Source organism: Saccopteryx bilineata, chromosome 1 (assembly GCF_036850765.1).
Source record: "Saccopteryx bilineata isolate mSacBil1 chromosome 1, mSacBil1_pri_phased_curated, whole genome shotgun sequence".
Taxonomy (NCBI): Eukaryota; Metazoa; Chordata; class Mammalia; order Chiroptera; family Emballonuridae; genus Saccopteryx; species Saccopteryx bilineata.
In genome coordinates, this window is record NC_089490.1 from 309899078 (window position 1) to 310043256 (window position 144179).

Here is a 144179-nt window from a genome sequence, read left to right on the forward strand (position 1 = left end):
GACCTGGACTGTGCTGATTTGCACAGACAGCTGGGCTATCATTAGACTGTGACTATGAGAGACCCTGATGGGGGAGGGCTGTGGCACCTGTGGAGTCCCTCCTGCACCAGGAAGCTGCACTCATCCAGTTGCAGAGATACACCAAGGACATTTTCTTCAATGGACACAGCCCTGGACTATGCAGGCCCTCTCACCTACCATGGGGTAGGGAGTTAGAGATGGGCCTCCAGGTGACATCCTGAGCTAAGTGCTCAGGGAGACATTGTGAAGGGCACCTTTGTAATTATTGTGTAACTTTTGCTGTTGCCGTAGTCTCTGTTCGTTTCCTGTCATGTAGAGTATGAGGTGAGCAACCCTAAAGGGGTGGAATGCGGGGCAGCTGTGTTAGGCTTGCTCACTGGTTTACTGGCTGCAAACCCTTTGCCTGATTAGTGTGTGAGCATGTGTCTGCACCACGTGTGTATGGACTATGTAAGGCTATGGGTGCTTGCGCTCAGGGGATTGTGGATGGTGGACTGCCTGCCCTTCACTGAGAGGGGTCCTTCTTGCTGTTTGTGTGCTGGAGAAGAGGTTTTCCCTGCCTGTGTGCTCATCTACCGTTGTGAGACTTTATTAAACAAAATAGCCCAATGCCTTCTGGCTCCACAGTTTCTCTACTGTCTGCCCGAATCCTATGTGGACCTGCCTGGCCTCGGCCACCGGCATTACACCCTCCCTCTTGGGGGAGGTGCAATCTGAATTCTCAAAGGGCGGGATGCTTACTGTTGGGTACTTTATAGAAATGTAGTTATTCTCACAGGGCAGGATGCTTACTGTTGGATACTTTATTGCAATGTAGTTATTCAGCTCATGCTCTCTAGTGTCTGGTTCCTTTTACTCAAGAAACTGAATTCTGGACACCCACCCAAACTGCCTACAGCCCACGCCACTGGAGCTGCCTCTCAGGGCTCTCTCTGTCCTGGGGCTGCCTGCGCCCACCTCCTCCTCCATCTTCCTCATTTCCCTCCAGAGAGCCAGGTTCCCCTCAACTGTCCACGGCTGGACCCTTCCACCTAAAGGCCTTCCTTCACGCCTCCCCCGGTTTCAGATTTTTATCAGTCAGAACAGACAGGGCTATTGGTCCTTGACAATGCCCACAGCTCAGGCCTATCCCTTGGTCCCTAGGCATTGGGAATGTTTTGCTTCTCATGGTTCTGGGAGAAGAGGTTTTCCCTGCACTGTGTGGAGCACGTGGTTGCTTGGGCACCATTGCAGGGGCATGGAGACTGGAGAACCCCACAGGGGCTTCCACTGCCTGGTCCCAGAAGCTACGCTGGTCTCATATTTCCTTGGTCAGTAGTCACTCGGCCACTGTGAGCCACAGGGGCCTGGATGAGGTGGGAATGTTTGATGAACATCAGTCTCTGCTACACAGACTTTCTTAAAACCAGAGTATGACCCCCTTTGCCCTTTGAGAAAAAAGGAAACCTGTCTTCCTGTGAATTCAGTGGAACAGTAACCTCTCCCACATCTGAAGGAGTGGTGTGTGTAGGAGCCTTCCCGTTGTACACCGGGTGAGCCGAGTATCCTGGCGGACCAGCAGGAGCTGGAGTCTACCCCAGGGAGACCGGGAGCAGCCTTGCTCAGGCTGCACTGGCAGGGGGGCTGGGGCTGCATCTGGATCGGACTCGGGGCAAGGGGGTTCCTGGGAGGAAGCCAGGCTGAGGCCTGGGGCTACACCTGGAGTGGGCTTGGGCTGTGGACGGTTCTGGGGCAAGCCATGCTGGAACCCAGTTATAGTAATATTAATTTTTATTAAAATTATTTATTTAGTTTAGTGGGGGCAGAGAGAGAGAGAGAGAGAGATATTAAGCTGTTCCCGTGTGTGCCCTGACCGGGGATCGAACCGGCAACCTCTGCACTACCTGATGATGCTCTAACCAAGCTAGCTATCTGACCAGGGTTGGGATTCAGTTTTACCTGAAACACACGTGAGCCATTGAGAGTCTCATAGGCAGGTCGGACTCAGAATGCCTCGGCAGGCCAGTTGGAATTGTAATTCGGGTGGGCTCCGACCGTGGGGAGTCCTGGAGGCAAGCTGTGCTGAAGCCTGGCGCTGCAGCTGGAGGGGGATGGTCTGCAGGAGGCCTCTGGAACTGGTCGCATTGGGGCAGGAGCGGTGGCTAGGGTGGCTGTGAGCCGCAGGAAGTCCCAGGGACCAGCAGCACTGGGGTCCCCTTGGTGGGCTGGGTGAAAGCTGGAGCAGGCCAAGGAGAGACCCAAGGATAAGCTGTACCGCAGCCCAGAACTGTGGCTGGAGAGGGAGTGGGCACGGGGAAACCTGGAGGCTCGGCTCGGAGGGGTGTGGGCCCGGGTGCTGGGACGGCTGCAGTCGGCTCTGGAGGCCTTGGGAGGGCTGCTGCCTGTGCAATCACGCAGGGAGGGGAAGCACAATAAACGGTGCCATCCGATACTTGGGGCACTGGAAAAGTTCTTGCAGCTCCCCTCCTGATTGATCCATGCTCTAGGGCTAGCAGGTGGATTTCTTTCCAGTACAGTGTAGGTGCCCTTGAAACCACTGTCTTTCTACAGTGCCCCAGGATGGGTGAATCTGTACATGGGCCCTTCAGTGATGCATTCCTACTGCGTGTGGTACACTGGGGATGGGATTCCCACATCGCATCTCTCTCATTCCCCACTTCTGTGGTCTCTCTAGTGCAGAAGCTGTTCCGTCAGCTCTCGGGTCAAGATCTCTTTATAGCTTAAAACGTCACTCCAAATGGACCTCATGTTTGAATATATTATATGATTGCTATAATTCAAATTCCTCCACAACATAATTTTATAGGTAGGAAGGCTCTAATAAGAACATCTGAAAATGACTATGTATTTAAATACCTAGCATTTACATAATAACTGCTGTCCTTTATTGCACACCAAGGATCTGCCTGTTCAAAGGAACTTAACCAGTCTTAGCACAGCAGAAAACGAGGCAGTGACCTGGATGTAGTAACTTGCCCCCGCCTGTAGAAAAGGTGCGGGGGGAGGCAGCCTCCATAGTCTGCTAGTTGTACTTAGAGAGGAAGACCTTTTTAGTTTACTTTAAAAACCTTTAAACCTTAAAGTGTTGAAAAAATTTCAAAAGTCCTTTTAGAAGCCTTTAAAAAACGCCTAATGAATATAACTAACTCTAAAACAGTGTTCGAGGCACAAATGCTAGGAAGTATATATGTTTAATGAGGGCCCAACTACAACTATTTTGTTTTGACAAATTCACTATTTTATATGCTTTTTTACAACTCACCTTCTCAAACATGACTTGATTCATCAATGTGTACCATTCCTTTCTCTTCAGACAAAGGCACTAGATGGTGGGGGTGGAGAAACTGATTCTAGTCAATACCGTAACCTAATCTATTCTCCTCCTAGAGTCTCAGCTCAGCCTCTCCAACCTATCATTTGTTTTGAGTATGCTAAGTTCTCTGTCACTACAGTTAAACATAATCAAATCTGCTGATAGAGCTGAAATAAATTACCTAAATCCATAAGATCCCAGGTAAGCAGCTTAAGAGACGTGAGGGAAAAAAGAGAAATACCTGACAATGGCAACTAGCAATTTTAGGAATAAAATAACAAGAAAAGCAAAGGTCTGGAACAATAAAGGGGAAAGTATGCTACCTGAAATAAAATAGTTCTATATGCTAACGTCAAGTTTGAGTATGTTAAATCATAAGGGTCACTAGACCATTTCGTAACTGTGACTGAAATAGAGTATTTTCAATTCCTAGGAAGTTATAAAGGGCAAGTGAGCCTACTCAGGGAAGGCATCAGTAAGATAATAAACTTCATTCATGCAAGGAGAGATGCAGACAACTAGAAATATCTATATAATAAAGACCTCACCAGGTCACAAGAGGTGACAGAAACCTCAATGCCAAGACAGAAATAGCTTAGATTAATCACTGAGAGAACAGTATTAGACCAATAAGGTATGACTGGCTGTTTTTGGCATTTAATTCCCAGTTTCATATGAATTAATTATGGCTCTAACACATTGCTACTGAACGTGTGCTTACCCTATCCAAGACTCGCGTGTTATTAACCACTGACTGCAGGTGAGCTGTGGGACCAGAGAAGGATGTTTTATGTATATATTTAGTATCTGTGCTGCTGCATGAAGTACATATCTTCAGGAAACAAAAACAAACCAGCATAAGAAAAATGAATTTTTAATTATTTTTTTCTTAGTGGCAGAATCACATAGCTGTTGTGATACGATTTCCCGTAGGTCTAAAATACTGCTTTTGTGGAGTTGTAAGAATTCCATTACAGAACCACACAGAACAGACATAGGATAAATAGAATCACATCAGTTTATAAGGTAGTTGTTCTAAAGATATTCTTTGTCTTATTTTCCTATAAGAAAAGTTTGAAGGATCAAATTGGGAATTCTACTATCAGCATACAACTATGGTTTGGGAGGAAAAAACATAAAAGGAAAAGACAAAATCAGTAACCGGGTGCACTTGCAATGCTCTGTGTACCCCTCTGTCAGAAGTCTGCATGTTCGTGAGTATTCTGTATTAGCTAGGACATTTAGAATTTAAAAAAATCTAAGGAAATCTAAAACATTCTTTATAAAAACAAACTATTGCTCTTCAATGTCATTTTCCCTTGAAACAAGCTGCTTTGGGAAAGGGGTCAAAAGCTTTTTTTTTTCATGGACAACCATTTGTTATTCATCTCAAATATCCAGACAGTAATTTGGCAAATTTGATACATGGTTTAAAACGTGAAACTTTAAAATTTTTATGAAACAAAATATGCACATACATTTTTGAAAACTATCAAATGGTCAAAAGTTAATGTTGTTTTTAAATCAGAAACTCTTAGGACTTTGAGGGAAAAAGCCACCCTTAACACATAACAGTACTATTGTAACAGAAGTAAAAACACAGGTTAACAAATGGCATTAAAGAAAAAAAAAATCAGTAACCAGTTACTGTTAAAACTAGAATTGTATTCCAATTTTAAAAGGAAGTATAACTTAAGTGGATGGTATGTTCAAAACTAATGGAAATGATGTTTCTAATGTAACAATTGACAAAACATTGTGAATCAGCATGCTCTACAGTGTGCACGCACAATGAATTTAAAATTACACATGACCATGTTAAGGACACTATTCACCAAGGACTGTCCCAAGATATCTTTAAAAAAACACACAAAACTACACTAACGGCTTGGACAGAGAAAGCAGGAGACACTGTTTCTTAGATACAGTATAGCAAGCGCACTCACAGTTTAGCTACCATTACACTTGTCACATTTTAACCTTACAAAATAAAGCCACAGTCTGTGAAATTACAATATATTTATCTTCTTTAAAACCATTTTTAAAGAAGAACAGAGATGTCATTTTTAGAAGTCAAAAACCAGCAGGAAAATGTAGCTAATAAATGGAGTCTTTAAAATACTTTGTGGTTAATTATACGCTAGTTTTCAAAACACAACAGACTTTTTTGGTCCATGAGGCCCTTAAGAAACAAAAGGTAGATAAGGGATTTCCATTTATTAATAGAAATACAAAGTTCATGAAAAATTTTCAATAACTATTAAAATATCTTTTTTTACAGAATGCTTTTTTTGTAGTTAAACATAAGAAATCTCTAATAAATAATGAGTAGGAAAAACACATAAATTAAGATGCTTGCATATGACTGTCTCACACTCTTCTTTTGAAGGCCATCAATGTAAGATTTTCTTTCAATGCCAACTGAAATACAATTATTTCTTATAGTAACATATATCAGGATATTTTTTTGCCAAAATGTCTGTTTTTCTCCCTCTAGGGCAGGAATCAACAAACTGAGGCCCACAGGCCACATCTGTGGCCCGCTGCCTGTTTCTGTAAACAAAGCTTTCTGGGTACACAGCCACCCATATTTACATATATATTGTTTGTGGCCAAATTCCTGCTGGAGGGGCAGAGGTGAGTCATTTATAGAGACAATATGATTTTCAAAGCCTGAATTATTTACTATTTGACCCCTTATGGAAAAAGTTTGTCAACCTTGGCCCTAGAGGGTTTCCCAAACCAGTCTAAAATAATGCATATATTTCTCTACTTTATTAAAATTAGTTCTTTTATTCTAATGTATGTGTACAGTTCATGCATTTTATACTTTATTTTATTTGTTGGTGGATACCTAGGAAGTCAACATCCTAACAGAGTTCCCATGTTTTATATATTTAGCACATAAGCATTCTCTCTATGACCTGTTTGATTTCAGGTCAATCCTGAATTCTCCAGGAATTGGATGATAAAATTGATGAGCCATCCATATACTAACAAAATGGCCAGAACACTGTACATCTCATTTTATCTTGAATAAGGAAGTTGGGTAGCAAAAGAAATAACCAAAACCAAATGTACCATAGGGTAAATGTCATTCAATTGGGACAAACAGCTCGACAGTCTTCAAAACACACACATGTATATATCCAGAGCCACCCTCCCGCTTATCACAAACTAACAGGTACAACATAAAGTATATTTGTTTTATAAATATATTACTGTCTATATACATATAGATACATCCATAAAAGACATGTTAAATAATTATCTGTATAATCAATACTACTTTGTTTTTTTGTGTTTTAAAATTACACATTCTATTAAAATTATCAAAATAATTCTTTAAAAATACCAGGAATAAAAGCAGTGAAGAAGAGTTGCTTTCCATTCAAGTGTTTCTGAATCTTATCATTGGTCGTCTGGACTCCAGACTTGGGCGCGTGCAACTCAAGGAACATAGTTCAACTACGGAAAAGTTAGCCATCAAAAGCATAACACCCTCCCATTGTTAATACTTCATAACAAATATGTACACATGTATGTATATATATAAACACTCTTTTTTAGTTATATTACATATTCTTATAAATGAATTTCAATAAAAACACAAAGTTCTAGTTTTTACCAGTATCAAATATTTTATACTGGTTTGTATTTCTTTCAAATGTTTAGGTCAATGACAAACTCTTATCAGGATACAGAGATCATAAAAAGGAGACTGAAAACTTATATATCACATGCAAGAAAGGAGGAAATACTAAGGGCCAGTATTTGGCCAGTTGGGTACTATTCCCTCTGTACTAAGACACAGAGACAATAAACTGGCTAATTACTGTGGAAAGTACAGTCAACCCTCAATTACTCAGGGGCAGAATACTCTAGTCAGAATTCTTTCTCCAGCAGTTTCACTCCTCACTAACACACCTTTCATAGATTAGCAAGACTGGTGAAAGATATGACTAAGGTGAAACTTTTGGCTAAATTAAAGGTTTACAGTCAGCTATGGATTTAATTTAATGATGGATCCTTTTGATTATTGTTTTAGATAATTAAGAACTTGCTGTATCTAAAATCTGCCAAATATCTGATTTTTAATCTCTAAAAGCAACACTGGTGCTCAAAACAAACAAACAAAAAAGGGACAAATTGTTCTCAATGTAAGAAAATGGCTATATCTGAACTTATAATTAAACTGAAGGATTTCAGTGTGGATAGTGCAGAGCTATTCAGGACAGGAGGTGGCTAGTTACACTATTTCCCATTGTCTAAAATCCATGAATCAACAACAAACCATAAATTAAAAACATTAAGAAGGTCAAATTAAAGGTGCGATACACATTTCACTTAAAATCTCATTTAAATATAGTAAATTTTGGCAGAATCTCCAAATAATTAAGATACTAAAATTAAGAGAACAGAAGCAAAACCTACATGTACAAGTTAAAAGTGATTTCAAACAAAAAATAATAATAAAAAGCTTAGGATATGACTAAAATAAAAGGTACTACACATTTGTAACCCTATTTTTGGCACTGGGTTAGCCTCTACATGTAAGCCTGTTCTGCAGACAGTGACCCACAAAATCAAGGAGGAGAGTTTCACAAGTGAGTGGGGGCGCTTGCAGGCACACACCACTCAGAATGGTTTGTGTGGCATCATCCGCATTATTTCGAGGTACAAATGAGTGCCACACTCTCCTCAAAAACAACAGCAATAATTGTGTAGAACACCACTTTCCTGAATTAAGTTTGCTGAACACGGTTCAGATTATTGGATATGTCAATATGCACAATGCCTTTTAGAAGCATTTACTGTATACCCAAATCCTACTTCATGCAACACACAGTGTCACACAAGTAGAGAAAATGTTATCCTAGTCAAAGGTGCTTGAACATTATTTTCAGGCAGCATTTTACCTTTATTTTAAGTTAAGTTCACACTAGATAAGTTTTAGAAGAAAGAAAATGCCAATAAATTTATTTAATATATTTTCATATATTATATAAAACTAGGACAGACACTTTTATTTACCTAAATTGTTACTTTAATTTTCTACCCTATTCTAGACCTCAATTTTACTTAAAAAACTTGTATTAAATAAGGGATAAAATGTTGCCCAAAAGTCTAATCATAGTTACACATTTGTGTTTTAACTAGATCTACAAATCAAAATAGTTCTTATAGTTAAAAAGATACAATTTGTATCAACAGTAAAAGGTACTTTCTGGTTTCTCAGGGCTTACTTCAAACTGTAGCGTATGGAGTAATCAGGATAACCAGGGCATCTCGGCAGACTACAGAAACAGATCAGAATGACTCGGTTACACTAAGCAAAATCCAGAAACCGGAGGCAAGAGGGAAGTCATGTTAATCACACAACTGTATGCCACTGATTGCAATATCTATCTTCTAACCAACGAAAATGAATTAGCATCGAGCAAAACCCCGACTTTGAAACCAGAAATATCCCTTACTAATACTAAAACAGACTTTAGTCTGTATCTAAAACTACACTATTTGTGGCAAGAATCTGGCCTTAATAATATAACAGGCCCCCCATAAAACTACCTTCAGGAAAATGGAAAATATACAGTATCTTACAAAAAGTTTAAGTTACCATTTACAACTCCTCCATCACCATTTCCATAGTGCAGTATTAATGTTGCATATCCTCAACACATAAAACCACCTCAGGCCAGCCTTGATAAATAGCAGGAAAGCTAAAGAGTATATTAAATATAAAAGTTTCATTGAGAATAATTAGATTCATTAAAAACAGGCAAGTACTGCGAAAGGGTTATTTTATCCAGTATTGTTGTGCCCCCAAAGAATAAGACAAACACATTAAAATTACAGGTCAATGGAAATCTATGAGTTCAATTCCATTTCTACCATCTAGAAGCACATCATAGCTGGATAACAAAGCTCTAACCTGTAACAATTACAGCTTTTGCCTTATTCATTAAAAAAAAAATGGAAACAATTTTTTTCCATCGATTGCATCTGCTTTCCTTTAAATTCATCATATTAACTAATTACTTCACAGACAAAAACTCTGAACAAAAATAAAATAAAAAGTGCCATACTGTAAATCATTCTAATATATACTGTTACCCATTTCAACATAAACTGGTAACTTACAATTGTTTAAAATATAAAGTCAGTGCTGTAGTATATCTTTGTTTCTATAAATAATGATTATAGCACAAAGAAGCCCACTTTCCCCAAATAAAAATAACTTAAAAAGCTGTAAAAGATTCCAATTAAGCTTGGCTTGAAAAAATAGTTTGCTAGGTCTAGTCAAATGTTCAACATTCTGAAGTTATTGTAATTGCTTGCAATTGATAGAGAAACACCAAGTTAATAAAACATGAAATAAGGATAAAAAGTGCCGCATATAAACCCCTGATGCACCAAAGATTAATATCAAAGATCACAGATACATCTAATAAATCAAACTGGAAAAACTTCCAGCCAAGAATATAGCTTTAAAAAGGAAATGTTAAAAAAAAGTTTGAATGTAAAGCAATCCCTTGATATACTTCCACTGTGGGGCTATACATACAGATTCCATGATACAGTATTTCACATAAATGGATACTATATAACCTCCTTGCTGAGAAGGAGATTACATGTGCTATTGTAGCAAACCTCCCTCAGCATTTGAGCTGAACAAAAAGCAACTAAACACCACAAAGATGCATCATCTTTTAATAACCCAGCTGTGATTTCTCTACTAAAATGGCTGCGGCTAGCTGCTGGGCATCTGTCATGTGAGGGTTCCTTTTCATGACAATTCTCACAAGGTCAGGTGGGAAGATGTTGCACAAGTTGATATAAATCTTTTCTCGGTTGTCTTGATACCTTGGAGGGTCCTGTGGCAGACCACAGTACGGTATTCGCCACATCGGCTCCTGCTGTTCAGGAAGGCTCTGGAAGGTGAACTGCTCATAGCATGGCTGGGTAGAGTTATCAGGCAAGGAGTATGTCTGCCGATAGCCATACGCATCAATCCCGAAACCTTGCCTGTCCCAGCTTCCCAGCCCTTCCTGGCGGGAGTAAGGCTTTCTTTGTCTTGAAGGAGAACTGTCGTACAGCCGAGAGTCAGAAATGCTGTCTATTCTTGTGGCCACTAAGGACCGCCCTAGGTGTGGTGCCTTAGAGAGTGCTGAACTAGGAGAGGGGTAATCGCCAGGACAACTGGACCGGGCTCCCACAGCTGGGTGCTGCAGATGCATAGCCAGATGTGGAAGAGGAGGCTTGTGATGGTACTTTGGTTCTTCGTGACTATAACTTTGTATTCTGGTTAGGGGGTCATGGAAATTCTGCAGGAAGGGTTGGGAATTAAGGCGGCTGTGAGGGTACATGTGTTGACACTTTAGACTTTCCTCTAGTTGTGGGTCAGGAGAACTGACATAGGACCGGTCACTGTACCCCACATAGGAGTCACTGCTCCCACAGCTCATGCTCCCTTCGCTGCTGCAGTCAGAAGCTACAGAACTTATCCTATAATCTGTGTCTAAGGAAAAACGCCTTTCAGGACTTCGTGGGCCTGAGATACTCAGATTTGAATATGCATTCAACATGGAGTAGTATCCAATGTCAACAGGTGAGTCACATTTGGGATACTGTTCATAAGGCATTGGCGTTCCATGATTTTTGGTTGCCATCATCATTGGAGGATATTGTCCCTGTGGTCTTTGATCCTGAGGTGGGAAATGAACTCCAGATGGAAGGCCATTGCTTAAAGGTGTAGTGCTTTGGGGTTTTGCAGTAGAAGTGGCCGGTATACTAACTAAGGAAGGTACAGACCTGGTTTCCAATTTGTTTTTGGTGGGAAGCTTTTCCTCTAGGTCTTGGTAGACCTGAGTCCTGATGCTCGGGTCCGACTGCCTCTTTGGAGCACCCCGTTTGACGTCAGACGCGCTATCAGCCTTGGTGCTGCAGGGAACGCTGTTGCTCTTCACCAGCCCTCCTTCGTTTGCAGTTTTGGCAGCTGTGTTTCTCGACATGGCACGCAGTTCATCAGCCACTGACCGCTGGGGCTGACTGCCCCTTTCCGGGTGATAATATTTGCACTTGTGTCCATAGGTACACTTCTTCCCTATGAAGGGGACAATTAATTAGGCCCAGGAACACACCAGCAGGCACGCAGTTGGGCACTACTGCTTTCCCTTGTGAAAGGAACAAAGGCAGAAATGGGAGCTAGCGGAGAGTTACTCTACTCCTCACTTCTGGGAAAGGCTGCCTTTCGGTCTCCCCTCCGCAGCACCTGGAACAGCACCACGGAAGCTGGTTGAGGGACTAACAGTCTCCCCTGGAGTTTCTGGCTAACACACTGTGTTCTCACCTTCTTCTACCCACCTATTATTCTCTTCCAGTATGACTTTATAATCAGGTACATTGTTTTGGAAAAAAACAAAACATACTGCTGTAATGTGATAAAACCATGCTAATTTGATGTGTGTCTAGATGTAAGAACTCCAAATTTTTATCTACCTGCAAACTTCATGTAGGACTAATTAACCGAGTTTTTGGAGCCATGTTTTAATTCAGGAGGATGCATTTGCATTGACCCCAACTAGGTAAAAATAATTATTTTTCCTGGGTAGAATTTTTTAAAAATCTAATTACAATCAAAAGAACTACATACTATGCCATCTAAAATTTTAAATGTTTATTGATAAAATTTTAACAACGTATTGTACTCTAAAGACATACCCTTAATACTCATAAAGAAAGTTACCATATGGACATGGCTGCTTTTTGTGCTCGGGAACAATAGGTTTTTTCCTCAGAAAATTATCCAGGCTTGGGCCGTGTCTGCCAAGAGGGTCATCTGGGGGCATGAACCTGTTACGAACAAAATACAAAATTATACCTAAGTAAGAAGTTTTAATACTAGCAGGTTCTAATTATTTCTTCCTTCCCCTCAGTCTTGGAATTTTGTAAGGATTTTAAAAACAATGACAATGACATTTCAACAGAGTCCTACGAACATCAGTGTTGTAAATACGAGCCAGGTGGGGGCGATTGACAGCTGGTGGAGAGAAGAGAAACAGTGTGAACTGACGGGAAGGTCGCCGTAGACCTGACGGACGGCTGGTACATGTCAGACCTTGTGGACACATCATCTCACCATTCCCACACGGTCCCCAAAGGCTCAGCTCTGCCCTACAGGTTCACACACTTTTCTAAATCAGCTTAGATGAATTATATTGATCTAGTCAAGATGTCTAACTCCACAGTCCATTCTCTTTCCAGTAAGGTGCTTCTCAGCTGAGATAGTAAATGTCTTGAGAAAATAAACATTATTTTGGATTGATTGTCTGGAAGAATTTGTGGCATGCATAATGAAAAGCAGTTATGATTGAAAAGTTCTGCTACTACTTACATCACTGTTTGAACTTAAACCAAGTATTTACCCATTAAATGTGAATAATGGTTAACATGGCTGAGTAATAACATTTAGCAAATATAGTGTTTAATATTCATATAAAAATATGGCAATATTAAAAATTTTAAATTAGAAGAGAGTCACTCAATCCTATAATCTTTTCTTGTGTGTGTGTGACAAAGACAGAGAGAGACAGAGAGAGGGACAGATAAGGACAGACAAGAAGGGAGAGAGATGAGAAGCATCAATTCTTCATTGAGGCACCTTAGCTGTTCATTGATTGCTTTCTCATATGTGACTTGACCGGGCGGCTACAGCCAAGCCAGTGACCGTTTCCTCAAGCCAGCAACCTTGGGCTCAAGCCAGCGACCTTTGGGCTCAAGCCAGCGACCATGCGATCATGTCTATGATCCCACGCTCAAGCCGGCGACCTTGGGGTTTCCAACCTTGATCCTCTGCATCCCAGCCTGACACTTTATCCACTGTGCCACCACCTGGTCAGGCAATCCTACAATCTTAATACAATTTCCACTTATGTTGCAATTTAGTCATTTATCAGTATGCATACACCATTTTACAAACACAATTTTATGCTTTGTCTTTTTAAAGTATTTTCCCATGCTCTTAATAGCTTTTCATAATCACAATTCAGGAAAGCAGTACTGTTTATAAGTAAATGGCTTAACTTACTTGTCATTGACAAATGAATACATTAATAATCTCTCATCTATGAATTTCTTCCATTCTGGTTTTTCATTAGCCAAGTCCCTGTAGTTATCATTGGACACAATTATCCCATCTGACTCAAAAGCCAGCTTCACGATGAACCTGTCATCATAGCACACCACTCGCCTCCCCTGGACTCGCCGGGATGGTGTGAACACCAAGATTTTCTCCTTCTCTAATTTACGAAGAATTTCTTGATCTGCAGTGTAGAATTTCAAGAATTAATACATACATAACATATACAGCAACTTTCATACACTGTGAGCTTTTATAAGATAAACTGACTATACACAATCATTTAATTAGGTATTATAATTTACAGTTTGTAGATGTAGCAAATTTATAAGTCCCAATAATATTTTTCCTTCAGGACTTCCAATAACAAAAGCTTTAAAAATAGCACCCCCAAAATGAGCTTAAAGAACATAAAAAGTTTAAAACTTCAACAACTCTTAAAAGTTAAAAAAAAATTAAAAGTATAAAATTCGATCATGACTGGGCAACTTCTGACTTCATCACATCCCTTCTTCCAACTTCTGTCCTTCTTCTACCTGTTGTTCCACCCGTCAATTCTGGCACGGAGGCCAGGTTCAGCTAGCACTTTCACTTTTCTGTGAGCTGTTTATTCCTACCATGTTACTATTTATTTATTGGGGAGAACTTTGTGTTTGTTCTATCAATGTGTATGAGCTCTTTACATGTTAAGGACATGGATTTTGTTTTCCTCAGGCAAATAAAAAATATTTATTTTTAAGAAAGTTTCCCCAAATACAGAAGTTTAAATTTTGATGCAATTAAATCTCTTTTCCTTTGTAAATTCTTTAAAAGCACTTAAATTTAGACAATTCTTCCTAGTCATTCAAAGACTATTTATAGTCTCTAATGGTTTAATTTTTGACAATTAATTCCTCAACCATCTGAAATTGACTGTTATATAAGACAAGGACCTAAAGATGAATATTTTTTTCCAAAGAGTTATCTAATGTCTTGGCACTACTGGCTGAATTATGCTACCTCTCCCACTTGACAGTTTATATAGGCTAGGGTCTGATTCCATGGCTCTGGATTCCACCATAATTTGCCTATTCTTATGCTTAATGATTATAGATAAAAATAAAGTCTAAAAAGAAGACCTCAGGTATATGTTAAGAGGTTTCTACATTTGTTTATCATTTTCAAGTATATTTTTATCATACAGGTTCCTCAGGTTTTGCTAAATGTTGGCGGTGGAGAGAGAGAGTGAGAATCCCTTAACCTGAGCAAAATGTTCAGCAACAGTAATTAACAGGTACAGAGGACGTTTTCATCTGAAACTCCTACATATAAAATGATATAAAGTATAGATATGTTATAGGGATAGAGTCATTTCCTTCTATTTGACAACACATAGAATATCCCGAGTCTCACAGATCTTTTTTGAGCTGCAGTCACTATAATTTGATTGTCACCAAGTGACCAATTCTTACAGCAGATGAGAAAATTGGGGTTCAAACAGGTACAGTGTGTTGCTTAAAGTCCAATGGCTAATAAATGGCAGAGGCAGAATTGAAATTTAGGTCTCCTGCCACCTAGCTTGTCTCCAAAGGTCATATTTTCACAGAATTTGAAGTAAAAACTTTCCAAATTAAAAACAAAACAAAACAGGCTTATGTAGCAAGGATTACTGTTAACATAATCTAGTAGTTTTTAAACTTGAAAAGAACTTTAATGTTCCGCCCAAGACAATGTGGCAGTCACACAGGCTAAATAAACAAAGAGATTAGGTATCAACATCGCCAGACACCTGCACAGGTAGACATGGAAGCTCAAACCAACTGCTAACAGGGCTTACCTGTAATGAGAGCATCTGGTCGGGACTGCTCTTTTCTCCAGGCAGGGACGAAAACTGTAATATCTTTGTGGCCTCTTTCCAAAAACCAATCCACTGCCAATTTTATTCCTCGGCAGGAAAATACTTCTTTGTTTCCATGGCTGAAAGATTATTTTAGAACACTTAAAACACAACAAAACCTCAAATTAATTAAAATTTATAAACACAAATGATCACGTAATTTTCAACAGTAATAGATTTCACATTTAAGAAGGAGCTGAATAGCTCGGAGAAACATTAAGACAGCCTAGGAGCTGAAAATCTGTCGAGTTGAAATAGTGTGGCGAGTGAAGAAAAATGTAAGTTTTCAAATGTCAAGTTGTAACGGTTAACTAGTCAGAAAACTACATGGTCTTTTTGAGCAGAATGGGAAATAGAGAAGGGACTCAAACGAGCAAGAATAACTTCAGTCGAAGATAAAAAAAGAAAAAAAAGGTGTAAAGAGTGGAATGGAATAAGTATTTGTTTTTTAAAGCTTCCTTCCTAAGAGTTCCTTTGCGTATACTTTAATACAATGATTAAACCAGGGGCCCCCAAACTACGGCCCCGCAGGCCGCATGCGGCCCCCTGAGGCCATTTATCCGCCCCGCCGCACTTCTGGAAGGGGCACCTCTTTCATTGGTGGTCAGTGAGAGGAGCATAGTTCCCATTGAAATACTGGTCAGTTTGTTGATTTAAATTTACTTGTTCTTTATTTTAAATATTGTATTTGTTCCCGTTTTGTTTTTTTACTTTAAAATAAGATATGTGCAGTGTGCATAGGGATTTGTTCATAGTTTTTTTTATAGTCCGGCCCTCCAACGGTCTGAGGGACAGTGAACTGGCCCCCTGTGTAAAAAGTTTGGGGACCCCTGGATTAAACAATGCACAAAATTTATAAGGTGACCGTGTAAAACAACGTACACACATGCCCTAAAAGGAAAAATATGTTCACAGTGCTTCATTTCATACAACCCTTCCCGTGTCCTTCAGTGAAAGACACGTGGCTTCTGTTTAATATTACTGTGTGAGACAAGAATTAAAGATGACAAAATAGGATTCAAAGCTGGATTAGCAGTTTTGGTGCCGAAAAACAATGCCCAACTAAGCGTATAATCATTCTACAAGTATTTATATAGCACCAGGCTCTGCTTATGCCCTTTAACCTAGTAATTCAAAACAACACTTCTATTTTTTTTTAGTCTCCTGTTTTGAATGCAATAATTACATTCTCTTATAGTTTGAGCCCTGAAGGCTCCATTCTTTATCTATACGGGAGATAGATATTCTTATGGCTAAGGAAGGTAAATGAAATGGGGAGATAAATGCTTTACTAACTTTTAGCACAAATCAAACATTAGGTATTCTGATAAAATGTTCTGGTGGCCCCCTGGGAAGCACTAGAGCTATTTTAAATATGAATAATCATTTTAAACCCCACAATGAAACAGACTACCTTGTTTTGTACATACTAAAGGCTATACATGCAAACCACAGAGACGTTATGTCTCCACACACCCATCCTAATGGTCCAGGGCACAATCAGGGCTGAAATCTGATGTACTGGAAGTTTCAAAGAAAGGGATATGAGATGGAGGAAGTCACATTTTCTAAGAAGGGCTAACTGTTAGCCTCACCAATGGCCCAGCAAATGGTACAAAGTGATGTTATGTTTCATGGAAAAAACTAATATTTAATTAGTCTTCCAAAAAACTATAGAAAAAATGAGGGTAGCATCTCTTCAGAGAATATATATACTAACTACTTCTAAACACACAAAAAATCAACTTAAATCCTATTTTGCATTAATGCTTTGAAATCGAAATCGAAGTGTATAATTGTTTGCTAGTCGGTTATTAATGACATTAGTTTACTGAGACTTGAGCATTTTAACTACTGGCTCTAAGAGATGACTGACTACACGAGCATTTTCTTCCCAGTGACTTCATTACTTGGTAAAGACAACGGTTACATTTTACTGTTAGAAGAGAAGATTCTATCTTCTATTAAAAACTTTCACAAACTGTGGGTAAACAGCAAACACGGGACAAAGATTCTCTGCCTGCTGAAGCAGCATACTGTACTGTGCAGTACGACAATGCTCTCCCATCCTCCCCTTCCCCCTGCCGCTCACCCCCAACTCCCACCCAGCAGAAGATGGTAAGGAGAGAACAAGCAGGCGGAGGGAAGGTCCCACAGTGTGAACGGTAAATGGAGCTCAGAGCCTGGGTTTCTGAGTGGAGGGACCCACATCTATCCCTGATCTTGTTATTAGAGAACAAAAGGCCCTTCCTCATTTGTTTAAGAAACTGTGGTCAATTTTTTTGTTATTTGCAGCTACACACATCTTTAACTGCTATATTAGTCATACCATACACCAAAAATGCTGGCCAAGCTATATTAATATCAGGAAAAAATATTTTAAGGCACAGAAGTACTAGCAATAAAAAAGTTATTATGTAATAGTAATAAAGGAACAATTCACAAGGAAGCTATAATAATCGTGACCTCAACCTCCACATGAGTATTGCAAAAGATCACAGGATTACTAATTTGTTCATTAGAAGAAATGAACAAATCCACAATCATAGAATGGATAGATGAAGCAGACTGCACTCAGTGAGACTGGAACAATCAATGACAAGCTTGAGCTAATGGACATACACAAAACCCTGCTCAAAATTAGCAAAGAGAAAACCTTTTCAAGAACACAGAAATAATGAAATTAGCTGTGGGAGACAGAACAGATTTCAAGAGATGTCAGACATGAGGATCATACAGATAGTATTTTCTGACAATATTATTACAGAGAAAATATAAGGTTCTAGTTCAAAATTAGTGTCGTTATTTAGCAAATCAATTAAAAATTTTAATTTAAAAAATAACCCCATTGTAATAGTAACAAAAACTAAACAAATCTATAAAAGAGGAGACCTGCAAGAGCTTTATAGAGAAAATGAAAACTGAAAACCTGTATTAAAGGAAATAAGAGAAGACCTACCTGAAAGGAACAATGTACCGTTTTCCGAGATGGTTAGACTCAATTTATGAAGACAGCACTGCTGTAGTTAATCTATACTATAGTGTGCTGCAATTCCAATAAAAACCCCCCAAAAGTTTTTTTTTTTTGTATTTTTCTGAAGCTGGAAACAGGGAGAGACAGTCAAACAGACTCCCGCATGAGCCGGACCGGGATCCACCTGGCATGCCCACCAGGGGTGATGCTCTGCCCACCAGGGGGCGATGCTCTGCCCACCAGGGGGCGATGCTCTGCCCCTCCGGGGCCTCGCTCTGCCGCGACCAGAGCTACTGTAGTGCCTGGGGCAGAGGCCAAGGAGCCATCCCCAGCGCCCGGGCCATCTTTGCTCCAATGGAGCCTTGGCTGCGGGAGGGGAAGAGAGAGACAGAGAGGAAGGAGGGGGGTAGGGAGGTGGAGAAGCAAATGGGCGCTTCTCCTATGTGCCCTGGCCGGGAATCGAACCCGGGTCCCCCGCACACCAGGCCGACGCTCTACCGCTGAGCAAACCGGCCAGGGCCCAAAAAGTTTTTTATAGAACTTGAAAAGCTGATCCTAATATAGAAAAATAAAACGCCAAGAATAAATAATTTTAAAGAACAAACGAGGAGGAACTTCCTCACTAGTTATCCATGCATAGAATAAAACCACAGAAATCCAATCAATGTTATTATATTGGTATAGGCAAAGAAAAAAACAAAACAAAAATGAAAAACATGTAACAGAAAAGTGAGTGTAAGGTCACACACACACATGTAAATGATAAAAAGTAACATTATAAATCAATGACAAAAACCAATCAATAAACAGTACTAGGGCAATTGGTTATTTATATGGAAAAAATAAAAAAAAATTTTAATCTTATACCATACACAAAAATAAATTGAAGGTAGATTAAAGATTTAAATATGAAAAGAAATATTGTAAAACTTTTAGAAGGAATTACAGGGAACGTTCATATCAGGGTAGGGAAATACTTCCTAAAGATGACATGCAAGCGCATACTACATCAAGGAAAAGACTGAGACATTTGGGAACATAACACTTCTTTATGCGCCTGACCTGTGGTGGCACAGTGGGTAAAGTGTTGACCTGGAGTGCTGAGGTCACCGGTTTGAAACCCCAGGCTTGCCTGGTCAAGGCACATATGAGAGTTGATGATGCTTTCTGCGCCTTCCCTCCTCCTTTCTGTCTCCTCTCTCTAAAATGAATAAATAAAATCTAAAAAACTCACACAAAACTTCTTTATGCAAAGAATCCTGATAAACAAAATAAAAATGCCACAGACTGGGAGAAGGTATTTGTAACATATAGAACCAACCAAAAGGCTAGAGTTCAGAACATACAAAGTACTCCTATACACTGAGAAGAATAAGCAATTTTTTTAAAAGGCAAAAGATAGGAACAGTGAATTCACAGAAGAGGAAACCCAAATGACCAACAAACATGGAAAGATGCTCAACAGTGAAGAAATGCAAATTAAAGCAAAAATGAGATACCACTTCACACTCATCGAATTGGAAAAAATAGTTTGCAAACACCAGATGTCACCAAGGATGTGTGAAAGTAAGAACTCATACATTACAGGTGGGAGTGTGAACTGGGATAACAATTCAGGAGAGCAATTTGGCAATACTTTATAAAGTTGAAGGCGTGTTTTCTCTAATACACAGTGTTCTACACATTAAGGTTTAGTAGAATTCAACAATAACTTGATTTAATGCACTTAGCAGTTGGCTTTCATCATCCTCAGCCTCGCTTTAGATCTCACATAGGGCCTGAGCTATGGTGGCACACTGGGTAAAGTGTCGACCCAGAACACTGAGGTCACTGGTTCTGAGTGTGGGCTTGTCAGCAAGAGGCTTGAGCAAGGGACTTGTTCACACAATCCCAAAGCTCAGCAGTTTGAGCCCAAAGGTCTCTGGCTTGAGGAAGGGGACCCTGGCTCAGCCCCAGTCAAAGCATATGAGAAGCAATCAACGTACAACTAAAGTTAAAGCAACCAGGGAGGGTAATTCTCACTCTCCCTGCCTGTCTCTTACTCTCTCTCATTAGGGCGAGGCTAATGTCTGATTGCCTACAGGGAGAGGGAAAGGCAGTCAAGTGGGGATGTGCAGGGTGGGTCCCTGAATCTCCAATACCTTTCCAGCCAATCATCCCTTTACCAGGCAGAAGAAATTAATGCTGACTAGCAAATCCCTGGAACAACTGCTGTTGCCTTAGAATTCCTTGCTAGCCAAGGCCCAGAATCGTTCCTAGTAATATCCAAGCCCAAGTAGACAACTACCAATGGGTCCAGCTGAAGATGGGCTTTCATAGAGAAGGACAGGCGTGGGAGACTGAAGGCAATCTAACCTTACTGAGTGAGGTGTGTTGGAGGATATGACTAATTACATGTGATAGATATAATATAAGGGGCAACTGAGGAGATTCTGACAACCAATTATAAAAACAGAGTAAGCCTGACAAAAACTGTAAAAAACTAGATGTCAGAGTAAGTACAATGTACCTAACTGGCGCACAGTAACTATCTGCTGAGCGTTTACTAAAAAAGTTAGATGATATTTAAAAACTGTATTTTTAATTTCATATAAACAGAGAAGAAAATTCATTATAGTTCTGTAGCCACTTACAGGCAATTATCTGCATGAATTCAGGGTTATTTTTCTCAGTAATGAAAATAGCTATTTATATTTTTATAAATTGGTATGTTCCTATGGGCCGCAATATATTTTTTATTTCAACAATTTGGTAATAAGAATGGTATGCTTCAAGTAAGTCCTTTGGTGGGTGAATTTGTTGGAGGGTTTTGGCCACTTTTGATTAGGCAAGACACCTTGAATGTCTGTTAAAGTGTCCCTTCAACTACTTTGGCTCAATGGGATTGGGTTCCCAGGGAAAATTCCAAGTCCTCTCTGCCAATTTTGAGTTACTATTGAGCAAAATGGGGAACATAGGCTAGAAGGGAACATGTGACTCACTGTTGGCTTTCACGGTAGGAAAATTCAAAAGGCCTGCCAGCAGGCCTCCTTCTTCAAAGGCTTAATGTACTGTCATGTTTGGAATAGGCAGCTTATTAAAATCTTGCTTTGCAATGGCCAGAGAAAAGCTCATTTGAAGTAGATGAACTGGTATATTTGGAGAGATTTTTAGAAAAACTATACTTTAAGTAAAAGGATTACTGGTATCTTGGGATCGCAGGAAATAAACAAACGAACTGGACAGCTATAAAGAACGAATCAAGAAGCTGAAAGCTCCTTCCTCTTTCCAAGGTTCTCAACCCTTCTCTGCTGTTGCTCCTGCTCCATTTCCTCATCACCACTCTTTGCCTCAATCTGGGACCTAGGAGGAAACTTCTTGGATGGGTGGTTCCCAAAGGCTCTAGGACCTGGGGGCAACTTCCCATGGGAAGAGAGAGAATTGCCAGTCTTATTTAAATGTTCTGATAGTCTACCCCTAAGAATCCTAACAGTTGACATGCAAAACATAGCTAGGAAAGCAAGAATGATTAATAGGAAGGAACAAGGAATCTGAGGATTTGGATAAAAGACTGTCCTAAAATTAAAGCATCAGGCTCATTGAAAGAAAGGGAAACAGCAAAATGAGACTGAAACTACAGTGTCATAAAACCAACTTGTATCTCAATGTGTAAAAATCAAAGCCCTATTCCTTTGGAGCCCCAGTGACTCCTGTGATTCACTGTTCATGTCTTCTGCCTTGCTTACAAAGGGAGCATTGCTGGGCAAATAAGATGTGGCGATACTTTTTTTCACATGACTTTTTTCCTAGTTCATGTCACCCATCTTAAGAGTTATTTTCCAGCGCTTTGGAAAGATCTGCAAAAACACACCACGCATGTTTCCAATCTACAGCTCTACAGCTCTATGTGTAAGGATGGACACTGGCTGCTGCATGGAGGGTTGTCTCCTGCTGCCTCTGCTTGACCAGGCAAACAGGCACAATGCGGCCAAATGACGACCTCTCACAAGGGAATGCCTGACTTTGGACACCCCCTCCAACTCGGGCAGCTCCTCAGGCCCTAGATACCCATTGTGAGGTGCTGCTGATGGCAGTCTTTGAAACCCTTCTGCAGCAGGTGAGCTGAGAAAAGCTGAAAGGCTGCTGCTGGATGGGTCACATCAGTGGTTCACCAATGAAATGAACAGGGATGGATTCAGGGGCAGATCAGAACAGACCCTCATTCCTCTCCAGTTCTGTGGCAGCCTTGTTGCTGAAAGTTAAGTGAGAAGGGGATCTGGATGGCAAGGACAGACAGTTTCTCAGGTATTGCCAATGACAATCCAGTTTTGAAGTGGGGGAAGTGGAGAAAGGTGAAGACAAAAGAAAACTCAAGATTACAGTGTTAGTTGCTCAGTTAGAATTATTCACAAAGAGAGCAAATCTTTTTCTAAAAGCACAGATAAGATAGGACTCCCTCATGAAAAGCTGGCAAGTAACAACTGTGAGAAGTCAAAGACATTGGGAAGAGGAACGCGGAGAGACTGAGGAGGACGCAAGGACCGCAACGTGACCGTGAAGCTTTACTGAGCCCACCAGGGGATGCCCCGGCCAGGAAATCAGACAGGAAATGAGTGTAAATTAATGAGCAACATCAACAAAACCGGAGAGCCGCTGAGGTGGAAACAGGAAAAACTTCAAGTACATGTTTCTTTTCCCTGTCCTTAGGGATCCTGGAGCCACATATTCTGTGATTTTTAGTGACCTTTCTTGTTTTACGCAAACCCAGAAAAACAAACGAGTTATGGGTATCTCTGAAAAAACTTCTACTTGTTCTTTCTCCTCTGAGGTTCCTGAGCAAATAGGTCCTCTGTTAGAGGACGATGCCACTCTTCTTAATGCTGTGACTCTTGGAAAGAGATCTGCTGTATGAACTAAGGGCTGTCCTCCAGGTAGAGTGCTTTTGAAGTTCCTGGGAGACAAGGCAGCTGCGTCAGTGTGCATGCGCTTATCTATACTGATAGGAAAACTGAGCTGGGGGTCTGCCCTGCTACAGGCCAAAGTGTAGAGAAGAGAGGCTTTTAACATTCATGGCAACTGCTGATTTATTAGTCATTGCAAATTCCTTAACAGATTTCTGTAATTAATTATAGAGCTTATTTCAGATAATAAGATGAAATTACTATGCAGACCAAGCTGTGACAGAGTTACGAAGGTTTGGACAGGGGTAACTGAGGCCCCATTACTTCTGTCCAGGGACTTGCATTCATGGTCCCAGACATATGCAGTTCCCTACCAACTAGGAACTGGAAACCAAGGGAAGCTAAAATGAACACAGATTACCTTGACAAACATAAGATTTCCCTGTCGTAACTTTTCATTATTATGCAGATTTACTTTGTCTCATATCTAGTGGATTATCTTTAACTTATTCATATAAAAACATATATAATACTACTCTAATTTGAAAAGCACATAAATTTTAGGTTTTTTGGCTTTAACAGAACAGCAATTCAATAAACAGTCAAAATAATATATTTGCTACACCATATATAGTTCCCACTAGAGAGCTGAAGTATATTTCCTTAGTAATGTGGCATTAAATTAGTCATCTATTATGGTTAATAGGTTATAAAAGTATTTTTGTAATGCAGAGAGAAATTCAGGGAATCACGTATTTTAATGCAGTTTGCCTCAATATGGAACCTCCAAATGACCAAGCAGTCCACTTGACATATCTAAGACATGTAATCTTCCATATTAGACTTTCTAAGTTTTTTTTTATTATTATTCATTTTTAGAGAGGAGAGAGAGGGAGAGAGACAGAGAGTGAGAGAGAAGAGAGAGAGAGAAGGGGGGAGGAGCTGGAATCATCAACTCCCATATGTGCCTTGACCAGGCAAGCCCAGGGTTTCGAACCGGTGACCTCAGCATTTCCAAGTCAACTCTTTATCCACTGCGCCACCACAGGTCAGGCTAGACTTTCTAAGTTTTATATGCACATATCATCTACTAGGTTAACTACCGGGTAGGAAGAGTTATTTTAGAATTATGTTATCTTTCAGTGGTAAACATAAGAAGTACTGGAAAAACATGGAGAAACTTTAAAGGGGAACAAAAATAAAGTTATCTATTAAAGGGAACTGCCTCTTATTTTTTATGGCATTGAAAAAAAAAGACAGAACAAAGGAATCCCTTTTCAATTATCTTATTTCCAATACACGTGAAAATAATAGTCTTTAGGATCCAATGCATGTTCAAGTGTTCTCTTTACCACTTTTCTTTGTAATCTTGGCCAGGTTACTTGTTCTGAATCTTAGTTTTCTCAAATTTATTTATTTTACCATATTTTTTGCTCTCTAAGACACCCCCCCCCCAAAGTGGAGGGGAAAATGCCCGTGCGTCTTATGGAGTGAAAAATACAGTATTTTATTAAATATTTTAACACACCATTTGGTTCAGAATATTTTTTTTCTTTTCTTCCTCCTTAAAACCCTAGTTGTGTCTTATGGTCAGGCGCACCTTATGGAGCGAAAAATACGGTATTTTATTTTTTTAAGTTAGAGGAGGGGAGAAAGAAAGACTCCCATATGTGCTCTGGGAACAACCCGGCAACCCCCGTCTGGGGCTGATGCTTAAATCAACTGAGCTATCCTTAGCGCTTGAGGCTGACAGTAGAACCATTCGAGTCACTGGCTGCAAGAGGGGAAGAGAAAGTGAAGGTAGAGGGAGAGGGGAAAGAAGTAGATGGTCACTCCTCCTGTGTGCACTGACCAGGGTTCAAACCCAGGACATATGCACGCTGGGCCAACGCTCTATCCACTGAGCCAACCAGCCACGGCCTGTTTTCTCATATTTAAAATGGAGATAATGGTGGTTCGAAACAACTGGTATGCTGGGTCAAGGCACGTGCAAGAAGCAACTACTATGAGTTAATGCTTCCTGCTCCTCCCCTCGCTGCCCCCCTCTCAAATCAATAAATCTTAAAAAAAAAAAGGATCTTATAAAAAAATAAAATGGAGATAATCCTAACTACGTTATAGGGCTGTAAAAATGGAACAAGAGTGCCCAGATGCTTCAACAAATATTAGTTCCTTTACTTTCTCATGTCCCTTTAGTACTAATGTTTTGAAAATGTAAGAAAGTTTGCATTAAAATGAAAATAAAACCAATAAGATAGATCTTTAATAGCTCCAATCTCACCACTGATATAGTAAATTATAATTTTTAGAGCAATTTTTATTTTATTTTATTTTTTTTTCATTTTTCTGAAGCTGGAAACAGGGAGAGACAGTCAGACAGACTCCCACATGCGCCCGACCGGGATCCACCCGGCACGCCCACCAGGGGCGATGCTCTGCCCACCAGGGGGCGATGCTCTGCCCATCCTGGGCGTCGCCAAGTTGCGACCAGAGCCACTCTAGCACCTGAGGCAGAGGCCACAGAGCCATCCCCAGCGCCCGGGCCATCTTTGCTCCAATGGAGCCTTGGCCGCGGGAGGGGAAGAGAGAGACAGGGAGGAAAGCGCGGCGGAGGGGTGGAGAAGCAAATGGGCGCTTCTCCTGTGTGCCCTGGCCGGGAATCGAACCCGGGTCCTCCGCACGCTAGGCCGACGCTCTACCGCTGAGCCAATCGGCCAGGGCCGAGCAATTTTTGATGTATGAAGATCACTAAACAGTTTTAGTTTTTAAAAGAAACTAAAAAGAGATCAAAGTAATCAGGGGACTCAAAAAGACAATCAATTGCTTTTTAAATAATTTTGTATATATCATCTTTTATTTAGATAAAAATCTTGACCTATAAGTTTGCTATCCCCCTACTTCTTCGATGTTAGTGGGTCATTATGTCAAGCTGCCCTGTGATGATTAGGACACAAGTTACAGGGTTTGTCAGTCAAGTGCCTACAATGAAAAATATAAATAAAAAGTATCCTTTTAAATGACAAAAGGAATCTTTAGTACCAAAGTCCTTCAGTTTACATATATATAGTTAGCTTAATTAATTTATTATAGAACGTCAGGGTGCACTGGACATTAATCACAGAACAATAGTAATATAATTATAAAAATATTGAACACTTACTTATTAATATACCCAGATGCTCATCAAATATTTGTTGACTTAATTTTATCTTTTCTCAATTTTTAGGCCTGGTTATACATAAACAGAGTTGGACATATGAAAATAGATTTTAATTTTAAAGAATTCTTGAAACATGGCATGTTAAGACCTTCATTAATAAAGTTTCCATGTTTAGTGAAACTCTCTTATTTCTACCATATGTTCCTTAAGCAGGGAGAAAGCTGTGGAGCTGGATATCATCTTCAATGTGGAGACAAGAGAGTATTTTACTTCCTATCACTGTTGTCTAATTATATGTCATATTGTATTTGAGAACCTATTAATTTTATGTGCTGACTTATGGGCATCTAGAATTCTTTCTTTTATACTACTGCAGGCTCATAATTGATTGGGCCTATTCTGTCACTCTTCAAGCTACTCAACTTTATTATCTCTGATTTCTTTTCCAAGATCACTTTGAAGCTAAACCTAGTTGTTGAGATGGTAAACACTCAACAAACTACCAGAAAACTAAATCTATGCTCCAGTGTGGCTCAGAGGCCCTTCTAGGTAGCAGGGAAAGAAATCCCCCCCTCCCCAATTCAAGCAGATCTTTGCCTTTGTTTTAAATACTGAGATTCCATGAAAAAATATTTTCAGGATTGTACTGCTTTAAAGGGAAATAGAAGTCTAAGTAATCACTGATTTAGGACAATGAAAATATGAAACATCAAAATTACAATGGAAATCTTGAGATGAAATAGTTTACAATTACCCTCCAGCTGGTTACGGACATAACAGCAGTGTGGTTGAGAGAGTTTTCAGAATGGGAAAGGGTAAGAAAAAAAGAAAGAAGAAAGATTTGTTTGACCTTATAAGATCCACAATTTGAAGCCAAAGTTACTAATAGGAAGCACATCTAGCTAATCCACATCCAAGGGGGTGATTAGGCTAAAAAAGCTGAAGAGAACATATCTGGTAACTAGATGTAAAAATGTCTTCAACATTAACAAAAGTAGAAAATATCAACTCTAATCACTTTTCCCTTTTTCTTATAATTGGGCAACTTTTCCCATTTCTTCTTATTTCTAAGTCCAGTTGGGTGAACTCTAATTATGTTGCCATTTCCTATGTTAGGGTTTAAACAAATTTGAGATAACAGTAAAGTTAAGCTGTTCTTTACTTAATATTAAGCCCTTGCTAAGTTGGGGCTTAAAGTATATTCCACTGAGAGTCTATCCAATAGAAATATAATGTGAACCATGTTTATAATTTTAAATGCTTTAGTATAGCACATTTTAAAAAAGTAAAAAGCAGTTGAAATTAATTTTAGTCATCAATTTTGTTTAATTCAATGTATCAAAAATGATCATTTTAACACAAAAGCAACATAAAAATTATTTCATATTTTTGTACTAGGTTCTCAAAATCTGCTCTGCATTTTACATTTACAAACTATTTCAATTTGGACTAGAAACATTTTAAGAGCTCAGTCGCCACATGTGGCTAGTGGTGACCATATTGAGTCACACAGGCCCATGGTACATAATTTCAATAAAATTTTGTTGAGGGACACAAAAAATTGTTTTAATTATTTTTTCTTTATTCATTTTAGAGAGGAGAGAGAGTGAGTGAGCAAGAGGGAAGGTGAGGGAGGAGCAGGCAACATCAACTCCCACATGTGCCTTCACCAGGTATGTCTGGGGTTTTGAACTGGCAACCTTAGCATTCCAGATTGACACTTTATTCACTGCACCATCATAGGTCAGACACAAAACATTTGAATGAACTCTGGCAATTGGTAGTTTCTCCTACAGTCTAAGCTGACTAGGTACACAGGAGCATTTTATTAACTCTAAGTCAGTGTTGCACTCTGACTCAATGGCTAACTCGCAGCAGGATAGCAAACCTACCAGACAACTGGAGGCAAATTTTAGAGCACAAGCAAGATGGCCTTCCGTAATCCAAGTGACATCGAAGATGTCTCAATTTCTTAAACTTCACAAACCAGAGGAGATACATGAAAGGCTGTGTGCTTTTAAAAAAATTCATCAGAAGCTTAAATCCGATTTATACAGATTGCTAAACTTTGCTTGTATTTTATAAAGATGTGAGCTGTTCTTGATAGAAAGGTAAGTTATCACAATGTACTCATTTTCTCTATTTATATTCTAATTCAAAATCTCTACCTGGTTCCTGTTCAACTTTAAGAAAATGACGTTATTCCCCATACTCTCCTCCACCCCCCTACCATCCGGCCCAGGAATCACCATACTATTCATTAGATTCCATGTGAGTGAAATCATTTCGTATTTGTCTTTGTCTGACTGGCTTATTTCACTTAGCATAATGCTCTCCAGTTCTATCCAAGCTGTCTCAAAAGGTAAGATTTCTTTCTTTTTTTTTTTTTGTGGCCATATAGTACTCCACTGTATAAATGTACCACATCTTTTTTATCCGCTCATCCACTAATGGACATTGGGCTGTTTCCAGATCTTGGCTATTGTATATAATGCTGCAATGATGATAGAAGACTTGACTTGGGGGTGGGGTGGTAAACACTCAATATGGTGTACAGATGAGTTGTAAAACTGGGCACTTGAAACCTGTTAGCTGTCACCCTAATAAATTCAATTTAAAAAGTAAAATAAAGTCTAAAAAAAATGATTTTAAGGATTGACCTGGAGTTCTTTTCTACATTCTGTTAACACTCAGATTTGTACTAATAGCAGCTGGTTTCTAACACATTCCTTTTTGGGAGGTGGAGTATAAATTATCAAGCAAATGATTGTTTTACTTCTCCACTCTATACCATTTGATTGGTATACAAAAGCAATGAGATTCTTAGTTCATCTTTTTTTTCCAGGAGTTGTCTACAATTTAACCTTTACATACTTTTAAATATAACTAGGTCTCTCTGTCTCTAGTCTTAGTGCTCAAACTTTCTGTAAAATTCTTTGCAAAGTGATCTTTCTTAAAGGCCAATGAGAGGCCACTTGTTCCTTGCTTAAATTCTTTTGGTTGTTTCCTATCACGAAGTGAGGGGTGATAACAGCATGAACCCTATTGGCTAAAAGTGTCCTGCCTGAGATTATTAGCAAAGAAAATATCCTAATGCTCTGCACAAACATGCACCAATTAGGCTTACCCACCAGTCAGGAGATCTGATCTAAATCCAGAAACCTGGGTTCATTGGCCAATAATGGTGGGTGGTGGCGGTAGAGTTTCAATAGTTTGTTTATATCAAAAAAGAGAAAAGTGTCTAGCTTCCATTCCACCCAACAGAAGAACTGGCGCTACAGCATAAAGCAGAGGTGGTGATGAGGCTCTGGGTTTCTCCTTGTTCACCATTCTTATTTTATATAATATTTGGTAGAAGCTAAAGTAGAATATAGAGATATAGTCCATTTTAATAAAGTCAGGTGACTAGGTCATGACAGCATGTTGAAGAAATCAGGACTTTTCGGACTCAGTGGGCTCTGATCCCCAACTGATCATACTCCCATCTTTATGGCTCACAGAACTGTCCTTTGTTAATGATACAAGAAGTCACCCGAACCTAAAACCAGTTAAAAAGACTACTGAATTCATTTGAGGAAAAATAGGAATTTAAACTATTAGATACATGTGATAAAGACTAATTCTACACTTCATTGCTGAATTACCTCAAGTTTAATGGAATCACAGATTTTGAAAGCTTATAAAGCTCCCTGGAGGAAATAAAAACCCAATATCGTTAAGAACTGCATTCCAGAAATATGATAAATATTAATTATACCTTATTTCTGTGTCTATATCTGGACTTTAGACTTCATAGTACATCTCTATTATCAAGAATCTGTCCCATTAAGGAAAGAAGCCTACTTGCCAAAGACCAATTTGCTAAGTCACTGAGGTATTTTTTAAGAATTAAAATGAACTGCAGCTTTTTGTCAGAAATTGTTAGTCCAGCTCCACTAAAAATAAATTTCATTCTTTTCATGTTTCAGAAACCAAGTACTTTTTGAATAATTAACATGTTATATGTAAAAGTTTAGGGCTTTCTCTAAACTTCCTTTCCCCTCTTTTCTATTTGTACATACGTTTGCCCTCTTTGCCCCTTCCTAGAGCCACACAGTAGTGAGATACCTATCACAAATTATGTTAGATTAAGTTCTGGGTATTTGTCTCAATTTTTGGTGAATTACTTGTTCAACAAACTTACCCAGAGTTTCTGTAAAGAAGCACATTAAAAAAAGATACTAAATAAGCCCAAGGTAGAAGCTTGCCCAAGGCAACACAAGGTCCCTGCAATTTGGGGATCCTGTGCTCTACACTCTGGCTCGGTGGCTTATCCAGGGGCAATCCTGGAATTACCCAGATCTAAGAGCCCAAGCCTCTTTTATGAAACTGTAGAAATCATCATTGAAAACCACTGATGATATAAACTTTAAGTAAAGATTAAAATATACCTATAGGTCATAATAAAGTAGACTGCTAAATTGCTATGTTTGTTAAATATTGAATAAAAAGCTGGGATAACTAAGTTTTCATTACATTAGTTACTAGATTCTGGCACTTGACTATAATTTACTTATCACCTATTTTCATGCTTTCCTGCCAGGCACCTGGGATTAACTATCTCTAATTCTAATAAATACCTAAATGATATCCATCTTAAAAATTTATCTTTATGGGATCCAAGTTTTATAAATCTAAAGCTGTCTTTCCCCTCCAAGGCCTACATTTACCTCCAATGCCAAATTCTTCACGTGTGCCTTTCTTGTCTCCTCCTTCCAAAACTTTGCTTCAAAAATTAAACTTTATATGCTTGGCTCATCTCCTGTAGACTCTTTCCCCATCCCCTCCGCTTATATAGTTTCATTCTTAAAAACACAATGAAACAAAATCCTTTCCCAACTCTTCTTCTTCCTCCTCCTCCATTTCCTCCACCAACTTTCTAGAATGAAAGTCTAGCTCTAGTCCTTCCATTTCTTGATATCCTGCAATTGGGCTTCTATCTTTAGTATCATATAGCATTCTTGCTGACCATGTGGTGGTGCGGTGGATAGAGAGTTGGACTAGGACGCGGAAGACCCAGGTTCGAAACCCCGAGGTCGCCAGCTTGAGCGCGGGCTCATCTGGTTTGAGCAAGGCTCACCAGCTTGAGTCTAAGGTCACTGGCTTGAGCAAGGGGTCACTCGGTCTGCTGTAGCCCCCCACACCCCCCGTCAAAGCACATATGAGAAAGCAATCAATGAACAACTAAGGTGCTGCAATGAAGAATTGATGCTTCTCATCTCCCTTCCTGTCTGTCCCTCTCTCTGTCTCTGTCTCACACATACACACACACACACAAACGTACAGCATTCTTGAAAACAATGGCTTTCTGGCTGTCATGTCCATTTTTTCAGTACAACCCACAGGATATTCTCTCCTGAAAGACTCTTCTTAAGTTTGATGGCATTTTTATGTCTGTTGGTTTTTTTAACACTATGGTTTTTTCTAACAAGTCTTTCATACTACTTTTTCTTCTGAATCATCCCTTTCTTCTACTTTCTAACCTGTAGATATCCACACTTTTCATTGAATGGTTCTCAATACAAGCTATGCATCAGAAATACTTTGGCAATTAAAGAAACAGTTATTTGGGTTCTGCCCAGCCCCACTGACTCAGTCTCCAACCGTGGAGCCCTGGAGGGTGCATGTGCAGGAACCCCACCCCTCTGGTGATTCTGCCATATGGCTGTGGTTGCAGGCCTTCCTCCAGGACCACTACACTGTTCCTCATCACTTCTCCCCCTCGGCAAATTCATGGAATTTTGACCCTACATGTTATCATTCTGCTAAGGTAAGTGTTCATTAGTTCTGGGTTATTGTAAGGAATACTTGGCCATTATGTGGCCAAGTTAGGAAGTTTGGGAAAGATTAAACAGGTTATTTTACTGAGTGACTTCTCAAGGTCACATGCATACTCATACCTCTATGACTTTTAAGGCCCTCTTTATAAAAGGGTTGTTTGATCCAAACTCATCTTCTACCTCCTATAATCCACTCTAACCATCACTATATCAGTATAAGGTGTAACTCTACATTTGGCCACCCCCCTCCTCAAATATCTTCAATTACCTTTGGATTACAGCCACCCTTAAATTTCCTAGCCTGGCATTCAAGGCCTTGCAAGATCTGGCTTTAACCTTTGCACCTTGCTTTTATCTTTCATTATATGATAAAAAATAACTTTGAAGTTAAACATATTTGGGTTGAAACTATATTCTACCTTGGGCAAGTAGTTTAAATCCTAATGGTCTCATTTGCTTATAAATGCAAGTAAGATAATAGCTCCCATCTGAAAACGTTATTTTGGGGATTGCAAGTTTGTCCTTCTCATACCCTATGCAGAAGAACTTGTTATCACGTACTAAAAACAGTGGTTCTCAAATTTCAGTATGCAGCATTATTAGCAGGATACTTTTTACAAAAGAAGATGCCTGGGCTACACTTTGATCTGGACTTGAACTTTAATCTGGACTTGACAGGTCTATGTGTGAACTTGGTAGATTTCCGAAATGACACTGCACAATATGGCGGCCAACAGTTCCATGTGGCTGTTGAGCACTTGCAGTGTTGCTTGTTTGAAATGAGATGTGCTGTGAGTGTAACAAGCCCGATTTTAAGACCTATGAAAGGAATAATGCAAAATATCTCATTAACAAGTTTTAACTGATTACATGTTATAATGATATCAGGGCTAGATTAGGCTAAACAAAATATTTTATTCACATAAATTTTACCTGTTCCTTTTAACTTTGTAATATAGGTACCAGAAAATTTAAAATGACATATGTGCTACACATTGTATTTCCACTGAACAACACTATTTTAGAATGTACATTTTTAACAAGTTCTCCAGATGATTCTGTGGTAGATCATCTTTCGAGAAATGATACGTACAATTCTAAGTGCTATAAAAGAAGAACTGATGTCTTCATACATTTTTGTATCCCCAGTGTTCTATATAAATAGTGTGGGTAGTAAACTATATAGCACTAACTGACTTTAGACATACTTTAAATTTTAAGCCATCAAAATTTACAAAATATATTTCGTTAGAAGTTCTGCATTTGTTCTCCCCCGACCCAGTTCCTAAATAAATATTTTTGAATTATAGCTCTTAAATAAAACAAAAAAATTAAAACTAGCTTTGATTTGTTCCCAAATCATAAAAATAGTTTATTTTCTAAAAGAATTGTGTTTTTTCCCTATGGTTAATTGACTTCATGTAGAAATAGGCTTTTATCTGACTAGATTCCAAAACAGTTGAATATTACTGTATTCAAGTTCTTCCTTTAAAACTAGTGATTAACACTTCAGGAACAAATGCTAATTTTTCTAACACAGTAATAGAACCAGAATAGAAAAAGAGACATACTGGGGAAAGGGGCTATTTATTTAGGGGCAAATGGAGTAAAAATGGCTGACCACTCTGGAAGTAGAACACTGAATGAGATACAATTAGGCATATGTAAGCTAATGTTAGAATGCAGAATAATCTTGACTTCATTGACTGTTAGAAGAGAAATAGTCACAGAATTAGAAATACCCTACAAAAACGTTGGGTAATAATCACTGAAGATTTCCCCACTTACCTCATTGCCACATTGCTGCCATCGATGACTATGGGTCTCAGGTTTTCTCCATCCTCTGTTACAATCTCTTGCATGGGAGAATCAGACCGCTGAGATTCCATGGAAGATGTTTCCCGCATTATACTGTTAATTGTACTAACTGCTTGTTCAGCTTCACTTTTATTTCCAAGTTTGACAAGTTCTCCCAAAATATCATTGATTAAAGCATTGGTACCAAGTTTATTTAACACGAGCTGAACTTGTTCCTCAGAATAACCTAACTTCAGTGCAAACTCCAGTTTCGTTTGGTATTCTCGCATCACATCAGGGGGTTTCTTCACTTCCTTGGATGTAGTCTGGGACTCTTCAGGTTTAAAGTCTTGTAAAATTTCACTGCGCTTGAGTATGTGAGGCTCTAAACAGGGAGACCTACATAGCTGTCTGTGAGTCTTGGTTAATAAGCATGGCTCTACTGAAATGCTACTCAATTGTTCTGACTCATTCTCAGAATTTGTGCTTTCTTCAGAGTCAGCAGAGCTCACATTCTCTTCAGACATCTCTTTTTCTTCCTTCCCAGAATTAACTTTATCCATTGTTGGTTTTTCCACCATTGACCAAGGTACAGATGTACTTAAATGTGGGTCAGTGCTCTCCATATAAAGGTGGCCTAGGTCATGCCCCAGATGATCCTTCAAGCCCATGAAGCTGTTACGTGTACTTGACTCCACTTTGCTGTTTTTGCTGTATTCCTGGATGCAAAGCACCCCGTATTCCTAGAACACAATATAAAATATTTAGAATGTCATATTTATTGTTTCATTTGTCTCATTATACATGTTGGAAGAGAATTACCAAACTATAAATACCGATTTTATGTTATGTCTACATCACCTCATCACTCAACACCCCTGCCAAGATAGTATCAAGACAGTGTCATGCTCTGTTCTACAAATGAAGTTAGAAATTGGAAAGGCCATGTAACCCCTCCAAGGCAACAAGTAAATAAATAGTGAAACAAGATTTTTTTTTTTTTACCAGTTTTGTCTTACTCCAAAACCCCTATGCTTCCCACTGTGTCATGCTGCTTCTCAACCCTGATGGAAGAGATTTTTCCACTGTTACAAAGGCCAATCCCTATGTTTCTAGAGTGACATATAGAATACTATCTATAAAGCATGTTTTAGATTCGCTATGACAGTTTATGTACATTTTTTCTAAAAGAATTTAATTTTTTTTGTAAAAATTCTTTAAAAAAAAAGCCATGTAGAAAGAAAGGAAAATATTAACTTCCTATAACTGGAAAAGTATCATTAATCATAAAATTAATAAATTTTAACAATCTAAACACATAATTCCGGTACTGAATTGAAAGAGCACATATTCAACAGCTAGCAAGGAATTATAATAAATAGCTACAAAGTCAATCATATTCCATTTAAGAGATGAAGAGTTTTGCCCTGATAATCTTTATTTTCGAATATTGAAACAGTAACTAACAAAATATAATTTTTTAACATTAAACGCCAGGAACACTATAGTCTATTTCATTCCAGGGAGCGGGGAAAAGCTCTTTTATCCTATGCACATTTAAAGAAAGTAAATAAAATATTTCTATATCATATCAGATAATTAATTAACCATTATCTGCATTTGATTAAAAAGTCATCTTTCCTCTTACTTTCCCTTTATAAAAATGCTTTTCCTGTTTCAAATGTTTTTGCTGCTTTACTATTCTCCTTAAAGTCTATTGGGAATAACTGTTACTTTTCTACCAGGAAAATAAAGTTATTTTCTCCTGAGTTTCATTGTATGGATCATATTTATATCAGTGATTTACTTATTAAGGCAATTCCAATGCTATCTCCATGGATTACATTAGTAAGTCAGTGGTAGTTGAATTTGAGACTGTCATAAAACATCTATTTAAATAACCTAAAAAAAAAAGAAAGAAATTGAGAAAACATTTCATCCTAAAGCTCTTCAATATCGTATTTACACTAGAAAGGAGCTATTATATAAATGTTAAAAGAAAATGCTAAGTGATTTTCTAAGTCACACATTTGAATCCATAATTGCTAAACATATTAGAGAATGAAATATTTCTACATGATGAAATATATTAATTATGGTAAACACTAAAGATGAGAACATGTAAATCTTTAGCTTGTAACAATACACTTAAAATTCCTTCAGTGTAGAACTCCTACACACTTCTACAGGAGTTTTTTCAGCTTTTATCCCTTGAGAGGACAGAGAACTTTAATAACCCTGTTCTACTAATTAGCATTCATTAGTTTTAAAGAAACATCAAACTCTCCTAGCTCCTGACTGTACAATTGATGAAACGAAATATTCCTTTGGAGACCTCCACGTACTTCTGCTCCATTATGAGGCTATATCCATTTCAGTTTTTTCTTATTAATATGGATATGCAAGAGCCCAATTATTTAGAATTAAATGAAGGGATTTTGAAAGCAAATCTTCACACTCACTGATTTATTAACTACTGTAATATACTGACACCATAATGCAAGTAACAAATCACAACAGCATCCTAATAAAGGGATACAGTTAAAAGAAAAATCTGCACTGTGGCCTTCCTAGAGCTCCCACCAAAAGTATCTTAAACAAGGAAAACCTATTGGAAGCTGGGCTGCCTGGCAACCAGAAGCTGGTTGCTAAGCTGCACTCTTTTAACATGCCATCATGAATGCTAGCACAGTGAAAGAATAATTTGGTATGAACAAAAGCCTATAAAAGAGACTGGGACTTAAGTGCGTCTGGTTTACCCTCAGAGAACAATGCAGCTGCCAAACCAATCTGGAAGCCCCGACATCATTGTTCTGTAAACCCCACAATCTGCTCAGCCTGCAGGAAGTGTATTTAATGGGCAACATTTTTTTTAATCTCCTCTGAAAAGTTTGGGTTTTTCATAAGTGCTGTTGTGAGATAATTCTTCAAGATATAACTCACTGACAAAATCCCTAAATTAAACTAGGAAATATCATTTTACTTTTGAATGGTGGTGTTTTTCTTATGGATCGTTTCACACAAAATAAATATTTTATGAAAAATACAACCCGCGGGGAAAATTAGAATAAAATGTTTACAGCACAAATGAAATTATTCTTATGTTTTACATTTTTCAAAAAAACAAAACCAGATAGAGTTTTTAAACTGAAAACTAGCCACTCTAAAAAGTTCTAAAATCTTTTTATACCATCTGCAGTTTAAGATAAGAAAAGTGTTAGTGACACTATGTAAATCTGCTATATAATTTTATTATATAGCTATGATATAATAGAGAGAAAAAAATGGGATTATCAGTTGTTTGCTTTTTATATTAAACCAGATAAAACTCGTTTGTATACAAATGAATTTAGTGAATACCATTCACCTTTAACTTATGATAATTCATGTAATTTATATATACTATTTAAACTAAAAGTTTGAAATAATTGGGTTAATAGAATTTTAATACAAAGGATAAATGTAAGCTTGATATAACCTACTTTTAAAGAAATTAACATCAAATTAATTTGTTTCAAAATAATTTTTCTTTTAAAAGATTTTAGTTTAACCTTTTTTCACACTGACAGTCCTCTCTCATCTTCCAGATTTCATTGTTTACCTCAGAGCAAGTTATGCAATGTCATCTTGTCCTAAACAAGCAGTCAATTAATTTTTAGTACCTATAAATCAGCAGACTAAATATCAAATAGTACAAATAAAATCAATTGAGGTCAGTATGTTTCCTTACCAACTTGTAATTAGTAAAGGATTGCCCTAACTTAATATGGCACTTAAAAAAAATATTTTGGCAATGTCTTGAAATCATTCAATAAACATTAAATGCTAAAACTTAAAAACTGGTAAAAATATTTTCATAAGCTGCAGTACTTGATAATATAATGTAATGTGTAAACCTTAGAAACAGTTGTTATAAGAAATCTTAGGATAAAGAAGAGTATATGATCTTTTGTTGAGTGACTTAAAAATGAAGATAATTTTGAAAAAGATTGCAAAGACTCTAATAACATCATAATATTTATTACATGCAAGGCAGAAAATATTTTTCTCCTTAATTTCTAAACCATTTGTTACACTTTGAAGTTTCATATTTACTAAAATGCAAGCGTATATAAGTCGTCTTTAAATTAATCAATTACTATAATAAGGGCAATTTCCCTCAGTTCATTAAAAAGCAGCACAAAGTTTCACAAAGTAGGTCAGAGTTTATACTCTGATAGTTATAAAAAACTCCAAGAAACATGGCTTAACTTTAATTTAAGCTTTGTATCAGGAATCCATTATAACTGGTCTCTATGTATGACATTCATGAATACAAAAGATACTGGGCAAAAATATAATGGCCAGAAAAGAGATTTCTATACTTGCAAAGCTATAGATTCCCTCCCAGCAATTACATTGCAAAGGAAAATAATTTTTCTCACTAAAGACCTAATAAGTTAAAAAATCATATAATACCATTTGCTGGAAAAAAGACTAAATTTTCATTATTTTGTAAGTGATGATGAATTATAACTAATTATTTTAATGGCCAAAAATAAACTTTATTTTAGCAGGTTAATGATATAATGGCTATTTACTACAGATTTGCTGCCTACACACAAATTCCCCATTTAGTGAGCTTCTCTGAAAGTTCTCACTAAATGACTTGGATAATCCTTCTTTTCAATTTTTCTTCAAGTGAAATATAAAAATTTGTAAATAATCTAGAGAGCCTCATATTAATCAGAAATATCAGACCATAAACTTGTTAAATCAATGTATTTGTAATGTAAAATTACAATGCCATAAAGTAGGTTCTGGTTGTTATCCAAAGTAATACTAAGAGAACAACGAAAATAAAATAATGAATATGTAATAAATACCTACTGCTGTCCTCTCTGTGTATTTAATTACCATTGTATTTCAGTGAGTGCTGCTGTCTGCATCCCTCCAGCTAACAAAGGAAGGATGTCCCTTTGAACAGATTGGTTAATGCTCCAGGGCAACAGATGTCTACTGGAACTGCAGGAGACCAGCAACTGGTGGCCTGCCCATCTTCCAAAAACTTTCAATAGACTTATGCATATGTTCACACAATAGGGCATGTGATAGAAATGAAAACCTCTTTTTAACCCTTTATGCTCTTTCTTTCCCTCCTGACTGAGAGATGAAAGTCTTTGTCTCCTCCTCCATTCCCTATTACAGAACTCCTGAAAGGAATAGTTCTTGAAATGACATCTTCAATCTAATATCTGAAACTAGCTCAAGGAAAGAAAAAGATGGGAGAGAAGAAATTTGTAACTCCATGTGAATATTGAAACTTCTAACAAGGCAATCAGATGCTTAATCATCATGTTTAAAGCAAGCTGTTTGAAATATCTACTTATATCAGTCTATCTCCCCAGGCTAGGTTTTTAAGACAATGAAAACAATCGGTCATATCTTACTATCACTTATAGCACCTAGCCCTGATGGTGACACCTTAAGAAACCTAAGACTGTGCCCTGGCCAGAAGGCTCAGTTGGTTAGAGCATCGTCCTGAAGCACAGAGGTTGTAGGTTCAATCCCCAGTCAGGGCACATATAGGAACAGTTCGATGTTCCTGTCTCTTTCTCCATTCCTCTCTTGCTAAAATCAATCAATAAAAATTAAAAATAGAACAACATAAGAATGTGACAAGATACAATCTAAATCCATTGTTTATCAAAATTATCAGAACATGTTATGACTTATTTTTAAGTGCCAAATGATTACATGCCATGACCAATCAATGTCTTGCAAACACTCATGAAGCTGTAATTATAAAACTCCAGACTTATAAAAATCTGCTTCATATTCTACAGAAAGAATTTAATTTTCTGTTGCTTTGGCACTATGTGGTAATCTGTAGGCTTTCATTTGTGGTACTTTCTATCCTTTACAGAGTTCAAATCAATACTCTGAATATTTACTAAAGTTTAACTTCTAAGGCATTAAGTAGCACATGTACTCACATTAGCAGGAACATACAAAGACACTGGTTTCTGTAGCAGCTTCAGCAGTAACTCCTTAACACAATTTTAGCTGCAGACTTCTAGGCAGGCAAGAAGAACAATGAATGGTTGAACAGATGGAATGGCAATGTCTTTGCTTAACCTACTACCGAGTGGAGTAACAGCCAATCATAGGCCAGAAAGCTCACAATTAGTTGGCCAGGCAGATGCAAGCCAACTTCAGCACCCTGTGTCCAGGTTTTTAAGATAAGCAAGTTGATGTCACTCTTGGGGTCTGCCCGGGGCAGCATGTGTATTAACGAAGGGTGTGTGGCAACAATAGGCCATACAAAGCCGACTAGTAGGCAGCTGCTCTCTGAGAGCAGAGTCATTAGGGAACGGGCTGCCAGCAAGAAACACCTGGCCTAGGCGGACTTCAGATTTTCCTCCTTGTTTTTAATGTATGAAACAAAGAAACCAATTATGAATAAAGTTGTACAATTTGTATGTTTCCAAAAAGTTGAGGCTTTACTCTGGTACTACAGTTTTTTGTTTTTGAGAAATAAAGAAAATGAGGTGTGTCAAAGTAGCAATTAACAACTGTAGCAATCCCTTTTCTGTAATAAACAGGTTACTGGTGAAATGAGACAAGATTATGACTATTTCCCTGAAAATAATAGAAAATCCAAACTATTGGCAAGTATTGTTTAATTTGTTGCAACACAATAAAAAGAAAAAATATAAAAATAACTTTGCAAAGAAAAAGGTTTAAGAGCTCACAAACAATTGATTTCAAAAAGTAAGTTCACTAAAGCATAGTGTAGTAAGGTAAAACAACTTTGGTGTAACTGCCAAACAACCCGTCTGAAATATACGTTCAGACAAAACTAACTTCAACTTAAAATCAGCAGGACTGCCCACCTTATGTCAAATAGTAGTGTAAAATTCTTTTATGATGGACATTGGTTAAATAAAAGCAAAATCAATTTGTACTTCATAAAATTTGTAAGATATAATATTCAGACTCCAGTTCAGCAACTAGTTAACTTCATAAACAAGAGATACTGTGATATTTTTGAAGGATAGAAAGTATACAAAAACCATCCCTCTAGCAAGGAAGCTTGTTACTCCCGATTTATTTCAGAGTTTTAGACTGCAGTTATTTATAATGCTATGGGTTACTTGCTTTTGAGGGCTGCCAATGAGGAAAAATATGCAATCAAAATTTAACACCATCATATGTTGTGAGAATATTTTCCTACTACAGAAAAAGAAAATCTGGAGCTGTCCTACTACCTACTCACATGATGTAGCACGGGCACACACACGCACATGCACACAGGCTTACACACATACCCCCTTTCCATTCCTGTGCAAATCGAGAGAGCAAAGGCAAAAAGCTGCTCTTAAAATACAATTCTTTACCTAGGCTGATTTATGGAGAGCCGAGGCTTTTCCAGCATACATATAATCATGAACTCTAAAGATGTATAATTTGGTTAGAGCGCCCCAGTCTAAATCCATCTCTCCTTTCACATACATATACAGAGACTATTCATAATTAAGATCATGTGTGAATACATGGAAAAACATAATATTGTTGGAGCTCTTGGCCATGTCCTATTGTACCTACTCAAATGTAAATTCTTCTCTCTGTATAAAATAAAGATGAGATGTACTCTATATGGTTAAAAATTTTCAGTTTTCTCACTGAAAGTATTCCTTATGCCTCATAAAAGCCTAAAAATTATTGCTGTTTCCAGAAAAAAATGAAATATAAAATATGATATAGTAGATCACCATTTGAACTATTTTTTTTTCCTGCCAAGGGTTACAGTAATGCTTCTGCAATAGTTAAGCCCACAGTCTAATTCCACAAGCCAATTAAAGATATAGAATCTCTAATATTACATAGTTTATTGCAGATTATAAAATGAATTACACAATTCATATTTTATGTCTTGGGCAAGCATATGAAGTTTACAGAAATTTAGAACATTTATCCTTTTTCCCCCTTTTTTCCCCTTGATACCTTTTACTCATGAAAAGAGTAAGAAAGATAAATCAAAGCCACTAGTAAGGGGTTAGTTAGTAAATGTACTTCTGATAAACTGAGTTTGATTTAAAAAGATGAAAATGAAAAATATAACATATATTCATGCAAAGCAGTTAAAACTAAAACCTAATAAAACAACCTATGCACTGACTAGAGAGATCAATATTTATGAACTCATATTAAAAACTTTTTCTTTTGCGTGTAAAAAGGAAACTCTTTAGTATGAATAGACAATCTTCTTTCCCTTGGGTTCTCTTTCTTCTCTTTATCCCTTGCTACTATAGTTACTGTTTTATAGCTTTAATTCAGGAGGAGGAGGAATCGTCTCACTAATTCCTGCCACTGTGAACACAAAGAATGAGAGAAAACTACCCAAGAGCTCAGCAGGCGGCCTGATCTCTAGCACTGGATTAAGCTTTTTTGCAACAGCAAATAAAGGCAGTGATCTGAAAAAGCTAATCAGATCCTGCTGTGGTATTTAGACTATCTGGGTTGCTAGTATTGGATAATGGTAAGCACATTAAAACATCTGTAGGTGAAAAGACGGCCCTGGTTTGTCTCTCTTAGTCACAAGGCCCTAGTCCACTTCCCACTGCAGAGCTAATACAAACAGCTGCTGGTTCTGCTTGGGTCACTGCAATGATGACTGTGCAGTTATGACAGAAGAAAACAAGGCAGTATAGTTTTAGGTAGACAGTAAAATCTGTCAATACCAATGATGTGTCTAACATTTGAAACTTCAACTATCTGACAGGACCTTGTGTTTTTGCTGAGGTCTGAATGTAAAACTTGTGAGCTTTGATGCCACTGTTTAGTATCAATTCTCTCAGTGGTGATCTAAACCATCTTCCTGGTGCCTTCCTCCTAATATGGGTTTGTTCCCCTTTAATGTACAATATCTTTGAAGCCTAACAATAACACCATAGATTATTATAGCAAGTTTTACCAATTATCCCCCCAAAACTAAAAGGTTAAAAACTTATTTTTGAGAGTTAAAAAAACCAACCAACCAACCAACCAACCAACCAACCAACAAAAACCCTGATTCATACACAAGGTGTAAAAGAATGAAGCAAAAATCAATCAGGCACTAAATTCTAATCTCTGGGTTATTATATTTAGGAAGTCAGATGGGCCATGAAAGCTTTAATATACTTTATTTCCTTCGGGCTTCGATTATTTTTGTTTCTTAAGTTACTTCTTCCTTGAATACTCCTAAAGTGCATGCCTGCCAAAATAATTTTCACTGATACCACTCTTATGCTTAAAAAAAGTCACAGCAGCAAACCGTAAGTCTCTGGTTCTCTGCTTTGTTTTCAAGGCCCTTTCCCCCCTGGCCCTGTAATCTTATTTCCCATTTCACTTACGGGGAGGGGAGACCCCAAGGAAGTCATTTTCAGTGTTCTACTGCACTGCCTCACCTGCCCAGATCACATCTGCTGTTCTAAGCCCAGCTCGAGGTTCATTTTTCCCACAAGACCTTATTGCACTAGTCAGTTTTTATTAAGGTCCACCTCCTTTGAATTTTATAATATCAAGAGTCCAAACTGCATAACGTAAGCATTTATTTATGAAACAGGCTGTAAGCTTCTTGAGGAAAGAGCCATTCAGTCTCCCATAATCCACACAGAAAAAAACTACATATATACGCAGCAAGGTGCTGATAACTAGAAGACATCTGAGTGAAAAATATGACCAGTAAGAAACAGGTTCCTGCAAATATAAATACAGGAATTCATATAAACAAAAATGCTTTCCTGCCCATTTTTACCTCTCTTTTGTGTCAAGGTGAGTTTATCAAGAAGCCCAATTGGCAATGATCTTAATAGTCCTGGTTCTGCCACTGGGCTGTTTTCACCATTAGGGGCAGCTGTGGAATTGAGTGAGCTCAAGTTAGTGACGAGAGGTCTTTTCACGTAATCTTCTCTGGCTTCAACTTCCTACCTAGAGTAGCATCTGTGGAGGAACACGGGGCCTCTGCCTCCTCACTGGAGGGTGACTGATCTGATGGGGAAGTCTGGGAAGAGGAACCAGGAAAGCAAAGCCAACCTGATTCACACTTGTGCTTCAGAATCCACCCAGTGCAGAGAGTACGTGGTTATTTTGCTCTCCAGCACTGCCTGAGGTCCAGTGGTTAGATCTTTCTAATTTGGGGCTCAACATAACTAAATCCTTTGTGCTGTGACCTTAAGTCATGTTCTATGATAATTGTATCAAAAAAGAGCTGCTGTTTTGATGTCCATCTGCCTTGCTCTTTCGTCTATTTCTCAATTGTTTCAGAACTAAGTCAGGAAAAGATCCCCTCAAACAATATTCAACAATAAAAAGTTTTGGTACAAAGAACTATTAAGGAAATAAAGGTGATAAAAAGACTGACACACATTAACTCTCACCAGACTACTTTTAAAATACATGTGAAGCGATAAAGTTACAATAAAGAAAAAAAATCTGTAATAAAGAAGATAATGCTCCTCAAAGTAACAATCCTTAGGGTTTGATTAAAAAAAATCTTTCATGCTCAGCTTCATTAGTTATTAGAGAAATGCAAATCAAAACTACAATGAGATACCACCTCACCCCTGTTAGATTAGCTATTATCAACAAGACGGGTAATAGCAAATGTTGGAGAGGCTGTGGAGAAAAAGGAACCCTCATTCACTGTTGGTGGGACTGTAAAGTAGTACAACCATTATGGAGGAAAGTATGGTGGTTCCTCAAAAAACTGCAAATAGAACTACCTTATGACCCAGCAATCCCTCTACTGGGTATATACCCCAAAACCTCAGAAACACTGATACGTGAAGACACATGTAGCCCCATGTTTATTGCAGCACTGTTCACAGTGGCCAAGACATGGAAACAACCAAAAAGCCCTTCAATAGAAGACTGGATAAAGAAGATGTGGCACATATATACTATGGAATACTACTCAGCCATAAGAAATGATGACATCAGATCATTTACAGCAAAATGGTGGGATCTTGATAACATTATAAGGAGTGAAATAAGTAAATCAGAAAAAAACAAGAACTACATGATTCCATACATTGGTGGTACATAAAAATGAGACTAAGAGACATGGACAAGAGTGTGGTGGTTACTAGGGGTGGGGGGAGGGAGGACATGGGAGGGAGGGAGGGAGAGAGTTAGGGGGAGGGGGAGGGGCACAGAGAACTAGATGGAGGGTGACGGAGGACAATCTGACTTTGGGCGAGGGGTACGCAACATAATTTAATGACAAAATAACCTAGACATGTTTTCTTTGAATATATGTACCCTGATTTATTAATGTCATTCCATTACCATTAATAAAAATTTATTAAAAAAAAAATAAAAATCTTTCAGTGCCGAATCAGTAAGAGCAGACAACCCACACTGGTACTAAACAAATCCACAAAAACAGTATTTCTTCCAGTAGTCTAAAAACAAAGAATCTTTTTTACAGTAATTTTAAGTGACGATATAACCCATCTTCTCAGACTATAAATATTTCCCAGGGATTAGCTTCTTACTAAGTATTTTTAAAAATTCATTAAACAAATAAGTCTTAAAACAGATTACCTTACATTGCTATAAAACTGGTAAATATTTAAGAACAAGGAAATTTAGAGAAGGTGAAGGAACACAAATCACACCCAAAATGCTGATTTAAAAGGTCCCTACAGCAGCTAATACATGGGTGAGTGGTGCAGAGAAAATTCCTGAGGAAAAGAAAGACATACATGATTTTAAAAGAAGTAGAAAGCACATGATACCATCCGTGTGAACAAGACAGTTACATTAAGTATCATATAACTGAAACTCTGATGAAAAGCTGACCAAAAATTTGTAATGTCTTGTATACATTTGTACAACTGGATGGTAGTTACATGACACTTTATCTCGTGTGGTAATGACAGTATTTACATCAGCAGCAAAGGCCACAGAGAGCTCTCTCGCCTGGTGCCACGGCACTTGATCCCCCACACTGACATTCCTCCTTCTCCACCCAGCATATGCTCGTAGCTGCACATCACAGTGTCTTCAGGCTGCACGTTACCAGCTGAGGATGGGTGCATGTCTTGTTCTTCAGGGGATAAGTAATTCTGCTTAGCAAATGAATTCAAAGCTGTATGACCTAAAGCACCATTAAAGTGAAGCTGACAGATTTAGGCTATAAAGAATAATAGTATCAGATAGAATGATAACAGGGCTCTATCATTAGGTCTGCCTGTTCTTACTAATGATCTAGAAGAGGGTGTAATAGTATATTAAATGTACAGGAGCTCAGGAAAACATGTAACATGGTACACAGCAAATAATTCAAGGAACTTCAAACCAACAAAGAACCAATAAAACTTCTTTATTATAAGTTTGATCTAAGCATAAATTCTTAGTTATGATCAAGATAGAAAATAGTTCCTTAAATAATAATTCTTATGAGATGGAAAAACAAAGTGCTTGAGTTAATAGTTCCAGTGGTCCTCATGCTACTGACTTGAAATGACTGCACACTGCTGATTTTAGACAACTGTCCTGGTGTGCAAGGAACTGAAAAACAGCGAGAGGCTAACAAAATGAATGTTAACAGAAAAATGCTCAGTGAAATTAGCACAAAAGATTATAACAAAATTTTTCTTCATACAGTTCTGTTCATACCAGAGAGTGAGGTAATAATTTAAGACATTAAATTTATTATTCTGAGCATTTAGGACAAGATTCCTTCTAAATACAAATCATCATACACTAGAATTACTTAAACGTACAACATGAATTATCCTACACAGCTGCCAATGCAATCCAACTGTAAACACTAAAAGGACAGGGATTCTAATGTTTTATTTTCTAATTTATCTATAGCACCCAGCAGGCACTTAAAAATATATGCTAATAAATGATGGCATTTAATATCTAGCCAAAACTTTTTTCAGATTTACTTGTTCTTTTCTTACTTTCCATAACCTACACTCCAGTCAAACATGAGTATTTAAAGCAGTGGTTCTCTTAATGTGGTTACACACTGGAATCATCCGGGGAGGTTTAAAATACAGTATTTGGTTTCCAGAGTTCCATCCTAGAGGTTTATTTTTTTGGTCTCGGGGAAGCTTGGCCATCCTCCAAGTGATTCTAATGTGTAGCCACATTTAAGAGCACTGACTTAAAGTTTCTTTCTTCTAAAATACCTTTCTCCACAGCTTTACATGTTAAAACCCTCCCATTATTATTGAAGATTCAGCTAAAAACCCAACTTAGCCATGAAAACTTTCCTGGAACAACATTCCTTTGGATTATTTAAGTTTTGCATAGGGCCTGCCATGGTTAGGACTTGATAAATATCTGAGTGGTGAATGATTCTGGGATCATGGCACATAGTAGAAACAATAAATAACTATTGAAAGAATGATGTAGAGTTGGTTCCAATTATTTAAGGATTCTGTATTTGCAAATTTGCCTACTTGGTTAAATTTGTAAGCCGCAAATCAATTCTCGCTGTGCTTCGGAGTCAGTCTACAGACCTGTGTCTGTCTGTGAGTTCCCCGAGGCACACCTGCCAGCTGAGGACGAACAAGGCCAGGCTTTTCCTTCTTCCTCCGGCTCTCACACTGTACACAGGTGTCCCAGTAAGTTATTCACATTTTTGTACTTTTTTTGTTGGTGAATTTGCTGTTTAATGGCTCCCAAGCCTAGGGCTGAAGTACTAGCTATTGTTCCTAAGTGCAAGGAGGCTGTCTAGCTTCTTACGAAGACAATGTGTATGTTAAGTAAGCTTTTTAAGACATATTATAGTGCTGTTGGTCGTGAGTTCAATGTTAACAAATCAATAATATATATTAAATAAGGTATCTTTAAATGGCAATACATGTACAACAAGGTTATGTACTGAGTGGTTGATAAAGATGTTTTGCCCGGAGGCTCACAGAAGCTTAATCCTGCATTTCCTGTAGGAGCAAAAACAAGAATTGGGTGTAATTTCTCACTCTTCAAAACTCTTAGAGATCTTATCTGCAATTTTTTTTTTTGACAGAGACAGAGAGAGGGGCAGATAGGGACAGACAAACAAGAGGGGAGAGAGACGAGATGCATCAATTCTTTATTGCGGCATCTTAGTTGTTCATTGACTGCTTTCTCACATGTGCCTTGACCGGGAGGGCTACAGCAGACCGAGTGACCCCTTTCTCAAGAGAGTGATTTTGGGCTCAATCTGGTGAGCCTTGCTCAAACCAGACGAACCCACGCTCAAGCTGGTGACCTCGGGGTTTCGAACCTGGGTCCTCTGTGTCCCAGTCTGACACTCTATCCACTGAGCCGCCACCTGGTCAGGCACCTACAATTTTTTTTAACTGCAATTTCCCATACCACTTTTATTTAGCAAATAGGACCCTCCTATGGCCCAGCTGAGAACAGAGCAAGAACAAAGCAAGTCTCCTTCCCTCACCAAGATTACAGATTATCTGAATTCTGATATACAATACAGTATATAGTATAGAGGGAGGGGGAGAGAATATAAACAATAAGTACACATCAGGTGGTGGTAAATGCTACAGAGAATCTTTGAATCTGGGAAGGTTTCTCTGATAAGGTGACACGTGTGCATATACCTAAATGAAGTGAAAGGAAATGTAACAGGACGAGGGAGGATTAAGCACAAAGCCCCAAGATAAGCCTGTGTTCATGGGTCAGCAAGTGGTCAATATGACAGGTAGCAAGTTAGCAAGGGGATGAGTCAGATGAGGTAAGGCCAATGCTTGTCAGACTTCACATAGCGTCTGAATATATGAGGATCTTGAAAATTCTGATTCAGGAACTCTGAGGTGGAGTCTAAGATTCCATATTCTAAGAACTCAGTTAGTTGATACTATTACTGTAGGTTGACAGACCCTACTTTGAGTAGAAATGTCATAGGTCACAGTGAGAACCTGGCTTTTATTCTGCAGTGGGAAACCCTGGGAGGGATTTGAGCAGACCCTATATTAAACTAATGTCTTATAAGTCTGGGCTACTTCCACACTTCCACTTAGGCTACTTCGATCTTTGCCTATTTCTGTGCTGTACTGCATATCAAAAACTGCAGATTTATAATATACTGGGTACCTAGCATGTATAGTCTTTTATCATTAGTTTTTCTCATTTTCATATATTTATCCTGGCTGTTTTTGCATGTACATGCTTTCAGATACTTTAGAATTGTTTTAACAAAAAAGCTGTTGGGAGTTTGATGGAGTTGTGCTGCAGTAATACCTCCTTGAACAGCACTGGGAATTATATTAATCAATAACAATTTATTGAAACTTTATCTTTCAATAGTTACCTAGATTTCTTAATGGGGCCTTACAAATTTTTTTATTAAACTTGTCTTAAAAAATGTTTTGCTTTTGTTCTTGCTGCTATGAATGGAGGGTTCTTCTTTCCCATATTATATTTTGTGTCTAGTTATTGTTGGTATCTATAAAAATTATTCCTTTTTTATTCCTGTACAAAGTTGAGCAGACCAGGAATTTCAGTGAGCTCTTAATGTTCCTGTCAGTGTTTCATTGAGGCTCTTGGGTTGCCCAGGGATATAATAAAGTCATCAGATTGCCTCTTCCTGATCCATTTTTTTGTATCTCTTGCTTTGTACTTTTATCTTATTCCACTGTAATATTAAATAACAATGATTATTTTATGTTGTTTCTGATGTTAATGGGAATATCTCTATTGTTTTATTAAGCATTATAGTGATTGCTGGCTAGGTTGTACACACGCACAGATATGTAACACACACACTCAAACACACATGCCTTAGGCAAATCTGCCTCCCCATGCCTCAGTTTTCTTAACAGTATAAAATATGTAATATGATTATTTTGAAATTTAATGAGCTAATAAATATGAAACACTTGGAACAGTGCCAGGCATGCATACTGAGCACTCAATAAGTGTTAGCTACATGAAATTATGTTTATATACATGCCAAACTATATATAGCCTTTAAAAATCATTTATAAAAATATATTTTCCTCCTTCACGAAAGATTTTTAAAAAACCCAGAAATATGGATTTTATTAAAATGATATAGTCGTAATTGTTTTGACTTACTAATATTGTGAACTATACAGAATGCTTAATATACGGAAGGACTATATATGCTGTTTTTCCCTAAAACTTTATATCAATAATTATAAGACTGGATTGTCCTTTTCTTTGACTTACTTGCTTTGCCACATTTGGTCACCACTGTTTTGCTGACATTAGAAAAGAGATATGATTTTCATCCAAACTTTTTCTTAATAGCAAACCAACTACTTAATGTAGCAAAGGGAGCTAGACTGGCTACAACTGTGTTCCACTAGCTCTTCTTACCAGGTTTTTAGAACCAAACCATCAAATGATCTTGAGTTCAAACGTCCTAGCTATGTCTTTGTTCATGATCTCACCATGTGAATTTTGTTAAATAAATAATTTAGAACAATGTTTCTCAGAGAGAAAGGGGAATAACATTTAATCTGGAAAAGCTAAACATACCTATCCTTTTTTTAAGGAAACTGACAATTTAAGTGTAATGGAATACTTGAGCTAGTGAGGATAATTAGAAGATAAGGAGCCTGACCAGGCGGTGGCGCAGTGGATAGAGCGTTGGACTGGGATGAGGAGGACCCAGGTTCGAGACCCCGAGGTTGCCAGCTTGAGCACAGGCTCATCTGGCTTGAGCTAAAAAAGAAAAAAAGCTCATCAGCTTGGACCCAAGGTCGCTGGCTAGAGCAAGGGGTTACTTGGTCTGCTGAAGGCCCGCGGTCAAGAGAAAGCAATCAATGAACAACTAAGGTGTCACAACGAAAAACTAATGATTGATGCTTCTCATCTCTCTCAGTTCCTATCTGTCTGTCCCTATCTATCCCTCTCTCTGACTCTCTCCCTGTAAAAAAAAAAAAAAAAAAAGAAGATAAGGAACATGAATATAAAAATGGTTAGGAATCAATAATTTATAAAAAATGCATTGATTTGATGGTGGGCAGGAGTGAAGAGATGAGGAAGAAAATGGAAATATAAACAGAAGAAAATATAACAGACACCAGAGAGGAAGAAAACAAATTTTCTTGTAGGAAATAAGAAAACGTTTCTTTCAGTTTAACAATATAGGTGGCGGATTATGAGAAATTACATAGGACTCTGAGGTCTCAGATTTGAAACCCTGAGGTTGCTGGCTTGAGTGTGGGTTCACCAGCTTGAGCATGGGATCGTAGATGTGAGTCCACGGTCGCTGGCTTGAGCCCAAAGGTTGTTGGCTTGAGCAAGGGAACAGTGGTTCAGCCCTGGTCAAGGCACATACGAGAAGCAATTGATGCACAACTAAAGTGAAAGCAACTGTGAGTTGATGCTTACCTAATTTCTCATCTTGGGGGAGGTTCTTAATCCAAATAGCTTTTGGGAAGCAAAGATTTAACAATTAAACAAATTAACCAGTCTTCAGAACCAATAATTCTAAAATAATAAATGGTCATTTTATCTTATCCTTTAACTCTGATTATCTTTTTAAGAGACAATACACAAAGCTGAGTAAGAGCTTAACACATTGAGAAGAAAATTATTTCAGAATTTCAGTAAATGTGAATCCACGTTCATGTTGAAATATCCTGCCTATTTTAGATGTTTATCATCAAATGACTACCCAATTAAAATGCACATAAACCTTAAGTACTCCTCTGCTCTCAAAGTAGGAAATAAACATTTATTATCTACCTGTTATTCTGAGTAATGCTCAGGCCTGAGACTCAGCACATGATAGCACACTTGCCGACCTGGCATTCCGGCTTCGGGCTGTCACTCAGGAGTTCCAATGTGCTTTCCTGACCTTCCTGACCTGCCTGTCTGCCCGTCTGCACTCAGGAGCTCTCACAGCAGGAGGGTCTCAAAGCTGAGCTGCAGCTGCCAACCTGGCTCCAGCCTCCCAGCCCCTCAGGCCAGCTGTAAAATTTCCTACTTCAATCGAACTCACAAAAGTAAAATCATGACATATTTTTTTATATGCTGATTCCCAATACTTTTTTCAGAATCATACTTTAAACATATACTACCTATACTGAACTTCAACTCTAAACCTTTCTCTTAATACAGAAAACCTTTCTAATGTGTGGATTAGAATTAGACTTCAAACGTTAGCTGTCTCTTGTTCCTTGCTGATGTTCTTATTCAAAACGGAGGTTTTATAGACATTAGGATAAATCAGAGGATTTCTCTTTAATGTAGATCTGAAAAAACACTAAAAAATAGGGAACTTAATGGAAAATAAAAGTGCAATGATTTGAAGCATTTTTTCCCTCAGAAAAAAATTACTTGGTTAATTTTTCTTACAGGAATTACTAGAATTATCATTCTCCATTTTTAAGAATATGGAGTTAATGCCTACAATTCTGCTACTTCTCTTGGCCAGTTTATTCATCCCATCCATAAACAGGTCAGGAATGAAGAGTGAAATTCTTGTCCAAAGCTTTACAGTCTTGGGGTAAGAGTGGGAAGTATCTGTAAAACGCTCTCTGGAGTATGACTGAACTGGTGAAGAGCATATGGAGGCCATGGAGAAACCACAGCTGCCGGCTCCCCGGCCTCCAGGCAATCCCAGGAAACACTCAGACAGGAGCACACACGGGCCAGAGGTGTGATGCTCTACAAGCAGAGAAACTCCATCTCAGGAGCTCAAATACTTTTAAAACGAATTGGGAAATCAGCTTATTTTGAAAGTTACACCATTCACTCTTTACACAAAGATGTCAAAAAGGCCTGACGATCCAAAGCATTAGATTTACCTCCCTTATCCACAGGCCTTATATGATGATGGTGGCATTAAACTCCAGGGTACAGAGTATTTTAACAACAATAATAAAAATGAGCCTTATCTCAAGTACTCAATCCATTATGCGTTGCTTGACTTCCAAGTTGAGATACAGACATTTGTGTTAGACTAACTAAGCAAGACTTAGGAAAAACTCAAACCAACAAAATGAAAACATACTCTCTGACCATGATACAAAAAGTAATAAGTTAGCAAGCAGCAGATAGCTAAAAATAAATTTAACCCCCCTAAAACCCCTGATATATGTAAATTAATACTTTTCCAAATAACCACATAAAGAAAAAATAAATAATTATAAACATTTAGAAATAAATGACATTAAAATTATTACCTATAGAACGGAGCCAAACTGATACTCAAAGAAAAATAATGTAAATATATTTAATAAAAAACAAGAAATAAAGGAATGTAACATTGAAATTGGAAAGGTTAAAATGAGCAAACTAACTAAAATAAAGGTGAGGCAAGAATTAAAATTAAAAGCACAAACAAGTTAGAAAGCAAAATAAAAAACTGGTTAATAAAATAAAGAGCTGGTTCTAAATAATGAATGAATGAATGAGTGAAGAACCTCCTAAAGGTGTGACCAAAGGTTGGGGAACTGTACAAATACATAATATTACAAATGTAATGTTTGATGAAATTATATTTTTTCAAAAATAATTAAAAAACATTTTAAAAGATGTGTCTAAAAGAGACTTATGAATTAATAATTTAATGAAATCTTCCCAGGATATACACATCTATTTGAAAGTTTCTCACATTTAACTTTTAAAGATATTTTCAGGAATATGTATATAAAAGCAGAGGACACCTGTGTTGGAAAACAGTCATTAGAATTTATAAAATAAAACACCAGAGAGGAAGTTCCATTAAAATAAGAAATAAGTCCAAATGCCTATTATTAATATATTGTCTGATGTCAACAATGCAATAAAACAAGAAAAAAAATTAAAATACTTTATAAAATTGATATTATTTTAGGGTCATTATATATCCTGAAAATCAAGAGACTTAACTGAAGAAGTGTTGGACTAAGTCCTTTATTTAATTAACAGTATATAAGAGTTTAATAAAATAGCTAGATGGATATTTAAAAATGAATAACTTTCCTTTATACTAGATACTACTGGGTATAAAATGTAGGTATACCAACTATAAAATATAACAAGAGGAAATCTCACTCTCAATAAATCTTTTTCTAACATCTCTTAAGGACTTAAGTGCTTCAATTATACATCATAAGTTAATCTCCACAACCATGATATTATATGGTATTACCATGATAACGCATACTACCTATTATCACAATTTTACAGACAAAGAAATTAAAGCTTAGGGAAATTAATAAGAAATTTGCCTAAGATCACATAACCAGTAGTGTCAGAACAGAGCTCAAACTCAAGTCTCTCCAACTCTACAGGATAGGCTTCTTAGCATTACTATAATTCTTGTCTATCAAAATAACAAGGACAGGTTGTGTGGGGAAATGGTGAAGAGAACAGAGAATGGATACTCTGTATTGCTGATAAGACCATACATTGGTGCAACTTTATCTAGAGCAGGGGTCCCAAAACTATGGCCTGCGGGCCGCACACGGCCCCATGAGACCGTTTATCCCGCCCCGCCGCACTTCCGGAAGGGGCACCTCTTTCATTGGTGGTCAGTGAGAAGAGCACAGTATCTGGTGGCACCACAAAGCGCGGTGTCGCTCATGTACAGTACTACTTCCGGTGACGCGGGATGCATGCGTCACGGCTCTGGAAGCGCGTCATATCACTTGTTACAGCTAGCAGTGACAAATATGGAACTGGACATTGACCATCTCATTAGCCAAAAGCAGGCCCATAGTTCCCATTGAAATACTGGTCAGTTTGTTGATTTAAATTTACTTGTTCTTTATTTTAAATATTGTATTTGTTCCCGTTTTGTTTTTTTACTTTAAAATAAGATATGTGCAGTGTGCATAGGGATTTGTTCATAGTTTTTTTTATAGTCCGGGCCTCCAACGGTCTGAGGAACAGTGAACTGGCCCCCTGTGTAAAACGTTTGGGGACCCCTGATCTAGAGGGCAATTTGCAAGATGACATATAGGAATTTGTTTAAAAATATATTCAACAGTGTACAAAGATCTGTAAACATGCACACTTATTGAACTGTATTTTACAACAAAAAATTTGTCACGCTTTAAATATTCAACAATATGAACTTGATTAAATTGCAGTACTTGAGTATGCTGAAAAGTCATTCAGCCAATAAAAACTAATCTTTTAAAAGTATATTTAATGACACAGGAAAACATGATATATTGAATGAACAGCAACAAACTACATATGCATATAATTTTTTTTAAAGGATATGTTTATATTGACTAAGACTTTTAGAAAATAAAAACACTGATACAAAAACTTTACTCTAGGTGAGAACTGTGGATAATTTTCACTATCATTTTATACTTTTTCTGTATTTGAAAATATGATAAAATGAATGTTAAAATATTACACTCAAAATAAAATTTTAAAAGATAAAGTGAAGTAGTTAAGTTATAGAAATGCAGTTCAGAAAACATTTCCCACCTGACCTGTGGTGGTGCAGTAGATAGAGCGTCCACCTGGAACGCTGAGATCACTGGTTTGAAACCCTGAACTTGCCTGGTCAAGGCACATATTGGAGTTGATGCTTCCTGCTCCTTCCCCTTTCTTTTTCTCTTTCTATCTTTCTCCTCTCTAAAAGGAATAAAATCTTAAAAAAATAAAGAAAACATTTCCCCTATTTAATATTATATTTATTTCCCATGTATGATATAGTATTGCTAATTTTAACATACTTTATGCCCATGATTTTTATGTTAAGGCACTTTTCTATCTTAGCAAAAACAGAAATAATACCTACTTGATCAAAATAATTTATTGCACATTTAAAGCTTTTTAGAGCTATACTAATCATTGAAAGTTATATCAACATTCCAAAAGTATCTAATATATAATCAACTAAATGGGGCAACCAAAGATTAAACAAAAAAAATCTAAGTCAACAATAATGAGTTTCAATTACCTGGGAGACCTGCTCCCGGAAAGCATACAAAACAGCTAAAAACTAAGATTTGAAAAAGACCAAGTCACAGAATAAGGATAAAATTAAGCCTACATAATTTTGAATAGGAAATGAGTACAGATGACTAAGAACAAAGGATAAAACTAATTTTAGCCTCACCCTAAAAGACATGAAGTAATAGATTTGAAGGCCCTTTGAAAAGTCTAAAATATAAACTGACATTAAAAGTGATAACAGTAAACTTGATTTTACAGAAATTTATAACTGGCAATTCCAATGACTCAGAACACAAGAGCCAGTGAATAAAAAGAATAAAATCTCTGTCAAATCAAATCAACGGATACTGTTAAATCATTTTATAGTAATACTGAGTGTCCTCTATGTTCTAGGCACTTTTACACTTATTATCTTGAAACAGTAAAAACAAATTCGACAAAGTGCATAGCGTCTGATGGATGAGAAATCAAGAAGAAATTCAGTCTTGCATAGAGTGGCAGCCAGGCAGAGCTGGGATTCAAATCCAGTCAGCTGATTTCAGAGGCCCCGCCTGCTCTTTCCCTGCAGTACAATCTTTCAGTTCTGCTATCTAGACGATCTGAACTCCTTAACAGCCTTCAACCACTGCCTAAATACTTGTATTTTAGACATAATATTAGGTGTTGTTATTCAGCCCACAGCAGATTCTGCTGCATATTAGAAGGTGGTAGTGACAATGTCTACAGGAACATCTAATATCAAGAACAACTCAAAAATCATTGATATAAATCAGTATAAATCATGGAGTCCTGCAGTCTACACCATCTTAAGAAAAAGCATTAACAAATATTGCTATTTAGTTTAGGATAAATCAATGTGTGTGTGTGTGTGTGTGTGTGTGTGTGTGTGTGACAGAGACAGAGAGAGAGTCAGATAGAGGGACAGACAGACAGGAAGAAAGAGAGAGATGAGAAAAATCAATTCTTCATTGCAGCACCTTAGTTTTTCATTGATTGCTTTCTCATATGTGCCTTGACGGGGGGGGGGGGGGGGGGGCTACAGCAGACTGAGTGACCCTTTGCTCAAGCCAGTGACCTTGGGCTCAAGCTGGTGAGCTTTGCTTAAACCAGATGAGCCCATGCTCAAGCTGGCAACCTCGGGGTCTCGAACTCAGGTCTTCGCGTCCCAGTCCGATGATCTATCCACTGTGCCAAGGCCTAGTCAGGCATAAATCCGAAATCTTGAAAACTCTGGAAAGGTTATCATCTTTAGGCATGAGTTCTATCACTTGTACAGTAAAACAACAGTGTAAACCATATAGCCCTGCTAGAAAGCTAAATTAGATAACACAGTATTTAATACTATGCCTAGCATAGAGTTAGTGTCTGATAAATGTTAGCTATCATATTTCATAAGTGAAATTACAGGCTACCCATTACTTGAAGGTAGAAAAATATAATACATGTGTACACATTTTTCCATTTAAAATAGTAAAAATATTTTGCTCTTGAAAGACTTTGAAAGCCAACTTTTTAAAAAATTCACTTTTATTCCCATTAAGTGGGGTAGATAAGGTTAATTTTATTCTTATAAGGCAAATATGTATGGCCTCTCAAGAAATCATATTATGTATTCTAAGTTAATTTTAAAAAGTTTAGGGAGCAACAATTTTGTTACTTGCTTTGCACTGAGTCCATCTCTTTACCATGTACTGGCTTTTGTTCATCCTACCTACATCAGCAGATTATTATTATTTAAAATACTATATGGCCTTTAACAATAAAAACACATTCATGAAGTTTTCTACTATGTGCCAAACACTGTAGAAGCCTGGGACAACAGAGTCCCTACACTCAGACAGCCTGAAGACCGTGAACAAAATAAAAAATCCTAGGCACAGTAAAGGGTACTGTTATCAACATTTTGTATTATCCGTTAACCTGTGGTCTATTCTATTTTCTAGATGAAGAGCAAAGACAAAAAAAAGCAAAGAAATAAGAAATAAAAAAGAACAGTTAACTATCACTAAACATACAAGTGTTATGGAAAATATACAGTATTTTGAAAATACAGAAAATAAGCAAGTAATTTTGCCTAAAACTGGGGAATTAGGAAATGCTTATATTTTTACTTTAAAACTGAAATATAAAGTGTAACTACAGGAATACAAAATTGTCAGGAAAATACTTATTAAAATATTCATAGAAATTATTTCTGGGTAATGAGATTCCAGGTGGTTTTAATTTTTTCTCCCCCTCCCCCTTTTGTTGTTGTTGTTGTTGAGAAAGACAGGAAGGGAGAGATAGGGTGAGAAGCATCAACTCGCAATTGCTTTCACTTTAGTTGTGCATTGATTGCTTCTTGTATGTGCCTTAACCAGGGCAGAACCAGCGTGCCCTTGCTCAAGTCACCAATATTTGGGCTCAAGCTAATGAGCTTTGGGATCACGTGATTGATCTCCTCCTTCCCCTCACACCAGCAACCTGGTGCAAACAGCCTGCACACTCAGAGCCAGTGACCTTGACCTTGGGGCTTTCATTGCGGGAACTCAGCGTCCTGGGTCAATGCTTTATCCTCTGTGCCACCACCAGTCAGGGTAATTTTCCTTTTACTTTGTTTTTTCTTAATCAACTTGTTCTACTTTAATAATTTAAAATATAAATTCAAAAAATCTTTTAATCAGATATTAATGCTCATCTAACAAATTGTCAAAATTTAAAAAGTGCATTCAACCATGGTCTGAGGTCAGGACTCTCACTTTGGTGATGGGTATGCGCAGATCAGTACAGCCTTTCTGGAAAGCTTCTCAGCCAGCGGTCAAAAACCTTACAGTGTATTGATTATCTTGGGCAAATACTTCTAGAAATCTAAGAATGCAGATGCAGACAATAAAAATTTTAGTGGGATGTTCAACTTAAGCAATATGATGTTAAAATTTTGGCAAAAAAATGTAACTGAAATAGGAGAATGATTAAAATGACATGTTCTTAGAAAGAAAATGTTTAAAATATTTTTAATGGCATAAGAAAATCCTTAGTGTGTATTAAAAGGGGAAAGGAAGGGGGCATATGAAATTCTAGAAAAAGTGTAATTCCAATTATACAAGAAAAAGATGTATCTTTTAAGAGCCAAATTCCCAAGAAAGATGACCTCATTATTTAAACTTCACATAACAGACACATTTATTAACATGTATTAGGTTCCATAAGCCTTAATATTTGGTTACAGCAGGGACTCAGCCCAAGTTGGAGCTCTTGCTCTGCCATTATTAGTTGTGAAACCCATTAAGTTATTTAACCACATTGTGGCTTGGTTTCCTCATTGGAAAAAGGAGTAATGAAATGCCTCTTTGTAGGAGCAGTAAGTATTAAATGCATTAATACAGGTGGAACACTTAAAACAATGCTCGGCACAGTAAGTTCATCTTAAACTACAATAGAATAAACTAAGTGAGATCTATTGATAAGTTGAGGCCTGAATGACAAGGCTGGGCCAGGAAAAAGGTCAAAGGGGGCGGGGGTAGGGATAATGTTCAAGACAAGCAGGGAGGCCTAGGGGTTTTCAACTTATTCCCTATATAGGCTAGTTCACTATGCATTAAGAATTACTCGCAGTGTTGTGACATAAAATCATATATACTATGCTTTATGGGTGACTATTTCCTATTTTCATTTTAAGAAAGTAAAACAATTCTCTGTTGAAGAGAAATATTAAAGAGAGAAAATCATACTGAATTACCAAAATAATGGATACATTTGGGGATGAAATGGATTTTTCAGAAAAAAAATCACATTCTCAGTTGTTGATCATTTCCTTGAACTGTTAATAATGAAATAGCAACGACTATAACATTTTTGATGAATCTCAACATCACAACTTTGTAAAAATATGAGTGTCCATGAGGCATATTAACACTTACAAGATTTTTTAGAACCTTTGATATATTTAAGATCTAACCCTAGAATCTCAATATATTGTTTAATTTGGAATCCTGATTTAATAAACTCCCATTATTCACTGACCTTGTTACTTAATATTTTTCTTTTGAAGAACTATACCCCCAAAACTATCTGCCACTTTAATCACCTACTACTCCACCATCCATAGAATGGGCACACTAGGCCTCCTTTCCGGACAGGGTCCCTTGACTCACAGTCTTCCTTTGGAAATGACCCCTACCCAGTCCTACCTACAAGCATAACTCATTTTATTGTGCTTGACTTTGTTTCGCTTTCACAGATTGTGTTTTTCTGTTTTGTTTTTACAAACTAAAGGCAAGTTCCTCCACTAGCAAAAAGATGACCACTCGCTTTGTTGTGGTGGTCTGGAACAGAATCAGTAATATCTACAAGGTATGCCTGTGTTTGAATCCAACCTTGGAGGGCTGGCATGTAGTCTTCTCTAGCACCTGAATTGACTTCTCTCCTGTCATTGAGAACATTTGATCTAGCATTATGTTCTGTCTGTTCATAATCTCCTTTTACAGGTAAGGGGCCTTACATAGCACCTAGACTGAAACTGAACAATTATTTGCTGAGGGAATAGTAGTTCACCAGCCTCAAATGAACAATAACTGCGGATTAGTCTACAACCCTGATTTCTAACAGTGAAAGAATAAAAAAACCCTCCTGCTTCTCAACGTGTTTGTTTCTTTAAAACTGCAATAAAATCAGAACAAAAGTATTATTCTTCTGGATTTATGTACAAGAACAATGCAAACAGAGCTCCAGAAAGCCATTAATATAAAGCAGGATTTTTTATTAGTCTAGTAATTAAAACAGAAATGCAGTAAAAGGAAAGTGACTAAGAAAATCATCAGCACAAAGACATTCCAAGTTTCTGTTTTTTATCCTTTAATATTTTCCATTATAATAAAATAAGTTTAATTAAACTTTCATCATTAAATGCACGCTAAAAATAACGGCTTTTTTGTTTTGTTTAAAAGTTCGTTTTACTTTGCTTATAGTATTTAAGTACTTTTGTGAACATATAGATGCTAGAGGAAGAACTGTAACTTACTTTGAAAAGTTAAACCAATTGTTAGATTAAGTAAAAAGACTCGATTGAACATTTTGAATTATAGATACACAACCAGTTACTGGACCATTCTGATATTTTTAGGGTAACCATCAAGCAGATTTAGGTAACTTAATGCCAAATTGGAAGAAAACAGGTAAGAGAGAGGCAAGTCTGAAATAGCCATCTTCTTCAGCTTATCAAAATAACATAATTTCACAAATATTTAGTTCTGCTAATTTTATATTCAAATATCAGATAACACCAATATTAAAAAATTACTAAAATTAATGTATATATAAAGTGATCAAATAAAGTCATACCCATTTAATCCTAAATATATTGAATTAAAAAATATAAACATTAACTGTATTTGTGATTTCTTGTGGTTCTTATGAATCAAAAAAATGTTTGAGGCATATCCACTGCTTTCTGTTTACATGATGGAATAAGTGTAGAAATAAAGAACTTTCCCAAATTTCTAAATATGCAGTACTTAGCCTTAAGTATTTTTTGCATCTACAGTATTCTAAAATGGTAAAAAAAAAAAAAAAAAAAAAAAAATCTGAATCAACAAGGGCCTCATGGGCCTGGGGTTATTCCAATACTGCAACCAATAGGAAAACTTTCCCTAAATCTCAATTAGCATTTCACCTCTTTATCACAATACAAAGGGCACAAACCAGGATTGTTATCGGTTACCCCAAACGCTAGAATCCCTCTTAATCTGCACTTGGAAGCTAAGGCTGTTCTTAAAAGGGGTGAAGGAAGAACCAGTTTAGGGAAGAAAGCGGAATTCACGTCTCCAAATGATACTTGTAACACGTCTTTGTACGGAGTGAAACCAGCCCAGCTAAAATGAACGCGGGTGAAAATGGAAATTCGGCTGGAACTGAAGCGCGAGGGGTGCAGGGGACGAGGTGGACTGACAGGTTGTCGTTAGGGCCGGTCTGGGGGCGGCGGCGGTTTGGACGCCAGGATGGATGGATAATAAAGCAAATGGCTGGGGCTGGGGCTGTCGCTGATGCCTTGGCCGAGCGCGCGGCGGCCGGAGCTGCGGGAGCAGGGCAGTGGGTCCGTCCCCACCGGGGCGCCCGAGCCCGCCTCCGCGCTCGGCGGCAGTGCCCGGGGGCGGGCGGCAGTGGACCGGTGCCCTAGGCCGCGGGGCCGAGGCGACCGGCCTCACCGCGCCCACGATCCCTGTGGAGCGGCTCTGCCGGCGGAAAGGATGCGCTCGGCTTTCCCCGCGACCCCTCCCGAGCCCCGGGAGCCGCGGGAGCCCAATGACTAAACCTCCAGGCGTCCGACCCGCCTGGGCCTGGAGATCACCGGCGCCGCCGCTCCGGCCCCGACCCGCGCTCCGGCGCGGCCTCCCGCCCGCGCCCCTCCCGGCGCCGGACTCCCGGGGGACCAAGCTCACCGCGGTGGGCCTCGCCCCCCCTTTCCCGAGGGACAAACCTGGGGACCGCTACCCGGCATGGCCGACCGCGCGAGGAAGCGGCGAGCGGGCGGCGGCAGGCCCGCAGCCGCAGCGGCCAGCTCGGCCCTCCGCGCGCCTCCCCGGGCCGCAGCCCCGCGCCCCCTCCTCGCTCGGCTTGCACACTCACACCCCGGACGCACGCGCGCACGGCCGCAGCCGCGGTGCTCAACCTACTTGCAGTCTCTTCTCAGCAGCCATCACAACATGCCCGGGAAGCCGGGGCAGCCCCGGGGCCCTCCAGCGGCCGTCCGCCTCGCCACAGCCCTGGGCCGCCGCGGCCGCCGCTAGGGCGCGGGGCGAGCGGGAGGCTGCCCCATGCCGCCCGCCCGCCCGCACGGCCACACGCCCGCGCCGGCTCAGGAGCGCCGCCCGCTCCGCGGGCCAGAGCGAAGCTGGCTGTCCCGCCTGTCGGCTCACTCCGCGACCTCCCGCCCGCAGCCGCCGCCGCCGCCGCGCCGCGCCGCGCCGCGCCGCTTCCTCCTCCCCTTCCTTCTTTCCTTTCTCCTTTGCCTCCACTGGAGCCGAGGTTGGCAAACCAGCACCTGCTGCTGGAGATCACCGAGAACTGAAACAGGAAACCCCGCGCCAAGGGGAAAACCCGGGAGGCGTGGAGAGGGGTGAGGGGAGCTGCTGCTGGAGCCCGTCCGGCTGGACCCGCCGCCGGGGCTGCCCGAGGTCCCCGCGCCTCCGCCCCGCGCACCCGTTCCCTCGCCCGGCCTAGTCCGGGGGTCCCCACGCCCGCCCCCGGCGGGGTTCAGGAGGGAGCCTCTCCACTTGGCGACACCTGCCCACCCAGCAGCGATAACCTGGCTCTTTCCAGGCCAGGCAAGGAGATCGAGAGTCTGCCTTAGAGCAGGCTTCCCAAGGTTGTTTGTTCTTTATCAATAAAGTGAAATGAGGAAAAACCACAGCCGGCATGACCAAGACCAATAAGGGAACTTAAGCAAATGAGGCTGTTGGGATTACTTCCAGGGGAAGGAATTCTTTCATCAAGGAAACTGGCCTTGCTGGAAATGGCAATATGTCAAAATCGAGGTTAAACCCGGGATAAATCTAGATCTGTTTCTGGAACTTGGGACAGACAGCCTTCTACACTGAGGTGGGCTCCTGAGTTCCAAGTGTGAGAAGCACTGGGAGCTTTCTACCTCTGAACTGTACAACACCCAGCACAATCTAGAATCAACAAAAATGCTGAAATCATCTTCACCGGCCTCCCTCCTAGCCTTGGACAGGATGCACCCGCTTTTAAAGCGAGAGGCAAGGGAACCCACCTATGCTAGAGACTAGGTAGCCCGATTTAACTGCATTATCTCATTTAAGTTTCACCACAGCCATGTGAGGTGTTATCATCACCTTTATCAGTTGGCAAGTCGAGGTTAGAAAATTATCCCAAAATCACAAAGCCTGAATGTGAAGGATTCAGATCTGTTTGCATGCAAAGCACATATTTGTTTCACTGGCACAGACTTCATGCCTTTGATAACACTTTTTCACCTTCAGTTAAATTACTTTTCACCTTCAGTAAATGGTAGTGATATCCGCCATGCTTATTGGGGCTCAGACTTTATTTTTTCCAGTTTAATGTTCTCTTTCTCACACACACAAATTATTATTTTTTTTAGTTAAGTCTGCTTTTAGGAGTTAGTTGAGCAGCACAGATGTACTTACCTCTTTGGCCAGCATCTGTTGCTCTTTAGCTATTATGCTAAGAGCATTCTACTGGCCAGTGCCTATTGGCATCCTAACACTGCTTGGAAGATGAAAGGGGAGCATCTCACTGAGTCTGCTTTCCACTCCAGTAGGCCAGTCTTGGGGTATAGTAAATAAAATAGCTGGCTCATAGACTTCTTTCTGAGCATGTGCAAGCCTTCTGGTCTGCACTGTTAGTACCATCTTCAAAACCTTTAGGAAGTCTGGCAACCCGTTTTCTGCAGTTAGGTCCGTTTTGATTGGCAGGAAGAGGGACATGCTTTGGGAAAGCATCTCCTGTTCACCGAGCCAACTCTTAAAAGTCTCTTGAGCAGTATTAGGGAAGGGCAAGTGATGCATTTTGACATGATTTTTGCAAGCCAGGACGTTCCCCTAATCCACAATATAACACCCCCGCAGTCTACCGTATTTCCGTCAGTTGACTTAACTGAATTCCAGTCAATATTGATTAAGCATAGTTGTAGACCAAAAAACTGTATTAGGTTCTTTGAAAGTAAGAAGCGTATGTAATGATTATAACTGCTAACAACTAGTGAGTGCCTACCATTTTCCAGGCACTGTTCTAAGCACTTTGCATGTGTTCTCTCACACAATGCCCACAAAACCCCTACGAGAGGATAGCTATCACTATTTCCATTTTATAGATGAGAAAACTGAGATAAAAAATACAGCCAGTAAGTAACTGTACAAGGGCCCCTGGCCAGCAGTGGTAGAACGTCGACCCAGCATGTATAAGTTCCAGGTTCAATTCCAGGTCAGGGTACACAGGAAAAACCACCATCAGCTTCTCCCCCCCACTCCCATCTTTCTCTCCTCCCCTTCTGCAGCCATGGCTTAAATGGTTTAATTTGGCCCCAGGCTCTGAGGACAGCTCCATGACCTCACTTTAGGTGCTGAAATAGCTTGGTTGCCAAGCAATGGAGCAGCAGCCCCAGATGGGCAGAGCATCGCCAGGTAGGGGGCTTGCCAAGTGGGTCCCAGTTGGGGTGCATGCGGGAGTCTGTCTATCTGCATTCCCGCATCTCAATAATAAGAATAAGAAGAAGAAGAAGAAGTAACCATAATGGATTAAAATGTAGGCAGTTTGTCTCTAAAATAAGAAACCATTATGTGAATAAGTACTGCCCTTAACTGTGTAGCTGGGAAGATAAAAACATAGAAAAACTAGAAAAAAAACTAAGAAAAGAGGATTTACAAGGGTTAAATGTATGTCATGGGTAATAAATGCAATGAATTTTCAGAAGACAGAGAAATCTCTTTAGGTTGGAGTGGTTGGGAGGTCTACATACCAGATGATTCAGAGTTTCCAAAAAGGGGACATTTAAACTGGATAATGATGATGAATAATACTTTGATAAACAGAGAGGATAAGGAACAGCATATTAGTGGAACTGCATAAACAGAGAGAGTGCCAGGGAAATTTGGGAAATAAGGATTTAAAAAAAGCTGTAGAGGTATAAATTACACAGAGACTTAAAGAAAGAGAGAGAGGGAAGAAGGAAGAGAGGGAGGGTAAGATAGAGTTTGAGTTTATATATAGTGTGGACACTGTGAAGGGTTTTTAACAGACGGTGACATGGAGAACATTCTATTTTAGGAAAACCAATATTGTGAAGGTTATTAGATGGTTTGGGAAGGAGAGGGATTGAAGCAGGAACACAAGTTTGAAGACCTATGTGGGAGCACTGACATAAAACAAGTAAATCGTAAGAGAAAAAGAAGGGACAGGTTAGTGAGACATTGTGATTTAATAGGCTTCGTGAATAATTGTATACACTTGATGCAGACGGCATTAAGGGAGAAGTTTAACATGACTTAGTGGGTGTGAACACAAAGCCTATAGTATTACTGACTTGGAAAAAGAGCAAGTTTAGGGGCAGAGGAACGGCTTTTTTTGGCAAATGTTTAGAATAGTTTGATTTCAGGCAAATATTTGTGGTCATAGTGGGCTATCCATGTGGAAATATTTTATAGTATTATCTAAAAGGGACAAATAGTTGGGTGAGTAAAGCTTTTATCTGTTACTGAGAGAGTATGAAAATTTTAAGTGATCACTATTAGAATTAAAAGAAACTTTCTAACAAAGAGAAAATGTTTCTATGACTCTGAGATGAGTGAGCATTATTAGGAAATTCCTCTTTTCTTTACTCCAACTTACATTTACTTAAAAGAAAAAGAGAGCCTGACCAGTGGTGGTACAGTGGATAGAATGTCGACCTGGGACACTGAGGTTGCAGGTTGGAAACCCTGAGGTTGCTGTCTTGAGTGTGGGATCATTGACATGATCCATGGTCACTGGCTTAAATCAGAAGCCCAAGGTCTCTGGCTTGGCTTGAGCAAGGGGTCACTGGCTTGGCTGAAGTACCCTTGACCCCATCAAGGCACATATGAAAAGCAATCAATGAACAACTAAAGTGCCCAACTATGAGTTGATGCTTCCCATCTCTCTGTCTCACTCAAAACAACAAACAAACAAACAAACAATATACAAAAAAGAAATTTCATGGTCTCAGAAAATGTAAGAATGATGAAAGAAAAATTAGAAATTAGAAAAATTAGTCTGACTCCACTTGTCATTTTGCTAATGGTAAAATTGAGGGTCAAATTTTCATTGTCCAATAGCAAAACTTCAAAATAGGCATCAGCCAAACAAGACACATTTGCTATTACCAATTCTGGATAGCTGCTTTGTATTTGAATTATAAAATCAAGTCTGGACCTTGAATTATGAGTTTGAGTTGCACATCATTTTAAAAATGTGTGTGGCTGTGACTCCATAAGAGGCAAAACCTTAAGTAGCTTCACTAGTTCAAAGCAAATGCTTTGGAAAGAACAGGTTGGGGGCAGGGGGTGAGAAGGATAATGATTGCAAAGGCAGCATTTCTTTCTAAAATACCGCTTTTAGGTAGACGACCACAAACCCAGATTCACATTTGAACCTTCATAGACAGTTTTGGGTGCCCGCCACATCCTACTTGGCTGCCTCAACCTGGAACTTCTCATTTCCCAGCCACCTTACCTAAGACCTTGAGATTGTAGCTCACCTTCAAGTTCAGAACTAACACACACACACCCCTGACAATTACTTCTAGTTCAATCCAGAGCTTTTCTAGTAGTATCCTTAGGAGTTTTCTCATCAAAAATGTGTGAACCTGGTGGCTACAATTGGGAGCGCAAGAGAATTACTTCTCTCACTCTCACGTCTCCCGACTCTACCATTTCTGCCAGAACACTTACCTTAGTGGAGACTGTGTCAACAGTCCAGTGGAAGCACCTTCATCTCCAGCTCTTTGGGCAGACTTTATTCCTCTAGTTGAAGAGTTTCACCCACATAGCCAGGCAACAACTGTTTTCATTCACAGTTTTTATGTCTTTCAGAGAAGTTCTGGCTAATTCCAACAATCTCTGAAATGTGAAGTTTCCTTAATATCATTACCCTAAATAACCTTTTCCTAAGCACATGTTCTATATAAGATAGATACATAAAGATAAAACTCATTCTTGACCATGTGCTTTAGTGACTAGTTGGAGTTGCTTTTTAATACTGAGTTCTTAGGGGAAGGAAACTAGAGGACATGAGATATACGCTGTTGACCAATCCTACAGCTTCTTTCTTTTGATGAATTACCACAAGTGTTCCATACTAAAAGCATGATTTTTTTTCAGCATTTGTGGGAGGAGCCAGAACAGCAAGGTTTTCCGTATGCTTGTGTCAAACAGTCATGTGCTAGGTTTTCTACCCAAATCAGACTGCATAGATGCCCTACTTTCACACTTGGGCAGCGTAGGAATTTTGAGAAAAATAAACACTTAATGTAGAATAAAAATTGCTCCTAAAGTGGCACTTTGCCATCTTGACAAAAAACACCTGCCATTGCAGTTCTCTCTGCCCAGAAGTTTTGAAATTTTTATTTCAACATGGAATGGCAGGCATATCTCTGCAAGCATCTGTAGATTTAAAAGGAAATTGGTATGTGGAATTACAAATGTACAAGATTGAGATAGTTGAAAACAAAATTATAGAATTTCCAGGTTAGAGCACATTTTACATTAAAAAGCTATATCACAAGAATATTGATTACATCATTATTTGCAAAGGCAAATAAAATAGTATCAACCTAAATGTCCATTAATAGGAGACTATTTAAATAAATTGTAGTGTCTTTATACATTAGAATGTCATTTACAAGAATGAAGTGGTTTTATGTGTGTGGAATAAACTTTATAATCCATTGTTTATTGAAAAATTAAGGGGAAGACTGGTGTATATAGTAAGCTATCATTTGTGTGAAAGAAAAAAGACATCTCTGCATTTGCTTTTATATGGGTATAATATCTCTGGAAAGTCACACAAGACACTGGTAATGGTGGGTGTCCTGGGCTGAGGAACTGGATGACTAAGAAGAAAAGGTGGTAGAGAGATTCACTTTTAGCTTTTGAATTTTGAGTTGGACACTTGAAATTGCTATTCAGAAAATGTTTTTTTAAAGTCTGCATTTATTGGTGATATGTACTATTGCCATGCCTCTCTATTTGATTCTATAAATAAACAGATGTTGTTTTTTTCAAATAGTACCACAGCCACAAGGAAGAGGAAGTTGTGGGAGTCCTGTGAGTTGCACGTGTGGAGTCTGGGGCTTCCCAGTCAAAGGAAAGTTTCCTACAATCATGTGGAAGGGGAGATCCCATAATTGCTAAAGGATCCCCAGCCAACGTTAGTGGTGTTAGTCACTGATTTTTCAACTTAATTGTCAAAACCTTCAATGAAGATTCTAAAAGTTTTTGGATGGGAACTGTTTCAACTAAGGGGAACATTTAGGGAAGTTCTTATTAGCAGATAGGAGAGAAGTTGATATAAGCTTCAGGCATCAGAGAAGGTCAGCAGTAGGCATGGGGCAGAAGGAGCAATTTTTTTTTCATAATACTCATTACTGAGAATTATATTTATTTTATTGTGTTTCCCCACAAAAAGAATGTAAACTCCATGAAGGTAAGAACTCTGCCTGTCTTGCCCCCTGAAGTCTCCTCAGTCCTCCTGTGTCTGGCACATGGAAGACACATTGGTTAGTTCCAGACTACTGGTTCATAATGCCCACTGACTCTCCAACTTTTGGCTGCTTATTTTTGCATTCATCTGATAGAAGGTAGCAAAGAGGTGGTCATGGAACCAGGATTCAGGACTCCGGTCTCTGAAATAGTGGGCAAAGCAGAATTTAAATCTCAAAAAGACTAGGGAGTTAAAAAGATATTTAAGCATGGCATAACATGCCAAGGAACCAACTACTCAACTAGCAGAACAAGATAGGGGCTTGGCTTAACAGAAGAAAACTAACCAATCACCAAACACATTAAAATAAAATAATTCCTCCAAACAAATCACATATATTGTAACAGTAAAATAGAAGAGATAGCTCCATAATTAGGATTACAGTTTACAAGAAGAATAGGATTCTCAGCAGAGCAGATCTGCAGCTGAGTCACTGTATCCCAGAGAGCTTGCTGGTTGGGGTGGGCAGGTCATTGATTTAGGGTCAAACTTGGCTTCAGAAGCTAGATAGGACATGGGTAAGTGAGCCTTAAGGTTAGAGGGAATTGGAGAAAACAGCCAACCTAGATCATTCCAAGTATTCATATCCATGGGACTTTTCACTGTCAGCTATTTTTGTATGAAGGTGGAAATTGCAGGGATATTCAGCCAAAGAGCACCCAGAAGTCAGAGATGAAGAGTCCAGGCAGGCAGGAAATGTTAAGCAGATCACCATGGGTCCCATAAGTGAGTGCTATAGCCCTAGGTAGGAGATAATTGATGCCGAAGAGATAAACAGACTGGAGCTATCTGATGATTTAATGGTTTTGGTAGGTCTGATTTTAAAGAAACTGTCTCCTATATTATCTATTATCTGGGCAGTGCAGAGCACACAGGTTTTAACTTACACACAGAGGTAGAGTCAGGCTATGTCTCGTGGACCTTCAGTTTGGTCACAACGTTTACCTTATTAAAAAGAATGTTAGTAACCCCCCTTAGGTGTATCTCTAGCTCCTCATTCACTTGTGACTTCCTCTAGTTTTGGAGTTTTATACACAGAACCCTGGCTTACTGAGAAGGGCTAGGCCATCTGTGTAATAATTACAAACAGTTATTTTGAAAAGTGAACATTATCTGTCTTTGGCAGTCCCTGCTTTTTAGTGGAGAATTTCCTGGAGAAATTCAGGAATTTGTCATTTTATTTTGGATAACTACAAGAGGCATTTAAATGCTCAGTAAGCTTTGGCAAGAACAACTTGTTTATGAGAAGTCACTGTCCCAATGAAATGCATGATCATCACTTTCTGTGGTTTGCTTTGCAAAATATGCATTTGCAAGAACATTTTAGAGTGTTGGTAGGATTGGGTCTATACCAGGGGTCAGGAACCTTTTTGGCTGAGAGAGCCATGAATGCCACATATTTTAAAATATAATTCTGTGAGAGTCATACAACGACCCATGTACGTTACGCATTATCCAATAAAAATTTGGTGTTGTCCCAGAGGACAGCTGTGATTGGCTCCAGCCACCCACAACCATGAACATGAGCAGTAGGAAATGAATGGATTGTAATACATGAGAATGTTTTATATTTGTAACGTTATTATTATTTTTTTTTATTACAGATTTGTCTGCGAGCCAGATGCAGCCATCAAAAGAGTCACTGGTCTATACAATTACTTGTAGTGTCTTGGTGGTCAATTATTTCTGCACAAAAGTAGGAGCTGTCAATTTCTAAGACTCTTTTGTACTGTAACCAACAAATAGTGAAATTGTGACTCAAATAGTTCAGTTATATTGATCTTGAACAAGGGTTAATACAGGTGGATTTCACTGGCTTTAGTATCTAGTAACTTCTAGTATTCTAATGTTTTATTGTAAATTATAAAACAATGCAGACTTATTGTAGAATTTTTTAATTGAGTTTATTGGACTGACATTGGTTAACAAAACCATAAGGGTCCTGGTATACAACTCAACAAAGCGTCACCTGCACACTGGATTGCGCGCCCATTGCCGAAAGTCAAGTCTCCTTCCATCCCCACTTACTCTTCTTTGCCCTCTTTCACCTCCTCCCACACCCTTTCCCATACTTCTGTTTGTGTCTATGAGTTTTATATATACTTCTTGCTTAATCCCTTCACTTTTTTCCACCTAGCCCTCAACCCTTATTCCCTCTGGCAGCTGTCAAACTGTTCTATATATTTTGTGCTTCTGTGTTCTATTTTGTTTATTAAATTATTTTGTTCATTAGATTTTACAAATAAGTGAGATCATATGGTAATACATGCTCATCATAGAAAAATTAAAATAGTAAAACATAAGGTTTCAAAGATACAAATGATCTCTCATCTCATCAACCAGAGAAAACTACCCTTACAATTTTTTTTCATTTTCTTTCATTCTACTTCTATATTGCACTATCTTTCTTTCTCTCTCTCTCTCTCTCTTTCTTTCTTTCTTCCTTTCTTTCTTTCTCTCTTTCTTTATTTCTTTCTCTTTTTTTTGTGATACAGACAGAGAGGGACAGATAGGGGCAGACAGACAGGGAGAGAGATGAGAAGCATCAATTCTTCATTGTGGCCCCTTAGTTGTTCATTGATTGCTTTCTCATATGTGCCTTGACCAGGGGCCTACAGCAGAGCGAGTGACCCCTTCTCAAGTCAGCAACCTTGGGCTCAAGCTGGTGAGCCTTGCTCAAACCAGGTGAGCCCATGCTCAAGCCCGCGACCTCGAGGTTTCAAATCTGGGTCCTCCACGTCCCAGTCCGACACTCTATCCACTGCGCAACCACCTAGTCAGGCCCTTTCTTGATTTATTGAATTCTACCACTGAACTTGGAATCTGAATAAAAAAGACACGGTCCACATCTTAAATAAACCAAATATTTTCACAGTTAAGACATACATTTGAAAAAATATATGAAAAAAACACCAAATTAAATATAGTCAAGTGCCAAACTTGTCTGATTTAGGGGCTCACTCAGTCAGCTGTAATCTTTAGGACATGGATCTGAAAATAATTTTCTGTTCACCTTAGAAATTCATTCATTCAACAAATGTTTATTGAGCACTTACTTTGTGCCTGACATTGTGAGGATGTACCTTATTTCCTAAGCTGGACTTGGAGAATTCCGAAACTGAAAGCAGTTACTGCTGCCCTCAGTCTATCTTGTACACTGCCAGCTCCTTATCTTCTACCACTCATTATCCATGAGCCACATTGACTTTCTTGTTCTTGCTCTTCCCTCTTTCTGGAATATTCTTCCCCAATTATCCACAAGGCTTGCTCCCTAACGTCCTTCTGATTTCTGCTCAAATATCACCTTATTAGAGAAGCTATTCTCAAAACCTTATCTAAAATATCATTCATGTCCTCCCTTCATATACATTCTGGCCATATCCATCTCTTAAATCTACCTTTTTTTAAAAAAAAAACATTTATAAAAATGCTATGTGTATATATTCTCTAGGTAAGATGCATATATAAATGGGAATTTATTTATCTGAGGATGAAAATGCAAGAAAGTTTATTCTAATAAGGTAAAAGGAGAGAGAACAGATATGACATCACTACTGGGAAATATCACAGGAAATCCATACAGACAGTAGTTGTTGTGTAGGTAGGCTTTTTCCAGAAATCCCCAAATGGATATAACAGTGAGACAAAGTTATGACAGAAGTCTTAGCCATCCAGGTGTCTGGTGCACATCACAATCAGCCAGATTATGAAATCAAGTTGTGATTTCCATCATGAACTCTGTTTTTCTTGGCCTTTTGTTACCACTTTTCTCCGGGTTCCACCTTACCTCTCTAATCAGTTTCTTCAGGACTTTTCTTCTGTCTATGCCTACAAAAAATTCCTCTCTGTCACATTATCTTATGGCTCCACACACAACCTGGGTTTTCTCACCTACTCTTTTTTTTTTTTTTTGGTATTTTTCTGAAGTTGGAAATGGGGAGGCAGTCAGACAGACTCCCGCATGCGCCCAACCGTGATCCACCCAGCACACCACTAGGGGGTGATGCTCTGCCCATCTGGGTCGTCACTTTGTTGCAACCAGTGCCATTCTAGCGCCTGAGGCAGAGGCCACAGAGCCATCCTCAGTGCCCAGGTCAACTTTGCTTCAATGAAGCCTTGGCTGCGAGAGGGGAAGAGAGAGACAGAGAGGAAGGAGAGGGAGAGGGGTGGAGAAGCAGATGGGCGCTTCTCCTGTGTGCCCTGGCTGGGAATCGAACCCGGGACTCCTGCACGCCAGGCCAATGCTCTACCACTGAGCCAACCAGTCAGGGTTCTCACCTACTCTTATGGAATTAACTACTACCTATATTCTGATGTTTGCCAAATTGATATCCTCTGCCCCTAGCATCTGACACTGTGTAAACACACAATAAAAGCATATTTTACTTTTTCAAAATGAACAAATGGCTTTTTTGGAGGGGGACTCCTATTGTGTATAAGTTATTATTGTAGGTATTAGAAAAGTTTCCTGCTCTAACAGAACTTATATATAACCAGTATACAATTAAACAAATACATAAACTCCACAAATAATCAAAATAATTTCACATAATAAACAAACTAATTCCACATACTAACAGCAAATGCTCTGAAGAAATAAATTAGAGCAGGTTTGGGACTAGCTCATGGTAGTGATCATAAAGGTGTCTTTTGAATCACACTTCAGCTGAAATGATGCAAAGGAGCCAGCCATGCAAAGTACATTCCAGATAGAGAAACTAGTAAGTGAAGGGGCCTCTAGGTGGTAGACATAGAGGTTCAAGAAAGAGAATGAAGAGCAATGCAGTAGAACTTGGTGAGAGGGAAGGAGCTGATGGAAGTGGAGGCTGGTTCCTGTATCTAGGTCCTATGGGCTTGTTTGCCCCAGACTTCATGTCTTCCCTTTATCTTACTGCTGACCAGCCTTCCTAATACTGTACCTGCCTGATTCCTTGTAAGTCACTGAGTTTGTGATCCTTCTTTGTTTTTGGTAAACTGCACTGGTAGTTATAAAATGTTCTTTGCATTTGTTTACTTCTGGGCTTCTACATAAGCTGCTGCCTGTAACACCTTTCCATTAATACTTTGTGAATAAAGATTCAGCTCAGCAATTCACTCCATTCTAGAAAGGCTTCTCTGATTTCATCCATCTGGGTTAGACGGCCTTCCTCTATGATCCCAGAGTTCTACATGATGACTAAAGCATGGAAAAGTTGAATCACTTCTCCCAAATAATGTGACAGAGTCAGAATTTGAACCCAAGTGGTTCAGCCCACCCTCTTAACTGCCATGTGCTAGTCCTCATCTCATAAAGCTGTTGGCAGAACTACATGGGTTCATGCATACTAAGTGTTTGACACAAGTCCTGACATTTGGAAAATACTCAGTAAATGTCAGCTCTAATTACAGGCACAATCTCTGCCCCTGAGAAGAGAGGGAGTTAAAAGTCTAGTAAATATTACAAAAAAAAAAAAGTCTAGTAAATATATGAATAGGATGGAGAAAATTTGAATACCTACAGATCTTTAGCACAGTTTAATTGCTTCTCTCATTTGCATTCCTTTCTGCAAAGTGCCTGCCACTTAATAACAGTGATGATAACACTATCTCAAAAAGAAAGTGATCAATTCAGTTTTAGACACATTGAGCTTGTTTTTTGGAGGCACTTCTGGAATTTCCAATTAAAGATGACCAATAGGTTGGACAAATGGCAGCAAAATTCACCCTATTACTTAAGCATCATCCTCCACATCTAATCTGTAAACCAGGTCTCGTTGGTTCTTCTTTCAAAATATATCTGTAGTCTGCCTTCTCTTCTCCTCTGCCTGCACCCTCATCCAAATTACCACATCTCTCTGTGCCTCATCGTTTTCATCTGTAAATGGAGATAATAATAATATATATTTAGCTTATGAAGTTGTTTTGAGATTTGAATAAGATAGTTTATGTAAAGCACTCAGAATGCTACCTAGCATGTAGAGGAAGGAAGGACCAAAAGTAGAAAGAGGACCAAGATAGTATGGGGCCACGGAACCCACTAAATGAGTGTTTCTAGAAGAAAAGTAGTTATCAGAGGTTAAGAAGATTGGGAACTTCCAAACATGTGATGTCTTGCTCTGTTAGGACATGTTTACCTAAAAGTGGTCAGATAGGAAGTTGAACAAGGTTGTTCCACTCAGTCAGTTAATCCAAATAGTGTATACAACAATTATGTACAGAAAGGTTGAGTCAATTAGGGTATCTTGGTTAGAAGGAACAAGACTCAGCTAGAATCTAGTTGACTCAGGTCGCCTGTGTTGAGTCAAAACTTTTTGTGTTAGGCTACCTCATAGACTGCTGACCAGCCTGTGGATTGGTTTCCTTTGGGGTCAGCTGCCCATTCTTATTCAATCTGTGGAGACCCGAGAGGGGTGTGACCAAGACACCATGGCTGGCTAGAGCTGCCTTGTCAGCAGGGACTCAAGAATGAGCAGTTTCCTTCTCATTAGAAGTGACTCTGGATGTGGTGTGTGGCAAACACCATGACTGACACTTATAGTTGAGAGATACAGTTATGTTGAGGAATGGTATGAGGTATAAAGTCTAATGCCTGGTTGCGAGTCCCAGAAATCCAGTTCCTCTTTGAACCAGCTCTGTGCTTTGAGTAAGTTGCTAAATATCTCCAATGCCTACATTGTCCTTTATTAAGTAAATATCTTTATAATTTCGTAAGTTTTCGCTTATATGATACTAATCACCTTGAATCATCTGGGTACAAATAAACTTTGTGCTTAGTAGGAGAGATGGTTTTAATTGAATTGTTAAATGCTGAAACTTTTTTTTTTTGATGGCAGAGACAGAGAGAGGGACAGATAGGGACAAACAAACAGTGAGAGAGATCAGAAGCATCAATTCTTCATTGCGGCACCTTAGTTGTTCATTGATTGCTTTGCATATGTGCCTTGACTGGGGGGCTACAGCAGACTGAGTGACCCCTTGCTCAAGCCAGCGACCTTGGGCTCAAGCAGGATGAGCCTGTGCTCAAGCTGGCAAGCTCGGAGTTTCGAACCTCGGTGGTCCTCTGACCCTGGGTCCTCCATGTCGCTCTATCTACTATGCGACCGCCTGGTCAGGCTTGCTGAAACTTTTGTTAAGAGATAGTATTCAAGCTGGCACCATGCTAAGTAAATAAAACAAAAATGCAATTCCTACAAAAGATTTTCTTTTTCTTTCCCAGAGGTGTAGGAAGAAGAAATTCCTTAATGCGAATGAAAGATAATATGGCCAACTCCGGTAAGACAGTCTACACATGCACAATTACTGCTATGAATTTATCTCTTAAGAATTAAGGTAAAATGGGAAAGAAGAGATAGTCAAGGCTTTTATTCAAAGAAACAGGATACTGCACCAAGGAACTCTGAGAAGAAAGTGGAAAGAGAAGGAATACAATAAGGGAAAGTCCAATGGAACAAGAAGGCTGACCTAGGATAACAAAGCTGTTCACTGTGGATGGAAATTACTCCATGAAGCACCCCAAGTGGGCCAGTCAGGGTGGAGAAAGAACAGACAGGAAGCCATAGTATGGTGAGGGGACTCTAGGACAAGTAAGAGGGAACAATCGGTTAAATGCTGATGCACATCACATGTTGATACATAGTTATTGTTGCCTTTATTACATTGTGGAATTCAAAGTGAGAATGCCCAAATCTGACAGCAAATGTTTTTGTGGCGGCTGCCCAATGCTTTGTGGTGCTTACATTTCTGTTTTCTTCTCTCTTGACCCAGAAGAAACTACCCTGCTTCTCAACCTAAAATATATAGCTGGAGTAATGTCTCCAATTTTTAAAAAGTAAATACAATGAAATAATCAGGATTCTGGTCTCATACAATAGAATTTATTTAAAAATGTTGAGTATCAGATATAAGTTCTAGAAAGGCTTGAAAACCAGTCTTGGAAGCTATAAAGCAAAGCGCCATGTCCAACAACACACCACAGAAGTAGCTCAGGAATATATCAATGTCTCTGCTGCTAGACAGAGACACCACAGCTTGTCCAACATCTAGCCTGACGCTGGCACTAGAGATGGCCACTTGTACCGTGTGCCTGCTGCCTCGGAAAATGAATGGAGCTTCTGTCCCTGCTATTACTATTGCCAGAATGGACTCCCGAATTTCCTTCTTCTTTGGTCACTAGCTCCTGGTCAAAGTCTGAAGTGAGTGAATCTAATCAGAGGAGCCTATGTCATGTGCCAACACATTAGCTAAGTGAGCTGGTACCTGTTAAATTCAGGTTCTGTGGTGGCAGGTCGGCTCTGCCTCATAAAGTTTCTTATGCAGAGCAAAGAGGTTTAGATAGATACTGGGAAGCCAAAAACATTAAAAATGCATACAAAGCTTGTCTCTTAAGAATGCTTCATTTTGGTCAACAATTCTTTGATTTAGTTAACATAAGATATTTTAACATACAGCTCTCAATCTTCTACACATTTCCTTTCAGTGCTCAGTTCTCGGCAATTTCAGAGGAGTCCCCAATAAAGTGAAGACAGTACCCATTCATTATACCCTGTAACCTAAGGGTAATTTTCCCCTGTGAAATACTATGTAAATAGTTTTATAATTCAGAATTTTGAACATTTACTAACATTAAAAATCAAGATGTGTTTTTGTTCTGTAAAGATAATTGTTAATACATTAAATAAATGCCTGCCCATGAAAATAATGGAGAAGTTGAAAGAAAAGTTTATGTTATAAGAAACTTCTGCACTTAAGATTTGCCAAGACTAGGTGCATTACATGTTATAATACTACTGCTGCTAATAATTCAAACAAGGAGAGAGTAACACACTAAATATTTTATTTATTCTTAGATTTTTTAAAAGGATTTTTGTCTAGACCTTCATCAGTATGTACACACAGAAACTCCAACCTCTTTTTATTGCCAGTGCAACAGCTAGGCTGTAAATAGCAAGGTCTCTTATCAAAGCTATCTAATACTCACTTCACAATTGATTAGCAATGCCAGTTGTGGCACAGATGCATGTCATGTTTCTAATATTAATGACCCCTGTACATTCTCTCCCAACTCCTAGTATAGTAATTTAGGAGTTAGAAAAGTATAAACCAGGTGGGAATTAGACTATCCTCAAAAACCTGGGAGATTTTTGTCCACGTTTGTGGTAACGAGACCATATTTTCCCAAGTGATATGAATGAGGCATGAGTGGCCTTTCGTTGGTGCTTACTCACTCTCTGTCTTTCCTGTGAGTCATCATTGTTTTCCAGCTCAACTGCTGTGGCCAGCCTCGCTTTCAATGTGTCATTTTCATTCATTTGGAAACTAAAGAGCGATGCTTTGCACTGTGTTCTTCATGTCAGCAACCTAAGCTCTACTGGATTCAAATGCAGAGATGTGTTTGCAGCTAGTGCAAAGTGTTACAGGCTGCCAATCTAAACCAGGCAGCAACACTGAGCTTGAAGGCCCCTTCAGAAGGGCCTGAGGCCTGCACACTTAGGGCTAGTAGTAACACCTCAGGGCCAGCTACAGCAAGAAAGCTGCCTCTATTTTGCAATTGGGAGATATAGAGTGTGGCATGTAGGGTAGGTGTGGGCTGATAGAAGTCATTGTAAAATAGTGATGTGATATTTATACCTAAATTTTTTATGGGATGGGGACCTTGTAAGGAGTAAATGAGTTAATACATATAAAGCACTTGGAACAATGCTTAAACTTTGAAAATATGGTTTTCCATTTAATGTTTACAATAACTTTATTCAAATATAAAAATTGGGCCCAAAGAGATTAAGTAACTCACCCAAAGCCATCCAGCTAGTTAACGGTTTAGAGCCACAATTCAAACCAAGTTCTGCTTGACATCCAGAACTCCTGACTTTTCAACACCTAGAATTATATTCTGTTGTTAATAGAGGTGGAAAGACCAATTTAGGAGGTTGACAGAGTTGCAAAGAACCTGGAATTTTGAGAGAGAAATTGTTGGTTTGTAAAAGAGCTGAATGAAACCTAGCATAAGCTGATTCCTAATTTAAATTGTAAGATCTGTGATTGTTTCTGTCTCATTCACCACCTTCAATACTTAGCACAATACTTGGCACATAATAGACTTTCAATACATCTCAATACATTCTGTTGAATGAGTTATGAGAATAATTCTGGGAATTTATCACTTAAAAGCTATAATCCTGAAGAAAATAGAGGGAAAGCAAAAAGAGAGGGAGAAGTTGGCATGTTAATTCAAGAGAGATTAAGTAAATGTTAGAGTGACCATATTACCTGAGATGACTAAACAGAGATTTTACTGTGAACTGAGCTCAGAAGGCCCAGAGAAGTTAGCCACTGAGTTACAATGTTGACTATGTCATTAGAAAGAAAGATGCACACACAATTTTTCTCAGAGCAGCTAAGACATTCTGAGTCCTGCTTTCCTTTATTATTTGTTTGTTTGTTTGTTTATTTTAGTGAGAGAGAGGAAGGGAGAGAAAGACAGGAACATCAATCTGTTCCTGCATGCACCCTGACCAGGAATTGAACTGGTAACCTCTATGCTTGGGCCAACAATCTAACCAACTAAGCTAACTGTCCAAGGCAGTATTTTTATTTTATTTTATTTTTTAAATAAATGCGTCATGTGAAACTTTCTATTAATGATCTCAATAATTGTTTAAAACAGGAAATGAAATGGGGAGTTTAATGACTATTTCTTGCATTTTTGTTGATAAACAACAAATTTGACACTTGGATTTGATTTAAGGCTATTACGTAGTACCCAGAAGAACAGAGGGGTTGGATATCATAAAAAGTAAATTTTAAACAATACTACTCAGCAAAGTTCTTGGTAGGAGCTGGGTAGGAGGTAGAAAATGCTGAGGTTACCTTCTCTGTCCAGAGCCTTATGTATCAGTGGTCTCTGTGGCTGCCTGAGATGGCTATGTTTTTTGGAAAAAAAAAAAATAGCAGTCAGATTGTCATCTTTTTACTAATATATAAGCTCTTTCAGTATACCCTTTGTTAGCCATTCCCACCTCTACATGGAAATAGATCAGAGAATTATAAGTACAGTGCCTATGGCACATGAAGGATAGGGAAGGGAATTTATTCTTCCTCCCTATTCAACTCTTCAGAATTAAAAAATAAAAATTCAATAGAACCATCAAAAGCATACATCATCACCTATGACAGTTTTAAAGTAAGTTTCAGGATTCTGTTTATTCTTTTATGCCACACAAAAAATATTTGTTTTCTCTTCATTAAGAGAGAAAACAACAGCAAAATTATGAACACCTTTGTATAAGTCTACTAATACTGACAATTCTATGGTGTCATCTCTTCCTACCCGACCATATTGCCCGCCTGCCTGTTAGCACGACATTTCCTAGTGGCATCACTTACATGACTTTACATCACTAATACAAATTTCCGTTCTTTCCTAACTTGTATAATAATTGGTTGGTTATAGTTCCTTTCCTGGTATCGCATATATTTGAACATATTATCAAAGGAAAAGTTGTATTCTTTTAGCCAAGAAAACCACTAGCTATTATCTTTTTGAATTACTTTCTTTTTTTCCCCCTTTCTCTCCCACTACCACCTGTTCAAAGTCAGGACTCCCGGAGAGTGAGCAGGGACCACCAGGGACCCAGAGAAACTCTCATAACATTGGGTCCAGACTATAGAATACATGCTCCTTCCTCTTTTTCACACACACACACACACACACACACACACACACCCAAGTGATATTGCCTAACTCTGGGAAAGTAATATCAAAATTTCCCCCTGGATGTATTTTGGATCCACTGTTTCATTCATTAATTCATTTGTTTGTCAGTTCCTTTATTCAATAATTATATGGGTCAGATACTTCGCAAGAAATTAGAGATTCAAAGATCAGTAAAAGACAGCCAGTCCTTTCCCTTAGTGGTTTAGTGGGAGGACACACATTAGAAACAAATGATTGTAGTGATATACAGTTGTCCTTTGAACTGCATGAGTCCAGCTATACTAGGATTTTTTTCAATAATTACACAGCCTTTCCTCCGTATCCCCAGGTTTTACATCCACAGATTCATCCAAGTACAGATCATCTTTTCAATCTGCAGTTGGGAATCTGTGGCTAGGAATCCATGTATGTGGAAGACAGACTTAAGTTATATGTGGATTTTCAATCCTGCAGGGTCAGCACTCCTACTCTCTGCCTTGTTCAAGGATCAACTATATGATGAGGTCTGTGAAGCACATTATAAAACCATCAGAAATTACATGGTAAGCTCTGCTTGGTGAAGTTGAGGAGAGTTTTCTGGAGAAAAAAAAATAGCATTAATATTTAAAGATTAGTGTTCACTTGGCAAACAATGAAGAAAAGAACATTTTAGTAGGGGGGATGTCAGAAGTAAGGAATCATGGTACATTGGGAGATATACAAGTATCATATATCCTAATGGTTAAGATGACAGGAGCTGTGAGTGAGAAGGCTGGAAAGAGTAGTTAGAGCAACATCATGAGGGGCTTTGTCTGATGTGTTTCCCATAGAGAAGTTGGACTTTATCTTAAGGCCATAGAGGAGCCATTGAAGAATTTTAAGCAAGAGGGAGACATTGTAAGTATTCATTTTAGAGAAATCTGGCTTCAGTTTGGAGGAGAGATTACAAGAGGACTGGAAACCTGGAAACTATCTAATTTCCACTGGCAGAAGTGCTAAAGGACTGGTGTGAGGAGGGTTAGAAGTGTCTCCTACCTATGTGCTGGGTAGAGAATACTAGAAAGTGATTTATCAGGACTATGTCTAAGAGAGATGCTGAAGTTGAGTTAGAGTAGTATGTCAAAAGGGAACAATCAAAGATGGGGTCAGAGACCCAGAAGAGACAAAAGCAAAGAGTATCAGGTTGAAATACATGGAACAGATGGTCTGAGTAAATTCCAAGTGTAGAAGCCAGCACCCGAAGTGGGACTTGTATATTTTCACACATTTGTATGAGCAGAATGGGTTTGTTGAGTTGTTCATACCCAGATGAGACAGACCAGAAGCATGGAGACTCATTAGAACTCTGTTGTACTTGTCCAGTCAAGAAGTATCCAATAAAAGAGAATTGCAAAGTTGATGAGGAGGAAGAGATGCATTTTAGAGCTTTTACGTTGCTTTTCTGGGATATTTTCCAGGATAAGTTAACAGCATAATGTACCTCTAGATAGATAAAGTTAATTTATAACAAGAGATGGTTTTGTGCTAAACTATGGAGTTTAATTTTAGAGACTATCAAAGACAATGTTTCTACCTAATACTGAGCCTTTCTTTCTGGCAATAGATTTCAAGGACCAGTTTATGAATCCTTCCCTTGGTCTCTAACAAAACCTTATTAAGAGCATGTAGGAAGATACTTATTATTATACAGGGGAGAGGACATCCTCCAGGACATCTAAAGTAATTTCAAATTATGACTGTATAAATTAAAAAGCAGTGGGACAGAACACACACCATTGGAAGTTACCAACTCACTCGTCGGAGGACCGTTATGCCTACCCTCATTCTGTGAACAGAAATAATCAGAGACTATATTTAGTTCATGCAGTTTGGCCCAGAGCTGCTTCCTGCCTCCAGAAGGAAAGGGCGATGACAGGGCATTTAAAGCTGTAAGAAGTTTGATGGAGATGCCTGCTCTACTCTCCCTGCTGGAGTCGCTTGAGTGAACCATTGTCTGGCTCTAAAATCCAGGTGTAAGAGCTTCCTCTTCCTTCCCTTGCCCAGCTGGGTATCCAGTGGCTTACATGTGTCCTGGACTGAGGCATGTGGGTACCTGAATGTGATAAAATGTTTTGGTGCTTGTGGACTCAAAGCACTGGGGGGCGGGGGAGGGCAGTGAGCCTTCTGCAATTTCCTGGCAATGGCCAACTGAGGCCCAATAGTCCCCTTTTGCAGGGAATAGCCTGATCTAGCTTCAGCGAGCAAGGCGTGCGCCCCATGCGGCAGTTCTCCTTGTGCTAGTCAGATGGCATTAGGAACTCTCCTGGGAATATGGCCCAGGCATCCAATCCCAGACACAGTGTTCTGTCCAGACCTTTTCCTAGTTCCCATAACTTTATTTTTCTCTCACCCACTTTTTAGATAATGGAACTCTGCTCTCCCTTTCAAAGGTGGCCACCCTGACTACTCAGGTTCCCTTTGGAAGGGAGGTTACCCTAAGTCCTTATATTCTCCTTTCAAGCTTGCTTAACTATAATCTTTGTGGTCCCACCTGGTCTAAGGGTAGCTGCACTAAATCTCTGTTTGCTTCTTCCTAAGGGCTGTCTCCAGGGAGAACAAGAAGAAAAACACAATACAGACATTCTCAAGCAGGTGTTCACTCCACAGTCTTAAATTTTCTGTTTCTGATGGCTTTATGAGATGAGAATGTAACAAAGTCCTCGGTGAGAAGGAACTAAATGGCTCTGTGACAAAGGATAGTCACCCTAAACTTTAATTTAAGAGGTGTATTCAGATGAATTGCAAGACCTGTGATCAGGTCCAGTCTGAGAAAGGGGTAGAATATGTAAAACATCAGGAACTTGAGCCATACAAAATCACTTCAGGATTGTAAAGCAGAGAGAAATAGGCTGTTCAGATTAATGTTGATCTTTGCTGCTGATACCTATTCCCTGAAACCTGAACAGGGCTAAACTGTCAATAAATATACCTTTATAATTAAGCATACAAACCTAGCATAGGACCTCCTATGTTAATCTATTACATTTATTTTCTAAAGTATTTTTTAAATTTAATTATGTATTTCTTGTGTAAGCGCATGCCTTAGTTTTCAGGTTGCAAGAGAAAAACTCAATCCAGTGACCCTAAGTTTATTTAAGGAGCCAGCAGCAGCCCTGCTGGAATGCTTGGCTCACTAGTTTGTTAGCTCCAACCTCTCCCCATCTTGGCTGTTTCTCACCTCTAACTTCCCCAGTGAGAGGCCTTGGGGTATGTAACTGGGAGGGTTAATCACAGTGTTCCAGGCAGTTTTGGCATGTTGCTGTGTGTTCCCTTTCACATTGCTAATCAAGCCAGGTTCATTCTCAACACCTAACAATCCTCACCAAACACCCTGAGCACAGGTGACGCAGTTAACAATCCATCAATGAGAGGCAGGGCGGGCAATTAGAATAGAAATTTAAGAAGCTCTCTAGTTAATAAAACATATTTCTGTAGAAATAGAAACATCCTATCTATTTAAATTTAATAAACTATTTTTAATTTTGTGATGATATGTAAAATAGATTTGGAAATGACTACCATATTATGGTCAAGGACTAAGAAGAGAGGGCATTTTTCCTTTCCACCATTTATTGGCCAATTTTATTTATTTATTTTTTCCCCTTTCACAGTTAAATACCTTTATTTTAATATAAATATTTTATATAAAATATGAATTGGCCATTTTATATACAATGTAAATTATTATATTTGTCAACACATACATTTATCTATAAACGTAATAAAATATGAGATATGCAGACTGAGTATACAGACAGACAACAGCCAGGCCACAGATAAAGTTGAACTCTGACTCACAACCTGCAGCAGTGTGCCCAGGAAACCAACCCCTTATCTAGAATAATCAGCCTTGAAACCAGCCTGCTATAAATCAGGCTTGCAGGAGGCCAGATTGCTATCACTAGTAATAATCCTGGAAGCCAAACAATAATTTATGTAGCGATTGCTCCAAAATGGCCAGAATTTCATTCATAACTAACAGCTTTCCTGATTTTTTTCCTGCATTTTCTGTTTTGGACTAACTAGCAAAAGCCAAATGTGCCCCCTTGACCACATAGGATACCTGCTCTGGTCAGTCTGCCCACAGCTTCTCTATGCCAACAGCCTTTACTCAGAGCACACTTGCTGCCTCTTTCCCCACTATAACATTGCCTACACCTCTGCTTGCCTTTGAGTCTGTGCCAAAATAGTGATGGTTGCTTACTTCCTTGCTATAGCAAGCTCATAGTAAATAGTCTTTGCTTTTCTCATTTGGTTGGTCTTTGTTTATTTCTACAGATAAAATACATAAATAAATTTATATGAAATAAAGCAGCACATGTTCTTTTTAAAGAATTTAAGCAAAATATTTATATAAAAACAGCAAAAAAGTGAAGTTCATCTAAAATTCTATTACTCTGAGATATCCATCACTAGTACCTTTGGTTATCATTGTTTTTATGTATATTTTTGGAGTATATATAAAAATATAAATAAATAAGTAAATAAATAGATGTGTTTTTACCTGAATAGTATCATATCATATATTCTGTATTTATCATGCACACATCATACTACCCTGTTTGTTTAAGTTCTACTATCCCAATTCTGATCCTTGACCATTTCAAGTGAACCAAGTTAGTACCTAGTGAGTGTCTTTTTATAGTTTAATAATCATTTATATAATTCTATATATAGATCTACAATAGTTGTCAGTCTATGTAATCTACATAGATTTTTTGGTAATATTTTTTAAAGTAAACAAATTATATACTGTATTTTTCTATTTCTGCTTTTCTCCTTTAACAAGAGCTTATGGGTCCTTCCAGATCATCTTGTATTGTTCTAGTTTCTTCTTTTTAGTGGCTATGTGGCATTCCATGGGCATACCACAACTTATTCATCTATCCACCCTCATTGATGGACTTTATGTTTTCAGTTCTTGGATCTTACACGCATCCTGTGTATTGGTGCTTTTATTTCCAAAGGATAACTTCTGGAATGGGATTAGATTTTATAGATATCACTATATTGCTTTCCAAAAAGCTGTAACACTTCAAATTTCACCAGGCATGTATTTTAATAAATTTCCCTTCTACCATTCCAATGCAAGAAAATTGAAACATAAATAAATTTATACTAGGCTATTATTTAGCAATATTTGATGAAATTTATAGATTTGACAGGGAATTTTTCACTTAGGTTAAAATAACTCTCTATAGAAAAGTGGTTTGTGTCACATGGAGATAATTCTTTTAGTCGAAACCATCTTCAAGAAAGGCTTTAACAAGCCTGATGCCAATCTTGTTATGATCACATCTGTTAAAGGCCAAGCACCTGAACCATCTGTGTCTGTCCTGGAAGAGGACAAACATTAAGTCATATCATGTTTATCTTATTGAAGAGCGGAATCAGGTAAGGATAAATGGGTTGTTAGTATATGATCCTGGGAAGTTATTACTGTGACATTAAATAAAATAGACTAACACTCTATCACTTGTTCTCTACAAAAATTAAAAAAGCTTTAATTCTTGGAAATGAGAGAATTTGTTTTCTAGAATTTGGATTGGTCAGTGGCATGATATATTAAAACACATAAAGATACTTTATCATATTCTTTGTCATTTGTAGAAATACTTTTGGGGACCTACTGAGCCTGTGAGGAGACAACCATGAACCTGACTCAGGGCTAAATGGATCTCCTATTGGTGGCTGAGAGTAAAAATTTGGGCTGGCTAGACTTGGTGCATCTGTGCTGAGGTACAAAAGGCAGAGCATGACTGGCACTGCATCCGAGTGAAGACTGCAAGGACCAGTGGAAACTCAGCAAGGGCACGAAATCTCTGAGGTTTGAGCCAGCTAGCTAGGAATTCCTGCAACCAAGGCTGTAGAGATGATGGGAGCTACATATTGGCAAGAAAAGGCTGAGGCTCTAAGCCCCAAAAGAAATTTTGCAAGGAAAGGAAATTCACTGATAACACTATGGATAAATACACAGCAGAGACACATGTTCTTTAGGCAATGTAAGCAAAAAAAAATTAGCTGGTAAAATTTCCCTTAGTTTCAGGGAATAGTGGACATGGGCTAGGCCTTGCTTAATATTATTTTTTTAGAGAACCAAGCAGAGGCGTGTAGGCATCATTCCTCAGTCCCTCCTTTGTTGAAGACTGACCCATTTTCAGTCAAGAGGCACAGCAGTTTACACATTCTTGTGGGGCTTTGGGGTTCATAGTACTCCCAGGCTGCTTAATAGAATTCTGGTCACTAAGTGATCCAGATTCAAAGCAAAAGAGCAACTGAATCTAATATGTGTATATTTTTTGTATAGCTATAAAAAAACAAAGAAAAATAAAACCCACATCCTGTTTGGAATAATTCCTATCGGAACTAATTTCTCCTTGAAACTTCAAATAAAGGAAGTGGGGGATCTACTCAAGAATAGAATTTTTTTATATCGTTTTGAAATAAATAAATTATATTAGTTATAGAAAGTCAAGAGAGTTTATATTTTGAAGGTTTTGTTTCCTTTAATGTGGCTCCTTCTTAGGAATGTTATGTCTCAAGAATACTCCTTGTTAAAATAAGCTTGGGGACAGTACGTTGTGGTGTCCCTTGGAAGAAAACCTGGCACCTTCCTCCCCTCCTGTTGAGCAGTGGCCCTCCACAGGTCTTGTTCTTATTCATTGATTTGTACATTACAGAAGGATTCTAGAAGGATGTTACAGAGCACAGTGTGAGAAAAAAAATATTAGTTTAAATGTGCAAGTATGTGCAGCTAGAATAGGATATTTATAGTCCAAAGAAGTAACTGTGGCTGTTACATTTTCTGAATTGTCTTGTTTAAAGATTTTACATGGGAGTTTTGGAGAGTGGAGAGGGGATGGGGAATGATGGGAAGAAATAGGGGAGTGTTGGGCAAATAAATTTGTAAAATGTGATTTTTATGTTTGCTCACTTTTATTGTTAAAAATGGCCACTGCCCAGGTATGTGATCTGTGAAACTGCTAATTACCTTCCTGCTTGGGAAGGGCCACTGTTATGCTAATGTTTCTGGAGGAGCGATTTTCACGTCAAAAAGTTTTAAGAAGAAGGAGGAAGGAAAGGAAAGAGGAAGGGAACCATTTTTGCAGAGTGAGAAGCCATGTTGGCAGATGAGAACCAGAGGGGTGAAGGGCTATGTGAGCGCCACGGAGACTGGTGGGAGCCTTTGATTCTAGGAAAAACTGGAACAGATTCTTTTGGTTGTGGAACCAGAGAATGTGTGAGTGGGTTTTGGTGCCCTGAGTGTATTTACTCGCCAGCCGGTTTTGAAGCTAGAGTAAAGGAATGGCCCACCATTTTTTGGCTCCGCAGTTTCTTTACCGTCTGTCCGAATCTAATGGGAACCTGAACCTGCATGTGAATGGCCACAATGACTGTAACTACTGGGCCTATAGGGAGCCACTAGGCAATGCTAAGAAATCAAAAGAATCCTGCAACTAGTTAAAGCAAAATAAATAAATAAATAAAAATTTAAAAGAGAAAAGACAAAACAGAAATAAATATATTGTGATGATAAAAAAGTAGCAAGACAATTCCTGGTCCACAACTTCAAATGTCTTGAAGTGGTGCTGATATACAACAAATCTCACTGTGCTGAGGCTGCTTACAACGTCTCCTCAAAGAACTGCAAAGCCATTGTGGAAAGAGCAGCCCACCCCATCACCAGGCTGTGCAGGGAAGAAAATAAAAAGACAGATTGTGTGCACATTGTGCTTGTGCTAATAAAATCATAAAATTATGCCATCTGGCATTTTAAAAAAGAAAAGAATTAAAAGTGACTAAAACACGAGAAAATACAGACTTTTTGTATATTGTTACAGATATTAAAATGTAAAAATTAAATAGTAAGGAAGACTAAATAGACTAAATATAATTAAGATAAAAGAAAACCACCATATGCAAAGAAGTTATTTAAAAATAAATATGATAATATATGTTAAAATAATGCAGTCAAGTAAAAGATTGCGAAATTTAAAATGTTAAAACCCAGAGTTAAAAATGAAAGTAATCGGCCTAGCGTGCGGAGGACCCGGGTTCGATTCCCGGCCAGGGCACACAGGAGAAGCGCCCATTTGCTTCTCCACCCCTCCGCCGCGCTTTCCTCCCTGTCTCTCTCTTCCCCTCCCGCAGCCAAGGCTCCATTGGAGCGGAGATGGCCCGGGTGCTGGGCATGGCTCTGTGGCCTCTGCCTCAGGCACTAGAGTGGCTCTGGTCGCAATATGGCGATGCCCAGGATGGGCAGAGCATCGCCCCCTGGGGGGCAGAGCACCGCCCCTGGTGGGCGGGCCGGGTGGATCCCGGGCGGGCGCATGCGGGAGTCTGTCTGACTGTCTCTCCCTGTTTCCAGCTTCAGAAAAATGAAAAAAAAAAAAAAAAAAAAAAAAAAAAAAAAAAGAAAGAAAGTAAAAGTGGTAACAGATAAAAATTCTAGGGCTAACATTTCTATGTGGGGGACAAATCTCCAAAGATTCCACTTCCTTTCAAGGTAAGTTCCTAGATTGCTGAAGACCAAGAATAAGGACCTAAGGCTTCTTGCTGGTCCCTTTCACTGTTGGCTCCTGCCCATGTCCACTTGTCCACTTGGTTGAATGCTGTCTGTGCTGTGGGACAGCTGTGCCTACCCAGCTACACACAGCCCAGCCTGAAGCACCTGCAGTGGCCTTGCATGCTGGGAAATGCTGTCAAAGTGTGGGCTGGAGGACAGGCTCCCAAGATGCCAAGGAAGTGCGTAATGCTTCAAAATGTTTCAGGTTTAAAAATATTTATAGACAGATGTATTTGGGTTTTTAATTCACTTTAACTGTTTGCATGTTGCATCATGAAGTTGTCTTACCCAGTTGGTAAAATCTAGCCATGGCATTGAGTGTACTCAAGGCATGTTTTCCTGTAATGGACTTGTGGGATGAACTAAAATTAGAAAAGAAAGAGTTTAAAAAATCCTGGGAATTTCAGGTTCCCAACACAGAACTGGATGCAAAGGCCATTCTTGGCTGGAATTCAGTGAGGGTTATGGGGCAGATCCTATAATCATGTTCTTTAACCAATGTTTCTCACTTGCTCAACTCTGCACACGTGTTTTATAACATAGTATTTAACCCCTAATGCAATGACCTCAATTTAAATGACTTACAGTAACAAAGAGATGTTTGCCAAATTCAAAACTCAATAGCATTTAGAGAATTGACTTACAGTGTTCACTGTTTCATGGAAATGTGCCAAATCATGTCACTTCATTTGTACATGTTGTTGTACTCAGATGGCTTTACATATGCTGTATGTGTAAAAATATCTTCTGGTCTTTTTTTTTTCTTCTAGAACCACATGTATAGCCAAAATATTAGTACTATGTGTATTGATTTATGAATGTTTTACGAGATTATTAAAAGATGTATCCATTTAGGGATGACTTTTTTTCTCCTCATATATGCAATACCCTTGTCGGTTGGTGGTCTTGCATCCCACTTTACTGAAGAGTTGAGGCAAATGTGAAAATAATGCAAGCTCCCACCACCATGTTTAACCAATTACATTCATCTAGGCCCACAAAGTCTGCTTTCCCCTCATGACTATTGGTGAACCCTCTGCACCCCCAACCCCTCCACTTGGCTACTGGAGCCATTCTGCTTGCTTCCTTCAGGTCATGTCTCCAGCAATGATTCTCTCTTTCCCTATGGAGCATCACTTTTTTTCTTTTTACTAGAGCAAATCCATCAGCAGACAAAATGCCACAACTCCAAAACCATTTTCCCGCCAGTGGACAGCATGTTTTCAGCTCAGCCACCAGAGCAACCCTGTAAAAACACGAGTCACTTCACGTTGATCCTCTGCTAGAAGTCATCTGATGGCTTCTTATCTCAGTCAGGGAAAAGGGTAGTCTTCAAAGTGGCCAACAAGACCCAACTTAATTTGCTCTTCCCCTACCTCATCTCTTTTTTCCTCCTTATTTGCTGTGCTTCAGCCATATTGAATTCCCTGCTGTTTCTTAAACACACCAAGGGTGTCCCGAGCTCAGAGACTTGGCATTTGCCTTCTTCTTCCTGGAATGCTTTCCCCTAAGCTCCTGCTCCCTCACTCCTATAGGACTTGGCTCCAACATCACTTTATTGGTGAATTCTACCTTGACTACCTTTTAAAAATTAAATGCTCTATTCCTACTCCCTATCCCCTTCTCTGTTTCACTGCTCTCCCACCCCCTGCCAATACCTAACCCAGGATTTATCATCTTCTATACAAGTCATTTTCTTATTTATTCTGTTTTTCCTCCACTAGTATATCAATATCATGGAGGCAGGAATGTATAGGCACTGCTCATATAGGTATATATGAATAGGTACATAATAGACTCCCAATTAGTGTTTATCATTTGGATAAATGAAGAGGTAAATTCCATAAGAGCAGGGACCTTGTTGGCTTGTCCATTGCTCTGCCCCCAGTGACTAGGACACTGTCTGGCTCACAATAATGTTGCACTAACTATTTTTTAAAAGAATGGAAAAATGACTCAAGATAAAAACTAAGAAAAACTGTGCAGTACCATCTTATGGCACTGAGCAACCCATCTACCCCACACTACCTCTGAGATGGCTATCCAAAGAGTTTACTTTCACTTTTATTTGGCTCTGAAATGGTCCTAGATGAAAACTTAATTAATTATAGACTTTAGCCTTAGCTGATCCCTTGCCCTTGGGGGCAAGCCTGGGGAGGGGAAGGTGTAGATTGGGGAGGGCAGTGGAGAAAAGTTGAGATTATAAATGCAAGGCCAGTAATTTTGTCCCATTATCTATTGGGTTGAATTTATTTATTCATTCAACAAATATTCATAAAATTTAATCTATGTGCTGGACATTAGAGATACAATCCACTCATTCATCCTTTCATTCTACAATGCTGAATGTTGCCCCTGTTTGGGCAGCTCCAAAATATCCTAGCATAGTGCTAAAAGTCTAGATGCAGGGACTTGAGTCTCAGCCTCAGGGAATTGTGAGGAAACTAATTACAATCCCTTCCTGGAAGGAGGAGGCAACTGGGAGGGATTTATTCAATTTGAGATTAATGTTCACTGGTAGTCCTACCTGATCCATAGGATACTTTGCACCCAAAGAAACAAGGAAAGCTCCAAACTGTCCTGGCTTTTAAGCTTTCTTTAAATGAGTCTGTTATTTGACTCTCCTTTGATGCTAAAAGAATTAGAGCTTAGATTCACCTGCCAACAGTCTTTATTCCTTATTCTTGGTAGCCAATATCTTTTTCTGACCTAAAAAACTAAAAGTCTTTGATTTAATTCTGTTCTATTATTTTAAGAATCTTTGTCTTTAGCATTTATTTTGTTTCTGGCGGTGAGATTTATATTTATAGCCAGAAATAGATTATGAACAAGAATGTTCTCTTAACCACCCAGTAGCCAAACCTAAGAGAGTACTTTGTACATAGTATCCAGCAGCAATTTATTTCATTCATTGTGTGTTTTTGCATGCCAGGAGAAAGTCTGTGTTTTCCTTCCTGTAGGCACCATCCTTATCTTTTTTTCTTAATGCACTTTTGCTGTTTACCACATACCTATACAACAAAAAAATGGCAAAAATTAATCACATAGTATATAGAGTCTCTCTTTTCACTGGTATGAATATAATTGAGGGTTGGGGATATGAATTATTCTTTTAAAAAGCCTGATTGTGAAAGGAAGCCAAGAAGGTGGAAGCCAGGAGAGGACAATGAGTTAAGTGTGGGTTTCTGAAGTAGGATGGGAGTAACTGTACCGTGTATATATGACCAGAGGGGGGTCAACTGAGAGAAAGAGATTCAGAATATATAGAAGAGAAAGGAAGTAATTATGTAATGAACAAAAGAATAAATTAATTGTTGAGAGGTGGAGGATGTAGGAAGTGGGAGGGAAAAAATGGGCTTGAAGAGAATGTTGAAGGCTTAGAACAGCCCCTAAAGCTCCTAAAGCCAATAGATTGGGGCTGACCAGAGGCAGCAGCTGGTAGAGACCCTCATATACTCAGAGGCGTGGGGATCACAATATCACTTCACCTGGATTGGAATTAGAAATAGTCCTTGTGAAGGCCTGCCCCCATATCTGGCACGTAGAGGCCCATGGGGGCTGTAATAAATTGTTATTATGGAATCCATGTATCACTTTGGGAGTGTTGATATAAGAAAGTCCAAACCTGTAGAGAATTTTCACAAAAATTTGAGTATTTGAGTGAAACAGAGGACATGCCTGGAAGCAGGTTCTCAAAAGACTGAGATAAACGCTTCAAAGAAATGACAGTTCATAACTTCTTTTATGTATTTGGAGTTAAGGAGGAAGTATCAGGATTATTATATGAAGGTGAGAAGAAAGTAAGGCAGGGATTGGATTACAGATACAGTGATACCTCAATAATCCATCCTAATACAATTGACGAAATCCAAAACTGAAGAAAACTGAGGCAATTATTTCCATATGAATCAATGTAAATCCAATTAATTTTTTCTAGATGCTACAAAATACATACCAAAAACACATTACACTGAATATTGCATACTCAGTAATCACTTACATGTAATTGTAGTATTAGCGCTTGCAATCAATTAAAAAAGCACAAAAACACTGGGAAGCAATGGAGTTGTTTGGCTAGAGGCACGGGGTGATACACAATGAAAAACAACACCACACTGAGCAGGAGAACGCATGGGTCATCCTCTGTTTTTGCAAAATTAGCAGTGAGGTCACGTGGGCATGCCAATAATATCCGAGGCAACTGACGAAAACTGACAAAATTTTCGCGGAAAAAAATCGACAAAAACTGAAAGTGGCAATAACTGAAGTCAATGAAAACCAAGGCATTACAGTACTATAGTTAAGATGACATATTCTTTTGAAAGTGACCACTAGAAGGAGGGGTTTGAAAAGAGGCATTTCAAAGGTGAGTTAACCTAGATGCACAGAAACAATGGATAGGGCTTGCTTAAGGCAAAGATAAGCCTTATAATAAAAGAGTTATATACCTGCGGTGTGACTACCCACTATGACCTGCCCAGTTAGGAATTTATGATCAATCACTAGCCTGTGAGGTTAGTTTCCATAGTTATTTTCTCTGTTTTGTCCACAGGAGAAAATAATTATTAAAAATATTCTAAAATAATTTCAGACTAAAAGTTGCAAAATAGTGTAAAAACTCCTGTTTAACTTTCAACCATTTTTACCAGATGTGACTATTATACTATATTTGCTTTATTATTCACTATATACTTCTCTCTTTCTATGTGTACTATATAATTTTTTCTGAAATGTTTTAAAGTAAGTTGAGATATAATGACCCTTTACCTCTAAATACTTCAGTATATATTTTCTAAAAAACATGCTCTTACATAACCACAGAGTAATTATTAAAATTAAAAAATTAGCAACAATCTAAGATTATTATCTAACCTACAGCCCTTATTCAAATTTACTCTGGTAAAAATTTAAAAACTGAATTATTATACCTGTCATCTTTGAATAGACTAGGAGGGAATCTTCTTTTGAGATTATATATTTTCAGTAGAACAGTGAAAAAGCCATAAGAAAAAAATCAACACATTTTTAATTTAATTTAATTTAATTTTTTTATTTATTCATTTTTAGAGAGGAGAGAGACAGAGAGGGAGAGAGAGGAGAGAGAGACAGAGAGAGAGAAGGGGGGAGGAGCTGGAAGCATCAACTCCCATATGTGCCTTGACCAGGCAAGCCCAGGGTTTCGAACCGGAGACCTCAGCATTTCCAGGTCGACGCTTTATCCACTGCGCAACCACAGGTCAGGCAACACATTTTTAAATAAAACTTATTTAATAGCTGTATATTCAATTTTTAAAAAATTGATTGGCTTAAAATTATTTGCAGTGGTTACAGGAAAAGGTTCAGTCTATTTAAATTAGATCACTAATGGGATTTTTGATAAAGACAGAAAAAGAAGAAGATACCTGGGTCATTGTTTTTACAGTAATTTGCCATAGAACTGAGGATTATTTTAGAAAATTGCTATTGAAGGTGTAGAAATAGAGACTATTATATTTCTGAATGCTTCTTCTAAAATGAGGAATTTTTATTTCTAGAATGCAAGAATGTCAAGATGTGTCCAAAGAGGAATATATTGCTCTGAGACCATTCTCACACTTAATAGCCAGGGTCCCACAGTCAGGGGAAGGCAAAGGGCCCACCTTTTCAAAGCTAAGAAGGTTATAAAATTCCTGGACTAACAGCAAAATGACAACATGATGAATGAGCAACCATTTTAAATGAGAAATGATCATAAATCCTTAGGGCATCCTGGCTTATCCTGCTTATTTTACTGTCTTATTTGTTTGTTTAAATTACAAAGGCAATACACCAAAATTCTTACTCTATTAAACTGAATCTTACGAAGTTTCCATTTTTGTAGGTCAAAATGGTCGAAGGGCAGCAATATCAAATAGCTCACTCTAATAAAAGAGGTGTAACCTAATAAAAGATTCAAACAATAAAACAAAATGTTAAAAGGTATTTATCCTTACTTCCACTAGCCTTCCCAAAAGTAACATTTATTAAAAATTTAAGTGTATTCTTTCATTTTTTTCTATTTATTTGCATCATATATATGTTTTAAATGTGTATGTGGGATCAATGTTTTAAATGCCTTCCGGGCCCTGGCCGGTTGGCTCAGTGGTAGAGCGTTGGCCTGGCGTGCAGAAGTCCTGGGTTTGATTCCTGGCCAGGGCACACAGGAGAAGCGCCCATCTGCTTCTCCAGCGATGGCCCGGGCTGGGGATGGCTCCTTGGCCTCTGTCCCAGGTGCTAGAGTGGCTCTGGTCGCGACAGAGCGACGCCCCGGAGGGGCAGAGCATCGCCCCCTGGTGGGCAGAGCTTCGCCCCTGGTGGGTGTGCCGGGTGGATTCCGGTCGGGCGCATGCGGGAGTCTGTCTGACTGTCTCTCCCCGTTTCCAGCTTCAGAAAAATACAAAAAATAAAATAAATAAATAAATTCCTTCCTTATATGTACTATGCATGCAAGATTTTTGCATGCCAGAGAAGTTGGTAAATGTGTAAAATAGCCCACACTATTGTTTCATAGTTTATGTAACCATTTACTATTAATTTTTTTGTTAATATGTAACTAAACTTTAAATGTTTTAGATAGTACTAAATTAAGATTATAATGCATATTTATTGGTATATATGGACACAATTTCTTTAAATTCTTAGCAATGGAATAGCTGGACGTGAGATATATGCATTTGTAATTTCACTAAGCACTGCCAAATTCCCTTCCAAAAAGAGTTAACCAGTTTGCTCACTGTGATTATTTTCCTGCATCCCTGTTTATACTAGGTATTACAAATCTTTTAAATTCTTATTAATCTGATGGGAGAAATATAATATTATGTTAATATATATTTTCTTGATTACTAGTTAAGTCAGACAACTTTTGATAGGTTTTTATTGCTCATTTATATTTCTTCTGCCAATTACCATTTTGTAACCTTTCATTTGTATGTAGATTGAATACTAATTCTCTATTTGTTTTACATACTATTATTTTCTACAAGTATTGTTTTTTAAGTTTATTTGTGGTAAATCTGATTATTAAAACACTTTTAGTTTTATTTACCTAAATCAATCAATCTGTCCCATTTTGAACGCTGAAAGCTTACAATTTAGGAAGAACTTTTCTTATCCTTAGGATTATAAAACTATTTTTTCTGTGTGTTCTTATTCTAATTTTTAATTCTATTTTTCACCTTTAGTTTTCTATTACATTTGCATTATTTTTTTGTGTGTATAATTTGAAGTAAAGGTCTGATTTTATTCTTTCCAAATAGGTATTTATTCTAATATTCAATTTATTCTAATTGAATAAATATATCCTTCCCTAACTGATTATAAATGCCATCTTTATGGAATATAACAAAGTCCTACTTATAAATGGGTTTTTTTCTGGACTTTATATTGTTTTATTTATCTATATATTTTAATATCTATATCATATTACTGTAATAATAACTGTAACTTCAAAGTATTTTTAAAAATATGTGAAAGCACTATACTATTTCCTTTAAAAAAATCTTTGCTATTACTTGGTATTTTCTTTATAAGAAATTTAGCATTGGATTAAAATTCATAAAATTCTTATGGAAGCTTTATCTAGTATTACACTGAATGTATAGATTGATTGAGGAAAATGGATATTTTTACAATTTTGATTTTTTCCATTCAGAATCTTATAATTTTTGTATTTAGTTTGGTCTTTAAAATCAGTCCTTATTGCCTATAGCCACTTTCTCCATTGTTTTCTTGTGCTCTTTCTGATAGGTTTACCCATAGCTCTTTGGTTTTGATCCTATTATCAAGGGAATAATTTTTATTATGCTTTGTAATTACTATGGAAACAGCAATGAGACTGATTTTGTACATTGATTTTATGTCTGACCATCCTATTAAAATTTCTGTTACTTTTAATAGGTTTCATTGACTAATTTTTTAAGTGGACAATGATTGGAAAATAAGAAATTTGTCTTTTCTGATATTTATGCCTCTTATTTTTTTGTAATATTACTTGACATGCTGTCGCAGTGACAATAAACTACTCAGAGACCAGATGACATTCTCCGAGGGGCCAAGAGGAGGCAACAGCCCCGGTCTGCAGACTGAAGGACTGAAGCCCCGTCCCCAGCCTTACTCAGGTATTTATTAGCCAGTACAAATAACTCAAGGAAGCAGGCAACAGTTTTAAGGGGGTGAAGTAAAGTGCAAGGAACATTCTGACTTCTAATCTGTGTTCTGAGAGCCTAAACATTTTCTGTTGCTGAATCTTATCCTGCTGTTTCCAGCACGCACTGTTTCCAGTTTGGGTAAGAGAAGCCCCTGGACTCTCGTCCACTCAGGTTTTTCACCCTAGGCACCCCTCTGTCTTTAATTCTTCACAGCTTATTTCTATCACACACATTCCCAGGATAATGTTGAATAGCAGTGGTATTAGGAATTATTAGGAATTCTTGTTTCATATCTGAATTTAATGGGATTGCTTGTGTATTCTTATTAGATAAGTAATATGTTTACTTAGTGTTTCAAGAGGTTACTCTTTATTGGTCAAAGAAGTTTCTAATCAATTTTACCCTAGCTTTCCATTTTTTTTAAAGGTCACATTTTAAAAGTTGTATAATGTACATATACTAACATGCACAGATCTTAAATGTTCAGTTGTGTTTACTCATTTAGTCACAACCTAAAATAAGATGAAGAGTATTACTGTGACCTTCAGAAAATTTCCTCATTCTTTTGCCACTCAATTCCTCTCTTTCTCAGAGGCAACTGCTTTCTGACTTTGATCCCTGTTGACTAGTTTTGCCTGCTCTTGGACTTCATTTAAATGAAAACATACTTTATGTATTCTGTTGTGTTTGATTTCATTTGCTCATCATAGTGTCTGTGATATTCCCTCATGTGGCTTGTGTCAACAATTGCTCCTTTTTACTTCTGAGTAATATTTCATTGGATAAATGTGCAACAAATTATTTATACATTCTCCTGTTGATGGACATTTGGGATTGTCCCCAGCATTTGGCTATTATAAATAAAATTTTCATAAATATTCTTTTAAAAGGTCTTTTTTAATTTAAATTTTTGATGAACATTTGTTTCACCTCTCTTTGGTAAATACGTAGGAGTGGAATTACTCATTCACAGGTAAGTATATGTTTGCCTTTAAAAGTTACTGCTGAAGAGTTATCCAAAGTGGTTATACCATTTTACATAAGCACCAGCCATGTATGAGAGTTCTAGCAGCTTCTTAGTCTCTCCAGTATTTGGTGTAATTAGTCTTTGCCATTCCAGTGTGGTTGAAGTGCTGTCTCACTGTGGTTTTAATTAGCATTTCCGTGATGATTTTGAGTACTTTATCATAGGCTCACTGGCCATTCATATATCTTCTTTATTTAAGTGACTGTTTATATCTTTTGCCTATTTTTTTAGTTGGTGTCTTTTTATTGTTGATTTTAGAAGATATTTATATATTTTGAATATAAATATAATGTCATATATAGATACTTTGAATCTATTTCTCATCTGTGACTACCTATTTATTTTTTTAATGCTAACTTTTGAAGAGTAAAAACAGTTAAATTTTGATGATAGCCAATTTACTAATATTTTATTAAGGCCTTTTCTTTCCCTTTCAAGAAATATTGGCTTACTCCTAAGGTAACAAAGCTATTTTCCATTGTTGTCTTCAAGAAACTCTATAGCTCTGGTTTTAGGTAAGTGTATGATTCATTTTAAATTACTCTTCGTGTGAGATGAAATCAAGGTTCATTTTTTTCCCACTATATATATTTTGTGTGTGTGTGTGTGTGTGTGTGTGTGTGTTTGGGTCTGGGGAAAGGTAAGCAAAAGTCCCAAGGCGCCCCAAGATCTGCCTCTGGCTGCCTCTGTCTGCTGGCTGCCTGTTAGGCTCAGTTACTGAAAGAGTCTATGGTGGAGTTGGAAGGATGGGGCTAGTGGACCACTTGTGAGGGGGAGGTGCAAGTCAGGGTTCAGGGAAGGTGTGGGTGCAGCCCCAACCCCCCAGACTCACAGTTCTCAACTTGTCCTGGATTTTGCCCTGCCCTCAACCAGGCAGAGCCACAAGGAGTCGGGTAGGTAGAATCTCCAGAGCTGGAGGGTCTGCAGTGGGCCAGGAGGCTGGTTCCATTGAATCTTCTGTGAAGAGGAAACACCAGTCAGATTCATGGGAAAGTGGGGAGGGATGGCCCCGTCTTAAAGCCAGATAACTGAATCATTAACACCCTCTGAGTCTGCCTAGACTTCTACTTCTAGTCAAGGCAGTTTACGCCTCAGCATGGCTTAATCTCCACAGACCAAAGAGAAAGAGACTCCGGAGTGTGGGCCAACTACTTTCCTTCAGGCTGATGACAATGAAGGGGACTGCTCCACCCAGGAAAGATGGAATCTGCAATATTGGAGAATAACTCAGCATAGGGATCCTGGTAGCTTTTCCTTCACTTTTCTCCCCAGAGCTACTAACTTCAGACTATCATCACACTATTCTGGTTTGCTTAACCCTTTACCATCCCCTGGAGCCCAGGGTAAGTGGCTGGGAAAAAGAGATTTTATGTTGGTCCTTTAAGAGGGTGCCTGCCTTTGTGCAGATTCCCATCTCTTTCTGGTAGAAACTCCTCTGCTTTTCACAGCCAGATGTTATGTGGTGCCTCTTCCAAGCTCTGGTGTTCTGGGCTGAGGAGCCCAGCTTGAGATTTAAGCCCCACACTTCTCAGGGGGAATGCCATGGAGCTGAGATATCCCCTCAAAACCTCAGTCATGGCTCACAGGAGCTGGTCCAGGTCTTTTTGCATTTCTGTGCTTCCTACCTGTCTCCATGTGGTTTCTTCTATGAAGTCCTGGTTATAAGACTCCTCTTCATTAAGTCTTCAGTTGGTTATTCAGGATAATTTTTCTTAAATTTAGTTGTAACTCTACTTTGGTTCTGGGAGGAGCTGAGTGTAATATTTACTTACTCCACCACCATATTTGATCTTTTTGTCTTATATTGTTTTAACTTATTTTAATTTTATGTTATTTCATTCTATTGTTTTATTTTTACAGGTGACTGTAATTATTTATTTAGATGCTCCAATTATTCCTAATCTGATTAGTGGGAGCTCTCTCAATCTGGCTTTTGTATGCTTTTGCCATGTTCTTATCATTCTTGAAATGTTTTCGTGTGTGTGTGTGCGTGCGCGTGTGTGCATGTGTGCACATGTGTGTGTTGCACAAGATGTTTCAGGCTTATCTTATATGTTTCTTGCTGGAGCCTTAAAAATCAGGCATTTTAACAAGGAATACTGTTTTGTTTTGTTTTGTTTTCTGATGGAAATGCCTCCCCTACACACTCTCCCTTTTTTTCCTGCTCAAATCTCCGTCTGCCTTCCCTCGGCTGCCCTTCCTGGGAGACACTGCTTGGGCTCAGACATTCTGTGCCAGGCTGCCTATCCACATGAATATTGTCTTAGCCTGTTCATCATGTCAATTCGCTGGCTCGAATCCCTAAGATGGCTTTATTTCACTCAGAGTAAAAGCCAGAGTCCACACCATATGACACAGCTCCGACCACATCAGGATCAGTTCTCCTTTATGTCCCATCTCCTTTGCTACTACTCTCTCCTTGCTCACTCCATTCTCTCCACAAACCAGTTTCTCTCCTGCTGGAGTGTTTAGGCTTTTCCATTGAGAAATGATCTTTCTCCGAGAATTTTTTGGCGAGCTAGCTGTCCCACTGCATTCAAAGTCTTTGATGAAATCTCACATTTCAATGAGGCTTACCCTGACTTATCTATTGTATTTATTTATTTATTTATTTATTTATTTATTTATTTATTTATTTTTAGTGAGAGATGATAGGAACAGACAGACAGGAAGGGAGAGAGATAAGAAACATCAACTTGTAGTTGAGGCACTTTAGTTGTTTATTGATTGCTTTTTCATATGTGCCTTGATTAGAGGGCTACAGGTAAGTCAGTGACTCCTTGCTTAAGCCAGCAACCTTGGGCTCAAGCCAGTGACCATTGGATCATGTCTATGATACCGCCCTCTTGTTGGATAAGCCCACATGCAAGTCGGCAACCTTGGGGTTTCAAACCTAGGACCTCAGCACCTCAGGTCAATTCTCTATCCACTGTGCCACCACCTGGTCAGACTATAACCATTTATTTTTAAGTAGCAAAGAAGGGTGGAGGGAAGAAGCACTCATAAAACAAAATACTCTTGTATATATGAAACTTTTTTCTTCAGTAATCTAATGTTAACCACCTACAAAGAAACCAAGACTGAAATGCACAGCTCAAACAAAAAGGAAACAGAGGAAAGCATGGAATACCATGAAACAAATACAACTGACAGAAACACAAAGAAAAAGATCCAAAAAAGAAACAGAGCTACCAGAACACAAAACATAAAATGGCTATTGGAAATTCTCATGCATCCATACTTACTCTAAATGTAAATAGACTAAACTCACTGACAAAGAGGCACAGGGTAGCAGATTGGATCAAAAAACAAAACCCAATTTTCTGCTGCCTTCAGTAAACACATCAAAGCTTCAGAGATCAAAAGATATACAGACAATTGAGAATAACAACATGACATATCAAAATTTCTGAGATGCAATGAAAGCAGTAGTAATAAGAGGGAAGTTTGTATCATTGAAGGCTTATATCAAGAAACAATAAATATCCCGGTAAACAACCTAACATTACATATTAAAGAAATGAAAAAGGAAGAACAAAAACAACCCAATGTCGGCAGAAGAAAGAAAATAATAAAAATTAGAGCAGAACTGAATGAATAGAGAACAAAAATACTATAGAAAAGATTAATACAACAAAGAGCTGGTTCTTTAAAAAGATCAATGAAATTGACAAATTCCTGGCTAGACTCACTAAGGAAAAAGAAATGACTCATATAAACAATATCCAAAACAGAAAAAGAGAAATTACCACAGACATCATAATACACAAAGTATCATACTAGAATAGTATAAAAGACTATATGTCACCAAAATCAAAAATCTAAAAGAAATGGAAAAGTTCCCAGAATGATATAATCTTCCTAGAGTGAATCACAAAGAAATAGAAAACCTAAATAGACCCATAAGCAATGAAGAAATAGAAACAACTATCAAAGACCTCCAAAAAAATAAACATCCAGGATCAGATGATTACACTAGTGAGTTCTATCTAACATCTAAAGAAGATTTGCTACCTATCTTTCTCAAAGTCTTCCTCAAAACTGAAGAAGAGATAATACTTGTTAACACATTTTATGAAGTCAACATAACCCTGATATCAAAACCTGGCAAGGACAACATATGAAAAACCCTACAGACCAGTATCTTTAATAAATAGTGATGCAAAAATCCTAGACAAAATAGTAGCAAATCAAATACAACACATTAAAAAAATAATATATCACAATCAAGTGGGATTTATTCCAGGAATACAAGAATGGTTGAACATAGGCAAATTGATCAATGTAATATACCACATCAACAAAAGAAAGAAAAAAATCATATGATCCTATCAATAGATGCAGAAAAGGCATTTGATAAGATACAACATCAATTTATGATTAAAACACTCAATAAAATAGGCATAAAAGGAAAGTCCCTCAACATAATAAAGACTAAAGGGTGAAAAACTGAAAACTTTTCTTCTAAAATCAGGAGAAAGACAAAGATGCACACTCTCTCCACTCTTATTCAACATAGTACTGGAACTCATAGCCAGAGAAATCAGGCAAGAGAAAGAAAAGGCATCCATTTTGAGAATGAAGAAGTAAAGGTATTACTTTTTGCAGATGACATGATTCTGTATATAGAAAACTCCAAAGACTTGACTGGAAACCTATTAGGAACAATAAACAAATACAGTAAAGTAACTGGATACAAAATTAATATACAAAAGTCTACTGCTTTCCTATATGCCAACAGGAAACTTCAGAAAATAAATTGGAAAACAACAACAACAACAACTCCTTTTACGACTGTAACAACAAAAATAGAAAATACTTAGGAATGAACTTAACAAAGGATGTGAAGTTTCTATATACTGAAAAGTACAAAGCATTATTAAAAGAAATTTAAAAAGGCACAATGATATGGAAAAACAGTATATTTCATGTTCATGGCTTGGAAGAATCAACACAGTTAAAATGGTCATATTACTCAAAGCAATATACAAATTTAATGTAATATTCACTAAAATCCCAATATCATTGTTTAAAGAAATAGAACAAAAAATCACCAGGCTTGTATGAAACCATAAAGCAATTCTGAGAAAAAAGAACAAAGCAAGAAACATCACATTATCTGACTTCAAATTACACTGCAGAGCCATGTGTAATCAAAACAGCATGATATTGGCAGAAAAACAGACATACTGACCAATGGAACAGAATTGAAAGCCCAGAAATAAAACCACGTATATATGAACAAATAATCTTTGACAAGGAGTCAAAAACATATAATGGAAAAAAGAAAGCCTCTTCAATAAATGGTGCTGGGAAAATTGGAAAGCCACATGCAAAAAAATGAAACTTGACTACAGTTTATCCCTTTGCACAAAAATTAATTCAAAATGGATCAAATAATAAAATATAATATTTTAAACAATAAATTACATAAAAGAAAACATAGGAACTAAACATATGGATTTTTTGTGTGTGACAGAGACACAGAGAGGGATAGATAGGGACAGACAGACAGGAAGGGAGAGAGATGAGAAGCATCAATTCTTTGTTGTGGCACCTTAATTGTTCATTGACTGCTTTCTCATATATCCTTTGACTGGGGAGGTACAGCAGAGCAAGTGACCCCTTTCTCAAACCAGCGATCTTGGGCTCAAGCCAGCGACCTTAGGCTTAAAGCCAGTGGCTTTTGGGCTCAAGCCAGTGACCATGGGTCATGTCTGTAATCCCACACTCAAGCCAGCAACCCCATGCTCAAGCTAGTGAGCCCGTGCTCAAGCCGGATGAGCCCACACTCAAGCTGGTGACACTGAGGTTTTAAACCTGGGTCCTCTGCATCCCAGTCTGATGCTCTATCAACTGTGTCACCACTGTCTGGCCAGGCTAAACTTATGGATGTTGGCTGTAGAAAATATTTTATGAATTTGACCCTGAAGGCAAGGGAAAAAAAAAGGAAAAATAAGTGAACTTATTAAACTATATTAAACTAAAAAGTTTCTTCACAACAAAAGAAAATGACAACAAAACAAAAAGGCAGTCAACCAAATAGGAGATGATATTTGCAAACAACAGCTCTGATAAGGGCTTAATATCCAAAATATAGAAAGTACTCACAAAGCTCCACAACAAATTAAAAAAATGAGAAGACCTGAACAAACACTTCTCCCATGAAGACATACAAACAACAAAGAGATATATAAAGAGATGCTCATCTTCACTTGCTATTAGAGAAATGCAAAATGAAAAAAAAAGTACAATGGAATACCACATCACCCCTGTTAGATTACTGTTATCAACAAGACAGGTAATAACAACAGTTGGTGAGGTTGTGGAGGAAAAAGAACTCTCACTGCTGGTGGGAATATAAATTGGTACAGCCATTATGGAAGACAATATGGCAGTTTTTCAAAAAATTAAGAGTAGACCTACCATATGACCCAGCAATCCCTCTACTGGATATCTACTCCCAAAACTCAAAAGTACTGGTATGCCAAAGCACATCTACCCCATGTTCATCACAGCATCATTCACAGTGACTAAAACATGGAAACCACTAAAGTGTCCCTTGATAGAGGATTGGATAAAGAAGATGTGGTACATATATGCAATGGCATATTACTCAACCATAAGAAATAGTAATATATTGCCATTTACAACAACATGGATGGACCTTGAAAACATTATACTAAGGGAAATCATAAAAAGCTAAGAACTATATGATTTCACACATAGATGGGATATAAAGCAGACTCGTGGACATAGACATAAGTGGTTACCAGAGGGACAAATAAGGTGACAGAAAATGATTTGACTTTGGGTGTTGGGCACACAGAGCAATCAACAATTCAAATATTATAAAGAGGTTTACCTGAAACCTATGTGTTCTTAGGGACCAATGCCACCCCATTAAATTTAATTTCTAAATTAAAAAATATATATCACTTTATGTATATTAAAACAGAGATACTCTGGAACAGACTGCAACATTTTTAAAGTAAATCTAAAACAGGAATTTTGCATTTACCAAAACCTACTTTAGACTATGCCTTCACATCTTGGGAGTTGTTTATTCCCTTCTGCCACTGGGTCACTACATTATGAGTTATAAAGGCACTAAAGGATGATAAAAACACCATTACATTCTTTCCCATCGTGCTTGTTGACCTTGGACAAATTACCAAACTCAGCAGTTTTCTCACTTATAAAATAAGGGGTTTGATGAGATGATTTTTAATTGAGCTGCTTTTGGCTTTTAGAAATGCCCTCAGGCTCTTCTCTCTTTCTTTCTTTCTCTCTCAACCTCTCTTTTTCTCAAGATCTTTTCTAGTTTCTTCTTTCTACCATTTTCTTCTTGTGAGTCCTCTGAGTTTTCATTTTCTTAGAACTTTTAAGCTCACCTGGTCTGCTGTGATGGACTCCCCTCTCTATCAGTTATAGTCAGTAAGTGATAGGTTCTGTTAGAAAACATGGCTGCCCTCTAAAGCAGTGGTCCCCAACCTTTTTTGGGCCACGGACCGGTTTAATGTCAGAAAATATTTTCACGGACCGGCCTTTAGGATGGGACGGATAAACGTATCATGTGACTGAGACAAGCGTCAAGAGTGAATCTTAGACAGATGTAACAGAGAGAATCTGGTCATTTTTAAAAAATAAAACATCGTTCAGAATTAAATATAAATAAAACGGAAATAATGTAAGTTATTTATTCTTTCTCTGTGGACCGGAACCAAATGGCCACGGACCGGTACCAGTCCGTGGCCCAGGGGTTGGGGACCACTGCTCTAAAGGAAAACATCATGTTCATTTAGAAGTGTATATAATTGGCAAGAATCATTTTAAAAAGTCAGATTTAACTGCAAACCTCTTCTGACTCATATCAATTCTATGATAAGACACCATGTCTCATTCTCAAGTTCACTACAGTGATTGTTTTGATATTTAGGACCATATTTCCTGCATGTTGATGTGATTTATAATATTCACCTATGTAAGGAAATTCTAGAAAACGAACACATTAGTAAAAGTTTTTGGTTGTAAAAACTTTTAGGCTCAGCAGAGACAAGTTAATTCTCTATCCATTTCTTTTCATTTAATTCAACAGATATATATTAAATTTATTTCTGGACTGGGCACTGTAAGGGAATATAGTAGGGAACAAAATGAACAAAAGCCCTGTTCACATGGAGCACATATTCTAAAGAAATCTAAATAAGATTTTGTTTGTTTATTTCTTCTTTTAAAAATATTTTTAACTTTTTATTTAATTGATTTTAGAGAGAGAGAAAAGGGGAGAGAGAGAGAGAGAGAGAGAAATATTGATCTGTTCCTGTATGCGCCCTGACCAGGGATCGAACCAGCATTCTCTGTACTCTAACTAATTGAGCTCTCTGGCCAGAGCTAAAAATTATTTTAAACAAAAAAGAATTATATAACAAAAATGGCCCTGGCCGGTTGGCTCAGCTGTAGAGCGTCGGCCTGGCGTGCGGGGGACCCGGGTTCGATTCCCGGCCAGGGCACATAGGAGAAGCGCCCATTTGCTTCTCCACCCCCACCCCCTCCTTCCTCTCTGTCTCTCTCTTCCCCTCCCGCAGCCAAGGCTCCATTGGAGCAAAGATGGCCCGGGTGCTGGGGATGGCTCCTTGGCCTCTGCCCCAGGCGCTAGAGTGGCTCTGGTCACGGCAGAGCGACACCCCGGAGGGGCAGAGCATCGCCCCTTGGTGAGCAGAGCGTCGCCCCTGGTGGGCGTGCCGGGTGGATCCTGGTCAGGTGCATGCGGGAGTCTGTCTGACTGTCTCTCCCCGTTTCCAGCTTCAGAAAAAAAAAAAAAAAGAATTATATAACAAAAATGTATTACTGTATGATTTTACTTATATGTGGAATTTAAAGAACAAAATAAATGAATAAACAAAATAGAGACAGACTCATAGATGCAGAGAACATTTTCATGATTGCCAGAGGGGAGAGTGTGAGGGGAGGGGTGAGAAAGTAAAGGGACTAAAAAGTTCAAATTGGTAGTTACAGAACAGTCATGGGGACATAAAGTACAGCACAGGACATACAGTCAATAATATTGTAATAACCAGGTATGATGCCAGGTGGGTACAGAAAATACTGTGAAAAACACTTTGTAAGGTATATGATTGTCTAACCAATATGCTGTCACTTGAAACTAATACAAAATGATACTGAATGTAAACTGGAATTTAAATATAAAAAAATACAATGTTTTTTTTTGCATAGAATACCAGACTATAAAAACAAATTATGTATCTCCTAGCCTGTTAGATCTCTACATTTTGTCACACTTACTTATTATTCATTTATATTTTTAATATACTGCATATAGAGTTGACACTCTTTCTGTTGCCTTCGGGGACATTCCCTTTTCATTTCTCCTTCCCGGAATGCTATGGGCTACATTGTATTCTATAAAATTCATATATGGAAGTCTTAACTCCCTATGTGACTGTTATTTGGAGATGGGGCCTATTAAGAGTTAGTAAGGTTAAATGAGGTAATAAGAATTGGTCCCTGACTCTCCAGGGCTGTAAATTTTCTAAATGAACATTTAAAGATGAACATCACTTGTCATGAGCACAGAAACCTTTACTAAGAAGAGGAAAAGATATCAGAGCTCTCTCTCTGCCGTGTGAGGACAGTGAGGAGGTGGCAGTCTGCAAGTCAGGAGGAGGGCACTCATCAGCCTGAACTTTAATCTTGGACTTTCTCTTTCTTTATCAACTGTGAGAAAAGAAATTTCTCTTTAAACCACCCAGTTTATGGTATTTTGTTGTAGCAGCCCAAGTAGACTAAGTTGTAGATGAAAGAACCATTCTGAATTTGGTGTTTATCAACTTCAAGCAGGATATATTATTACCTTTATGTAGACCTGTGAACAAAAACTATGTAATTTTTTTGTTTACAGTTTTACAAACTTTATATAAATAATATTTTGTTCTACATATGTTATGTATAATAAAGAAGTCTATTTTTTTCATTATCGTTTCTTTGGCCATTTTTCTCGTAGAAAAATGTGCACTATTTTGTAGACAATTTCAGACAGTTTATAACCTGTGAAGTTCAATCATGAACTCTAGATTAAGAACCTTTGCTGTAGTTATAATTACTCTTTAGAACACTCATCCTTCAATACTGCAAGGTTCCTAATCATGTAGAAATAGAGTAAATCATGACCACTATTTCATGCTTACTGAGACTGAAAAATGGACTATCATTTTACAAAGACAGTTAATAATAAAAACTAGGAATAAAAATACAGGGTTGTTTTAGGTTTTGTTTTTGTTTTTTTTGAGTCATCAGAAAATTAAACTCTTTACATATTGAATTTTTCAAGTTTCCTAAATATTTGAGGTCCAGCACAGAGAACCACACAGTAGTGGTATTGGCTCGATAAGGAATTAATGAAAAATTGGCTTCATTTGACCTGATAGAAAGAGTTTTATCTATTATGAATGAGTAGAATTGGAAAAAAATAATGTTTCTGTAATTTAATACCTTCATTGATATTTAATGAAACTTTAAATATCAAGTTCCATTTTGTTCCCCTGTAAAATGTGAGGACACACATCTACCTCCTTTGGAATTGGAAAGCAAAGGGTTTTTTAAAAACCTGGTGTGAAGTTTCTTGGAAAGGATGCCCAGCATAAGGCGATAATTGTTTTTTGGCATGCTGATAAGTGCCTCTGTACTGCACTTTGCTTTACTCTGATAGTAGCAGAAACTGTGAAAGATGTTCAAGGCCAAATGAACATTTACAGATGAACACCACATGCCATGAACACAGAAAGAAATATTGATATTAAATGGAGTCATTTGAGGACTCAAGGAGGGGAAAAATTGTGGAACCGATTGAGATCTGATGAGCCTAGCCAAGTTTCAGAAAGGCAAGGTTAAACTGCCCTGTAGAAAATAGCACAGGTCTGGAATGAGGTGGGTACCACAGTCATGTGTTGAAATCTGTCATTGTCTATCTTTATAGAGGAGTGCTGAAAGAGAGGAAGGCAACACATTCTGAAACCAACTGGAGCAGATATATCCCAGTCAGAAAGGTAAATGAAAAGGCTTAACTAGAGTAAAGATGAGAAATTGGAGATAGCATGCATAAGGTCAAAGAGAGACAGAATTCTGTGGATGGGAAGAAAGTTTATTTGTAGGTCTTATGGAACAAAAACAGAAGCAACATGGTAGAGAGATAGAACGAGGGGCTAAGTGAACTGATATATGCAGTGAGATAAGCATTCTGGACATTATTCTAATAGGTGATTGGTGGGTAGACAGAGTGGAACTGAGGACCAGTATGCCCCATTGAGCCTATAAATAAATGGAGGGAGGGTAGAGAAATAGATATGGACATCTCTGTTAGGATATAGGGAAGAGATAATATCTAAAAATTTAGAAGGAGGGAGAAAAAAAATAAAGAATAGGATAACTATACCTTGACTGACTCCCCATGTGGCCTGTCTTCTCTTGAGACTGGTAGGTTGAGACATAGTGGTTTCTTAAAAGATATCCACCTACTAATCCCTGGAACCTGTCTGTGGACTTTACTTTATATTTGCCACTCCCCACCCCTAAAGTCTTTAGTATATAATGAAGTATTTTGAGATGAAGAAATTATCCTCGAATATCCTGGATTTTCCCAAAATAAAAACACACATATTCTTATAAGAGGGCAGTAGAGAGATTTGATACACATAGAAGAGAAAGAGGCAATGTGACCTCAGAGGCAAAGATTAAAATGATGTGGCCACAAGCCAAGGAAGGACGGCAGCCACAAAAAACTGAAAGAGATAAGGAATAGATTCTCCCCTCGCCTAGCGGAAACTTGGCCATGCTGATATCTTGATTTCAGACTTCTGGCCTCCACACCATGAGAAAATAAATTTCTGTTGTTTTATGCTACTCAGTTTTTGTTAATTTTTTACATTGGCCATACAGAAACCAAAAAGAAAATCAGCAGTAGAGAATCATACAACAGGGATATCAACATTACAAATAAGATGATTCTTTGGCTGTGGCCGGGTGGCTCAGTGGATGAAGCATTGACCCGCATGCCAAAGGTCACAGGCATGTACCTGCTCATGCCACATGCGAGACGCAATTAATGAGTACACAACTAAATGGAACACCTAAGTGAAATGAGTTGATGCTTTTCTTTCTCTTTCCCTCTCACTGTCTCTCAAATCAATGGAAAAAAAAGATGATGCTTAGAATGAAGGTTTAAGAGTACAGAACATAATAGGCTCTCTTCCTGGTAGTTTCTTTGACATCAGAATAATCTAACCATGTGAGTTTCCCCAAATAAGAAGGTATATGAGGGAAGAATTAAGAATTTATTGTGCCTTTTCAATAGAATTGTATTTCAGAATAGTCAAGGAACTTCACTGATGAAGGAAAGCTCTTTTTAAAACAAGAAGAAATTATAGAATCATAAAATCATCAATTTTCAACCCCTGGTAAAAAATTTGAGGCAGAATTACTAGTGGTTTTCAAAGTTAGCTGCTCACTGGAATCATTAGGCAGCTTTGGAAACGGTTGATGCCTCTATTATACTGTTAGAGATTCTGATGGAATTGGTCTGGAAAGGGTTCTGGACATCAAAGTATTTAGAAGTTCCAAGTGATCTCTAATGAGCAGCCTGGGCTACAAACTATTTCTATCAAAATTTCACTCCACAGATTCTTTATTTTATTTTTCTAATCACACAGGGAGAAATAGAGAGATCAGGCTGTTGCTACCTCAACTCAGTAATCAAATTTAGAATCACTGTGCTTAGAACTACCAGACCTTTCATATAATCATAAATATAAAGTAGAATTTGTCCTTAACTGTGTAAAATTCCATGTAAAGTTAAAAATTATAACTATGCTAAGTGTTATGAATGAAAGATACATGACGACAAGAGAGGCTCTAATAAGGACAAACCTAGATGAGGAGTCAGGGCCTGGGTGGTGACACATGCAATAATGGAATTTGTGCAACAATTCCTTGATTCACTCTAGCTAGTTATGTGTCTCAAACTCCATTTCTGCCACAGTCTCTGTCTAGTTCAAGGTGAATTCACAGGGGTGGGAAAATTGTTTATGGACTTCATCCAAGTGCCCAGCAGCCTCTTCCTCCTTCGCTGCTTTTTATCATGGTAACAGAGTTCAAAGGAAGAGCTGCCTGCTCTTGTCAAAGTGCCATTGCTCCCTGGAAAGCACTGTGACCAGACCCTCTGCCACTTATAAGCCAGCTCTTAATTCATCACTATGGCTGTTTCCTCGCATCGGAAGTGTGGCTGGCTGAGAGGAGCTCTGGCTTTAGCATCAAGCAATCCTATGTTTGAATTCTTTCTCTGCCACTTAGCAGTTCTGTGATCTTAGGCATCACATAAACTCTCTGAGCCTTGGTTTTTCTCATCTATACAATGGGAACAATAATACCTACTTTACAGTGTAATTGTTGCAAGGATGAAATATGATAACAAGTACAAAGTGCTCAGGAAAAGACTTGCTTTAGGTTCTAACCATCTTCCTATCAAACTGGTGGAAACAGTGACCTACCAATGTGGTAGTCTACATTGTACCCAGTAGGTATAGAAATACTAGTGGTATGCATTTTTATTTGAACCCTTCTCTATGAGGGCTTCTCCAAAGCCTAAAATCCAAATTGTTTGGATGAGGAAATAGTACCAGTGTCTGTGTACAGGATGCATCCTGTGATCTCCACCTCATCCCTGAGTTCTGTGTCCATGAGCCAAGCTTGTGAGCCCTCATTCTGATTGAGTTTCTCCCCACCTTGGAGGGCCTTGTTCCACACCAGCTTCTTTCATTAACAATCATCTGTTGAGCACTTGTGAGCACTAGAGCAAGTATTTGTATTCTCAGGGCTTATACTCAGGCGAGGAAACAAATAATCAACTCAAAACAAATAAACATATAGGATAATTTCAGATAAATTCTGTGAAGAAAATAAAACACAGCAATTAGAGAGTAAAGAAAAGCAGAAGGGTGTTGTTTTTTTTTTTAAGCTAGACTAGTTAGAGAAAAACACTTTTTTTTTTTTTTTTGGATAAGACATTTCAACTGAAGAGACTAAACAGAGAAGGGAGTCACACAAAGTTTAGGGGAGAAAGCTTCCCAGATGGAGGCAACAGCTGGTGCAAAGGCTGAGGCTAGACTCAGCGTGGGAGGTCAAAGGGTTGAAAGAAGGCCAGTGTGAATGAAGCCGGGTGGTGAGAGATGAGGTCAGAGAAGTAGGGAGGGGTCAGATCATTCAGGGTTGTGTGGTCCATGGTTGGATTTTATTCTATTGGAATGAAGAGCCATTGGAGGATTTTCAGCCAGAGAGCAAATACCCTCATCCTCACCTTAGAAAAGATCACTCTGACTACTGTGTGGGTCAATGCTGGAGGCAGGCTGACCAGGTGGAGAATACCAAATAGTTTAGGAGATGTGATGGTGGCTTGGGTTAGGGCTATAGCAGCAGACATGCTAGGGACTGGTAGTGCAGAAAGGTGTTTGACATGTGACATGCTTTAGAGTTGAACATCAGAACTTATTGATTAGAAATGGGTATAAGGGATGAAGAATTAAGAATAACCCCCAGATGCTCAGCCTGAGCAACTGTTGACGGGTGTTGCAATTTAATTAGATAGGCAAGACTTTGGGGGAGAGTGAATTTTGGAGAAAAAAAAAAGAATTTAATTTTGGTCATGTTAAATTGGAAATGTCTATTAGATATCCAATTAGAAGTATTAAGTGAACCATAAAATACAAGTATGCAATGGAAAGATCCTGGCTTGAGTCATAAGTTTGAATCGTTAACCTATTAAATTAAATACTAGTAAGGCCATGGGGGAAGAATAGAGATGGAGAAGAAAAAAGGCCAAGGACATATACTTGGGACACTCCAACATGCCACATGATAAGGGTCACAATTGTGGCCTAGAAGCCTCTTGACCTTCCAGGGTCTCATCTAATGTTACCCCTTTCTATCCCAGCTCGAAGCCAGAGGCTCTTCCTGTTTTTCCCAGTCAACCCTGATTTTTGCTTTTATTTCAACCCCAGCTACTCTTATGTTACAGAACAGAAAGATTTCGTCCCCCTGGCACTAGCAGAGCCAAACACTGAAGACAAAGAACTGCAGTGGAGAAATATTGGCTGTTTTATTATGAATGGTGCCACCCGGGAGAACAGGAAGCTAATGCTGAAAAGCCCAAACTCCCTAATCGTGTGTAGGTTACAGATTATGTAGGGCAAAATCTCAAGATACAGTGGGTTATGGGGCTCCTGACATGCTGGTCTGATTGGTCAGAGATAAGGCAAGGGAGATGAATCATTTCAGAAGGTCTTTAGGACAGCTCTGAGGTCTGTTATGACCATCCCTATGTCCAGTTTCATGGGAAAGCAGCCATAGGGTTACTCTAACTTAGGGCTCAGAAAATAAGACACAATTTAGGTCAAGCTGTTATCTTTTGCCTGCTAGAGATCCGGGCTCATGTTACCATTATGTCTGGGTTACTGAGTTCTGCTGCCTCAGGGGTTGCTGATTACTGTGGGGAAAGGCTAGGTTTCTTCGGGTTCCTTATTATTATGGGGAAAGGCTAGGATTTATAGCTAAATTTAATCAGAGTCATAACAGTCATCTTGATTTCACTTAACAGTCATCTCCCTCAGTCATGTGTGGTCTTGCTTGATCACTTCATCTCTTCTGTTGGTATTTGTCTTGTGGTCTCACCTAAGTTGCTTCCTTTTGGAAGGCAGTGAATACATCTAGTAAATCTCCATATCATCTTCAAATCTGACAAGGAACAAGGTAAGTACTCAGAATCTGTGCTGATTTGGTAGGATAAGGCTGCTTGAGAAATGTCCCACGAGGCTGTGTTGGCACTGCTGTGCGTGTGCCCCCATGTTTCCTGGAACACTCCCTCCAGGGTGATTCCACCAGGCAGGGAAAAGCCATTGTCTCCACAGAAAATCTCCCAGCAAGGCAGATGGCTGAAGCAAAGCACAATAAGTGAAATTGCTTTCTTGGTAGACAAACAACACAACACAACACAACACCACACAACATAAAGTAAACCCAAACTACATTAGAAGGGAGAAGATCTTTAGCACCCACTGCAAGAGCCTGACCCCAAGAGGATCTGTTAGTTGAATGAAGAGAGCCAATTTGAACACTAAGCAGAATAGGTCCCGGTTACATTCCTAGCACACTGACATTACTGGAAAGGTGGGGGCAGACGGTTTACTCCGTGCTTCCTTTTCCTGCTTGAATGTTACAAATTGCCTGCAGCTTAAAGAGCTTTTTGATCATTAGCGGTGGCTAGAATTGACTCCTCACAAGCTTCGCCAAGCCTGTGTAGCTATGATCAACAGCACAAAAGACAGAGAAGCTTGAAGGAAGGGAAGGCAGTGGGGGAGGGAGGGAAATGGAAGGGAAACCATGCATTGAAGCCTGGAACACACGCGAGACCCGCAGCAGCAGATGTCAGTGAGGAAGAATATGAAAATGTGGATGAATGGGATGGAGGTGGAACCATCAGAAACAAAGAGAGGATAAGATGATTAGAATAGGAACAAAGAAGCACAACATGAAACTTGAATTGGAGAAGAGAGAAAGAAGCACAACATGAAACTTGAATTGGAGAAGAGAGAATAAATGCAAAAATAGAAAAAAATAGGTGAATGTGGATTTGTGGGAAAGTTATACATTAAAACTGAAAAAATAATTGCTCTTTTAGGGTATACTTTGGAATACTTGGCCAAGAATAATAAATAACAATGAAATTAGAGTTAGAATGTTATTAATTAACTTTAGTGGTATAGCACATGGTTGAATTTATTTGGAAAATCAAAAAAATTAAATAAAACATAATCTATATAATTTATGAATGTTACAAGGATGGATTTGTGTTTAGTAACTATAATTAACATACAGGGTTGAGTAAAGGTAAATTTACAGTTGTAAATATGTGGAAGTTTATTCTCTTATTATTATTTATTAATTATTATATTATTTTCACAGGAACATCTATAAACCTACTTTTATTAACACTTATGCACTTAGAATAAACAGTGAGTTTTCACTGATATTTCTACTAGTTATGAAACTTAACCATGGATCATGTGTTATGAGACTAAACTATGGACCATGTGTTATACCAAAATTAATGTGACTAAAAGGTTCCTTTCTGTGGCCTTCTGCATTGTAGGAAGACTTTTTAAAAAATTCATCCAAGTCACATTAAAAAAATTGTAGCATATAAAGTTGTAAAGCATTCTATGAGTATAGTTTGTTCATTCCGGCTCTGAATGCAAATCCTGAGATTTCAAATAGTTGGGAAGATTTAACTATGTTTAAAATAGATTTATAAAAGCGAAAATACTTTACTATTATTGCTAAAAGCACAGCCAATTTCTATGCATCTAACTTCATTCAACTAACAGGTGAACATCTATGCATCTATATTCTGCTTAGAGTCATCAATCCAGAAGGCTGCAGGGTTTTATGGACAAGCCATCCACCCATGTTCCATCCATCAACTACCTAGGCTGGTGAGAGCAATAAGGTCTTTTGATGTTTCCTGGATGAATCACATCAAGAAGAGTGGGAGAAGATAGGGTCATTTGCCACAAATCAATCATTTATTTTGTTTCATTCAGGTATTATTTGGTCTTTGCTGGCAGAAGTAAAATTCATAAAGGTATCATAAAAAATTATTAGATCTAAAATAATCTGACAAAAAATGGGTTGAGGAGTTGCACAGACATTTCTCAAAAGAAGACATAGAAATAGTCAGCAAAATATTCAAGGTCTTCAGGGAAACGCAAGTAAAACCTCACCAGTCTGAATGGTGAGTACCAAAAAACAAAAGACAGTGTTGGCAAAGTTATGGAGAAATTAGAACTCATGCACACTGTTGGTAGTATTACTGGATGGAGACTGGGCCTGGAGCAGATTTGCCTCTAGCTGGCTGGTAGTGTGTGGATTTTGACTTCGTACAGGAAAGATTTCACAACAGGAGTCTTAGTGATTTTGAGACATTTATTAAAGCTGGAGACAATGAAACAAAGGAAGTGCTTAGGGTAGAAAGAGCAATAGGAGAGAGTCTATGAAGAGCTACTTTGTCTCTCTAAAAACATTATAAGAAAGAAGTGAGCCACAGTGGACTGTGGGGACTCACTAAGATGTAAAAGTCATAGGGACAGAAGTGAGCCAAGGCACAGCTGCTTTTAGCTCACTGGAAAGTCTGAGAAAAAGCATACCTTGGAGATAGGTTTTGGGCTAAGCTTGAGAAGAGCTGCCACTGCCAGCTGCTTCCCTGGTTGAAAGACTTATGGGGACCCTTAAGGTTTAGGAAAATATAGCAGATACACACCTGAGGGAGAAAGGTATGGGTTTGCTCTAGAAAGTGCACACTGTTGGATACATTGACTTGAAGCTCTTTTTTTTTTTTAATTTAATTTTTTTTTCCATTTTTCCCAAAGCTGGAAATGGGGAGGCAGTCAGACAGACTCCCGCATGCGCCCAACTGGGATCCATCCGGCATGCCCACCAGGGGGCGATGCTCTGCCCATCTGGGGCATCGCTCTGTTGCATCCAGAGCCATTCTAGCGCCTGAGGCAGAGGCCACAGAGCCATCCTCAGCGCCCGGGCCATCTTTGCTCCAATGGAGCCTTGGCTGCAGGAGGGGAAGAGAGAGACAGAGAGGAAGGAGAGGGGAAGGGGTGGAGAGGCAGATGGGCGCTTCTCCTGTGTGCCCTGGCCGGGAATCGAATCCGGGACTCCTGCATGCCAGGCCGACGCTCTACCACTGAGCCAACTGGCCAGGGCCAGATTTGAAGCTCTTTATCTTTCTTTAGATGGTGGGAATTCTAGAGGAGGTCTAAAGGTAGGGTATTAACAGAATATTTATAAGCTTTGCAGGTGTGTCATTCAATATGCTGATTCATCAAAAAGTATGTGTAAAGGGGTCAGGGTTATTTTCTGATTAGTATCATTTTTAAAAAACATCATTGAAGAGGGACCAGGACTGAGTCTACTCCGCCTTGAGAAGATCTGAAATATGTATATGTAAACCATTTACTTCTAAGTGTCTGGTTAAGGAAGATAAAGTCTTGTGATTAATAAACTGGCTGTAAATGGCTCCAATTGTTTGGCTTTGTTTAATAATCTTGTCTTAGTTTCCCTTAGTCTACTTGTCAAGGAATTTCCCTAGTTTCTTACTATCCTGCCTGATGCATTAGGAATGCAAAGTGGTGCTGTCTCTGTGAAAAACAGTATGAAAGTTCCTCAAAAATTAAAAATAGAACTACTATATGATCCAGCAATTTCACTTCTGGGTATTTAGGCAAAGGAATTGAAATCAGGATATTGAAAAGATATTAGCACTCTCATGTTCATCGCTGCACTATTCATAGCCAAGATGTGGAAAAAACCTAAATGTTCATTAGCAGACAGATAAAATGTGGTATATACATATAATAGAATACTATTCAGCTTTTAAAAAGATAGAAAATTTGCAACACAGAACAAAGTGGATGAACCTCGAGCACATTATGCTAAGTGAAATAAGTCACAGGAAAACAAATACTTTATAGTCCCAATCATATGAGGTACCAAAAATAGTCAAATTTATAAAGTCATAAAGGGAAAGAAATGGGAAGTTGCTCATCAATGAGCATAACATTTCAGTTAAGCAAGATGAATAAATTTTAGAGATCTGCTATACAACACTGTGCCTTATCAAGGCCCAGGGCCGGCTGCCTCCAAATATCTCACAATGACATATTGATTACTTTGAATTAAAGTTACTTGACAATGGCAGGTTCACAAGGGCACATTGACCCTCCCTGGTCTCCTTAAATGCAGAGAATAAATCTTCCCTCCCTGTGAAAGGTGCCCTTGTTGCTCCAGAGAAGGAGGCAGCACTGAGAGAGACACCTTTATTGCTAAAGTTAAAAATCCGCCAAGAAGCCTGTATCAATAAACCTCATTACTTCTGTTTTAATTTACTACTGAAACCCAGACTCCTCACTAAAGAGCAACCAAACTTAACTTTCTTTGTCCTGTCAATTCTTTACAAATTTATTGGGTTTTTTGTTTTGTTTTTTTGTCTAAAAAGTATAGCAAGCTGGTTGGTTCATCATTTCTCTGAGCAGCATTTATGATCTCCTATGTACACATATCAAATTGTTTTTTCTCCTGTTAATCTGATCTAGTGTCAGTTTCATCATTAGTCCAGCCATAAGAACTCAAAAAGGGGGAATTATCTTTAGTAGGTGGGTGGGGGAGTGGATTTCCCCTTCCCCAACAACATATAGTCAATAATACTGCATTATACATTTGAAAATTTGTTTAGAGGATATCTTATGATGTGTTCTTATTAGAACAAAATACATTAAAAAATAAAACAAAAGGCAAAGATTAGTATATGGTTGCAAACTCTTAAATTGATGCTATTTTTAAAAAGAGAAATCAAAGCATTCAAATATATTTAGGAAAAAAATTATTTAAAAAACACAAAAATCATATTACATCTGAGATTTAGCATGGTTAGTTACAAAATATCTGCCCATCGCATGACACTATTAAGTTTTGTGACTTGTTACATGGCCACTGTTAGATCCTATGATATACTGATCTATTCTCTGGTTTCAATGTCCCTGGGAACTCTTTTTAGGTGCTTGTGTGAGGTCCAGTGTAAGCTCTGGATAATGTCCCCCTAAAATATGAAGAAAATTGGCCATGGCTTTGGGCTTGCTTAAGAAGTCCTGAGTCCCACAGCCCTGGCCGGTTGGCTCAGTGGTAGAGCGTCAGCCCAGTGTGTGGAAGTCCTGGGTTCGATTCCTAGTCAGGGCACACAGGAGAAGCACCCATCTGCTTCTCCACCCCTCCCCCTCTCTTTTCTCCCTGTCTTTCTCTTCCCCTCTTGCAGCCAAGGCTCCATTGGAGCAAAGTTGGCCTGGGAGCTGAGGTTGGCTCTGTGGCCTTACCTCAGGTGCTAGTGTTAGGTTCAAGGAAGTGTGCTGTCTAACTCTTAGAAAAACAGGCTATGAGTCAGAGACCCTTATCAGAAATTTATGTTTGAAATTCTCCACTAAGCTATACCCCCCCCCCCGTTGCTATGCTGCGCGCGACCTCTCCCGCCCTTGTAAACGTTGCTTGCTTGCTCATCCTAGATAGCCACCCTATAAAAAGGAGCCATTTTAGAAGCTCGGGGCTGCAGTGCTCCAGTCTCTTTGGAGGCGTGGGTTGCCTACAGTCCCTACGCAGGTTTGGGGGGCCTGCAGTGCTCCCTTGCGTGGGTTGCCTGCAGTCCCACGCAGGTCTGCAATAAAACTTATAAAATTTACTTTGTGTCTTCTGTAGCCTGTCTCCTGGGATGTAACACTAGAATGGCTGCAGTTGTGATGGAGCAAAGCCCCAGATGGGCAAACATCATCTTCCAGTGGGCATGCCGGATGGATCCCCAGTGGGGCATATGTGGGAGTCTGTCTCTCCGCCTCCCGCTTCTCATTTTAGAAAAATCCAAAATAAATAAATCAATTAATAAATAAGAAAGAAAGAAGTCCTGAGTCCCTGAAGGAGGAACATGGCAATAGGTCTTGAGTGACTCATAACCTCTGGAATGAACTTGCTCTCTAAGTAGTTCTGGGTAGGTTTTGACTGAGAACAATAACCCTAGAGGGGGACTACAGTAAATGAGGGGGTTCCCAGACACTCCTCAAGATGTTTCCCATTACTATGGCCATTTTCTATTAGAAATATTTTTGGTTGGAGAACTTTACATTCCCATCTCAGAATTTGAGAAGCAGAGCTTCCATGATAGAGAAAATAATATGATTAAGTACAAGATTCAATAGAATAGTCCCAAATGAAGGCCTGTGTGTTACATCCTCCACCTTTTAGTAAGAGTTAGAGACATGACACTACAAAAAGTTTAAGGTATTTGTTCAAAGATGCAGTCAATTAAAGATGAAGCATCATTGTCATCTGTCCAAAAGAAAACTTCTCTTTGTGTACAACCAGAAATATTTCATGCCTTAATAGGACAAAAACAGACCAATAAGATAATGAGCCTAAATCTAACCCTTGACCTTTGGCAGGTGGCCACTCTATATTGCATTTACTTACAACCTATCTTTTCAGTCTTGGCCTCTGCTCTTGCTCCCAGGGCAGTAGACAGTGAATGGGACACTCCCTGTAGAGAATGACCAGCAAGCCTTTTCATCCGAGTACGGGGAAGCTGTGTTTGAAATAACTCGACACTTGTCTTAATAGGCATGACCTTTACTCTTGGGACACATTTTTCACTGTCATGTCTGCCTTGTAATCTGAATCAAGACAGTGATTTATTTGAGGTTTTTTGCAATCTCTTTTATTACTAGGAGAATCCTTAGGTCATTTATAGTTTAGAATAGTTTAGACCTTGGCCCCTCTCATCTTTCATTTGTAAAAAAGCATGAATACTCTCCCTGTTCATAGGGAGGCGTGGTTCACTTTCACCCTATTTTATTTTGTTCACAATGTCAGTATTTCTTATTTCTTTCCTCACATAGATTATTTTTATATATCTGGTGAAATGGAAGCTCAAAGAAGATCTTTAAGGGCCTTTGTCACTCTATGGTTTGTTAAATCATGTGTAGCCTTGTCTTTTGCCTACCTACTCCTCAAGTGTTGTAGAGTATTTTTCTCTGGTGAGTTCCATTACAAGGAGTAGATTTTGGCTCAGTATGAAGACAACCAATAGCAGTTACAAATGTCTGAAAAATAAATGGTGCTGCCTCCAGAAGTAGTGAGCTTCTTGGTCTTTGAAGTATAGAGCCTATGCATTGGCCACTGGCCATGTGTCAGAAATAATGTTAGAGAAAAATTATTGCATCAGATTAGGAGTGGCTCAACAGTGGTCAACATTTGAGTATTTCTATGCTAGAAATAAGAAAAGTAAAGACAAGTAAAATAACCTAGCAGGGTTAGACTAGAAGATTCCTCAAGTTCCTTTCAACCTTATATCTAGATGCGTATATAGAGACCTCTAAGAAAAGTCTTAGCTGAAGCTTGTTTCTTAGAGCTATTGACCTAAAGTGACCTTTTGAGATCATTTTTGTTGAGTCTATTTTTTTTTCTAATAGAAGCAGATAATTAGGCTTCAAAAGGCAAAGATTTCCCCATCCTTCAAGATTATTGTGAAAGGAAAACAAATTTGGGTTTATTCTCAGTTGGAATCCATCTGTACTATTTTGGGTACAAAGACTCTCAATTACTTTCTCCTACATTGAGACTTTTCCAATATAGCTCATGACCTCTTCTTAATCAGTGGCTAATGTGGGATGACCATATGCTTATCATTCAAACCAAGGTACTTTTGAGTTCCAGCCTGTTCCCTAAGCCTAGCCACAGTTCCTCTTTGTGTCATGTGTTCAACAAATGAAAGATTATTCACAAACCTTAACTTCCTCTAGAACAGAGAGATTGGAAGGGTGCACTTACTAATTATGCAGTTTAAGATGCACGTGGTGTTATAAACCTTAGTCCACTTGTTATGCAATAAGGCTTTAGAATGGGAGAAAAAAACAACCATGTGGTGGTTTGAGTTTTATTTTTCCATTTAAAAATTACTTGTTTTGAAATTATTTTAAACTTAAACAGAAAACTTGCAAGTCAAATACAAAAAACTCTAAGATCGCTGTGATCCAGATTCCTCAACTGTTAATATTTCATTGCATTGGCCCCATCTCTGCCTCTTTGTGTCTCTTCCAATCGTGTGTTTTGGAAAGAGGAGAGAAAAGCCTTTTCTTCTTATTAAAACCATGTGCCAGCAGAAAGTCTGGGGAAACACCCAATAAGAAAGGCAGAAAACTGGAGAACAAAAGTATTTTTGTAGGCAACTTCCTTGTGTGGGCATTGTGCTACTGGCTTTGTGAATATTCCCTCTTTAAATCCTTTAAGAATCCATTGGAGTGGATACTATTCCCACCTTACAAATAGGGAAATTGGGTTCAGAAAAGATAAGCAACATGCCCTAGGTTACAAAACCAGGACATTGGCTGTATCTGAGTATACCATCTTTATTTATTTATTTATTTATTTATTTATTTATTTATTTATTTATGAGGCAGGGAGGCAGAGAGACAGACTCTTGCATGTGCCCAGACAGGGATCCACAGGCAAGCCCCCCTCCCAGGACAATGCCCTGTTTTTTTGGTCCATTGCTCCATTGCTTGGCAACAGAGCTATTTTAGCTCTCCAGGCAAGGCCATGGAGCCAAATCAGCACCCACAGCCAACTTGCTTGACCCAATGGAGCCATGGCTGCAGGAGGAGAAGACAGAGAAAAGAGGCTGGGAGGGGTAGAGAAATAGATGGTTGCTTCTCCTGTGTGCCCCCACCAGGAATCAACCCGAGACATCAACACACTGGGCCAACACTCCACCACTGAGCCAACAACCCAGGTCCGAGCGTACCATTTTAAAGCTTCTTGTTCCATTACAGCGTACCTTGTCATTGCAGAAAGAATATTTAACTGAGAATAAAGAGATAGCTCTGCCCCTAAAACTGTGTGATCTTGGACAAGCTATTGTATTTTTGTAGAAGGTCAGCTTTCTCAATGTAAAGGGAGGGAGTTTAGACTAAATGAATCTGAAGATTCTTTCAGTTTTAAAGTCTGAATAATTTAATAAATGTAATATTTCTCTGGCTCACTAATAAAAGTTTTTTTTAACATGTTATTATTTACTGTAGGAATATGAGAAATGGGACTTAGAGCATATTTAAGTAGCAAAATAGTTATTTCTTCTTATCTATTGGATTGTCTATTTGGTAGTCTTTTTAAAACTTCTATGTGCCCTTGACCTTTTGCTACTTTTCACCTATGCTGGTCACTGTATTTGGAGCTTCCAATGTTGGGATAATTCTGAAGGATAGGAATTGAAAGTGCCTCTGATGGATAAGTGGAAGAACTCTACTTTTGTTCATAGGCTTGGTTTTGATTTCATCCTGGTGTCTAGAAGTCACCCTGTTTATGTATAAGTTTCCTAAGGTAGTCCATCCCCTCTCAGACAGCTCTGAATATTTTTAAAAACCTGTTTCTAAATATTTGACTGCCCTTCAAAAATTGGAGTATGCATCCTCACAGAGTTATGCAATAGTGTTCCAAGAGATCCCTGAACAAGCCCTAATATAAATACAGAATAAAATTTCTATAACTTTTTAATGTAAAACCTGAGAACTCCCAATAATTTTACCATTTATATGGACACTTGCCTTACCCCCCTTGGGTTTGGAGTAAGCATTCTCTTTGTTCTGTCATTAAGGACACTAGAATGTAACATCATCTCAAGTCTCTTCTTATAGAATTTTCTACTCAGCTTTAACTTTTTTCATGTTTTCTTTCTTTTTTCTTCCTCCCTTATTTCCCCCCTCCTTCCCCCCTCTCTCTTTCCCTCCCTCTCTTTCCCTCCCTCTTTTTTCTTCCTTTCTTCCTTCCTTTCTTTCTTTCTCTCTCTTTCTTTCTCTTTCTCTTTCCTTCCTTCCTTCCTCCCTCCCTCCCTCCCTCCCTCCCTCCCTCCCTCCCTCCTTCCCTTCCTTCCTCCCTCCCTCCCTCCCTCCCTCCTTCCCTCCCTCCCTCCCTTCCTCCCTCCCTCCCTCTCTCCTTCCTTTCTTTCTTTCTTTCTTTCTTTCTTTCTTTCTTTCTTTCTTTCTTTCTTTCTTTCTTTCTTTCTTTCTTTCTTTCTTTCTCTTTTTCTTTCTATAGAAATTCTTTTAGCATTTGACTCCCTGTGAAGGCAGACCCAGGCTGCTCTCCTTTATTCTGAATTTATCTTTTGGATCTGAACCCCACTGGTTCCAAGTCTAATTCTTGGGAAGACAGTGACTCTAGAGTCATTAACATATGACAAATGTGTAATGGCAGCTAACCAATTCCTCATGAAACCTTTTTCTCCTGACTAAATATTCCTAGTTCCTTCAACATTTCTTTACATGGTTTTATCAGGATGATTCTCTCACCATTATGATCCCCTCACCCCCCACCCTATCTCCATCAAAAGATACTCTGATTTATCTGTATCTCTCTCAAAGAACTGATCTAATAGTACTGAGGCTTCTCCTTATTTATGTGTATACTTTCCCCTGAAGCCTGATTAGCCTCAATACTGATAGAAATCATCTTCATCCTACTGAGTTTGTTCACTGGTACTACCTGGGAAGTGTGACAGTTAAAGCTATTTGGCTGTTAAGCATCCATTTACTAGCACCCTCCCTCTGTCTCTCCCTGCCTTCTTTCTTTCTCTCTTCCCTTCCTTTCTTTATGAAGCAACATAATTTTCTTTTTATGAATTATCTCTTTCCCAATGGATATTGTCTGTTGGGATTATAATCAGGAGTTCTGTTTGCTCCTCCCAATACTCAGTAATAACGCAAGGTAGAGCAACTGCTATTCTTTCCCTGGAATTTGAATCTTGAAAAGAAGGACAATGATGCCGAAAGTAGTTGGATTTCCATCCCACCCTAGCAAGGTTCCTTGATTATATGATTCTTTGTACGTAGTTCCATTGTTACAGTTTCTGCTTTCTTCCTTTCCATTCTTTCTGGGACTCTCACCTCTTTCCTAAGCTGTACCTTTGACTTAAGTTAGCTAGAGTGGCTATCTACTTTACAGTCAAAGTACCCTAATTAATATCACCATTGTACATGGTTATATGCCTATCTAGTACATAAGTACTTCTACCATAGCTCTCCCTAAAGTCGTCTTTAATATTCAGTCAACAATTTCAAAGGTATTAGTGATGCCCTGCCTCTTAATTTTTACCATAATGTGCTCTCCATCTTTCTCTCCAGAAGGCTGAATCCAAGTAGAGAAATCTGAATGTGCTCCCATCTTCTTCTCCTTGCTACGGTATGACTCTAAATTTTACAAGAGCATTAATCAATGTAGCATTTGCATCTGCCAAAATGTCAGCACTCTGCAATTAAGTCAGATTTTATTCCCTTACTAGTGTTGAAATCACAAAAGGAAAGCAAGTATCTAAGCATTAGGTTAAAATCAGTTCGAGTGAAGATGAAAGACAATAGTTTTGTCAACAAAGTGTCATGGCAACACGAGGCTGGTGCTTTAGTGCTCGTGAAACAGCTAGGTAGTTCAACGTCCTGCTTGTATTTGACAGAAAACTTCAATGTGCTGGGCCTGTGCTCAACTTCTTCAGTTCAAACTTTTGTTACTCAAGCTTTATAGTCTTTCCTTACTGGTGAGGTCTTAGCCAGATATGTGCTTGGGAAAACAAGATATTTCTTTTGGGAAATACATAGATGCTGAGACAGAGTTAGTAGTGCAAGAAGTTTACAGGAGTGTGTGTGTGTGTGTGTGTGTGGGGGGGGTAACACCTGAGAAAGCAGAAAGGGAAAGGAAGCGAGATTGAGTAGGAAGAGCCTCAGGCCACTGTGCAGAACTGACAGTTTCTTCCAATTTAACAGTGAAGTCCAGAGCAAAGATTGCCTAAAGGAGGAGTCCTGCTTCAGGCAGAGCACCCAGGCCCTAGTGCTGTCATCTTGTGGTTGTTGGGTGGGTGGGTAGGAGATTGCACAGGGATAAAATCTATGTATCTTAAAATAGCTATAGCCTGCAGTCATAGAACTCCTAGCAACTGAATAGAGATCTGAGCAGTGTACTCTTGTGACTGGCAGACTGCCTCTTAATTGTGTCTTAAATTTATTCAGTGCATGGACTCTTGAGTCAGACAGTGTAGGTTTGAATCCCAGTGACAGCACTTGCTCATGTGTGACCTTAGGAAAAATTTTAAAGCTCTCTTTGCCTCGTACTTATCTTTAAATTGGAAATAAAACAGTTCTAACCTTATAGAATTATAGGAAAGCATTTAGAAAATGCTTGACACAGTAAATATTGTATATAATCATATAAGTGTAAAATGCTTGCACAGTCTATATTTGCTATTCTTTATTTATTCATCAAATGTCAACTATGTGCCAATCCCCACTGGCTTTGCATATTGGAGCACTCAGAGCACTTTCTCCAAATTAGCTCAGTTGTCCAAAAGGCGACAACTGTGATTTACCCTTATCGAAAGTACATTTTAGGGAGACTCAGGAGACTCTAAGGCTCTGATTACTAGTCAGTGACACCACAGTGATCAAGGACTTAGCTCATGTGTTGTGTACAGACTTCATTGTTTCTTTTTTTCATTTTTAAAAATTATTTTATTTTATTTTTCTTAAGAGATTAGCTTTGGTCCTGGTGGCTAACTGCAGTGACGCAGCATGTCAGCTTGAAATGTCAAGCTTCCATTTGATGGTGTGTTGAGGGGCACTCGTCCACACCATCATGCCAGTGTGAGTAAACAGGGCCACAGGCTATGCTTTTGGGAACTAAGACAAAAGACTTTCTTTAAAAAAAAAATCCCCTAAATGCTGTCAGGGAGATAATTTTATTTATTTATCAAACACAGGTTAATACAAATAATTATAGGTCTCTAAATTCTTTAGAATATCAATAATTTAATCCTATTATTATAGTGTAAGTACTTGATTTAAGTAGTATCACTACTGTTACCATGTAGTCCTGGCAGTGGAAGCACTTGAAGTTGAATGACACGTTCAGGGATAGAAGCAAAGTTCAACTTTGAACACAGGTTCAGTTTGTGTTTCCAGGGTTTGTGCTCATCTTAAAATACATTCTTAGCTTCTGCCATTTGATTGTGGAGAGTCTTTGGAGCTTAAGTTTCTGAATGAAAGGTCCTAATTTACTCTGGGGCTGAGGATCCATCAGTCCAGCTTTTGAGAAGAGCTCCTAAATTGTGTGGTTATGAGTTTATGTTACTTTGGGTCTTTCCATTTGCAACCTTACCCTGGAGCCAATCTGAACTGTCTCTTAGTAACATGTGTCAGTCCCCTGGCAAAACACTTGGAACCAATTTGCAAGTCAAGCCACACTGAGGGCAACCGAAATGATGCCAGTTAAGAAGGTTGATGGATCTCTAAGACTGATAGAAGACTTTGGATTTAATTTAGGTTTATTATTATTTAAATTGTATGTTCTTTTTAAATTTTTTTTTCATTAATTTTAATTTATTGTGTTTACATGGATTCAAGTGTCCCATTGAATGTAACACCCTTACCCCCCCAGGCCTGTGTCCCTTTTTATAACCCCTTTGCCCAAACTCCTAATTCCCAACCCCCTTCCCTCTAGAATTTGCTGTCCTGTTATGTATATATAATCTGTATCTCTGTGTTATATATATATATAATTTCCCTAATTCCTTCACATTCTCTGATACCATCCCCTCATCCCCTTTCCCTCTGACTGCTGTCCCTCTGTTCCCTGTGACCCCACCTCTGCCTCTATTCCATTCCTCAGTTCACTTTGTTCATTAGATTCCATATATAAGTGAGATCATATGATATTTTTCTTTCTCTGCCTGGATTATTTCACTTAGCATAATAATCTCCAGGTCCATCCATGCCATCATAAAAGGAAAGATTTTCTTCTTTTTCATGGCCACGTAGTATTCCATTGTGTATATGTACCACCACTTTTAATCTACTCATCCACTGATGGACACTGGGCCGTTTCTAGATCTTGACTATTGTAAACAGTGCTGCAATAAACATGGGAGTGCATATCTTCTTTTGAATCAGTGATTTGGTATTCTTAGGATATAATCCTAAAAATGTGATAGCTGGGCCAAAAAGCAGTTCCATTTTTAAGTTTTTGAGGAAATTCCATGCTGTTTTCCACAGTGGCTGCACAAGTCTGCATTCCCACCAGCAGTGCAGGAGGGTTCCCTTTTCTCCGCAGCCTCACCAGCACTTATTCTGTGTTGATTTGTTAATGAGTACCATTCTGACTGGTGTGAGGTGGTATCTCATTGTGAATTTGATTTTCATTTCTCCGATGATTAGTGACTTTGAACATGTTTTCATATGCTTATTGGCCATCTATATGTCCTCTTTGGAGAAGTGTCTATTCAGTTCTTTTGCCCATTTTTTAATTGGATTGTTTACCATCCTTGTGTTGAGTTTTAGAAGAAAGCAACTTTTTTTTTCTAGCTATGACTTATTTTTTGGTGTGTACATTTGTGTATGTGTCTTCTGTGTTTCACCTTTCATATAGAGGTAGAGTAATCTGGAAATGACAATAAAGCAGGATACAAGCAATATATTTTTATATCAGACTGTTATGGTCTACAGTAGATATTCAGAAAGCTAAATCCTTTTTTATAAAAAAGGGAGACAGGTAGAAATCCCTACAAAGGAAGAATAGAAGAGGTGGGCATCAAATAATCTGAATCTTAACTGTAGCTCATCTGTAAATTTATTGTATAACCTTGGGCAAAAATAAATATTTAATTTATTTGGGCCTTAGTTTGTTCACCAGTAATTTCTATGATAATTTTAATTTCAATAATCTATAGAATTCTGAGGTAAGGGTAAAGACATAGCATTCTAGAGGGGAAAAATAAAATAGTATTTATTATATTGATTCATTCCACCACTTCCACTCATTGTAAAGCTGTATTTGTGCTATTGTCTAATCAGTATAAGACAAATTACCCCATAGTGACTTTTACAGAGGGAACTAGAGGTAAATCACTGAATAAATTTAATAAACTTATAAAAACAGATGATTGTAATAATATTCCAATGACTTTATTTTTAGTTTAATTATTTTAGATGAGAGGAAGGGAGATAATGAGGCAGACTCCTGCATACACCCTGACCAACCGGGATCCACCAGTAACCTGTCTGGGTCTGATGCTCGAGTACCAAGCTATTTTTAGCACCTGAGGCTGCTTTGCTCTGAGGGAGTTATCCTCAGTGTCCAGGGCTACACTTGAACCAATGGAGCCACTGGCTATGGGAAAGGAAGAAGGAGAGAAGGCGGAGAAGGAGGTGAGGAGAAGCAGATTGTCACTTCTCTTGTGTGCCCTGGCCAGGAATCAAACTCAGGATGTCCCTATGTTGGGCTGATGCTCTATCCACTGAGCCACCAGCCAGGGCCACAACGGCATTATTAATTCAGTTCTGGAGATAGGCTAGATAAGTAAAGTTGGGAAGGGAGGCCATGTATTATGTTGGCTAAGCATGTTTATTTAATGATCTTTTATAATAAAAATCTGGTAGCCATGGTGAGAGTGGTTTATTTTATTCATCAAATTTATTATCGATAATTCTTCCATATCTTCTTTCCTCCTACTGTTTTTTTTTTTTTTGTCACTGTTACCAACAGAGTAGATATATACTTAAATCAAGCTTTCTGTTTCTAATTTTAAAAATAAAGCCAGGGTAATATGAAAAATACCATTATTGTAAATTTTACTTTAGTGGCATAATATTTAATTAATTAAATAATTCTTGTAGTCAACCAATATTTTTTGGGAACCTATTATATGCCTAGACACTATGCCAGGTGCTGGGGAGACAGTGGTGAGTGAAATGAATCTTACATGGGGAAGTCAGACAATAAGAAAACAATTACATAAGGATCTAAATTGTGGTACATATTATACAGGAAAAGTACAGACAGTTCTTAGAATGTGTACCCTCACCTGGGCAAGAGGTCAAGGAAGGTTTTCCTGAGGAATTGACTTTGAGTTCAGAGATTAAACAAAAAAGTACAGTCTATTCTGCCACTAGAACACATATTTCTGTAAGTCAAATTGGCTCATGCATGATTGCTAAATAGGAGAACAGGATAAAGTGAAAGTCACATTCTTTGATGGTGTAGATTTCCAGCATACTAAGTGCAACCAAGTAATGCCGTTGAAGGCAAAATCCAGTCACAAGGTCGAACACAGCCAAGTGCAGGAGAATAGTGTTGTGCACGTTACCCTTCACCTTATTATTCTACTCCAAGTATGAACATATGCTTAACCTTAGAAGTAATCATTAATGTTTTTTTTGCTCTGTCAGTATTTTCTCTTGTCTCTCTATTAAGTTGGTAACCTCAATCCCTCACCACTTTTTGGGGAGATTCCCAAAGTTATAAGAGTTTTTCTTTACTTATTAAAAATATTATATTTTTAAATGAAATTAGTATTTTCTATTAGAATTATTATTATGTTTTTGTTGCTCAGATCAGAACGTTACATAGATTCTGAATTGTGTTTTCTTAATTTAATTTTTCTTTAAGCCTTTATAAAAAAGGATTTTCAGATACCTCAAAGAGAAACCTTTATTTTGAAGCAAAGAGGTACCTTTATTTTGAAGCAAACTACAATTAAAAAGCATATGCAACAAATAAAACTTTTTGAATGAAACTCTTTTTCAAAGAGTTCAATGAAGGTATATTCAGTCTCAGCTTTTGTTAAAAATACTGAAGTATATAGTTTTTATGTCACTTTTTTTTTTTGTATTTTTCTGAAGCTGGAAACGGGGAGAGACAGTCAGACAGACTCCCGCATGCGCCCGACCGGGATCCACCCGGCACGCCCACCAGGGGCGACGCTCTGCCCACCAGGGGGTGATGCTCTGCCCCTCCGGGGCGTTGCTCCGCTGCGACCAGAGCCACTCCAGCGCCTGGGGCAGAAGCCAAGGAGCCATCCCCAGCGCCCGGGCCATCTTTGCTCCAATGGAGCCCTGGCTGTGGGAGGGGAAGAGAGAGACAGAGAGGAAGGAGGGGGGGTGGAGAAGCAAATGGGTGCCTCTCTTATGTGCCCTGGCCAGGAATCGAACCCGGGTCCCCCGCACGCCAGGCTGACACTCTACCGCTGAGCCAACTGGCCACGGCCAGTTTTTATGTCACTTTTTAAAGTAATTTAGACTTAGAGAATTTATTTAACTTATTTAATGTGACAAACTAATTTCATTTGAATACTCTTTTCTTAATGGCATATTGCCTTTGACTTATTAATCATTTTTTTTCTTGTCACTCACACATTTTTCACAGACATGATAGGCCAAAGTATTTAAAAATTTTTAATGATTGATTTTAGAGAAAGAGGATGGAGAGAGAAAGAGAGAGGCATCAATGTATTCCATTTATTTATGCATTTATTGCATGTTTCTTATATGTGCTTCTGAGATCATTAAATCATCTAATGGTATATTCTTGAATCTCATTTAGTATTTTCAGAACTTCAATTTTGAATATTATATTGTATAACTCTGAGGTTTTCATGTGATTGAGATTGCTTTCTGGAGATTTTTAATTTTCTTTTGAACTGTGTTTCTTTCCTGGGTAGTCATGGTGTTCCTTTCATTTCAGAGTGTCATTGTTAAAAAATCAAGCAAAGAATAACAACAAAAAATATAGAAATAAAAATAAATTTAAAAATTAAATTAAATAAAAAATTTAAGAAAAAGACTGCAAACAACAACAACAAAAAGCAACAAAAAATAAAACAAAATATAGAACAACCACCACAAAAAGAACTAAAGAAAAACAAAAAATCGTATTCCAAGATGGTGATGGAGTCGGCAGACATCCAAACTGCCAAATTGGATTACAAATTAATTTAAGAACAATCATCTTTAAAAACCAACTTTGGACTAAACGAATAGGAGTCTATAACCTAAGATCAGAGAAGTCACACCGAGACTGGTAGGAAGGGTGGAGACACGGGGGGACTGACCAGCTTCCAGGAGCGAGCTACAGCAAAGGGTCTGGGGGGACTCTCACTGTGGGGAAGTTTGCCCTGAGAGGTGTGGGTCCTCAGGCCCAGGCCCAGAGCCCCAGCCTAGAGCCCCAGAGGCTAGAAGCAGCACCCAAACAGCATCTGGAGGTGAAAAAGAGCTAGTTTTCTGTCTGTGAGAAAGAGATAGAGCTCTCGCAGATGAAGGCATAGGATAGGGTGGAGCTTCACAGTCAGCTGACCTGGGTGCTGGATATTCTGCCCCACTGGGCTAGATTCTACTGAGGGGAAGGAGAGGGGCTTGGAGCATGGACATTTAACATGTGGGCCCCGTCAGCCTATTGTATCGAGTCGAGGGGCTTAGCCCCTTACTGAATGGGGCACAGTCAGACCCAGAAGAGGACTCTCAGTCTTCCTCCCTGAGACCAGGGTCTCACCAGCTGGAAGAACTTCTGCAGAAGGGACGGTTGGGCCCACTTCGATCTGAACCTGCTGCTCACCTTGTTGGGGAGAAACAAAATTCGAGTATCCAGCAGTGGATGGGGGATTAGGCTCTAGAGTAGCAGCCACATTCCCATACTGAGCTTCTGACCAACAGACCCCTGAAGTAGCCGGTCCCACTAACGATGTATTCCCAACATCAGCTGCCCTAACCCAACAAAATTGCAACCTGCAGAGGGATTGGTTGGGTGAGGTCAGTCTGAGCCTACACTACAGTCTTCCTACAGAAGGCTCTGTGGAAAGACCAGACAGCTTCAAGACATGAGGAACAGCTTAAAAGTGGAGGAAAATCTTACAGAGCTTGGGGCTTTTATGGAACTGCTATCATCTCTAAGTAGGAGGAAGCTGATCCTTATATACAGTTTGGCCCCTCCCACCTTACCCAGGTGCAGAAAACACAGACACATACAGTGAATAGAGCAGTAGCTGCAGACAAGTAACCTACAGTGGGCTACAAACAAGAACTGAAGCCAACCTGGGAGGATCTATAGCCAACACAGCTGGTAATGGGTGACAGACAGCACCAACCCTAGACTCAGCTAGCTACACAAGCAGCATGCCCAAAGGAGGAGTCTAGCAGGCACCAGACATGATGAAGAATAAATACACACAACAGGACAGACATTGCACAGTGTGTAATACACATGATCAAGGTTGACCCTTAGAGCCAGCCAGATTGAAGGGATAAATGTACCCACAAAAGGATCAACTGCATTTAATACTCACAGAAAACAGGAGGGAAAATAGTGTCCTCATAAAGTATTCCTAAAAAATGGAAAACAGGTGGCTTGGAGGTCAGTACTATCGAGCCCATCTTCTTTATAAAGACACCACAAAAAGTACACAGTCAGACAACATTACCTAATATACAGACAAAATGAGGAGATAAAGAAAAGCGACCCATATAAATTAACAAGAGAAATACCAGAAAAAGAACTAAATGAAATGGAGGTAACCAAACAACCAGAGCAGATTTTAAAATAATGATTTTTAGGGTGCTTAAGTATCTTAGATCAACAATAGATGGACATAATGAGCACCCAAATAAAGAGATGGCAAGCATCAAAAAGAACATTAAAATAATAAAAAAGAACCAGTCAGAAATGACAAATACAATATCAGAAATGAAGGCTGCACCGGAAGGAATCAACAGTAGGTGGGATGAAGCAGAGGATTGAATCAGCGATTTCAAAGACAAGATAAACAGAAGCACAGAAGTAGAGCAGCAAAACAAAAAGAAGTGCAAAAAGACTGAGGAAACTCTGACAGACCTCTGTAACAACATGAAGAGAAACACCATCCGCATCATAGGGGTTCCTGAAGAGGAAGAGAACAAACAAGGAATAGAGAACCTGATTTAAGAAATCATAGCTGAAAGTATCCCTAAATTGATAAAGGAAAAAGCACATAAGTTCAAGAAGCACAGAGAGTTCCATTAAAGAGAAACTCAAGGAGGCCTATACCAAGACACATTATAATTAAAATGCCAAAGTTAAGACACAAAGAAAGAATACTAAAAGCTACAAGAGAAAAGCAGTTAATTACCTACAGAGGAGCCCCCATAAGGATGACATCCAGCTTCTCAAAAGAAACACTTGAGGCCAGAAGGGATTGGCAAGAAATATTCAAACTAATGCAATATAACAACCTACAACCAAGACTACTTTATCCAGTAAGGCTATCATTTGAAAACGAAGGCAAAAACCCCCTACAAAAACCTTTAAGGAATTTATTACAGTCAAACCATACTGCAAGAAATGTTAAGGGGCCTGCTATAAAAAAAGCAAAGGTAAAAAAAGGTAAAAAAAAAAAAAGAAATTAAGAAGAGGAATGTAGAATTAAAGAATAAAATGGTAATAAAAAAGTATATGTCAATAATAACCTTAAATGTATAAGTCAATAATAACCTTAAATTGATTAAATAATGTATGTCAATAATAAACTTAAGTGGATTAAATGTGCCTATCAAAAGACATAGTGTAGTTCCTTGAATAAAAAAAACAGGACCCATACATATGCTGTCTACAAGAAACCCACCTCAGAACAAAAGATACACATTGACTGAAAGTGAAGGGATAGAAAAGGTATTTTATGCAAATGGAAATGAAAAAAGAAAAAAGATGGGGAAATAAAATAAGTATATCTGACAAAATAACCTTTAAAACAAAGGCTATATATATAGTAAGGGATAAAGAAGGTCACTACATAATGAAAAAAGGAACAATCCAACCGGAGGATATAACCATTGCATATATTTATGCACCTAATATAAGAGCACCTAAAAATATAAAGCAGATCTGGATGGACATAAACAGCAAGATCAACAGCAATACTATAATAGTAGGGGATTTTAAAACCCCATTAACATCAATGGATAGATCCTCCAGACAGAAAATTAACAAAAAAACCCAGCTGCCTTAAATGACACACTGAATTTAATAGATATCTTCAGAACCTATTACCCCCAAAAGAAGAATATACATTCTTTTCAAATGATCATGATTACATTCTCTAGGATAGACCACATGTCAGGACATAAAATGAGTCTCAATAAATTGAATATTGAAATCATATCAAGTATCTTCTCTGATCACAATGGCATGAAACTAGAAATCAACTACAATAGAAAAACTGAAAAACATTCAAACACTTGGAGACTAAATAGCATGGAGACTAAACAGTTGGAGACTATTAAATAACAAATGGGTTAATAATGAGATCAAGAAAGAAATAAAAAATTTTCTTGAAAAAAATGAAAATAAGCATACAACAACTCAAAATTTATGGGATACAGCAAAAGCAGTCCTGAGAGGGAAATTCACAGCATTACAGGCATACCTTAAGAAGCAAGGAAAAGCTCAAATAAACAACTTATCCCTGATTTTAAAAGAATTAGGAAAAAAAACAAGCACAGAGGGAGTAGAGGAAGGAAATAATAAACATCAGAGCAAAAATAAATGACATAGAAGCTAAAAAAACAGCACAAAAGATAAATGAAACCAAGAGCTGGTTCTTTGAAAAGGTAAACAACATTAATGAACCTTTACCCAGACTCGCCAAGAAAAAAAGAGAGAGGACTCAAATAAATAAAATTAGAAATGAAAAGAAAGAAGTAAAAACTGATACAGCACAAATACAAAGGATTGTAGGAAAAGAGTATGAAGATCTGTGTGCCAAAAAATTGGACAACCTAGGTGAAATGGATAAGTTCCTAGAAACAAATAATCTTTCAAAACTCAATCTGGAAGAATCAGAAAACCTAAAACCCAAACAGACCAATTACAACAAATAAAATTAAAACAGTTATCAAAAACCTCCCAGCAAACCAAAGTTCTAGACTGGATGGCTCCACAGGCAAATTTTACCAAATATTCAAAGAACTAACACCTATCCTTCTCAAACCATTTAAAAAATTCAAGAGGAGGGAAGACTTCCAAGCTCCTTTTATGATGCAAGCATGATCCTCATTCCAAAACCAGGTAAAGACACTACATTAAAAGAAAACTATAGGTCAATATCCCTGATGAATTTAGATGCTAAAATTCTCAACAAAATATTAGCAAATGGAATCCAGCAACACAGTAAAAAAAAAATCATACATCCTGATGAAGTGAGATTTATTCTGGGGAGGCAAGACTGATACAATATTTACAAATCAATAAATATGATTCAGCACATAAACAAAAGGAAGGATAATTATCACATGATAATATCAATAGATGAATAAAAAGCATTTGATAAAATCCAGTCCCCATTTTTTATCAAAATTCTTAGCAAAGTGAGAATACAGGGAACATACCTCAACATGATAAAGGCCATCTCTGACAAACTCACAGCCAACATCATACTCAATAGGTAAAAATTAAAAGCAATCCCCTTAAGATCAGGAACAAGGCAAGGGTACCCCCTTTCACTACTCATATTTGACATAGTTCCGGAAGTCCTAGCAACAGCAATCAGCCAAGAAGAAGAAATAAAAGGCATCCAAATTGGAAAAGAAGTAAGAGTATCATTATTTGCTGATGACATAATACTGTACGTAGAAAACCCTAACATCTCAGTCAAAAACTACTTGACCTGATAAATAAATTCAGCAATGTGGCAGGATATAAAATTAATATTCAGAAATCAGTGGAATTCTTATACACTAACAATAAACTGTCTGAAAGAGAAATTAAAGAAACAATACCCTTCACAACAACAAAAAAAATAAAGCACCTAAGGGTAAATTTAACCAAGGAGGTAAAACACTTGTACTCAGATAATTATAAGATATTGAAAAAAGAAATCAAGGAAGATACAAATAAGTGGAGCCACATACCATGTTCATGAATAGGAAGAATAAACATCATTAAAATGTCTATATTACCAAAGCAATCTATAAATTCAATGCAATTTCTATTAAAATACCAATGACATACTTCAAAGATATAGAACAAATATTCTAAAATTTTATATGGAACCAAAAAAGAACACGAATAGCCTCAGCAATCCTGAAAATGAAGAATAAAGTGGGAGGTATCACACTTCCTGATACCAAGTTATACTACAAGGCCATTGTACTCAAAACAGTTTGGTACTGGCATAAGAACAGGAATACAGATCAATGGAACAGATCAGAGAACCCAGAAATAAACCCATGCCTTTATGGTCAATTGATATTTGACAAAGAAGGTAAGAGCATACAATGGAGTCAAGACAGTCTCTTTAATAAATGGTGTTGGGAAAATTGAACAGGTACATGCAAAAAAATGAAACTAGATAACCAACCTACACCATTCACAAAAATTAACTCAAAGTCGATAAAAGACTTAAATATAAGGCGTGAAACCATAACCATCTTGGAAGAAAACATAGGCAGTAAACTCTCCGATATCTGTTATAGCAATATTTTTGCTGATTTATCTCCACAGGCAAGTGAAATAAAGGACAGGATTAACAAGTGGGACTATATCAAATTAAAATGCTTTCGCAGAGCAAAAGACACCAGGAATAAAATAAAAAGACAACTCATACAATGGGAGAATATATTCACCAATATGTCTGATAAGGGGTTAATAACCAAAATTTATAAAGAACTTGTAAAACGCAACATCAGGAAGGTAAACAATCCAATTAAAAAATGGGCAAAAGAACTTAACAGACACTTCTCCAAAGAGGACATATAGATGGCCAATAGGCATATGAAAACATGTTCAAGGTCACTAATCATCAGAGAAATGCAAATCAAAATCACAATGAGATAGCACCTCACACCAGTCAGAATGGCGCTCTTTAACAAATCAACACAGAATAAGTGCTGGCGAGGATGTGGAGAAAAGGGAACCCTCCTGTACTGCTGGTGGGAATGCAGACTTGTGCAGCCACTGTGGAAAATAGTATGAAGTTTCCTCAAAAACTTAAAAATGGAACTGCTTTTTGGCCCAGCTATCCCATTTTTAGGATTATATCCTAAGAATACCAAATCATTGATTCTAAAGAAGATATGCACCCCCATGTTTATTGCAGCATTGTTTACAATAGCCAAGATCTGGAAAAGGCCCAAGTATCTGTCAGTGGACAAGTGGATTAAAAAGCAGTGGTACATATACACAATGGAATACTATGTGGTCATGAAAAAGAAGAAAATCTTACCTTTTGCAATGGCATGAATGAACCTGGAGATTATTATGCTAAGTGAAATAATCCAGGCAGAGAAAGAAAAATATCATATGATCTCACTTATATGTGGACTCTAATGAACAAGGTGAACTGAGGAATGGAATAGAGGCAGAGGCAGGGTCACAGGGACCAAAGGGACAGCAGTCAGAGGGAAGAGGGATGAGAGGACGGTATCAGAGAAGGTGAAGGGATTAGTGAAATTATATATACATAACACAGAAATACAGATAACAGGATAGCAAATCCCAGAAGGAAGAGGGGAGGGAGTTAGGGGGGTTGGGCAAAGGGGGTATAAAAAGGGACACAGGGTAGGAGCGTGAGGATGTTACATTCAGTGGGACACTTGAATCCATGTAAACACAATAAATTAAAATTAATAATATTAAAAAAAAGATGGCAACTGCAGTATTGGAATATAACTCAGCACAGGGGTTTCAGTGGCCATCCCCCACAGTGTCCATCCCTGGGCCTCCAACTTTACACTTTTCTCATGCAACTTGAGTTCTCTCAGCTCTCCCTCCACTGGAGCCCCAGGTAAGTGGCTGTGAACAAAATTTTTTGTGCTGGTCCTTTAAGGTGGAGCCTGCCTCTGGGAGAGCTCTGTCTCTTTCTTGCAGACAGCAACCCTGCTCATTGCAGTGCCAAATGCTGTTGGGGTGCCTCTTCTAGGCTCTAGGGCTCTATACTGGGGCTCCAGGCCTGGGACTGAGGACCCACACCTCACAGGGCGAACCTTCCTGCAGTGAGAGTCCCTTCAGACCCTCAGCCACCACTTGCTCCTGGGAGCTGGTCAGTCCCCCTATGTCTCTGCCATTCCTACCAGTCTCAGTGTGGCTTCTTCTGTGATCCTTGGTTATAGAGTCCTCTTCATTTAGTTCAAAGTTGGTTTTTAAAGATGATGTTCTTAAATTAAGTTGTAATCCATTTTGGTCCTGGTAGGTGGCTGTTGGAATGTCTGCCTACTCTGTCGCCATCTTGGAATATCTCTGTATATCTTTTAATTTGTGCTTTTTTTCTTTTTTTAGTAGTATGTGCTTTGACTGGGCAAGCCCAGGCATTTGAACCTGAGACCTCAGCATTGCAGTTGATAGATGCTTTATCATTGTGCAACCGCTATTTTAGTTCTTTAGACATCGTTGAACTTTGTTCTAGCATGCAATTAATTTATATGCTAATTTGCCTTTAAACTTTTTAATGGTAAAGCTCTAGAGTAGCTTTTAATGTTTTTCTATGGTCAGTTTTGTTCCACTACAACAGGGGTAGTCAACCTTTTTATACCTACTGCTCACTTTTGTATCTCTGTTAGTAGTAAAATTTTCTAACCACCCACTGGTTCCACAGTAATGGTGATTTATAAAGTAGGGAAGTAACTTTACTTTATAAAATTTATAAAGCAGAGTTACAGCAAGTTAAAACATATAATAATAATTACTTATCAAGTACTTTATTCGGATTTTCGCTAAGTTTGGCAGAATAAATCTTTATAAGACAACTTACTATAGTTAAATCTATCTCTTTATTTATACTTTGGTTGCTCCACTACTGCCCACCTGGAACGTCCACTAGTGGGCGGTAGGGACCAGGTTGACTACCACTGCACTACAAGGTATGATGGCTCTGGCATCTAGACCAAATGTCCTTTGTATTCATCAGCATTTCTTGATGTTGGCTATTCGGAACTTGAAAGGTTCCTATTCTATGTGAGATCTGGTACTTACCTTGCTTTATAACTGCCTGGTAATTACTCTTTCCCCAGAAGTTAATTTTTCCTGGCCTTATGGAGTTTTCATCTAATGCATATGAAGGTTGGTATTCAGTTGATGATTCGAGCAGATTTCTAGGTTCTTTTTCTTGTGTATCTCCTTTTGATACTCTACCCTATTAATTCCAGTCATCTCAATATCCTCAAACTCCAATTTGTCTCCTCAATTTAATAATACTTCTGGACCCTGCTTGGGTTCCTCCTCCTTGTGCTGTCCTCTAGAAATTGTCTCCAGGCTAAATGCTGGGTAGCTGCAGGGGTCACCTCATTTGTTTTCCTTCTCTAAGAGACTTCTGTGCTGTGTTACCTCTTGTTCAATATCTGAAACTAGTTTTTTTGGGTCTATTTTTCTAGTTGTTTATGGTGGTAGGGTAATTCCAAAGCATGTTCCTATCTCATGATCAGAAATAGAAGTTCTAACCAAAATGTTCTTATAAAAAAGACTTAAGGAAATATTTAAAAAATAGTATTTGTGCCCTTTTAAACCAACATAAAAATTTTATCATTTTAATTATTGTATTTGCAAAGTTTTCTGGGAAAGCTAATTTTTTCATGGGCCCCACAAAGACACCACATTTCTAATGTAGAATAAGACCCACCACATACAGCTGAAATGGATGAGCACCAACTGTCTTATCATCAGTTCTCCTACCATCCTTGTGGACTTATTTTGGGAGATCATCTTTTAGGTCTCTTGTTCTACATCGATTCCAGAGTTCTTCCAGAAGAGATATCATACCTCTTATATTTTACTTCACTTAGATGTTATTTCAGTTTGTGTTTATCCCAGCAGATTGACAACACTGTGTATTCCTTGCTGTTCTTACTGTAGGAAAAGAAAGCCATGGCAACAGCAACCTAGAGATAGTTTTCAGTTGGGAGGGAGTCCCTCTGAGAGAGGAAAAAGACTGTTTTTCTAATAATAATAATAATAAGAATAACAATGATAACCAATAATGTAACATAAATAGTTTAATAATAACAGAAATAATAAATAGAAATAGTAAAGAAGGACTTATATTGAATGATTATACTAATCAACAACTCTTGGTACTGATATTCAATGAATACTGGAGTATGAAGGATTATAAAATGACTGTTGATACAAGATAGAGCCCCTTTTTGTCTCTAAATATCCTTCACTAGTCTGGGAGGGTCCTTCTAATTGGATCCATTCTACTGTGTGATAAGAATGCTAGTGTCTGTCTTGTTGAGTACTTGAATATGTGAATTTCCAACTTATATAAGGAACATAATTTTCTCATTTATAGCTGGTAAAACATTAGAACATGGTAGCTCTTTCTATATATAAGAAGGGATTATGCAGTTGAATAAACCTATCAATTTTTATTTATTTGTTTCATTAGCCAAGAATTTTTTCTCTTCCTTTTGTAGTTTGGCATTATATAGTTTCAGAGGACTTTTCTGTTTGGGGGAAAAATATCCCATAAGATTAACTTTCTCATAAAGCTGAAAGACTATTTTCCTATAAGCATTTATTATTCAAAAGAAACTAATTATCTTTAGAAAAGCTAGGATAATTTGCAATGACTTCTCAGTATGAATTTGTAGAGGCTTCTTAGGAAGATTTTTGATTACTAAACTACACTCATCTAATTTTTTATTTTAATATCTTTCCATAAAATATTTAAACAAGAGTCATTTCAACATATCATTGCAGCTGCTCTTTGGTTAGGTGCAGCTGTGTATCAGGACTGGATGCTCCCTTTAACACTCATTGGCTGTGTTTGTGCCTGTAAATGTAAAGTTAAGGAAAAGTTCTCCTTTTTTGACATATGATAAGACTCTAGTTGATTGTTGGTTATACAAATGGGAGAAATATCATTAAACATCAGCTGGAAGAATGACACTGAATTCTTTAAGTAAAGGAAAGACACTTTAAGTAAGCTTGATTGTTTCTAAATAATTTTAGGTGACAAGAACTAATAGCAAGTCTGAAGTGGTTCTTTTAGGGGCACATCGTAATTTATTAGAAAAATAGAGAGCACACAAGTTCTTGAACAATCAGAGGCTTTCTGATTACCTGACATGCTTCTCTGGATGATTATTTGGTAACTAGATTATAAAAGGGTCACTCAGAAGTGAAGGCAAAAATTAATGAATGGGACTACATCAGACTAAGAAGTTTTTGCTCAGCAAGAGAAACTGATAACAAAATAAACAGACAGCCAACGAAATGGGAAATGATATTTTCAAATAACAGCTCAGATAAAGGCCTAATATCCAAAATATACAAAGAACTCATAAAACTCAACAACAAACAAACAATCCAATAAAAAAATGGGAAGAGGACATGAACAGACACTTCTCCCAGGAAGAAATACAAATGGCCAACAGATATATGAAAAGATGCTCATCTTCTTTAATTATTAGAGAAATGCAAATCAAAACAGCAATGAGATACCACCTCACACTTGTTAGATTAGCTATTATTAACAAGACAGGTAATAGCAAATGTTGGAGAGGCTGTGGAGAAAAAGGAACCCTCATCCACTGTTGGTGGGAATGTAAAGTAGTACAACCATTATGGAAGAAAGTATGGTGGTTCCTCAAAAAACTGAAAATAGAACTACCTTATGACCCAGCAATTCCTCTACTGGATATATACCCCAAAAACTCAGAAACATTGATACGTAAAGACACATGCAGCCCCATGTTCATTGCAACATTGTTCACAGTGGCCAGGACATGGAAACAACCAAAAAGCCCATCAATAGATGACTGGATAAAGAAGATGTGGCACATATACGCTATGGAATACTACTCAGCCATAAGAAATGATGACATCAGATCATTTACAGCAAAATGGTGGGATCTTGATAACATGATACGAAGTGAAATAAGTAAATCAGAAAAAACCAGGAACTGCATTATTCTATACGTAGGTGGGACATAAAAGTGAGACTAAGAGACATTGATAAGAGTGTGGTGGTTATGGGGGGAGGGGGGAGAGGGAGAAGGAAAGAGGGAGGGGGAGGGACACAAAGAAAACTAGATAGAAGGTGACAGAGGACAATCTGACTTTGGGTGATGGGTATGCAACATAATTGAACAACAAGATAACCTGGACATGTTATCTTTGAATATATGTATTCTGATTTATTGATGTCACCCCATTAAAATAATAAAATTACTAAAATTTAAAACTAAAAAAGAAAAGGGTCACTCATTTTTTAGAAACTGGAAGTGGGGAGGGCAGACAATAAAATCTTTGTCATAAATAAATTCACTTCTTGAAAAGAAGCTAACTAACACTGAAATAGTATATTTTATTACTTGTTCTGAGGATTAAATGAATTAATACATGAAAAGTGCTTAGAATAATGCCTGGTATATAGAGAAAGCTCTACAAGAGTTATTATATGTTGAAACCTTGATTGAAACAATCCCTGGCTGCCTCCAAAGTCAGTTACTCATTAGGAAATGAAGAGCTTGTGTATTCACTGAAGCTTGTTCTGGGTAATTTGTTTACAGAACTATAATTCTTTGGACCATAAAACCTCATTTTATTTCACCACTAACCTAGAGACCCATGAAAAAGACTCCTGAAATGATTGACATGATAGGTTCTTTTCATGCTAAAAAAAGTTCTTCCTATAATTTGAATCTCATATTAGCTACATTTTTCCCTATTTTTTCTTCTTCTGCATAGTCCTTCAAACAGAAGAAAGACAGCAAGACATTCCAGATGAATAAAGAAAGAAAAATGAAGAGAAGAGACCTGGTAAGTTATAAAAGCAACGAAGGTTATATACATTTTTGTCTGAGAATTGACTTAGAATTGTATTTCCTACATTTTTGCATACAATGTTCCATTATAATTAATTTCCAAATAGTTTTAATTTCCTTTTTGACCCACGAGCTCCTTAAACAAATTTTCTTCCTTCCCCTTCTTTTCTCTCTATTTTCTTTCTTTTTCTTTTTGTGACAGAGACAAAGAGAGGGACAGATAGGGACAGACAGTCAGGAAGGGAGAGAGATGAGAAGCATCAATTCTTCATTGCGGCTCTTTAGTTGTTCATTGATTGCTTTCTCATATGTGCCTTGACTGGGAGGCTACAGCAGAACAAGTGACCCTTTGCTCAAGCCAGCG

At 38.3% G+C, this 144179-nt stretch overlaps 1 protein-coding gene across 4 annotated transcripts; it reads right to left on the reverse strand.

The window, feature by feature from the left end:
* Window positions 1-5514: 5514 nt before the first annotated feature.
* Window positions 5515-63166, reverse strand: ZC3H12C (zinc finger CCCH-type containing 12C). 4 transcript variants are annotated; one of them, XM_066247262.1, is made up of 8 exons: window positions 51331-51356; window positions 46469-46521; window positions 39957-40036; window positions 33973-34724; window positions 15292-15431; window positions 13425-13659; window positions 12084-12190; window positions 5515-11441 (listed from the first exon to the last, which is right to left on the reverse strand). In XM_066247262.1, exons 4-8 carry the CDS (start codon window positions 34650-34652, stop codon window positions 10048-10050), a joined length of 2556 nt encoding a protein of 851 aa, XP_066103359.1. In that variant the 5' UTR covers window positions 34653-34724; window positions 39957-40036; window positions 46469-46521; window positions 51331-51356; the 3' UTR covers window positions 5515-10047. The 4 variants fall into 4 exon arrangements, with proteins under 4 accessions (XP_066103359.1, XP_066103368.1, XP_066103341.1 ...); XM_066247271.1 differs by lacking the exons at window positions 46469-46521; window positions 51331-51356 and adding an exon at window positions 62499-63166; XM_066247244.1 differs by lacking the exons at window positions 39957-40036; window positions 46469-46521; window positions 51331-51356 and adding an exon at window positions 62499-63166.
* Between the last annotated feature and the right edge of the window lie 81013 nt (window positions 63167-144179).

Bases quoted from the DNA above. Each gene is read 5' to 3' on its own strand.
- ZC3H12C (XM_066247244.1), bottom strand. From the start codon at position 62,522: ATGGCTGCTGAGAAGAGACTGCAA. The intron at 34,725-62,498 runs GTAGGTTGAGCA...ATTGTGTTCTAG, and splicing joins CTGCTGAGAAGAGACTGCAA to GAATACGGGGTGCTTTGCAT. The intron at 15,432-33,972 runs GTAAGTGGGGAA...ATAATCTTTCAG, and splicing joins GGCAGCAATGTGGCAATGAG to CCATGGAAACAAAGAAGTAT.